The sequence below is a fragment of the Apteryx rowi genome, unplaced genomic scaffold (assembly GCF_003343035.1).
Source record: "Apteryx rowi isolate R43461 unplaced genomic scaffold, aptRow1 scaffold_285, whole genome shotgun sequence".
NCBI classification, from domain to species: domain Eukaryota; kingdom Metazoa; phylum Chordata; class Aves; order Apterygiformes; family Apterygidae; genus Apteryx; species Apteryx rowi.
The window spans coordinates 15,583-159,761 of NW_020449252.1; the positions used below are offsets into that span (position 1 = coordinate 15,583).

The window sequence follows — 144,179 nt, forward strand, 5'->3', positions numbered from 1 at the left end:
TGGTGTGTAGCACATCTTGTAACTCAGTTCATGAGTGAACTTTCATAGAATTCTTTTAAACATACGAATGTTTAGAGGAGTGTTACTTTTTCTGATAATCCCATGTTTAGAAATCACATTTCAAGTCAATAAGCAGAAGGAGCTGGGTGAGGGTTCCCTCCAGGTTCTTTTGTGCATGTGTTTTGTGTGCTGTATTTCTTGTGATTGTGGTGTATGATGTTCTGCAGCAGGTATGTTAAAAGACAACATCTCCCGGCTGGGACCGTAATCAGGGTCCTAGCCCTCCTCTTCAGCCATGGTTGGGCTGAGAAGTGATATTCGAGGGCATATGCGTAGGAGCTGGGGAAACAAGAAGCATGGATGTATCTAGGGTCTTTAACCTTTTAGCTCTAAGGAGCTGGTTGAGTCGTCGTTGTTTGAGCCTGGATTCGACAAGACCCTGCAGTGAAATTACTTTGGCAGAAGTGGAGAGGATAAGCTTTGCAAAGCAAATAGATCAGTGGACAAGTAACAGCTGGAGGGGCAGGCTCACCAAGCCTTAACAACTGAGCAGTAATCTTTGCCCATGACAAAGTGTACAAAATAAATGTTTAACATCACTGGGGAGAAAAGAGAGTTACTATTCAGTACTTGGCAGTTGGTATTTGCCCTCCTGCTACCATTCATTTCCAATATCAGCACGAAATTTTCATGTGCATTTGTGCTTCCCTTCAGCGTTCTGATAAATCTCGCAAAAGCCAATAAAACATGAAAAAGTCACGTTTTTGCTGAAAAGACACTGATCCTTGGCTTAAACAGAAATAATCTCTGGGCATAGATCACTGGCCTCTGGAGTTATAGATGAAAACAGTAGCCCTTTGTAAAGCACAAGGGAGTGCCACCTTTTTGCATCGCTGTCTAATGCTTTCCACAGCAGTAACTTGTTTTGCACAAAGAATTAATGAAACAATGTAAAAAGAAAACTGTTAAGTCTGTCTTGCAATCGCTGTCGTCTATTGCTGAAAACATTTTTATTTTAGATGAGTGGTAGTATCTATTCATAGAAACAATTTAAGTTGCATTTATGTTAGTTTAGCAAAACCCAAACAGCTCTGTCATGTTTATTTTGGCTTTTTGACAACAGTCATCAGGCAGTTGTAATAACTTTTTACTCATCTTAAAGCCAAAAGGTGAGAGGCATTGTAAATTGGTGTTGTTTGAAATTAGATCAGTTCAGTACACTATGAAATTTTTACTTTCAGTTTTTTGATAATAGTATGTAACTATCTATTTGTTGCCATGTGATAGAATTTCTTATTCCATGCACATATATACACGCTCCTCTAGTTCTTGCTGCATTTTCAAATAAACAGTAAGGGGAGAAGTGCAGCAGAATTTGCTCTAATATCACAGATGAAGAGAATGTAATAGTTAGAAGCAGAGTGTGTAGTTGCAGTCTCTAATTGTAGACCCTGAAGCTTAGCAATGAATAAACATGGGATACTGAATCTTAGATACAAAAACTGGGAGCATAAATAAAATCAAGAGCAGTTAAAAAGGTTTGCGAATGTTCCAGTTTGATGTGTGCAGGAACGTTTTAATATCGGGGGTGTGGGGGGGAGGTTATTTTTCTCTACTCCTCCTGCTGCTGATGTTGCTCAAAGGCAATATAAAATGAAGGAAGAGGAAAATAAGTGTATTTTGTCCAAACAGTTCAAGTTATAAGAAGGGAATTGTAATTCAGTTAGTGTGTCACTTAGAATATCATCTCCTGATTTCAGGTTTTCAATCCTGTATGCTATTAGCTCTAACGGCAAGGATGAGAGACAAATCTCTGTGCTTTTGGCAAGAACAGAGGAATTTGCACAGGCATAGTGTAACAGAATTCCCCACATAGAAATTATCCTTGCTAATGTAGTATGATTATCCTTTAATGAGGTGGTCCTGCAGTTCCCAAAGGGTATATTAAGTGAAGACTATGTTTTCATCCCACTGTATTATCAGTGTATTTAGTGTGCCAGTCACACCAACACCTAGGTGTCACCATTATCCATTGCTGCTGTTCTCCTTTTCAGTCCTAGTTTAAATTTCCTTTCCACCTTCACATCTTAATAAGTCAGGTGAGAAAGAGGAAAACAAGCCATGTGAGCACACACATATTTTTTGTTTTGTTGCAAAATCTTCATGATTTAAAAGCTAGTAATTAATTAGTTGACCTAAATGAAGAGACGAATTGAAAAATGTATCCTGTGAGCATGTGCAATATTGCAAAACTATTGGCTGTGCGCATTAATGTCTTCATATGTTGGCAGTTCCTTGGAAAAGCATCTCGAGTACCTTTTTCTSCACATATTCTGACCCTGCTTTAACTGCTGCTAGCCAGGAAGACTTGCAATACACATCTCATGTCTTTCAGACTTGCAAGCTATAACGGGCCTTGTTCACTGGAGTTTGAAACTCTGGCAAACATTTTGCTGCAGATCTATTAAGGATGCTACAGCATTCCCAAGTGTGGCTGAGACTGCCTGGAACTGCTGAGCTGGCATTTCACTTTAGATGGTGTTCACAATAAGGGCATACACACAAATCCTCCCCCACCGGTCCAAACCCGAAGCTCACAATTAAATGGCCTTTGAAAATGGCAAAGAGGCTTATGAAGAATAGTCTCAATGGAATCTAACCTTTTCTTGAGCTACACTTGTGTGCAGAATTGTTGATAACTTTCCGAGCTGAAAACGTTCAGTTAAGAGGCAAACGCTTTTTAGCTGGAGTGAAATAGCTGCAGCCTTCTTGTGTTCTGCATGTAAAGTACCAGCAAAATCTGCCCTTACTCTTCATGGGCACGCAACCTTTACAGAATTCACAGCGACCTAGGTTTTCTTTAAAACACTTACTTACTTTCTTGCAAGCGCTAAGAAATGTACTGATGGCTCTCGAGTCCGTCGTGTCTTTCTCTCTTGCAGGATATGAGGTTCAGTAATCTCTGCTGAATTGCCAAGAATCATAATACAAACCTGGTACAGGGTTTTCTGCCCCATCACCCAGTCATTGCTTAGAAGGTGGCAGAGGCAAGAGTTAGGGTGAATGCTGACTTTACATTTTTAACAAAGGGCTATTTTTAACATAGCCTAAACAGAGATATATTTCCTTTAACTTGGAACTAAGTTTAGAAACAAAGTAGAGGGGGGGGAATAGAAGGGGAAATTTAGCTACCCTGCAAATTCTTTGTGACCTGTAGATGAAGTGAGGAAAGCAGCTCCTAATGAAAGGTACATTTCTGAGGGAATTAGTTTTATATACATCAAAGAAGAGCACACCATCTAGCTGGGGTTATTTACATTAAAAATTTATGAAAACAGTTGAAATCCAGTATTTCTCTGGCAATGGAAATTTTATTTACAAGATCTTAGGAGAATCAATTTATGTATTTTCCAGATGATTAATAAATGCCATAAGCTTAATCCATACACACTGAAATTCACTGATACATGGTTAGGACTTACCATTAAAAAAAAAAAAAAACAAATATGATCACCCATGTAATGTTGAAGAGTGATTAAGCATAACAGTTTTCTACATCTAAAATGGTCCTTTTGTTCTTCTCTTCCATACAGGCATATGATTCCAGAATCCTCTATGAATATTTGCTTACAACCCCTTTACCAGATATCCGATGGCTTTAAAATATTTTAATGAGGAATCAGTGCCTTTGAAAGCTACGAGATTAACAGCTATGGAGTCTATATGTGATATAGTTTAGCCATAGAACAGTCTGAGACTTCCAAACTAATTTCACAGGGAAAATTAAGCAGCATATTTTCAGAGCCTTCCTGTAACTCTGTGCATAAGTTTTTTTTTTTTTCTTCCATTTTTTCTTTAAGATTTAGCATGTGAATCAATGGCACAGTTGCTATTCAAGTATCTGACAAGTACTTCACACATAGCGTTTTAGATAATACAGAGATGCGGAGAAAATGATCAGCAAAATTCTTAAGTTTGTTTCACCTAMTTCAACCTCAGCCTTCAATTTGACAAACCCATTTATTTGCAATTTGGGATTTTTTTCCTGTAATAGGCCAGTTTGGGGGCTACCTGCCCGTAGGGAAGTAAGCCAGGAATGTCAGCCTCATGCTTCATGAGCTATTGATGTGGAACTAACGTTGGGTGCTAACAAACTGCAGTCACTGATTTATGGATTTGAATGTTTATTTGGTTCTGCAATCCATTTACCTAAATCACAGAATCTCTCACTATGGAGTTCTTTTGCAATAAATATACTCTCTTCCTCTTTTCCTTCAGGCTGCTACTATACAAGCAGAGGCTTATGGTAGCCAAATTTTTATGGTGTCAATGTATAATTTGAAACTGCTTCTGTTTTACCTCAAAAATGCACTTTAACTGGATGTGCTAAAAGCTGTAGAACCTCCCCTATATACCAAACATGGTAAGAAATTCAGAAACTCAGATGCAGTTGAGTCAGATAAACAGGTTTTCACTTTAAGCTACCAAGTTTCTGCATTTGAAAAACAGACAATTCTCAGATTACTTAATGTGATTGCAGCCACCTCCCATTGCACTTCTCATTTTTTACCAATGCAAAGAACAAGACTACTTCAGGTGTTCCAATGTCCTTCTCCCTCTTTCACTATCTTTAGCCACCATAATTAGGAAGAGCAGATGCTGAGGTTGATAAGAGTTTTTTTTAAATCTTTTGTCCAGCTAGAGCAACACTGTGCCTGCATTTTTCTTTAAGCTTATTGCCTATGATCCCCTCAATTTCATTCTTTCTGGCAGTTACAGAGCAAAATCTGGAAATCATTATATGCAGTAACCTCCTGAATATATAGATGGGGCAATAAAGTGTTCACTGGGATCAGGTAAATAGCCAGTCTTTTAGAAGAAAATTAAATCATAGTAAGAAACATGTCATGACTTTTCCTTTAGTAGTGGTCATGTTGAAGTGTTTTGTTGAAAACTTTACCCCTTTTTAGCCTAGATTGTACCTGTAAGGGTGTACTTTGGAACATCGCTGCCTCAAGAAGAACTCAAGGACAGTTTATTCTCTACAATAACATCATTGTATTGGTTTTCTACCACACGGTTTGTTATACAAGGACATTCAGTTTGCCCCCTTGGTTGTGAGTTAGTCTCCTGGAGCTACAAGGTGTGTGCTGTAATGACTCTAGACACTGTGGATCAGGTCCTGCTCTGTTTCATATTTTCTTCCAAATGATGTGTGTGTGTTGGAACCAGGAAGTCTGCTTTTTAAGTACAGGGACTGCAAATGGGATCGCTAGCAACCATATACTATGTATGTTTTTCAGATTTTTTTTATGAATTCATATAGTCATCTTTTAATATAGCTGAATACTGTGTGATYGGGACTTTAGTGAATATCGAATAGATAAAGAGAATTTTCTTTTTAAGTTTCCCGTGTTAATGGAAGCAGGATCACATTATGTATATTGTCATTAAAAAAATCATAAAATGTGTAAACTTTGGAGACATGAGTTTTTATTACACTAACACTTTATTTCGTTGACTTTCTCACGCTCCTCATGCCTTTTGGCAACATGTTTTTTTGCAAAACTAAAGACTGCTAGCTTCAATGCAGAGATTGTCCAATTTACATTCTAGTCATACTGCAGAGTTTCCTAACCCCATTTTAGTTTTTTTTCCTGGCTTCCCAACTGCTCAGCCTCCTGAAACTTGTCAGGGACCTCTAGGGCAAGAGAAAGGGCCTGGGAGTCCCAGGAACCAGTAAGAGCAACAAATAGTCTTAAATAAGGAGACCATCAATATGTGGGGTACAACACATTGGCCTGAAAAGCAGTATAAGACCGTGGTGATTCAGTGCACTGTTACGTGAGAATTTAGTACAGATGTTTGGAATGAAAAGAATGATTGCAGTTGTTGCATTTGGTAGCTTTTATGCAACATAYCTAAAAGAGTAGAAAGCATTCAGAGTAAAACAGGTCAAAAATACAATAGATGCCAATATCTGGTCAGAACTTTCATAAACGTTGTTAAGAACAACTAAGAAGTTCTTAAATATTTGTCCTCCAATTTGGGATGATCCGTATGAAACAAAGGCTTTTTAAAAATTGATTGGTGTGATTACAAATTCCTCAAAACATTATGGCATAGCTAAATACTTACAGTATTTTTAATGTTAGCAGTACTTTAATCTTAATTTTGCTTTTGGAACCCATACCTAAAAATAATGGTCCAAAACAACAGCTAGTGTTGAAAGAAGGCATGTCTACCACTGATGAGACTCTCTCCTTCAACAGCTCAGGCTGCTGGTGCTATTCTGGGACAGTATTGTGATATGGACCTTGGACGACTCTTTGTGCAATGGAAAGAGAAAATGCAGCATTTTATTCTACTAACTTTTATATTTTGTATTGTAGCCATGAGACGCAAACCACCTGCTGGGATCATCCCAAAATGACTGAGCTTTACCAGTCTTTAGGTAAGACACATCTCCCTTTTTTTTTTTTTTTTTGGGGGGGGGGGGGGGCAGGGAACTGAATGAATTGTTAAGACAAAGATTTCCAGGAGCAGTAAAATAGAATTAAGTGAGAGGCTGGTGCTTAGGTCAAGGTTAAATTTTCTGTTAGAGAAATATGTAGGCCATAATAACACATTTCAAACACACTGTAGATAAACTGATATTTACATTAGCCTATTTGAAATGTGCACTGGATTTACTAAAGTAATTCAGGTGCATTGCTGCAAATTCTTATGAGAAAGACTGGGACAGAAAAAAAAAAGTAGTAAAATCCTGAATCTTTTCACTCTCTAATCTGTTTTACAAAAGGCAGATGAAAAATCAAACCAAGCTGCTGTTAATGTTTACTTTTGGATAGTAGGAAGTCAATTTAAACAATTTGCCAAACTGTTACTGCTACTTTATTTTTTGAAGCGCTTTCAATACTTGGAGCGCATGGCAGCTGTCATGATGTCATTTTGAATACCCAAATTGCATGCTTTTTATGACTTCAGATGTGCCTCTCTGGTGGAGTTTTTTCAGCAGCTTTTGATTTTATTAACAGAAGGGTGTCTGTAAGATATAACAGGCCAATCCATACTCTACTATAGGCTGCTTTGCAGACCATTTAGTAGCTATTTCCTTTTAATGGTCCTGCTAATAAATAAGAGAGGGTATAATAAAAAATAAGCTATTTCTCTTTAAAAGAAATATCAATGAATATGCTGTGCTCATAAAGGAGGCTACATCTCTACAGCAAAGGGTACACAAACCAACTTTAAACTAGCTAGCTCAAGTACCAGAGCAGTCCAGTCTAGCATTCAGTGCAGGCTTATTTACCTTGGTGAAAAATAGCTTAAATTATCTTCTGCTAAACTCTATGCTGGCATAATTAGACTGTTTGCAAGTAGCTCAACTAATCAGTTTCAAGCTAGCTCAGGTATCTGTACACCGCACTGTGATAAAGACGTACCCAAAATTTTTTAGAAAAACGATATGATAAAATGAAATGAAATAGTGTGAAGTCAGTTTTTGCTTATAATATTAGTAATGTGGCAGCAATTTATGTTTTATAAATAATCCAGAATACTGCTCTATATATCAGCAAGGGACAATAAAGTGTGTAAGGCTAACTGAATGCCAAAGCAGACAAGTGTTGACTTGCCACTTAATTATAATGTATTGCCCTGTTTGTCTCCTTTGTATTTCTTCTCTTAAAGTGAGTGGTTTAGAGGATCAGGACAAATAGTGATTGTGCATGCAGACATTTCTTTAGTACGGTAGATCTTTGAACAATTCCCCGTTAATTGAACTGCAGTCTGACTCTGCAGACTACTTTGAGCTGGAGATTGCATAATATTTCTGACACTGTTGCTGGTCAGACCTAAAGCTCTGTTGAAACTCCTTTTCTTCTGGTATTTCCCTGTTTCAGCTAGATTACTCTTGAAGATCAAGAAGGGAAGAGGTAACTATATATGAGGGAGAAAATGCCCTGATGGGTTCAGGTCAACAGTTCAAAGGATGGTTKAAGTCAGTTCGCATTTAGTTTAACTGAGAATTTTATCACTATGAATATCACCTGGCTGACAAGAGTTTAAGCCATCYTTATATCTTACTGCTTAAAGAAAGAACATGTTTAGGCAGATTTTTTTTTCTTTTTCCTGTAAAATTTTGTTTTCCTGTTCAGGGACATGGAATGTCCAAAAGTGCAGTCCTCTCTCTGGCTAGAGTTTTCTTTTTGGGCTGGGACCAAGTGCTTATTAATATGGAAGCAACTCTGGTTTTAGCAAAGAATGCATGATATGCATTTTTATTAGTAAACTTAGGTGTTCATATACGTGTACAGAACCGATTAGACAAGGTGATTCTTTGTGCATTGCCGCATAGAGTGAAACTTTGATAAAAGAGCTACTAAATAACCCACCAATTTATTTTATTTTTGAATCGGGTATATTCTGCATTGTCTAACTCTCATATAAATTGCATAATACAAGCATAACCCGTTTAGTCTTGAATAGAACCCTTAATGTGTTTTCAGTGCTTTGCTTTGCCTCAGGTCAAAACGGTAATAATGGGATGTTTGAAGTCTTTTCAGACTGTTCGGTAATATTTTATCTGAAAAGATATTATTAAAGTTGATTTTGTGTTGCATACTCATTAGGTCCTATTATTTTTCCCCACATAAGGATCTAAATTTTGCTTCTCATTCATATGAAGAAGCTGGTAAAAAGCTTAGCTGTCTTTTTGCAGTATATGTGCATTCTAAAAATACAGTAGAATACATGAATTTTACARTCCAGGCAAATGCAAAAAAGTGACACCAAGCCCATCAATGCTGTCTAGTTTTCATTTCTGTTTTTCCAACTCCTACACTTAGCCTGTACGGAATAATTCAGCTATGTAATGTAGCGCTCTGTACATCTCTGATACTGACTGATATCTTTCCCTTCTGTAAATATACCACATTTTAATTGATGCTAGTACATCATAATTTGCTAGGGATCCTTATGTCTAGCTTACATTCTTAAAAATTACTGAAAAGTTGATGTTGTTTTCAGTGAATGAGGAAAGTTGCAATCTGGGACAGGGTAACATTCCTCATTGGCCTCTGTCTTTGAGCCACAAAAGGCTTTTCTGTAAAAAGGGGAGCAGTATTGGTTTTACTCTTCATGCATCCAGTTCACACACCTACTAATGACTGCATTATATTTTCCTAAAATGGATGAATTCCAAGTTTTTAATTTATTGTCCTTGACTTTTTTTTCTGGTATGGCCAAAATATTTCCATTTTTATGGGTTCGAAGCTAAATTAACTGGGAGGATTATTTGGTGCTGATAAAAGGACATAGAAACCTGCTACAACTGTTTCTGTAGCTGGTCAGATTGTTGGTCCAAGAAGTCCTGTATCCTGCCTCCAATAGTGACTGCATCAGAGAAAGTAGAAAGAACCCTTAGGAAGAAATTATAAAATAGCCTGCCCATGAAGGAGTGTTTTCAAAGTCTCTTTGAGCTCGTTTGCTGAAACATGGCCATTTATAAAGATAGTAGTAATAACTGTAAAATATTTGATTTGAAATTTAATATGTATATCATAAATTTTTAACTGGTTGATCTTATAAGAGAAGCTTTTGCTTTTAAGCTGTTTAAAGTGCTTGCTCCAGACTGCTCTTTATTATTTGAACAGCATACCAATTTTGTAAATTTTGGTTAACCATTTATTCCTGACCAGGTTGGGCAATTTTTCACTCTTCATTTAGAKTTATCGTTACATAAAGTTACATGAGAAGCTGTCAACATTAAATGACATGATTGTTATTTCATAATCAAATCAGAGTAGCAATAGGTAGTTGGAGTAATGACCCTAGCTACATCATTTAATTTATCTACTAGATGTTGATGCTGATTGACTAATTATGTAAATTAAGAACATAGTAAAAAAGCAAATGCTGAAATGGGAAAGGTAGTAAAAGTCAGTGATGCAGGAATCTGAGATTCAAAGGCTGATTTGGGCAAACATCCCCCGGTTTGTATTTACACCATTATGAACCGCTCCCATTTTCTTCTGACTTCCCTCTGTCTTTAAAGTATGAAGAACTGCTCCAGCTGCTTTTCTTTCCAAAAGCATTCCCTGGCAGCAGATCTGCCTTTTTACTATGTTCCCATTTCTTTAACAGCCCCTTGCAACTTATTTTTTCTCACCTTTCATGATGATTGCAGGGCAACACTGAAATAAAAATTTGTGGTATTTCACTGTGTCCTGGAGAATTCAAGGACCTTTGGGTGAGGGGAGAGACAGGAGGAGCAGAAACCAAATAATTCTGGGATTGCTTAATTTTTTTCAGATTATGTCTCAAGTGTGAACATTTAATTGCAGACAGCTATTCGCAGAATGATAACATTTTGTCTTTAACTGAAAATGAATCTAGCCTTTGTAATGATGGCCCAGCAAAACTTGGTCAGTTGTGTCATAATGTTATGCTGACTGGTGTCTCCCTCCGCCAACCTTCCCATGTAATGACAGTATGTGTTTCCTCAAGATACATTAATGTCACTGTAAACTGTAATTCCAACAGCAGGATGCAGTCAGAAATGTTGACATATGCATCTGTTTCTCTCTCCTAATTCACCAAGGTAAGACAAAAGGATAAAAAAAACACCCACACCCTAGGAGACTGCAGTGTGCTGCAGCTGGTGCAAGTTTTCCATTTAATTGGGGGGGGGGGCAGAGCAGTTTCTCTGCAGAATATATGGAAGAAATGTCTAAATTGCTTAACATAAGATGAGAGAAGGCTGAAAGGTGCTTCTGAGCCTCCACCAGGCTTTTGGTAGCAGCCACCATGTTGATCTTGTGGATTGCTATTCTGTACAGTAATGTGAGGTTTTAACTCTGATTGAATGACCAAGGTAAATAAGCATCATATTTTTTTGGTCTGTGTAGCTGAATTTGTCCTTGTGAAATGCTTCCTGAAGAGGGTGAACTGCCCCTCTCTGCCATAAAAAAAAATATGCATTTTTGTCACAAAACTATTGTACTGTGTATTGTTTTTCTCTGAGATTTTATTCATGTCCAGCTCATTGATTCCCATGTTTGCATTAATAAGACGTGCCTATCACACACATCAAACATCAGATTTCTACTGAAATCCAGTGAGATGGTGCATATGGGCTTTAAAAAAAAATTGTTTATCCTTTGATGTCATTTTCAAGTGAATTATAATCTGGATATCAAATTTTAATTTTCATTCCAGTAAATAGGATTTTTTGGGTTCTAACAACCTTGGATAGTAGTCAGACCTGGAGCATGCTGTCTTTCTACCAGAGCACAATTGCCTCCTGTATAGACATACTCCTAACCATCAATTCAGATAACAATGGCAGAGAAACCTTAATTTTCTGATGGGCTACCAATTAGCAGTATTTAGCCTTGTGTCCCCAGAAATCTATAGCATAGGTATATTAGCAGTRAAAGAGAAAATTACAGAGAGAGCAAAGTAATGTTCTGTTATGGAATACGTAAATGTGTAGGAAGTTTGACTGAGGAGTATTACACTTTTGGTTTGCAAATGGGCACCGTTCATTAATATTTTTGAAGTTGCTTGTTTGCTGTTTGTTTATTTTATAATATTTCATTAAGGCTGCATCTAAACTAGCATACATGGGAGTGCTGGTGAGCTTCTGACTGCAAAACCTAGCCACGTTCCAAACCCAGAATGGGGTAAAACCCAGGTCTGTATCATACTCCCTCTTGCACTTCTGAGCTTGCAGGCTGAAGAAAAGCTCTGATGTGCTGAAACTAAGTTCTCAAAAGCCATGTCAGTTGATCAGATAATCAGGATGTTGGCACATGCTGTGTTGTTCATCCACTTCTTGGTCTAGATGCAATCAGTAGCAGTTTGGTGCCCTGTGTATCTTCCACTTACTAATGAATTTGCAGAGACTATCAGCTGTTTTACTCTGTGGGACAGTTCTAGTACAGCATGCTGGTATCACTTCATTGAGAGTGGCTAAGCTGTGTGTCTGTATGTATAAAAACAATGATGTTTAGCATTATTTATTCTCAAAGCAATGCAGATGATAGCATTAATTATTGTTGTAATAAAAGAGTCAATAACTAAGACTGAACTGATATTAAGCAGTTACTTGATTAATTTCTTTCCTTTGTGCATTGGTCTCATTTGCATTTTTAAATTACAGTTCCTAAAGAGGGAATATATGCCACTGTAGGGCGTCATTAGAAGATTTATGTAAAGGTTTTGTGCAGCAGGAAGAAACTGAGTATTCTCATCAGCTGGTCAGGGAATCTCAGCTACACTGAATCTACGTGAGAAGAGACTACTTGATAAGACGGAGTGCTATAAATGTCTGATGAAACATGAAGACTTAGTGGCTAGTAGTGAAATTATGGTCTATTCAGGATTGTTCAGTAAACAGTTTTTAAACTGCGCTAGATAGGCACTGTCAGAGACAACACTGACATGTTATCCCCAGAATTGTTTATCCACTGCAGGCAATATATTTATGAACAGCTATTTGAGCATGTTGCAACCTACAGTTCAGTAAGACTTTCAGGTTTTGAGGTGTGTCAGTGTAGGTTCATATTTTTTTCCTTGCAAATAAGAGTRAAAAAAACCTCTGGTAATTTTACCAAATGAGGATAAGGATTTGATAAGAGTGACCAAATGAGGATTTGACCTGATGAGATTCAGTTTCTTCTTTGAAAGAAGTAAAGTGTTGTCATATTTTACTCTTGAGATGCAGTTGGTGTCTGAAGGATTTAAACTGCTCTTTTCAGTTTAATAGTTGCTAGGCAGTGAGAAAATTACTGTCCAAAAAATCAGGTAAAATGATAGTGTTTTGTCCTCATTCATTAAAAAATAATTACAATAATATTCACAATAATATAAGCAAGTAGCTCTCTTTAAACTAAAAAACAAAGTGGTTTCCAGGTTAAAAGGATTCTCTGAGATGCCTTCTAATTACATTGCATGAGAGAGACAAATTACTTGAACAACCTTTGGCAGGAGATAGTCTGTCCCATCCCAGATTGTTTAAACACTCAGCCAGATAAATCTGTGTTAGAGGACAGTACATTATCAAATGAAACATCCTAGTCATTCAGCACTCCTAGCAGCTGGAGCAACAGTAGAGTGATTAGTCTTTCCAAGAATGACCATGGACAGCAGTTCAGTGATAACACATTACTCAAAATCTGTTGTCTGGATCATAAATGTGTACTACTTAAGAATAAAAACAAATGTTCCTCCATGCTGGACACTAAATCTGTTTCTGAATATGTTCTTCTTAGAAGCTTCCTGTCCTTCTTTAAAACTTTAATTGCCTTTAATGCTTTAATTGCCTTTTAATTGCTTTTTTGGCGCTTTCCACCTCATTTTGTTCAATAAAGGTACAAGAACTTGAGGATCTGTTTTAAACATTAAAAAAAAGTTCATATCCATATGTAAGATTTGAAAACTGAAATTTAGCTTTTTTTTTTTAAATAATTCCAACATCTTATTTGTTGATGTTGTGTCAGTAGTCAGTGAGACACTCCGGCAGGTCTTTTTGATGTAAGTTGTTGAACGCATTTCAAATAACAGGGATTTTACCTGATTGTTCGCTGTCAGCAGGATCTGCTCTATGCAATTAATGCTATTCCTACAATACCATGGAAATGCAACATTGAAAAGTGCACTGATGATGGTGTCTCAATTCTTTTGAGGAAGAATGTAACCCCTGTGTTCTGGGACTCCTCTCATGCATGCAGAATTGTGCAGAAGAGCTTACGATTTAATTGTCTGATTGTCTTTCAGTAATATTTCTGATTTTAATTCTTACTATTAACAGTGTGGAGTCGTTTTCATTAAAGTCGTATATGTAATAAGGGCACTAGTTCTTGATGAATAGTTTGTAGGTAGCTGATGGACATGGAAGAAATCAGTTTTCTAGTTAACCTTCTCCCTTCTGCCTTAGTTGCCATGAAGCAAATGGAGGTGCTTGTGATGTTTATAACAAAAAGAAGTAGTCAAAAGCACATTCCTTAGTTTTTGGGAGTTGTTTATGCTTTAGCACCTTGAATTCTTTTCATAAAGACACTTGAATGGCTGACGCAAAGGACATACCTGAGGTAGAACCTGCAAAGATCATGGAGAGATCTCACTGCTGTACCCGCTGTGGCRGGAGTTGTTTATTGAATCTGCTGCTACGTAGAGATGAGCGGTAGTCATCTGCCCTGTCGCACGATGCTTTTGTAACGTAATCTTAGAACTTCTTCCTTAGAAGCATTTATACCCCTTTGAACAGAGAGTTCATTCATAGCTGAGTGATTAGAGAGCCATGGTTTCTTTTTACTYCTGCATGTAAATATTAATATCAACAGATATTCCAGTGTGGTCTGTTCCTCTCCAGGGACCAGGTAACCTTTTCTACTGTATGGTTATTGAGAACCTAAGCAGTTTGTGCTCTTAAGCATTTACATTTTTTTGATCTATGTTTGAAAGTTGCTTCTGAGCAATGAGCAATAGGGATAGGGTGGGATATCATTAAAATGATCTGCAGAAGTTTCATACCTCAAGGGCTTCTCAGACTTTTAATCACCTCCTTCAAGTGATGAGACTGTGCATTCCTCTTAGGAGAGGGAGGGAAAGGCTGGAGAAGAGCATGCTTTGTATACATAGTTTTCCTACCTGCTCAGAGATTATAAAAGCTTTGGAGGTAACACTTAGTGGGTCCTGACTGTTTAGTGGGCTGTTTGGGAGTAAAGAAAGCATCAAATTTTTCCCTCAGGACCCAGGAAGGACAAACCACAAGAAAGGAGGAACTACTAGTGTTTTTATAGGCTCTTGAAAGATTGCTGCTGTTTGCACTTTTTCCTCCCTCCTCCACATGTACTCAGCAGTAATGTTTGTCTTCCAGACAAGCAGAGCATTGCCTTACTGTAAATTTCCTCTGCTGTTAGTGGTGATGCTACCACTAATGTTACCAAGCTGAGTTACCCAGTCTGATTCTCTGACAATCTTTTCCCTTATCTGTCTTATGCAGGGTTCATTCAGGGGAAGTCGTAGACCAGCAAGAGAAATATTTTGAGCCCATTTAGAAAAGAGAAGCTTTCCGTTGTTCCTCCACAGAGCAATGCGTTATTTCCAGCAGTAGTTCAGGATGAACAACAACACTAGGAGCTTCATAGGAGTAGGAAAAAAAGCTGAATTATTAAGATTCAGAGAGAGAGAGAGAGACGGGAAAAAAATGTTATTGAAACAAGGGAATTCTAAGCTACATGATTAACTCTGACAGGATAAGGTGGAAATGGAGAGTTAGTTAGGCAAATCCTTAGGTGTTGGTCTCTCCTAACCAATGGTTGTAGCTACCTTTGTTTTGTAGAGATTCACTGTCATGCCCTCTCCAAGGAATAACTTTCTTTTCTTTGCAGTCCAGCTCAGAGTTTGAATTCCTGTCTTCTAGTTATAAAATGCTAACAGTAATCTTTCAAGAGCCATAAAATCTTTTATTAGTTGGAGAGACTTTTGAATTTTAAATAACTAGAATGTGCCATTTTTGTTACACAGGAGAAGTGGAAAAATAGGCAGCGAATAGATGAAAGGGAAAAACACAAACTGGTTGAGAGAGGGGTCAGGAAAAAGGCTTAAAGTAGTCCCAAATACAGAAGAAAAGAATAAAATTAAAAGGTAAAACTGCTGAGTCTAAAATATGACAGAAAGATGTTGCATGGAATGGCAGCAATGTAGTAAATGACTGTCATCACCAGATAAATCTTTCGTTAGGAGCATGAAGGTGATGGTATAACAAACACAGATAGTGAACAGTTGACATCAGGTCAGGAGCTAAGCATGAACTAACATTGATAGTGGGAAAGGAGATGGTGGAGGGTAGGGTCATGCTGTCCCTATATTAGACCTCAGCATTTAGAGCCAAAAGCTAGCATTGCTACTGCTTCCACAAAACCTGAGATGAGGGCTATAAGACTGGCTCTTGACATTGCTGCTGAGAAGTGTCTGCATGATCTTGCTGTAGATGATCAACAAGCAATGTCATTAAGTGTGATAAGAAATTCAGTGTGTATTAAATATATGGTAAAATAAACTGTAGCAATGTCAAGATTAAGTGACTTCATGAATTGTACTTTCTGCCCTGATCAAGGACTGAAATATGTGTATATATTAATGTTTCTTAAAATGTAAATTTTAAGTAGAAAAGCTTTTTCAGAATACTCAGTTGAAATTTAGGGAATGCCTATTCATTTGTATCAAATGCTAGCCATAATCTAGTCTATATTAACCTCCAATGCAGTTAATTTTGCTGAGTCTCACTTTCAGCAAATAAAATTGTTACTTCTGGGGATTTTTTTTTTCTTTTCCAGAATACAAATGCAGAGTTACAACAAGGGTACAAAATGAAAATGAAGTCACAGTGCATTGGCAAGGGACTGCTTTATTAATTTGCCTTCAAGACGGATTAAGTTACTTTATTGAAATTACACAGTTTATTCCATACCCCATTAAGGTTTCTGGACCTGTCAGTGTTATTTTGAGAGAGAGTGCGCTGGCAGGAACAATACACCAGAGAACTGCTTATTAGAAAGGTATATGGGACTGTGCAAAGAAAATGAAATTGTATACAAAGCTGAAAGTTTTCCACTTCTTTTGTAAGACATGATGTTTTAGAGACACTTCTCAGTTTTTATTTAGGTATGCAAGACTATCGAATTATCAAACCTCAAGTTATTCATTCAGAACATCTTAATTAAAATCTGTTTATGTAATTGAACTTATATTCCCTCTGCTACTCAAGCTTGTACAGCATTGTAAATGATGCTAGGATACCCAAGATTCCATTACAAACAGCTTTAAAGAAGCTTAATGCATATATCAGCAAAGAATTGTTCTGTTTGCCTTATTTTTCATAATATTTTCATAATATTCTTTCTCTACTCTTGGAGGCAGCTTATTGGGCTAAACAGACCTCTATTCTGAGCTAGTCTCAGCTTTTTATGTTCTTTCTGTATTTACCTAGTAGTTCACATTTTCAAAGCACTTTCCCATCATTAACTCCTTAGGCTCCACAGTTTTCATCAGTATTAGTAAATTAAATGCATTCACAAATGTTCCTGGGCACTGAAACCAGCTGGCACAGAACAACCTATTTCTGTACTAGTAAACCCTTAAATTACAAGAGGCCGACCTGTCTGTTGGGATGATCTCTAGCATATTCTACTACCCATGAATATCTGTGCCCAGGAATTATTTGGATAGCTGATCAAAGAACGATTGAGGCCAGCAGGCACCTCTGGAGATCATCTGGTCCAAACCCCTGCTCAAACAGGGTCACCTAGAGCAGGTTGCCCAGAACCCTGTCCAGTCAGCTTTTGAACATCTGCAAGGATGGAGACTGCACAAACTCTCTGGGCAACCTGTGCCAGTGCTCAACCACCCTCACAGTAAAAAAGTGTTTACTTGTGTTCAAGTGAAATTTCCTGTGTTTCAGTTTGTTSCYGTTGCCTGTTGTCCTGCCACTGGGCTCTGCAAGAAGAGTCTGACCCCATCCTTTTGACACCCTCCCCTCAGATATTTATACAGATTGATTAGATTCTCCCTGAGCCTTCTCTTCTCCAGGCTGAAGAGTGCCAGCACTCTCAGCTTCTCCTCAGATGGGAGATGCTCTAGTCCCTTCGTTATCTTTGTGGCCAAAAGCATGCCAGGGGGCATTCTGTTTTTTTGAGCAGTATGGATGGGGCTTGCTGTAGCACACAGGAGTGCCCCCAGGCACTGCTCAAATTCCCGGTGCAGGTGCCCTGTAATGTCTCTGCATGGAACTGGCAATTTCATTTGGGAACAGCACCACTTCATTTACTTGATCTCAAAACAGTAATACTGATAGTTTGTTTGTGTTCTCTTCAGTGAAGTTGAAGCACTGCAGCTATGTGTGGTTAGTTTAGGTAGTTACTGATCTGCTCACACATACACAAGCCCTTTGCCAAAATTATGCACTCACTTTTGCTTCCTGAGTTCAACTCTGGACAATGCAAGTGGTGGTATATCTGAATTGTAGTGTAGAGAGGCTGAGCCTAGCTGGAAACAAGTTAGCTGAGGTACTGGCAGGAATTTAGCCATAGTAGCTTTGACCTCACTTTCAGTAAATTTATCTTCATTCTTGGTGTAAATGGGTTTGTCCAAGTCTGCTCTCAGCACAGCTAGAGCCAGTATTAGAACAAACATGTCTTCTTCAGTCTTTCACAGAGGCATATGGAACAGAAAGATATAAATAGTTTCCTGGACATATTTGGTCCAAAACACATTTTGACCAAAATCTCATCTTTCTTTTCRGTTTTGTCTAGTGTTTGCTTCTTGGACTATTGAACAGTTGCTATGCCTTGCTCTGGAGATAACCATAATTCAGTGTTGAATAATGTTTACATAGCTCTTACTTAGCCTCACAAATGTAGAGATGTTTCTGTTCAGTGTGCAACTGGTCTAATTTGACTGGTTTGATCTGTGGTCTGCCTTTTTTTCTATAAGGTTCTGATTTTCAAAACAGTGGTTAAACTTTTTTCTGTTTAGTTGGGAGTTTTGCAGACGTTTGATAGCCACATGAGAACGTTATAATAAAAATCTCATTATATCATTTATTTCAAGTCAGTTCTAGCTCCCCTAGCTTATCAGCTCTATGCAATTTCAAAGGTGCGCCTGAAAACTTACCTAGCAGAGTAAACTGACTTTTTGCCAGGAATATTTTGGATCTCAGAGCATGGCGTGTATCGATCTAAGTAAAAAGTACAACAGTTTCATTGTTTTTTAGATTTTTACTAGTGGCTTATAGTTACCTACTGTTTTTTCCCCTGTGTAGAGCTCTTTTCTTGGCTGCCTAGCAAGCAACCTGACTTAATACATCAGACAAAAAGGGAGGAGTTTCAGATTCTTACCTCTCTTAAAGTGGCTACAGTGTGAAAGGTTATGGTATTTTCAGACAACACCATTTTAGTCACTGCTGATATCATTTCAAGTACTCTTTAAGCTCAGTGCCTTTGACAGGGAAGTAACACTTTAAGACTTATACAGTTTTTCCTCTGAATGCTTGTCAAAGTTTGAGTGCTGAAATATAGTTTCTAACATCATTTTTTTCCTCTGTTTTTGAACTAATGATTATAATGTTATAGTTCAGCTTAGTAGCCTGTTCTTGAGTCTGGTTATTTTTAAGATGTAAAGCTAACTTAAATTTGAATATTTTTGCCTTTTAGCTGACCTGAACAATGTCAGATTTTCGGCTTATAGAACTGCCATGAAACTGCGAAGGCTGCAGAAAGCCCTTTGCTGTAAGTATGTGCCTGTGTATGTAATGAATACTGTCCAAGAAAAATACTCCCAGAATGTTTACCTAGTGTATGAAACCTTTCACCTGCTCCCATCATTTTGCACATTCCTTACAAAATAAAGGCATTAGGCAATCCCAGATCTCTCAGATATAAGATGGAGCCAACAGATCAGAAACAAAGTTAACATTCCCTACATATTTCCTATCTTTACACTCTTTAGCCAGATATTTTCATTATGCTCATTACTAAAGCTATGTCCTGTGTCAGCCACAGCTTTACAGCTCAGCAACAAACAGGATTGTACTCTGTTAAGATCAGTGAGAGTTCTGATTAAATAAGAGTTTCAGATCTTAAATAGTTAATAGTTGGTCAAGTTGAATCTTGAACCCTAAGGGGTTGTTGCCTTTAAATGAGATCATTAGAAAAAAACATTTACCTTCATTTTTCCACAGTTAAAATATTATGTTCAAAAATTCTCTTGTCAGCCATACATTAGTGATGTATATGTTCTAACATTTTAATTCTCTCAACTGTGTTATGATATTCTACCTGTCACTTTAGTTACCTTTGCTCTTTAGCTTATTGAAACTTGGTAGCTAAATAATTTGCTCATAGTTTCTTGGTGGGCCAGTTAGTTACGAAAGCAAGCAGTTCATTAAGTGGTACCATTTGGAGGGTAATTAAAATATTGTAACATTCACTATTGTAACATTCACTATTTGGAGTTTAATTGCAGGGTTAAGATTCTGAGACAGTTGCAAATGCCTAAACTGCTGTTTTATTTCAAGTTGAGATTTGTGCTCACATGCTTTCTGGAACTGTGTCAAACCTCAGTATTTTAAGCATGTTTGCTCGTGGGCTTATAAGGATGGGTGAATTCCACTAATGAACAGACTTAATCTCTGGCAGTCCCACATTTATAAAAAAATGTAAACAATAACTGACAATTCTTGTAACATAATGAAAGATTTCAGTAAGAATTGGAAATTCCTGCACACAGTGTTTTCAAACTTGTATAATTTTGTCTATTTTTCAACATTAATGCAATGATAAAGAATGAATTTTCATAGCTGATGATCAGAAATAAACATCTTTTCATGATACAGCACTCCCTCCACAATCATTATGGGAAGGGAGAGAAGAGAAATTGGAGTGGTATGCAGCGTACAAGTTTTCATAATCAGTGCAGCACAGAAGTAATGAACTAAAATTTTTAAATGACAGGTTTCTCTAGCTGACGGTGCACAAGTGTAACTGATAGGCTTTTATGACTAAAGGTGCAGACCCTAAATACTTTGCACSCTGTTTTATCCCGGATTGTACTGCTGCATAATTCTGGACTATACATAATTGAACTATACAATGTAGAATTGGTAATTATCCACTGAAATCTATTGTCTTTTCACTGACTTTCAAGATTACACTTAGGCGGATTTTCTGAGAACGAATGTTTTCAGAAACATGCAGTGGCGCTTACAGTGAATACTTTAGCACATTCTTCATACTTGTATCTAAGGCAGAGTATTTAAGGAGTTTGGTTAACAGTCTGCTCTTACAAAGATTTTCACTTGGAGACACCATCATTATATTTGTGTATTCTGTGATTTCAGTGTCATTTGTGAACTCAGATAATTAGGTTAAAAAAAGTCATTACTGAATTCTTTTTATTCAGTTTGGCACTAAGAGAAATAGAGCACAGTGTTGGGTCTCAAGGCTCCTACATTATAACCAAAAAGACCCTGAATTCAAGCTGAAATAGTTGCTGCTATCAGCTCTTAGGTTTTATTTCATCTTTAAAATTGCAGAAGTAAAAAAAAAAATATATATATATATTCTTCTCTGCAAACTTTATGAAAAGCAGAATAATATTGTCTTCTGAGGAGTTTTTTCAAACTCTAAAGGTATCTACACAATAGAAGGCCTTTACTTCAACTGTAGTACAAGAATAAATATTTTAAGTTCATAAATCAACCTGATGAACATTAAGACATTAGGACATTAAACATAATGAAAAATACAGAAAATGGTAATCCTTAAGAAATAAGCGATTGTGTATATTGTGTTACCTTAGGAAAATCTAGTGTGTTGCCSTATCATCCCAGCCTTCCAGCTTATTATGGGCCTGTCATGTGTAACTATTGCACCATTTGTTTAAAAGTATGGTTTGCTTTGATAATCACATCAAAGCATGTTGACTTTCTTGTTTTGCTGACTTTAAAAGATCTGATCTCTAAGTGCAAACCACATCTGAACATTGTGATATCAGTAGAATGTGATGTATTCACAAACTTTTACTGGAGACGCAGTAAAAAAAAATATTCAACAATTTCTCTATTAAGTTTTTTGTTATTTTATACAGACTACATTAAATAGTTTTTAATGTATCGGCCAACAGCATCAAGTTACGGAAGAGATGAGCTTACATTCTGGGAGCATCATTAACATTTTTTATCACCAGCTGTATGTTCAGTTTTGCCTAAGTTCAGTATATGACCTCCRTAGCATATTTTCTCTTGGCTGATAATTGTCACTTTTGTCCTTCAATTGGATAGTGATTCAGGGTCATCTTTTATCATTTTTCTGTATTCTAGACACAGGTTGGCCTAGAAACAGACATTCTAACATTTTTTCTCTTCCCTTAGAGGCCAAAGAAATATTTACATAAATGACTTGCATTTCAAAATAGCATAGAAGTTTCTGCTTACACTAATTTTGAAGTTAGTTTCAGAATTTTAAATACAAAAAGAACACAAGTGTGACAAAGAACCTGCAGAAAGTGCAGAGTGTAAAATGGTATGGTTTATTTTAATTGAAGCTTTCCAAATCACTAGGTGACTATGAATTTACAGTTCTTTAATATATATCTGACTGATTGGGTTTCTCTTTCAAAAGGCTGTCATTCATGGGACCTCCATATGTGCTTCCAGGAAATAAATATACTGTTCCTGGTTCTGGCAGAGGCCCCCAATACATTCCTTTTAACTTTATGGGGAAGATCCAGGAGGAACTTAAGTTGGCGAAGGTCAAAGCCACTCTCCTTCCCATAAAAAGAAGTGCCCTAAAACAGAACTTGGTGCCAAACACCTTGTGCTTGTTGTTCGGTGAACATGTATCAGTAATTTCAAGATAGGACAGCAGGTTGKTTAAGAGCAAGGTTAAAGGCTTTTCAGAAGATGCTGCTTATTTGTGTGAAAAGCTTTCACAAAATGGAATGACCCATGTTTAGCTGTAGTTGCATGTATAATTAAGCTGCCATCCAGATGCCTGAGGGGTTCATTTAATTACCATTGATTCATTGTCTCAAAGGAACTGAGAGTTCAGCTTAAAGCTCCAAGTTAAAGGTGTTGTGAAGGTGGTGCTGTATTTCAAATTTGGCTGATAAATTGTTATTAGAAGAACAACATTGTTCTATGACGCTTTGGAATGAGGCTGATAAATATGCTCTTGTTGGATGTAACTAGTAAATTAAACATAATATTCAAAAAGAAGCTTTTAAAATAAATACCTATATGCTGATGTGGAAAAATAGAATTCTAATAAGACCCTCCACTAAACAATACATACTAAGTTAAATCTCTTGGTATAATAATAGGGATAGCATTCCAAGCTTTCCTTATTTGCTCTAGCAGTGGGTTTTCTGGGGACACAGGATGAGATTTTTCAGAAGTGCTTAAGGGATTTATTGGCAGAAGTCCCTACTGATTTTCAATGAAATTTGTATTCCTGAAGTTCTTTTGGAATGTGTGAAATCCCAGCATAGTGTTATGCAGTATTATCCAGCAGCTAAGTATGCAGCTGAAGTATTTCTCCTCTCTATTAGGACGCAAAAGGGGCAATTTAATTCTTGGTAATGTTCTAGGGTACTCAAGTGTGGATTTGGCAAACGTGTCCTTTAGCTGGTCATAGCTCTGAAAACTTCCTCTTTGGGATCTGCATTTAGCCTTTGCAAATTTTGGTGACACTACCAAGAGATGTTGCTTACCAGGGCTCAATAAAACGCATTTTTATTGCAGTGTTATTCCAACAGCATCTGGACTTTAATCTCCCCATTGCTCACCTCCTGGAAATTCCATGGAGCAAACTGTGAAGGGTTTACATATGGCAGCAGGAAGATCTGCATAGATAGTCTTATTTTTCTGTTTTCTTTTGTTTTGATTCCAGTTTTACTTTATAAACCAACATGTCATAACTCTCTGATTTGGTCTCTTCTAAAGTGTGGTACTGCTGTGAGGTATATCATAGGAAAGTTCTGTGATGGTAGTAGGATTTGTACGCGCAGATTAAGAATAATTATAGAGTTGATAAAGGGAAGTTCTGTTTTGCCATGGACATCCAGGTTTCAAAATATGTCTGACTTGAATTAGAATGAAAATCAACATTTTAAATATCCATGACAGAAAACTCTRTTGTATGTTGACTGAAAAGTTTTAAATTTGTCTTACTCCATAACGCCACAGAGATATTCCTAAGTGTAAATGCTCTCTGAAATTAGAAATAGATYGCAGGTCATTTAACATTTCTGGAATCCTCTTTTTGCTGTTCTCACCAGAATGAAAGTAACAGAGAGGTTAATCCCAGTTCAGTTGTGATTTGTTTGCATATTCCTTGTGGAATTTGGTTCAGTTAAGATTGCTTGACTTCTGTTAGAAATGAATGGCACTTCTCATAAAGAGTTGATGGCATGTACTATGCTTAGGGCACATTCAGTGAATGCAGTAGTTAAATATTAGCCTCTCTGTAGGCATATACAACATGAAATATTTAATTTTTACTTATGTAGTAATTTAAGTGATATTTCCATAGAACCCAATGGGTACTTTACAGCTAAAAACAAAACAATTCTCTGATTTATAAACATTGCCGTCTGAGACCACAGCTGAATAAACAGTGCACCCATAGGAGTCTTGAAGCCACTCTTGCGAATGACTTTCAGAGGGCATATAATGGTGTTGGCCAGGTRTGCAAGCCAAGCAAATTGCTACAACTATATTTACTTTTTAGGTACAGGTAATATAACTACTGTTGCTCTGTAACGTTTATTGTGTGTTTTTTTTTATTTTTACAGTGGATCTCCTGAGTCTGTCTGCTGCATGTGATGCCTTGGACCAGCACAACCTCAAACAAAATGACCAGCCGATGGATATTCTACAGATCATTAACTGCTTGACCACTATTTATGATAGACTAGAGCAAGAGCACAATAACCTGGTCAATGTTCCCCTCTGTGTGGACATGTGCCTCAACTGGCTGCTGAATGTCTATGACACGTATGTATGGGTACTCTAAACATACTGCTGAAAAACTTTCCCAACAATACAAGGGGAAGGGGTAAAAGGTAATGAGCTGTCTTTTCTTATTACAGCATGAATGGCTTGGAGCTGAAAAGCCAGTAGTTGAAGTGAAAAGTTGATAAAACTAACGGCTTAATGATTGCATTTAGCTGAATCAGTACAGCCCTTGGTTAGGCTTACAATCCCAGATTTATTACACTAAGTAAGGAGAGAGCTGGAAAACAGAAGTTTTTAAATAGAGTTTTTTATTCAGAGCAATTCCAGGGCTGCATCTCGTCATTACATCAGCTCTTTTGAATTTATGTGCTAGTATACCTTCATCTGAAGAAAATAAGAGAATTATCAAGAAGCAGCAATATAAACAGACTCTCCGTGTGTCTGTACTTCTGGTTGTTAAACCTGTTCAGAACTATCCATTTTCTATAGCTTTCAATCTAGAAACCTTGTTCAGGGTTGAAAGAGGCTCATCTGTAATGTGTTTACAAGCATTAGCAGTCAGTAGATCTGAGAAATTTTTCTTCTAAAATTTAATTTTAAAAAGGTTACCTGTAGGTACGAAAACAATGGAGTAAACTTACTTTAAGAAAATTTATGGACTCTCCTACTTAGTGGGTTGATGATGTTGCTATATGCAACAGACATATATATGCACAACATATGCACAGACAACTTCTAGCATATACCTTATAAGCTAATTTTGGAATGAGCTATTTTTTTATTTGGTGAGTTTAGTGGGAAAAAAAAAGTTGTCAGTGGAAGTCTTTATTCGGTTGCTTAAGGTTCTTACAAGCTACCTTCAACCAGACATGCTCATTACCATGGCAGAATAATCATTAACATACAGAAATGGAAGGGCATGAGGCAATTACTGTATTTGCACTGACATTTTGAACTGCATTGAAGTAAAGTTCTGTAACATGGTTTTTTCATCCGCCATTTATCACAGTACTGAAGTTTGCATGATTACCTGCAGAAAACCTGCAGATTTTTACACAATCTCTTCCTGCAGGATCACCCTCTGATAAGACAGTTGCTTCTAACATCATTTGCAGCAGCTATAGAATCCTGCAAAGCAGATTGCCCAGATCACACTACATTTTTATGTAGTGTACTGGTAGTAGGGAATGGAGCTATATTTATTTAACAGCCTGGTTATACTTCATTAATTTGCTTTGGCTTTCATAGAGCTCAGATCCAGTTTTAATTTATTGTCAAACATAAATAAGATATAAATGAGGATATCCACTTAGTGGAAAAACAACAACAACAACAAAAGCATGCTAGGATATTATTCCAGATCAGTCACATCAGTGGCAGAGAAGGAAATAAAAATCATTCCACAGGCTGCTCCTAAGCTGGGCCATCCAGCTCAGATTTTGTGTGTCCAGTCTAGCTTTCTTTATGTTGCTCTGTGCTGAAGAGTACATTATTAGAAATTATAATTGGCTGCCTCCAGGCAATTCCCTGGGTGTGTTAGGGAACTGTATATTGCAGGACTTGGTGAAGCACGGTGTTTTATGTGTGAGGTAAGCTCGTAGCTATTTTTCTGAAATTCAAGTTTGAATTCTGCTGGTAAGAGAGAAGACCTTACATTGACATGTGTTTAGTTTTTGTCGAAAACTTAATAGGCAAAGATCAACCTAAGTGCATAGTAGTATTGGAGACATTTAATTAAAAGTACTGAATTTTTCTTTTTCTTATAATTGAAAACTGTCATTTGTTAAGATATTAATCAAATTCACAGTCAGTGGCTGATCTAATTATGGGCACAGCCATGCAAATCCAGCACGTTTCAGAGTTGTTTTAATTGATCAGTCACTCATGCTCATTTGCAGTAGCATGCTCAATTATTGGTTTGACTTGGGAGGAGAGTATAGTGAACTGAACAACTCATGATTTGTGCAGGTTCCAATTAAATATGCTTTACAGGGAAATAATCATTCTACATTCATCTCCTGTATAATTTGCATGAGCCTAGTATTCATCAGCAGGAGTTTCTCAGGGCACAGATGATAATTAATTTGGAAAAGGTTTGAGGGAGAGGAGTAAGGATAAAAGAATAAGGAGCAGAGGGTGGAAAGCATAGGTAAGCAACAAACGCTTATTCATGATTAAAAACACAAGATTCTTTAATAAAAGGATGCAAATTCTAAATTCTGCTTTGTCCACCAGTTTCCATCTGTACCAGGGTTCGTAAGGGTTGCAGAGGATATGTATGAGCAAATGAACACAGCTGACTTTCGTAGACGCTTTCATAGGACAATGCTTTCACAGGATTAAAAAGAAAACCTACATCTTGACTTAATAATGCAGTGTAATGCACAAATGTGACATGCCTATACATGATTTATCTTATTTCCTATGGAGTTCTTATTGGTCACACTACAAAATAGTTGATAAGGCTCTGTTTTAAAAAGGCATTTGTTAGACATTAGCTTCCTATGCTGTATACAACTCATTTGCAGTAGACATCATACGTTTGGAGTGCTATCAGAAATAAAAGTGTTGGGGGAAGTCAGCAATGAAAGTAAATTGAACCAAACCTGAGTGCTGAGAGAAGATCTGAAGGTTTGTCATTGCATTGCCTACAGTGTCCAGGATGATATTCTTATCACAGTCACATTACAAATCAATGGTAATATCACAGTCACGTTACAAAGCAATAGTAATTTTGAAAGGAAGACTAACTAGAGACAGTATGTGAACAGATATGGAGTTACCTACCAGGCCCTTAACTACTTTGAAAGAGTTTTGACTGTTATGAGGAGGAGATCAGAAACCACAGCGTGCTATTAATGACATAATAAATTCTACAGTCTGCCTCCATTCTTGTTTTTTGTCAAGCTTAATCATTCACCTTGCACATCTGCTTGCACAGGCCACTGTTTTGTGCCTAGCTCCGTACTGCCATCTCAGAAGAGTCAGGGTAAGTTTGACAGACAGTAAGCAAAGAATTTCTAAAAAGGACCACCACATCTCATTTCTAATTGAAGTGAAGTTAAATTGTCTTTGGCAAAAGAAATGATTTCCTGTCTTATCAGAGCGCTCATCTTCTCTGTGAATAGCTCAGTAACAATTAAGAGAGTAGACATTTTCAGGTAAGTATAAGGCAAAGACTCTTTACCCTCACTTTTGTCAGAAGAAAGGACAGGAGTAATTATTTCTGAATGAGACCATTTCTTGTTGAATTGATACAACTGCACAATTCAATTCAACTATGCCTGTGGAAACACAACCATGTTTTATATTTGGTTTCTAACTTACATAATAACAGGCCAATATGTGCTATGCAAAATGATTTTTAGTGAGCGTTTATTTAATAAGGCTATAGTACTATGTTAAACTTCATTATAGTAAGCAAATTATGACATACAAGTTTTATATTATTAGCCAATGTTTTGGTTTTTTTTTTCATTAGAGGCCGAACAGGAAGGATCCGTGTCTTATCTTTCAAAACTGGTGTTGTATCTCTGTGTAAAGCACATCTGGAAGATAAGTACAGATGTAAGTAGTGTCATTTTTTGATTTTTTATTTTAATTTATGTTTATTTTCTCTTTTCATTTCTCCTATTCACTACATAAACATTTAAATAGCATACAGAGATATTCTCTTGGATAGTCTAGATTCACAGCGTGTTAACTTGTTTCACGTTGTATTTTTAAACTGCTGTAGTTTTAGGCAGTTTAGCACATCTACATGGACAAAAATGCATGCCCACGTACTTGGTTGTCAATCAGAAAACAATGTTGATCTACAGGACATCTTGCATTACACCATTTTAAAATACATTATCTTTTTAAAATGATTTCTACAATGGGGTTAGAGTCTTACTATGTATCTTATGTTTAAATGGAGTTCCTATCTTTAAATAAATATTAAAAGCATGCAGCACACTGGGTTTTTGTTTTGCTTTTTTTTTAATCCCATAACTTCAGCTTCATATATTTGTGTGTGTGCATATATCAATATAATATTCTGCATATTTTAATGGACCGAATCCTGAAATATTTGAAAAGATTCCACTTGAACTTAGTATATGTTTCAGTTGACTAATGAATGAATGAGTTCAAAGTGAGGCTGGAATCTGGAGAAGATCTGCAGATAAGAGTAATTTCCAAGAGTAACTTTGTGGTTAAATTAAATGGTATCACTCATGTATGTGTTTAACAACAACAAAAAAACCTTCAGGATTTGACCCAATATCATTTTTTCATCAGTTGTTATTATTTTGTTGTTTTAGTACTAAAAGTCGAAGAAAGCTAAAGAAGAAAACAAACAGTTCCAATAACAGAGTCTGTGCATAAGAATGTAAAATTGGATCAGATTTTAGAAATCAGTATGAATGGCACAGTTTAGGTCTTTTGATGTTTCTTGTGTTTTTTGTGGAAAAAGTATTTTGGAAAATTTTTAAATCTTATAAAAAGTTATCCAGTACAACTATATAGATATTCTTAAAGTAATTCATAAAAATGATACTTCCCTGAGGATTATAAAAGTTATCATGAAAAACATTTGTTCATGTTATAGTCTCCTGTAGTGCATATGCGTCGGAGTGTATAATCCCCTTTTAACATTGTAGAACATTCTTAATGGCTTAATGATGGGTAAATTAAAAGCTGAATAGTTTGTGGTAGAGGAAGGAATTGTCTCTGCCACACTGTGGTCTGGCTCCACCATCCATGCCAAAGTGCTACAGCTCTTGCAGTGGTACTATTGCTGCATGTATCTGATGCAATCCCACCCCTTAAATTCTCTCCCCTCTCATCTGTCCAGCAGAGCAGAGTTGGTTCTGATACAGCAAAATTCTTCAGGATTGCAGAGGCAATGGAAGGATTTTTCCCCAAGTTATGTATTATAAGCATAGACTTGGCAAGAGTGAAACTCCTGTAATTTAAAAGTAGTCCTTTCTTTATCCATTCCTCTGTTCCTTCCACAGACACACAGAAAATAGATGTCAAACTACGCTAGGAAAGTTATCGCAAACAGTGCTGGAGCAACTATATAACTGTATCCCGGGTATAGGGTGAAATATTAAGAAGACTCCAAAAAAAGCATATTATTTTTATGCTAGCAATCTCCTCCTCTTTTCTCTCTTTCTCTCTCTCTCTCTCTCACTTTTTTCTTTTTTTAACTCTTTGAAAAGCAAGCAAAATTTATTCAGGTCATGTATTGTCAATGGGGATATTACCAAATAAATATACATTGAGTAGGTTTTAGAGTTTGTAATAATAAGAAAAATTAGGTTAGCATTAACTGAATTATGTAGTATAACTAATTCCCACCAAATTAAACTGAGCTTATGGAAGGATGATGATTCAGTCCTGTAAGGTTTCTTTTCTAAAATGCTGTAATAATAGAACATGATTTAAAATGACGTTTCATTTCAAAATGAAAACTTAATATGATATTAGCATTCCCAATGGCTGGCAGGTTCTGTAATATTGTAATGTTTTTCTTTCATTTTAGAAATATTCTTGGATTAAAAGATTTTGTTATATCAAAGTTAGGGAACTCTTGTTTTTCAGATCAACTCATCATCTGAAAGAGAATTGGTTCTCTGAGTTGTATGTTTATAGTGAAGAACTGAAAAAGTAGTGTATGTTGTATGAGATGATTTTACTGTTAAGCAATGTTTTTAAAACATTTATTTTGCTGTGGATCAAAGATCCTGCTGTTTAGGTAATCATATTACAGAATCATAGCTGTTATCATCAGTAATGCCAAAGGCGTTATATTAGAACAGTCTTTATTCACGGATACWAGCCCATAATGTAATTAAAATTAACAGTAGACTGCTTCTGTGTTTGCAGAAAGAGAGGCAGCCAAACTGAGGAGGCATTTATGTTCTTGTCCGTCAAGGCTGTTTACTGCACTTGCAAGCCTTTGAAATGAAGTGAATCTGCAGTGTTTGCTATATCCCACTTGTCATGCTTTAGCACCGGTGTCCTTTCTGTTTCCCCAGACCTGTTCAAGCAAGTGGCAAGCTCCACGGGCTTCTGTGACCAGCGCCGGCTGGGGCTCCTCCTGCACGACTCCATTCAGATCCCCCGGCAGCTGGGAGAAGTGGCCTCCTTTGGCGGCAGTAATATTGAGCCAAGTGTCCGAAGCTGCTTCCAGTTTGTAAGTTTGTGATGTTCACTTTCTGCTTTGTATTTTCTTTTAGTCCAGCCTTTCCATTTCTAAGAGGATTGAAAATATGGAAGAAAGATTGGGGTTCTGAGGGTCGCTTAGTGGATTTTTTCTGTTTTCTTCGCAAGATGTATTTGAATTTGTCTGTTTGTTTGTAGGCCCCATCTTCACTAGAATTGTGGCAGTGATGGAAATAATTGCCAGGAAGGCCTATATTGTAACTGAACCCTGCAAGCAGGTTAAGTCTTCTGTTATGGCAATTTCAGCTTTTATACTTTTCTATTGCCAGCAGCAGATCACTGTTTATTTGCTACCATGTAGCTGAACAGGAGTAGTTAATCTAAATATTATGCATGTACATACCAATGAAAGCCAGGTGCCCAACAGAGTGATAGGACTGACGGACTAAACTGAAGTGTCAGCATTAGTATTGCTTTCAAGGGGTGACAGCACCCAATGAGTTTCATTGTTTGAACGGATAAGGCCATTTTTCTTTAAACAGCACTAAAAGAATTTCTGTCCTGTCTGTTGAGGAATATGCAGTGAAGTCTCTTTTTCAAATTTGTAAATTATTTAATTTGGGGAGGAAGAGAGTTAAGGGAATTATTCATCTTTCCCCTAACGAACAGCAAAATGCAAAAGATAACTGCATAATGAAGAGGTAGTCAGCTGCTCATTGTGTGACTAGAGGGGGGAGCTAATGTATTATTTGTGATAACTCTCAGCGCATCTTCTGCATTACAATAGAAGAGTGGGTGGTCTTAACTACCCCCATTTCTCAGTCTCCTAACTGTTCCCCCCCCACCCCTTTTTTTTTTGCCTCCTGCTCAAGTTGCATTATGTAGCAGTTTTGGTTCTGTAATAAGCAAAACATAGCAAGTGTTTTCAATGAATATTAATGTTTGGAAGTAATCTTCAATGATAGTGTATAAAGAGAATCTAATTCTAAAATGACTACAAACGTTGAGTTGTGATTAGGCATTTCTCTGGTTCTTTTCTGTATTTTTTTAACTCCTTTTGTCAGATTAATTGTACAAGATTTATATTTCCCCACTTCCTTCATTCTTGTCTCGACCTTTCATAATTCTGGTCTGCCTTCGATGCCATTTCCAAATTAACGCTTTATAGGGCCATATATCCAATGGGTATGATGCTGATAAACCGCATAGTAGCTTTGATAGCTAGGCTAGACCCTGCTGTGGTTTTCAGAGACTTGTAAAGGATTCCATGTTGAACTTTCAAGTGAGACCAACACAGAACAATGCCACAGCAACTCCACAATCTGAGTTTATATGTCAAAAGGTTGTTTGTGCAAATGATCTTCTTATGAATTAAGGAATCTCTGGGTCCCATAATTTCCCTTTTCCCAAGTGAACAGCAACAGCACTTACAAAACTGTATTGAAAAATGATGATGAAAATGACTTTGGAATCTTAAAAAAAATGTTTTTGAAAAAATGACGGGCATTCTGTGTGTTTACATTAGAAAAAAAACAAAATTCACAGAGGTGAAGCACAAAAACAGTTTTTATAAAATAGAAGACTTGGAATAAATGGTTATTTGAATTCAGTGAGTTAGCAAAATTGTCTTGTTACAGATAAAGAAATACCAACAAGCTGAATGCTATACTGCATCCAATTACCAACGTTTCTGGATTCAGCCTAAGCAAAACTAGGCACAACCTTTAACATGTACATAAATCAGAACACTGCAAAACTTGGGGTTTTCTTCTCTTCCCTGCAGTAAAAAATAGGTAGTGTTCTCTTACCTGCCACATGAGGAATTTTATCCTCTATTTTTCCTCCAGGTGAAGCCGCAGTTTTAACTTGTGGAGTGGGAGGATTGTTTCTGACCTAGGCCCCAATGGAAAAGAAAATCCCTTCAGAAGGCTAGAACAGGGAAGGGAGGCTCAGGTCAGGAGGGAAAATATGTGGGAGTGAGGGAACGTAGCAGTGACGGGTGGAGTTCTAGGCTGAGGAGCAGAAATCCCCACTTAGGACAGACCTGTTGGAGGAGGGAAGAAGGAACGAAGAAGTGGAAAAGTAAGGGCCTGCGTGGAAAGGCTGCCATAAGGGAATGAGAACAACAGTAAGAATAATTGCAGAAATAATAGTGATGAAGGAAACAAAAAGGTGGGTGCGAGCAGATAGGAAGGAAAGAAGCAGCTGAAGTTGGAGACAGGTGGAGAAATAAGGTATTTCCAGGAGGAAGGGAGAGGCAGAGCACAAAGATCCTTTCAGTGTGAGAGGCACTGCACAAGACCCTGGTGTATGGGGGACACCAAGAGGCCTCAGAGACTGCTAGAGAAATGGCAGAGGTGGCCTGGCAGGGAGGCATGGAGAAGAGCAGGTGAAGCAGAGGAGCATGAGGAGCAGCACTCGGGAGTCGCGTGGGCTCCCCCCGGGGTGCCCTGAGCTTGACCCGCAGAGGTGCAGGGTGCCACCTCATTTGTTTTTTTTCTCATTTCCTCTTTTGCTGAGATATGCTTCACTGTCGGCACTGTAAAGGGAGAAACAACACAGTGAAGAAATAGGCAGCACTTTCTTGCTTGTCCATAGCTTTTCATACCTTCCTCCTTTTTTATTTCTAACCTGATTGTAGGCCTGTTACAACTGTAGAAGTTCTCTGAGGTGCTTTTGGTTTTTAACTGCATGTCTGCAGTACCTGTCTCCATAGTGCTTTCTCATACTCTTAGCTACCATCTTTTCTTTTTACTGAAGTGAAATAATTTAATTTTAAAAATAGTGGGGGAATTTACAGCTTATATTATTATGTCCAAACTAAGTTAAGTCTTTCTTTGTGCACCCACAGCGAGGACTGTTTTTTTTCAGATTTCTTTTTTCTTCTGGTAAGCTAGTAATAACTTGCAGTCATGTCAGAGTCTGCAACAAATGTGTGCTTCAGAAATCACTCTCCCAGCCCCCTTAGGTTAGGTGCCCTGGCAACAGCCTTGTCTGTCATGCACAGCAGCACAAAAAAGGGATGTTTACTGTTCTAGGAGATAACAGGGGAAATCTCTCCTGCTTTTTGTTTGAAGTACAAGTCCTTGGGAATGGTGGGGGAGGGCAGGCTTGGTCTGTCAATATGCATGTGTTCTCGGCGCTGTTCTCTGTAACAGCCTGGGCAGACGGCAGTAAAATACTTGCTGCTCCTACAAGTGCATTCTTTGCCCTGAGAAATGAGTCCTTTTACTTCAGGCCGCTGCTTTCCTTTAACTATTCTTCCCACTAGCATGACGCTTGTTTTTCACGGGTTTCTTTGTGCAACGAAAAGCACTAATATTAACTGTGGAGAGAAAAGGGGATTACAGAGCACATAGTATCTTTCCCACATGGGGGAAAATGTAATTTATGTTTTGAGATTTTAAAGAAAAAATATCTCATGCGAGAGCAAAGAGTTTGATCTAATGACCATTTGCAGAATGTATTAGCCTGGGCTCAGACTGCATTATTTTCACATGCAATCTATATAGCTGTGAAAAATTGAGTGAATTCAGTACAGTATTGTTGTGGTGTGCAAGAGATCCCTGTTTGATATGTAATGGATACATTTTTTATTTAAGTAAACAGGATAGCAAAATGTTATGAATGAAGGTACCTGTATTTAATCACAAATTGTTAACATGCTTTCCTTGCATAATATAGACAGGACATAAGTACACTGTTTACATCACTGTCTTTTGTGATTTTCTATGACATTGGAACTTTAAGAAGTGAGAGCAAAACCAGAGACAGTTCAGCTCAGATGAAAACATTTGTTGCTATTTCCTAATAAAATTTTGGATATTTGGTTCTTTGTTATAAACTGTTTTAAGTATGTTTTTTTCTGAAACTGTACCTGAGGTAGGGTACTTTATATGAAAAATAGCACAGATGAAACCAAGGATGAGTAAAATATGTAGTTATTTCATATCAACATTTAAGACCTTGTTTCATTTCATTTTCACAGAGGAAAGTATTTTAATTTTGTGTTGTACAGTCTTCATTTTTAGGTTTGTACTGATCAGTGAACAAGAAAGATCAGCAATAGAGAGCATTGCTTTTACCAACCACTTAAATGTGTGTCCAAATCCAATGTATTTACTCAGGCAAACAAATCCAAAATAGGGGTCTGTAAGTTTTTTTTTAGGTGGAGTTTGGTAATTGCAAATCCTGGRCTAGGACCTGATACTAACTTTGGCCATTAATGCAGTATTTTTATTTAACTGGGCAGTTGTTTTGTGGGAGAGGGTTGGGGGGTTTTGTTGGTTGTTTTTTAAACAGGTAGGGAATATTAATGCTTTATATAATAGCTATACTTATTGACAGCTCTAGCTCTATATCCCTATGAAAATAATGTGCAAATACAGTGTTGCTGTTGAGACACTCGGTCTCTTTGTGCTTTTGAGAGATCCAGACAGCCCTTGTATCTAGTCAGAGGATATTTCTTCTGCTCCTGGCTCTGACACAGGAGAACTGGCCAAAGGGGAACTAGCAAATCCTTCCTCAAGCTGCTCTGCTGTAAATGTCATAAAACARCACTTGTCTGGTTTTACTTCAGTAGGATTTTGTGAACCTGTACCTGATTTTGGGAGACACTCTTGAAGAGTTCTGCAAGTGAACTGGTTTAAAGAGCTACTTTGAAATGATTCGGGGTATGGTGGTGGGGGCGGGAAGATTATGTTTTTCAAGTGGCAACAATATGGTACAGTGCAATAAATCAGTCCTGAGTTCACTTTTTTTATTTTATTAGTCATTGCCAGAACACTAAAACCTTTGACTGGAACAGTGCAAGTGTAATGCAAGGAATCAAAGTAATGATCTTAAGTATTTCCTCCAAGAGTCTATCACCCAAAGTTACCTTTATAGTAATGATTTCTTTGTGGACCATGAAGCAGCACTTGCCTTGGAAACTGTAAATTACTGACTGTTGTCTTCTTACCAGCTAGCAGTGGGGAGAACATAGATGTATTAGGGAAACCATTCAAGAATGGAAGACAAGGTACAACAGGGTTTGGCCTAACTGTGGGGAGGCAGGGCTTCTACTCATGGCATGCTTTGTACTCTTAAAGTTTAGCAAGTCACAAGCATTCGTTTCCTCAGTTTGTTTGTCCAAAATAGTATTTACTTAGACTAACACGAAGCTTTCCAACCTGCATGGAAAAGACYRTTAAATTAATAATGTTAGTTTATTTACAATTTATTTCTTACAGTGCAGCTCTACAGAACATAACTCATCAAAATTTTTACCAGAAGTTTGTGTTGTATTGCCTGACTTTGTACAAAAACATATGACATTGTTCATATAACATCAAGACTGTATTTTGCAGCATATTTCATGTTCTGGGTAGATAAAGTTGATACAGCACAGAGTATTTTAAAAAATACTAGCTGGAAGAAAAAAAAATAAACAGAAAAATTAAACTCCTGAGTATTGCATAAAGATGCAAGCAGCACCCAACTTCACCATTTCCCCATTGTTTCTAGAAAATAAATACTGAAAAACAGATGTGTGGCATATAATTAATTCAAATATTCCCCCCTTTCACCAATAACATTGTTATTTGTTAGCTGGAAGGGGCTTTATGAATTTTACTTTCTGATTCAACTCTGTTATTACCATAAAAACTGGGAGTTCCACAGAAATGTGTTCAAGAAAAGAACCATTAATATTCTTTACAGCTTGCTCTTGCTGCTTCAGATATATTCCGTATGAATTCAGATTTCTTTCCTTATGTAAAATCTTTAGCTGCTGCCTTTACTGGATTTAGAGATTATTAAAAAAATTGTAAGAGCAACACAGGGAAGAGTTGAGAACTGTCTGTCCTATACTGTCTGACCCTGACCAGCATTTTTCCACATGGCTTTAAATCTTCATGTAATATAATTTGGAACCAGTTTTGATACATTTTAATGCACCTAATCTCCCTGAGCACACGTTTTGTACAGCCAGGATGCAGAACCCTGGATAGGCAACTATGGGGACTGCAATCAACAGTGACTGCAAAATTAAAATAGATCTTTGAATGTTACAGAAAATCTTTCGTCACGGCAAAAATTTCCCTGCAAATTTAAAGCAACTACAGACGTACAGAGTAGTGCTTTGAGTGGCTCGTTTTTATTCTGTCTACAGCTTTCACTGCAGCATTTCAATACATTTCATGTTGTCTTATTATCAATAGCATATTTAAGGGATACTCTAAATATATTGGAAGTTTAGAGGACCTTTGTGTAGTCTACTAGTTAGAGTAATGCTTTGCCATTTTAGTTCCTGGCTGATGCTGGCTCACTGAGTGGTTCAGGGAAAGTCACCTCTCCCCCCTCCCCCCCATTTTACTGCTGTAGTTGCTCACTGAAAAATAGACATAGAAATGATCACATTTTATAAATACRTCTTCCTCTTAAGAGAGTTCTAGAATTAATTTAATTTTATTGAATTCATTGATGTCCTTCGGTGGAAGGCAGTATCCATTTTTCTGTTGCCGGTGCTGGAGTTTTGTGCTTTTGGTTTTTGCTCTGTTTTTTTGCTGGGGGGGGAGAGGGCGGGACGTGTGCTACCCTAAATACTATAGCTAATTGAAAGGCCAGAGGAGTAGGATTTGATGCAGAAGCTTTCAGACATATTTCAGTGTATTAAAAAAGATTATTTTCACTTTGTACAAGACATGTAGTGAATATTAAATTGTGAGAGATTTTGTCTCAATGTGTGGTTTGATGGTTTTACCCCAAACATCCAAAAAGGATGTGTATGACAGTACCAGAAATCCATTTACATTGATCGTAAATATAGTCATGGGAGTCTTTAGATGGTTTCCCAAATTAGCATAAACATTCCAAGAAGAAGACCTTGACCAAAAAGAACTTAYTTCTATTCAGTCAAAGTATTGCAGCAGCATTTTAAGTCAATTTTAGTGCAATGCATTATTCAGAAGATATTCTGTGTTTTTTTCATTTCTATGGGCAGGGTTTCTGTCTCTAAGAAACTTTGTTTTATTTGGTCTGCAGTTATTGATCCAGTTAATTGGTTTGTTGAAGTTTATAAACAGTGCCTGTTTTTTTTTTTTTTTTTTAAAAAAAACCTAACTGTTTTTCCATATAGCTCTTTCCTTTAGTTCAGTTGTGAAAATTTTTCTCAAAATTGGTTGCTAACGTTCTGCCAATATGGTATGACCAGTACACCATTGATCACTGTCTCCTATTGCTATGTGTTTCTTGTCTGCTTACTGTTTCTTGTTTTGTATTTTAAGTTCTGTGAGGTAGAAACTATATTTTGTTTTTGATGTTTGAACAGTGCCTGATGCAATAATACTGTTCTATGACTAAGATTCCTGGAAGTTACTGTAGAACAGATGTATAAACTAATTACAGTGTATAGATATGATGGGAAGAAAGCAGAGAAAGAGTCCTGCCAGCAAGTTTTCATAGGCTCTTCTGCTATCGGCAGAGGGGCGAAAGTGGGAGGTCATGGAATACGAGACTAAATGTTTCGCATTCTGTGGGACAGAACTGTATTGTGTTTTCAGGCAATGACAATAAATTTAAACATGAGTGAAAAGAAGGATTTTGAGGCACTTGAGAAGGCAGAGAGTTCAACAACAGGCTTGAAAAGCGATTTTAATGGTTTCCTTAGATGCATTTTGAAGAAAGGTCAGTGTGATGATGAAGGATGTTAAAGCAATTTTGATCGAAAGACATTGAACTTTAGGGGTTGCAGGACACAGATGGTCTTTTTAATATGAGAAGTGAGAAACAATGCTATGCAAGTACAGATAAGAGAGAGGAAAAACTAGAGGATTAAGCATCAGAGATGATCCTGTAAGTGAATGATTCTCTCTGTKACAGTGTACGTGGTAGTGCTGTCTATTGTAATAGAAAATAAGAGAAACAGATTTGAAATGTTAATAATAGTGTTCAGTTCCTGTTTTAAAGGCAGGATCCTGGAAGATTTTTTTTTAATTTTATTTATTTATTTTTAAGGATGGGTGTACTAGGGGAAAAGCTCGAGGAGATTCAGGGAAAAGGTGTGCAGTAGGTAGGAAACTAATGGCTTGAACTGATAATTAGCTGGTAATATGTAGATGAATTGTGCTCAGCCTTTGAGATGAATTGTGCTCAGCCCTTGTCTTTCTTCCCCCTCTGTTACAGGCCAATAATAAGCCTGAGATTGAAGCAGCCCTGTTCCTGGACTGGATGAGGCTGGAACCACAGTCCATGGTGTGGCTGCCAGTGTTGCACAGAGTGGCTGCTGCTGAAACTGCCAAACACCAAGCTAAATGCAACATCTGTAAGGAGTGTCCAATTATTGGATTCAGGTACAAACAAATTCCCCTTCTACTGTCTGTACTACTGTTCAGTAGATTGAGAGCTATGTTTGTTTCCAGGCAAATCATGTTCTTGATTTTATAGATGTTGTTCAGGAAAAAATAATTGTGACAAGGCAAGAGGAAGAGAGTGACACTTAGATTGGATAAAGTGGTACAAGAGTTGAAGATCTGATAATAAAATCCATTTATCAGTTAAGATATCTGTTCCTCTCAGTCCTGCTCTTGCTTTCATTCCTTCTGTGCTTCGATCGAAGTATTGGTAGATGGCACAATTAATACGATTTGCCTTATATTCCATCTGTCCTGTAAATGCAATTGTATTTTCTCGATTGGATCCTAATGAATTTCTTTCTATCATGGTATAAAGCAAGAAAATTATTTGAAAATTTGTGGACATGTAAAGATATTGTGCTTTTTTCAGAGAGAGGGAATTAAGTTGGTGGAATATTGACCTGATAAGCTAGAAATACCATTACATTAAAATCATTTCTTTGTTCTGATTCTATTCAATCTATCTTCCGTAAACACCATTTACTTAGCAATAATATGAAATCCTTGATTTTGAAATGTTGCTGATGTATTTAAATATCTCAGTCAAAACCATGGTTACTTACAGCAATGAATAAGCCAGTGTGTTGTAAAATGGCTGTGTGTCGGTATGCTTGTTGAGAATCCACTTAACAGCTAAGTAAATGCTCACTTTCAATTATGCTTAGGCTTATTTTATCGCTTTGTTTCCGAATAGCTGCTTTGTATGGTTTGTGTCCTTTTTATTCATGGTCTTCTTTTACTACTGGCTTTTATCCTTCTGTGGTATCATGTTGTTTTCAAAGAGCTTTTTGTAATTTTGTTTCTAAAAGCCAGAGAGACAACAGCAGCAGGCAGTATCACATAGAAAAGCCATCATTTTGCTCTACATGGGAGAGTATGAATGTTGCTTTTATGTGTACGTATAGTGGGAGAGTGCTTTTCATGTCTAGGTTTCTCCTCTCTAACTCCACAGGTAGTGAGAAACATGGGAAGTAACATGAAGAAACATGTTGTTTTGTTTTGAATCTGAGTTTTAATTCTGCAGGGCTGTTCCTCTGATCATCTAAACTCATCTCCTGCTTTTATTCCCCTTGAATATCTCAGCGAGGAAATGATAAATATTACTGAAGAGCTAAGGCTGGGATGTAACTAGTTTAACACATCCACAAAGTCTAACTTCCCTGCTCTCAGCTACAGTTTATGAAACTACTGAATTACTTATAAGATTTCCATAAACAGACAAAGACAAGTAGATAGAATTGAAAAAGGCAGCACTTGTAAAATCAAAGGATGGCAAGTGAATGGATAGTCTCATAGTAAACACCAAGAACTGGGAAAGCGGACACTAGAGCTGTGTGCTTGCATCTGATTTTACTTGTCTGATCTCATCTGTATCTTAAATTTAGATAACAAATCTGTTATCATGATAGTTGAATCTGTCTGTCACAGATTTTTTTTCTGACTTTGCAAGTCATTGAGCCTCTTTTACATACTTGACAAAAAGATACTGTATTGGAAGGCTTTTAGAAAGTTAATACTGTAAGCCTCAGTACATGTGAAACAATGCTCTTTTGAGGTTATTGTGACTGAACCGCTAAGCGTATTTGGAACAAGACACCTCTTATGCCTCTGGCTCTTTCAAGCACTTCAGTGTAGCAGATACAACAGTTAGCTGTCTCATAGAACTGATGAGACTAAATAACGGCCTGAAAGTGCACTGAGATTTTTTCATGGATGAAATTCTGTACATGCAAATTATTTTGATAGAGATGCTAGCAACTACACAAACAAATTCTTAGCTTGCATGCAGAACATAAGAATTTGCTGGAGTTACTTGTTGAGAAGGGTATAACTGACTTGAATTTTATTTGCTCAAGATTTTGTGTGTCAGGAATCATGATGGAGATGAAAAGAAGTGAAGTTAGGATCATAGAAACAAAAAACCCAGTGGTGTCTTTTGTGTGAGAGAGACTGATTCTGTAGAATTCCTTACTGTTGCCCATTGTTAGAAATTTTGTAGTATTTATTATTTGTTTTTCTAAGATGCAATTCTTTGATAAATATCTGTGCTTCATTGCTCTCTGATGGCAGCAATACCTGACACTCAGTGGCTAATGAACACTGTACTGTATTGTGCATTGTGTGACATCTCAGGGAAAAGAACTTATTAACGCACAAAACTCCTTTACAAGTTGACATGAAGCATTCACATGCAAAGCCCTGAAGACATATCTTTTTTTTTTTTTCTTCCTATCTTAGGTACAGAAGCTTAAAGCACTTTAACTATGACATCTGCCAAAGTTGCTTCTTCTCTGGTCGTGTTGCAAAAGGTCATAAAATGCACTATCCAATGGTGGAATATTGCACACCAGTAAGTAGCTGTTTTACTGACCCTTACTGCCCATTATTACGTAGAAAGAAAAAACTTCATTTGCTGTGAGCAAGCTAATGGAGCATTTGGGTAGGCTTTTTTCCCCCCGTAATTAAATCACCTTTTGTATATTATACTCTCCAGCATTTTGTAATGCATAGTAGAAATTTACTCCAATAGTTTGAAGTAAATAGAAGTTAAGCTTCATTTTTTGTACAATGCTGTATCAAAGTACTTTATTGTGTGCTAATGATTTGTTCCATGTTCAGTTTTATACAGTTCATTTTATGTTTTCTGCAATGAGCCTATGATTTGTGCAAATATGTATATTTGCAACTTAGGTCACAGTGTTTTCTCTGTATCAGTGTGAGGTTTTTCTTCCTTTCCCCAGCAAGTTGCCTCTTCACTTTTTTTTTTCCCTGGTACACTTTGGTTGCATTTTAAATGTTTTAATATTTAATAGTACCTTTTCCTTGTATGATGACTTAATGATAGAAAAAAATCAGGGAAGTGGTCAAAAGTAGCAAGTTAGATTTCATCTCTGAAGACTGGAAGCCAGACTGTTTAATGCAGCCCATTTGTACTGTGCTGCATTGGTCAGGGTCCTCACCCTTATTTCACAGCTCTCAAGAGGATCACTTGTGCATAGATATTTCTTTTATATCAGACAGCTGACAAAGAAAATTCCATATTACTCTCTTGGTGTGTTCCTTTCTCTTTTTGATTTCTTATGACCATGGCAGAGATGGTCAGACCATGGCAGAAATTAGAGAAGCTCTCAAGTTGTCCTTCCACAATGCAGAATGACTGAGCTTTCAGCCGTCTTTGCTATTGTTTGTGATGCTACTGAAGCATTGCACTCTCGGGCTATCGTTTCCTCATGTGATAGGATGGTCACTAGTCTTATACTTTTGTCTGCTAGTCAAATATAAATGTTAAAAATAAAGCATCAAAATTATACATGGGCTAGCCTAATAAAAATATGAGAATGATTTCTAGATCTTCATCCAAACCTAAAAGGCATGGCATGAATGAAGCTGACTATCAGCTTTTCTTAGAAACTTCAGGAAACAGAGAAAAATTTACTCCCTTAAAATGTAATACAGCAAAAACATTATTTTTATCAGTTTTATTTCATTCATATTTTTTATATTACCTATCAACTTTTACTGTAGCATTTATATGGCACTATTTAATCAGAACCTCTGCAAGAGCAACTAGTTTGTTTTTGCTAGCTTTTTGTCATTATTCATTGGCTTCTTCTTTTTAGCATCTTTCCGTACTGGTTAAGGTTACTGGAAAAGGGGGATTTAAACTAAACTAAACTAAAAAGAAAAGTTTCTAAACTTCTGCACAAATCAGAAGGAAATTCTATAACTATCTAGACAAGTCCAAACAGACTTTTCTATCGTAGGCATTCCTAGAGCAAACTGTAGTGAGCTGAGTGAGTCACAGACCACATTAGAGCATTCCTTTCAACTGTAGCTGAGAAAATTTGTGCTGAATTGGCTACTGTTTTGTTTCCTTGTTTGCTTCTTTTCTTCTGCTAATAAGTGATGTGAGGAATTTGTGAATGATGCACAGAGTGCACAAAACAACATATTGCTACCRTTTTCTTACCTGTATATTAAGATGTGTATTGAGGAAAATGTGAAAAGAGAGAAATGAAGCAAGACTGAGACACTCCCATACCCTGAAGCAACTCATTGCAATACATGTCCAACAGATTTCTGTTCTTCCCAAGAATACAGATTACTAATGGGTGAATATAGTGAGAAACAGAAAACTTGTGATTGCATTCAGATTGCTGAAATCAGAGTAAAGAACCATTTACAGACAGTAGATTTTTTTGTGAATTCTGAACTCCAGCAATCCATGCTAATATGCCGTGCCTTGCTGTACCAGCATTAAGCTGAATTAGAGAAGGATTAACTGAAAAAAAGTGAATGTGGTACACAGCAAGCTCTGACCTTCTTTGTTGCTGCTATTGAAAAAGTAAACCTAAGTACTGTGTGACTGAACAAGACATCCACTGAAGCTATCATATCTAGTATGTGATTTTTTTCTAAATGAATGAAGAGAGTTTTGCAGGTGGTGAAGCATTTTTCCTCTTAGTCTAGGCAAAGCTCTCACGTTAGAATTCATTGTAACATACAGAAGCACATGATGCTGCCTTTGATGTATTTTTGAAATAGCTAGATGTGTACAATTAACAATGAAGTGTTGGATATTATTTCTCCTCCCCCTTGCTTCCAGGAAACTGTAGTCTTTAGTTCTGCTGAAAGGGAATTTGAGAACTCATGCTACATGTCCAAGGAATGTGATAACTTTCTTTTCTTGCGAGAGGTTGAGAGAGACAGAATAAGGGCAAGGCAGTTTCCTAATTTTTATTTAGACAAAAAGCTATGTTTATTCCTGCAAGCAACACAGCTCAATTTATTGTTCAAAGAGAGGTAACTTTTAAAGAGGTTTCAAACAAAGCATAGAAGTGACTGACTTCTGGACTGGGATTTAAAAGTAGGATCATTTTTGTGTTTGGGGTTAACAGTGGCACACTGGCATGAAAAAAATATCTTGATTGGGGAAAGCATGTCAATTGAGATTTCTTTATAYAGCAAGTGTGTACAATTGGAGCTGAGATCTGGGGTGCTGGGCTGGCAATGTGCTTATCTAAACCAAACTGCAGAAAGTCAGTCGTAAAGCTCACCTTATGTCAAGAAGTAGCTTTGGTAGGGGCCCAGCTGCCTATGTATTGCTTTGATTTAAGAGAGCTGGGTTGCTAAAGGTGAGGGGCTTTAATGCCACTGTTTCTTCCTCACAAACCAGTTCTGATGAGAGTTTTGTTGTGGATGATTTTGCTCTGAAATGGAAAATGTTACATCTGTGGAATAAAGTAGAAAATTTAGTTGAAAATAGCCTTAATCTACCAGCTTGTCCACATAATAATCACATTTGATTTGCCTTTATTGAGCTCCTTGAACATTTTTGAAACTGAAATTGGAGTGTTTGAGAAGTGCGTGGTGCTCCTAGTTGTCCTTGGAAGACATACCTTCTTCTTGGGACTCTTGTGATACGAGCTTTCAAACTAGATTGTGATGTTTCTGTGGGAACACACAATTTTACCATTAAGATTCCATGTAGATAGTTCTGGGGAGCAAGCAACATCTCTAGTTTATAAGATGGAAGGGGAAGAATTTTTCACAGTTAATCATGCTTGAAAATGCTTAGTCCAAGTTACAATAAAATGCAATTAAAAGGGTTTACAAGAAAATAGTAATAAATGTTCATAAATGACACAGGTGAACAAAAACAAACAGAAAAATATGCTTATTCTATTTATACTGAGATTAAATATTAAAAGTCTTTCTCCATTCCCAGCTGACTTGCTATATTTGCTTTCCTGACACTGACCTTGTTAGGAATTCTTTTAACAGACACTGCAGATTGCATTCATTGCAGAGAATTCCCTCCTGGTGGAAAATGCTAGGTCTTATCAGTGCATCCCTTTGCATCTGGAGTCTTCTCGGTGATCTGGTTTTATTTAATCTCTCCCTTCCCCAAGATGTCTTTACTTGTAAGGTTTTGAGGAAGTAATGATTAATATTGCTGAGCATTATCTCAGTTTCTTGAAAATACAAATGTTGCTGTGTTAAGACCACGTGTCATCTTCATCTCCTTTATGTGACTGAAAAATCAAAATGTCAGATGTGAAACTCCTGTTACCCTCCTGTTTGGACCTATGTACCCTTTTGGTCTGAAATGTCTCTATCAACTGAACTGATTTTACATCAGTCTATACATTGAAAAACATACAGCGTATAAAAGACATAAGTACATATTATTCATTGTTGGCTTTTGATGAAACCGAATGTGAGAATAATGAATCGTTTGAGACAACAGCAAATTTGGGGTGTTTGACCCCAAATATTTTCTTTTTCTGTAACAAAGAAAAATGGTATAATTTTGAGAGAAAAAAATTGGTGCCTGGACCATCAGAATCTTTAACTGCGAAAGCTGGACTTGGAGCTGTCTTTGGAAAATTGGCTGGTGATCATCAACAAAAATAGTTCAGCTGCAAAAATTTGTCGGTTCTGATATCTTACTTCTCTGCTAATCATGGAGCACACTGAATTTTCACACAAGATAGGCTGACCTGAGAGGCAAATTCCTTTCTGCTTTATGCAGAAGATGGTAGGTATCCTCAGTAGAGGCATAACATCTGTCCTTTTTCTTAAAGAAGTTCAGTCTTTTTGCCTATTACTTTTCAGGGCATCCTAAATTTTTCTATCTGAGCAATCATTAAATATATACCTATAAATATGAATATATATATATATGTATGTATGTATCAGCAGCTCTGGGGAAGTTGACTTGATGGATAGATCCCAGCAGCTCCTTCCTCTGTAAACAGAAGCCATAGAACTCATTAAAAATTGTCAGATAGATTGACTTTTCCTCATTTCTTTCCTTCAAATTAGATACACTAGAGAAGTGATATCCGTATGTGGGTCAGGAAAAACTTAACTTCCTGTAGAATAGCAGTATTTCAGGGTCGAGCTTCTCTGTGAGGTGTAAAGGACTGGATATAAACTGAATAAAGTAACTGAAGTCTTCCATTAAAATTCTTCAGAAAAGGATCGTCTGATTCTTAATCATACTCACAAGAAGTCTTACATCTTCCCAGCAGAGATACTTTGAACCCTTTCTGGCTCATTCTAGTATTTAGGAGATGAATTCTACTTTTTGCTCCTGTACTGGTCTCTATAGGAGAAAGGGAGCTGAGTGCAGATAGCAAGGTAGAAAGTTTTGTGCAAATAGCACTCTTTTCAGATTATTGATCTAAATGCCTGCTAGCTTCATATTGAACAGACACAGGAAGAAACAACTGATCTAAGAAGTTTCAGCAGCTCTTACCAGTTTTCTGTTCTTCTTTGATCAAAATGTTAAAGGCTGAGAAGAGAAACTTAAAAGAAAATTTACCAGAAGTATTAGGCTGACTTTCATGGACTGACAAATCTATACACTGTAAACAAAGAATGTGTAGCAAGACGGGAGTCAGTCAGAAAAGCAGTCTGCTGGTCACGCAGACAGACTTCTTTTACAGCCATTTTAGTGCTGTAGAAAGAGCAGGCAAAGAATCCCAAGCCAAATCAGAAATGACAGATTCTTACCTAATTATTGTTTGCAATCTTCAGATCACCTGAGAAGAGACATGAGCCTGTTACTACAGGTTTTGGAGCTTCCCATTTTTCCTTTTCCCACCCTACTAGCTGCGTCATTTTGAAATACATTTTAGGACTACAATGATAAATGCATAAAATTTGAGGTTCCAAAGGTCAAGTCATTGGCAGCTCTGCTCGGTGAGGCCACAGCTCTTTCAAACGGTCCAGCAAAGGGGCGACTGAAGACAATAACAACCTCATGAAAGGTGATTTCATTGTGATTTGTGGCTTTCAGACAACTTCAGGAGAAGATGTCCGTGACTTTGCCAAGGTACTAAAAAACAAATTTCGAACAAAAAGATATTTTGCAAAGCACCCACGAATGGGCTACCTGCCTGTGCAAACTGTCTTGGAGGGAGACAACATGGAAACGTGAGTAGCTCTAAAGTGTATAAGTAGTAATTCATTTGGTATGCTCTTTGAGCTCCCCAGCTGGTGCCAACTCCCGTCACTTCCTAAATGCATAAAGCCTCCTTATTTCTTTCATTTTTGTTAACTTTGGCTGACAGGAAAACACAAGCTGGGATTCCAATTGCCATTCCCTTTATTTTCATCTATCCTTAGAGGAACTTAAACTTCAGTTAGTCAAAGAAAAATATTATTTTACTGACAGCCTTATAAGCTTTTAAATTTGATACAGCAATTTGGAAACTAATGATCTCTTYGTTAAATTTTTATTTTCTTCCAAGTGGATATCTTTCTGTGTTTGTATTTTTTTTTAATTAGATTATTATGTTTGCAAGCTTCCCAGCTGATTTCTTCTTTTCTCACCCTATAAATTCAGTCTTATTAAATGGCTTTGAAGTATTTATGGGGAAAAAAAAAGGAATAATGATACACATGGAGAAATCAATGAGTAACCCAGTTCCCTTTGGTTTTCTTACAAGTCCAATCAGTTGTTTAATGGCAATTGCACACAGCTTGTTCTCTCTCTCTCCCTCTCTCTCTCTTTCTCTCTGTTTTTTTATTTTAAATTTTAATTTTTTTTCACTTTTTGGTTGGTTGCTCTTCATGGCCATTCATGTTGGTCTGTTGGATTTTCTGTTTTCAGTTGTTGTGATTTTTTTTTAAATCTTTCTGTAATTATTTTGCTGCTGAGTTTCTTCTGCCTCTCTCTTCACCTCCTCATTTTTTGTCTTGCAGTCCTGTTACTCTGATCAACTTCTGGCCAGTAGATTCTGCGTGAGTACTTTTGCTGAAGTGTGCTGCTGCTGCTGCTACTGCTGCTGCATTCCCTCACTTTTTTTTTGTTTCCTTGTTTAGTTTTACATATGCTCATTTCCTTCTTTCTTCATGATTATTTTCTCTGGTAGACTTTCTCATAGAATGGGATAAATCCAGGAATTCCCAGCAATCATGAAATGTGTACTGTGTACTCTCCCTGGAGTATATATTTTCACTGAATTAAGTGGGATTTTGGTGCAGTGTCCTACTAATGCTTATGAGAACTTGTCATTTAAAAATCTGTGTTTCTGGATAAATATGGATCCCTTTGAATGTAAACTAAATGCTTTTTGAAGGATATAAATTGAACTTGATGGATTTAATTCACTTTCAGAAATGACATTGTTTTGTACATAAGGCCGTTGTTTAGGTTTTATGCACATCCGTGCACACCAACACACTCACGTGTCCTGATAATCCAAACCTCACTGGATATTTTATTACAGTTTTTTAGCTACAGTAGGATTTGTGAAGGCAGATCAAAATGGGGAAATACATTTTCTGTATTTTTTCAGAAGTTAAAAAAGCAGGATTTTTCAACGATGAACTGGATTTTCATTCTTGCACCATTCCTGCACGTGCGTTGTCTTACTGTTGTAGTAATACCCTTACYATAAACTAAAGATATATACTTAGCATTGTGGCATTTGCTGCTACTTGTGTTATATGGATAATTTTAAAATAATGTTAAATAAAGATTATTTTTAATTCACATATTGATAAATATTGAGATACTAATAAATATAATTTTATATATTTCTAGTAACATGGTTAAATGTATATGGCTTGCACCTTCATTGAATAAACAGTAGTGAAATGTATACATTGGAATATTGATTTATAATTTTAATTTGGAGCACAAGCCATTGCGAAGGCAGTTGAAGTGCTCTTCCTCTGGGAAGCTGACCTAAAGCAACCAAGAAATCCACATGCTACTGCAAACCACATGTGGTTGAGAATCCACCCACAGAAAATGCCAAAGGCTAGAGTCAGACTGAAATAGAGGGGCTTTGAACTTTAGGATGCATTTGTGTTTGTAAATGCATCTGGGAGTAATTGCAGCGTACCATGTACAAAATTGTGGATCTATATTTCTTATCTTTAAAACAAACTGAAAAGTTAAAAGTAACCTTTTAAATAAAGCTTGGATGATATGGAATGTCACTACTGTTTCTGGCATAACATGAAATTAAGCTGCTATAGCATACTTAACCATAAGGCGCAGTGCCCCTACTTCACTTACAGAAATAACTTCGTGGCATGCCTAAGATAATAGCTTCACACCAAAGGTTAAGGGTTAAACTCCCTGTAGTATATAACTTGCATGTAGTACTTGAGATGGCTTGAGAAATACTGAGAAGCAGGATTTGTAGGGAAAGGTAACAACTCTTAGTTGACCAATTCAGATATCTTCATGAACGCAGTCCTTTCATCTGGTCTGACAAGAAAACAGAAAATTAAAAAGTGGAAATAATTTTTCTCTGTTCTACTAGCTTCATTCCTTCCCTTAGTGCTAGACCACCAGGCTTACAATACAAGTTACTGAGCAAGCCAGGTTTAAAGCTATTTCTCAGTTACAAGGCTAATTCCAGCTTTGGCAGTCAAACCTCTTATTCTGATTATCAGAAAACTTTCCTGTGTCTTCTGAGACCGCGTTTTATTCTGGTGCTTTTTTTCTGATAATCTCCAAAGTCCTCCAGAAGAACATAACCTGGCAGCATTCAGCAGTGCTAGCACTATCCTGGCATCAACAACATGTTATAATGTCTGGGGTTGTTTATAAATATCTACGTATATATTTTTTGTTAGAAGTTAGTGATTCTGACTGCTTGTTTGCTGATCTTTTACATATATTCTGGTTGCCATGCATTAAAGGGGCAACTCATGCATTTTGCAAGAGAATTTATTTCTTTTTACTTGGACTGGGGGCCGTCACTGGGACAAATACAGTTACATGATTCCACACTGTCTAGAAGCATCAACTGAAATGCTGAATAGCAAGAAAAGTGTCTTCATCTTTTCACCCAAGTTTCCATGAGCATAGAGAATTGCAGTATATGGTATTTGCCACTCAAGCGCCACTTGACTTTAATGGAATTCTTAAGGCTATTACTGCAGACACCATCTTGAAAAATGTAACTATGGTGTCTTAGTAAAAGGAATTTATATCTTGGTTAAATATTGGCTATGTTTCTAAGCCTCCCTGCTGACTACTCAAAATGATTATGTGAGCTGGTTACATGTCCTTAGAAAGTAAGGGTAGTAAGCTCTTTTTCTGATGCTCATCTAAGAATGTGTCTACACCACAGACTGCAGTGCAGCACAGTCATTCTCARGCTAGTTCAGACACCAGCAGAGGTCTGCCTTTAAACAACTGAATTCAACACTAAAACTTTACAGTGCTCTTCAACATGTTTGCTTTTATAAGCACATTTTTAAAAAACTCAGTGAGGTAGGTCGCTACTGCAGTATATTCTGAAGTGTAGACAAACTGGAAAACGTAGCCTCATCACATGCCTGTAGTTGGCAGAGAGGCACAATCAATTTGAACAAGTTACACACACTGTGCTGTCTTTAAAAAGAAAAAAAGTTACAATTTACTCTTTGGTTATAGGAGGAAAAAAACATCAAGATAAAGCTGAGGGTGTTTTGGCATTCTTACAAAATAAAACCCTTAACCTTCCTACTTTCTTTTCTACCTCAGGAATCATATCTCATTTTCAGAAGTATGTGGAAGGAAAAAGCTATTGCCAGTTTCCTGTGTAAAGTATTTGGGTTATATACATGTCTCTACAGAAGTCCTTGAAATATTTTAAATACAGGGGTAGGAGGAACACCCCAGTGGAGTGTACTGGGTCAAATATAGGGTGCACCAAACCTTGTATCCTGTGTCTGATTCTAAGCAGTCAGGTACTCCTAAAAGCATAGGAGGACATGACAAGGATATATGAAGAATTAGCTCAAGAAGGAAGTCTATAAATAGTATTATTGTAACCCACTGAATTATTTTACATTTGAATTGTGCACGTGCCTAAAATGAGAGAATAGAATTTGGGATTAAATCAGGGGTTTTTTTCAGKTTTTTTTTGGCTTTGAATCAGTTTTTTACAAAACTGTCTTAATATTTTATTTTTCAATAATAAGATATATATGCTAGATTCATGTTCATATTTTTTATGTCCGTTTCTTAATTTATGTTACTTTAACTTCCTTTGGTGCACTGGAATCATATCTTGTTCACTTCTGATGATAAAGCTTAGTTTTAAGGCAGCAGGTGTGCAATCATGTAGACAGGCTGTAGTTTGAATCTTTTACCTTGCACTACTGCCAAAGGGAGCATCACTTCTCTTCCTCCTTTGGCCAGTTAGTCCCAACCAAGCGTTATCCTTTCCTTATACTGGTAGAAACACATGTGCAGTCCCAGCATTAAAATAGATTAGGAGAACGATCCCTTTCAAAACTAAAGCTACTTTTAATGCAAATTTCCTAATCTGGAGACAGTAGTAGGAGCAGAAGTACAGTGTGTGCGTTGAGAACAAGATCTCTTCTTTCACTGATAACCCATTAGACCAGCTTAACGCATCCTGTATGCCAAACAAATAAATTAATGCTACCCACATTTTTTTAATCAGAAAAGTGTTACTATCTTGCTCCATAATCCACTGCTCTGGATAAATTGCACTGTTTTCCCACTCTTTTCCCTTCAATATTGATGTTCTTACGCAAAATAGGATATCAGGTTACAGAGAATCAATTGCCCATCTTCAGGCATCTCTGTTGTACTGAGGAAGTCTGTGAGCTGAGTATTTATCTACTGGTTTGCTCTGGTAATGTCTGAATATATGATGGGTAAATTTAGAGATGGAGGCCAAAGCTCACTTCAGACAAAATGAGATTCATGATACTTGATCTATAATGTCTTACAGAAAAAAGCTTTCTCATTCCCTGAGAAGAAGTATTGATGATAATGACTTTTGTATTTACAGCATATCGTTCTATGAATTCTGAAAGATCCTAATTTTCTAAAGCACTTTGCAGGCTGATATGAAAACTGGAAGATGACCAGTAATGTATAATGATCCGTTAGTAGATTACTACAGGATTATCAAACTCCTAACAAACAGCAGCATTATACACCACAAGACTGTTACAGTTTTGAGTTATAACCAGTAAATGCAGAAGTTATTTTATCCACTCTTGAAATGTAATGCATTCCCCATTGGACAGAACTAGCTTGACCACAGTATATAACAATTTAAAATGAGTGGAAAATACTTGATCCATCAGGAGTTCTAAAAAGGAGTCCTAATAATAAAGAGACAGAAGGTAAAATTTAGCTAAAATTTGAAGTTGTTGAACAATCTGGAAAGCTGCATCATTTTTTATTTTTCTAGCACATCCTAATAGACTGGCAAAATTCCACATCACATTACAGTACTTTCTACCAGTACTGCCGTCTCTGAACTGCATATTTAGCTAAAATAATTGCATCAATGCGGTTTTCAAGATTGAAGCCAGAACAACTTTCTAATTCTTGTGAAAAGTTCCATTAATTTTTTTGATTGACAGAAAAAAGTGAAGAGGATCTCATACCATCTCATTTGTCAGGCAGGAAATCCAAAATAGAACAGGTAACAGTATAACACGCTGATTTATTGGTTCAAATTGCAACATTGGAAAGAAGCCAGCCCAAATCATCAGTTTCTGTGATGTGTTATTAAAGGCTCATTTCAGACATTTTATCTTTTGTGTATTTATTCCTAATAATTGATCATGGAGTAAGTACTGAAAGGCACATTTAAATGGAATGTGCTTCTGCAGGAATAGAAACATATGTTGGAACAGGGAAGGAGATAGAGGAAAGGTTTTCAATGACACATGAGAGCAAGGCTTTCAGAGCACACACACAATTGTGAATAAAACAGAATTATGAATGAAGCAGGCAGGTGTGAGGGAGAATCGGGGAGAAAGCTCATCTGTAAATGCTTTGGGAAAAGGTTCTTCAGGTATTTATATAGAGAAAAGTCATCACCACAGACAAATTGCAAAACTGTCACAATCCTGTCTTGTATCACAAAACTGTGACTTGAGGAAGCACACACATCACAAGGGATCAGAAGTATAACTTGCTGTTTATCAAACATAATATAAGCATAAGGCATAGAAATGCGAGGGCATAGACATACCTAAGTGTCTTTTTTACTTTTAAAGGGGTATTGTTTGTGATTAATCAGTGTTTTCTGCCTTATAGGCCTGCCTCGTCCCCTCAGCTTTCACATGATGATACTCATTCACGCATTGAACATTATGCTAGCAGGTATGAGACCAGCTGGACATTAGGCAAATCTTTCTTTAAACAGTCCTTTAAAAAATCCCAAAAGCTAGCTGCTACCTGAATGGTTCTTAAAGAAAAATAGGGTTTGGGGTTTTGTTTTCCCAGATCTGGGATGCAGAGTATAACCCGTAACTACTACTAATCATTCCATCAACTAACTTGCCTGCCAGAGCATGTACTTGATTAAAAATGGCCTTTAGTTTCTGTGGGGGTCTTTGTTAAGGCATGCATTCAGTTTAAACAGTGTTTTATTTTTAATATGGACCTTGATGTAATTATGTAAGTCAGAAGAGCTGAAACTGCCAAACTGTACATGAATCTCAAATACCCTRATTAATTCACATTTCAATGTTAAGTAATTCACCATAAGAAATACTGCCGACAGGACTTGGTTTGGAGGATAAAAATAGTAGTATATCACTGCTTTAGTTCACTTGTCCACTTTCATACTGTTCTTAACAGTCAAAAAGTGGGTTAATTGCACAAATACAAAAAATAAAATGTTTTTCTACCAAGCAGGTTAATTTGCAAGGGCTGAGATAGAGAAAAATAGTTATTCCAACTTCCTCTTTCCCTCCCAAAAAACCCGTGTTCAACAGAGGTATTTTCTAAATTATACAGTACCTGTAGGAGAGACTAAATGTTGAAAAACAATGAGAAATGACTGATCATTTCAGTTCTGTGATGGCATTGACAGATACAGAACAATTTGTGGAATCCCCTGGCATCTCAAGGCCTGTCTTTGATTGTGAAATTAATTAATCAAGAGGAGTTGAACGTAACCTCAGAGGAAGAGTTGAAAACTTAGAAGTGAGTTAAAACAGGTCATTGTAATATATAAACAATTACTTGTGATAGCTTATTGCAAAACCTTTGGTAACCAACAGTGAATATAAAGTCATCTGTGTTTCAAATACTCTAAGTAATCAAAAACATGGCATTCTTTAATTCTTTCAGGAATGTTAGAGCAAGCAAAATTTCTGAAAAACACTATGAATTTAATGAGTTTGTTTATTTTTCCATAGGCTAGCAGAAATGGAGAACAGCAATGGTTCTTATCTAAATGACAGTATTTCACCTAATGAAAGCATGTAAGTAGACTGTTCTAATATTTTTGATATGTGTTTTCTTGTGCAGGTCTACAACTTGTAATAAAATTCCATAAAACAGAATTTACATGGCCATGTCCCACACATGGTTCAATTTCATGATGAACTTCTCATGTTCTTTCAGTTTATATAGTGGTGTCTGAATTTATGGTTTATAGCTTAATTACCTAATTTATATAACAGATGGTTAATACTTTCAAAATTAAAATTATTAATTTCTCAATAAAAATTACTCATTTATTTAGCAAACACTTCCCATATTACTTGGAAAAAATGCTCATCATCTGATGTGTTTCAAGGACAAAGAAAAGGCATCCCCTCTATCTGAACTGCAAGCTTTAACATGTTGAAATTACTGTAAGCTAGAAAATGTTGTTGTGGGGAAAATGTCACTCAAAAAGCTAGTGAGACTATACAGAAATCTTTCATCTACAAATAACTGAAATACATTGCCAGTAAAACCTAGGAGTGACTCAACCTCACCATGAAATATCAAAAGTAGTAAACCTTATGCTGGACAGATCACTGACAAGCGTTCATTTTACTACTTTATATTTAAAATCATATATAAAAGTTAAAGTCAATTTGAAATGTTTTCAAAAAATTAGTGCAATTTAATATCACATTGAGACTTTTTTGTGGTTTTCTGACATGATCGTATATTTCTCCTTTTCCGTGGCTTGYTTTATCTTGTTTATCTCCGAGTGCACAGAACCAGAAAACTAACTATGGGTGATGCTTTCAAAAACAGCATATAAGCACATAAATCTCTGGAGTGCTTGGAGATTTGCTCTTAGTTAACTAACGGTGTAGAAGAAGCCATAACATAGATTCTAAATGAATCAAATATGAAAAAAATAACGCCCAGCATTCTTAAGTGTTTTCTTTATTGTACGTAGTGTGATCCTTACCACAGTGTAACTTTTTTTTAATTCAGACAGTATCTTCTTTCTACTAAATTTATGGTGTTCCTTTAGAGCACAGAACTCCAGTACTTGATTCAGTTCAAATTCCAAGGCATCAGTATTTTATAAGGATGTTTGTGAGCCTGTGGTATGTTCTTGGATAGTAATAAAGCAGTTTGTTTCATTGTTTTGAAATAGTTTCTCTTTTGACTTGGTAGGATTGTTACCTACCAATTTTGAAAGAAAGTTATGTGTATAACCAAGTACTTTACCATTGTTTTAATCTATTGGTTCAAAAAGGAGAAAATGAAAATGTCATATCAAAACTAATACATACATAATGTCAGCATAGTTTCAGATAGTTAATGAAACCCTGTTTCCAAATTTTATGTTAATCTTGGATTGTTGTGGTTAGTAGTAGTTTTATTATATATGAATTTTCCTGTTGTCTTCAGTGAAATATCTGAGTGCCCTTATGCATAAAATTGTACATAAGCTGTATTTTTCATATTGCACTTTGGTCTTATTGTTCAACTCATTCTTTGGTTAATTAAAAATTGTATTCATATGCTTAAGTTAATAAGCTAACCACTGACTTTCCAGTATGTCATGCAGTTTTCACTATTAAAATTAGAATATAGCTATATCATCTTCTGAGTTTTGGAAGAACTGAGTTCCAGATACAAATTGCAGTAAAATCAAACCTCCAAGTACTCTTCATGCTTTAAGTGAGTTTGGAGCTGTAACTTCGAGTTTTGTATGTCAAGTGTTCTTCAGGTATTATTTATTGACATTTTCATGGGCTTTGGATTGCCTGGTTTATAATTGCAATTAGAATGATAGATAGATTGATGCATGGAGAGAAGGAGGAAATCTGTGTATATACAGACACAAAACATTTGGATCTGTAGCGTCATTGTAATTATATCTACAAGTATGTGCAGGCTGAAAATGACACGAGGAGTATGTCTTGGAAAATGACAATTTAGTTAGTACTGCAGCAATTATGTCAATTTTTCCCCATTAATTCACCTAAGATGTATAAGGATATGTATATATGCAAACCAGTTGTTTGAATGAATTCAAAGCTGAGGTGTTTCATGAAAAGTATAAATTTAGGAACTAGTGAGCCTTCAAAAAAATTTTTTTTTAAAGTAAAGGATGTCTCTTGTGAAAAATTAATAGTTCTCTTTTATGAACTAATGTTAATGTGCTGTAAATTGCTTTAGCACTCCTGCAGTCTATAAAATGGCATAATTAACATTTTCAGGAACAAAATGGAAACAGGAAATATTTTAATTTTTGAATAATAACAACAATTCAAAATGCCATTTAAATTCTGGATTACAAAAGTAACAGAAAAAAACTGCTAAATGATTTTGTGTTATAAGTCAGTGTTACCAGAAGAACAAGATTCCCAACAGCAGTGTTGTTTCCTTCCTATCATTGACTTGTGCTGATGCCATCTTTCATGGTTTCTCATAATTGTTGGTGTTAATTGCCTAGCTTAGGGCCAGAATGTATTTCCTTAGCACCCAAAACTTTCATTTCATTCTGTGAGGTGGGCAAGGTCTTCAGAATTGGATTTGCTTGTTTCTTCCAGACATGCTTTTGTTTCAAATGCCTGACAGTTTCAGGGGCAATAGAAATTCAGAAATGGATCATATGTATTAAATAGAATATATTTATATTCTGACAGTGTACATCATCTGTACTTTCAAAATAAATCTGTAGTCAAAAATAGCCCAATTTCATTAAATTATGATTAACTCAAGATTTCTTTCATTTCACAAAATTTACAATTTTAAGGAATAAAATAGATAAATACAGGATGCCTTTACTAAGTGAGGAGAGTTTGTAGTGTAAAAATAAATACTTCACCTTTGCTTGAATAAACCTTGCTCAGCACAGATCAGGTAGCACATAAGATGGATTTTTCTCTCAAGCAAATTTCTAATTTAAGTTGGGTGAAAAAGGAAAACTGAGATTTCAGCTGTGGCAAAACTGAGCTTTAAATATCTGAGAAGCAGAGGGGAAGAGAGATGGACTCTGTGGAGGAGGCAAATTACCACAGACGAAGTGAAACAATTCAGCAGATTTCTTTTCAGATACACTGCTCTGCTGTTCATTGCAGTGAGTTCAGTGAATTTCTTTATAAGAAATGAGAGACTTACAATGAATCCTTTCCTCATATTCATTGCAAAGTTAAAAATGAGAAAGGTAACAGCTTGTTTTATCCTCCTCTGTTTTCCAGTGATGATGAACACTTGCTAATCCAGCACTACTGCCAAAGTCTGAACCAGGAATCCCCCCTGAGCCAGCCCCRAAGCCCTGCCCAGATCTTGATTTCTCTGGAGAGTGAAGAAAGAGGTGAACTGGAGAGGATTCTTGCAGATCTGGAGGAGGAAAACAGGTGAGTTACATTCTCAGCTGCAGCAGTGATCAAGTATGCACCAAAGGTACAAATAAAAGTGAAGAAGAGAAGCTAATAAAGCCTTGCAGTTAGGCTGTCTTTTTAAATAAGTTGATTCTGTTAAACCTCCCTAATCCATTCAGTTTCCTCTCAATAAGAGAGAGATGATGAGGCTGAATTTGTATAGTTATTAACTCATTCCCACTTTCAGTGCAATGAAGAGGCAGCACTGTTGCCATTAGTTTGTTCCATAGAACCCTCAAAATGATAAACCTCAAAGAGCGTTATTCCAGTGTTACCTTATTTTGCCATTCATGAGGAAAGTGTGCAGATTTTCTACAACCCTATCAAGAAAAGATAGGGCCTTCTTTTTTTCTTCTAGGAAATAACCACTGGAAGACATACTTTCCTCTGAAAGGTGGGTTACTGGGATATGTGAAGTTTTTAAATAACCTTCATACGGCATTAATTCTAAATAAAGAATCTGTGAAATAAGTGTGCTGAACTGGATAGAATTCCCCCTGGTGGCATTTTTAGAAGTAAAATGAGTTCTAAACTTGAATTTTCCTCCGACAGATGAGTACTTACTTTCATGTTAGTTAAAACTTGGATCCTCTTTTATTTCTTTTTATTTCTTTGGTATTAACTTATTTATTGCCATTTCTTTAACCCTTCAGTATCAAATATCATTTATCACTTCTTTTAATTTCAAGTTTAATTTCAAAGTGTCTTCATTAATCACAAAAAAACCCAGACTGCATTCTTGCAACATCATACCTCTGTAGTCCTGTTTCTACGGTACTGTGGACTCTCATGCCGTCAGCATAAAAGCTGGTAGATCTTGGCACTGGCAGATTCACAATCACAGCCATCAACTATCAAAGTAAGAATGTAAACTTAAAAATCATTAGATCTACAAAAACACATTTTTATTTGCCTTCTGCTCTCTTTAGCCTTTACAGTACAGTCTCTTAGCATTTTCTTTCTCTTTTTTCTTGCTGCTGTAAGAGCTAGATACTTTCTCTTGTTTGCAATTAAAGTGTAATGCAGTAATCATTTGCCTTAGGAACATCAAGGAAATATTTGCCAGAGTTGGCAGTGCCATAGGTTTTCTCTCTGTGTAGAAGTCTTTTTTGGCTGGTGCTAATCAACTATAGTGGCTCTTGCACCCCATCATCTCCATGAGATTATTATTGGGACTTTTTTTACAAACAGCTAATCCTGGACTTGCAGAACAGTTTGAGTTGGTTTTGGCATAGAGAAGCCTGAAGTAAGTTATTCTGTCACCTGGAATAGGAGAAAGATGTAAATCTGCCTTGTACTTCTTTTGGACTTGTATCAGCTGCTCCTCTCTATACTTCAACCAAGCCTCAGGGAAGAGCCTGTTCTCCATAAAGATCAGTTTTTATTTTTCTGTAGACCTATCTTTAGAACTCTCTAGGGGCTGGGGTAATTAATTTCACCAATAGTTTGCTTCATACATGCTTTTTTCATTAAAGATGTAATTTGCTATAATAGTTACTTTTTTAATATACCATTTCTTTCTCATGCCCTCATGCTTACAGTTGCATTGCACCCTCTCTGAAGGCCAGGTTAAACTGAAGATCTAACTCCTAAAATATAACTGTTTCCTATGGGGAATTAGTTACGGGTAGAATACATGGAGATTACATTTAAACCTACCTGAAAAACACTGGCATAATGCGTAACAGATCCCTATGTATCCCTCCTCCGATCTCTTCATGAAAATACTGACTGACCCTTTCCTTACTCCAAGAACAGTAAATTAGCATCTGCAAAGTAACAAAACTCCATATGTTCACATGTAGTTAAAATCAAGGACAACATTATTTCTCAGAGCTTCCACATATCATTTAAATGCTCCTCAAAGTTAAATAATAAACAGGAGAGTGAGAAATAAAGAGGAATGGTCAAGATTATGTTTTCTTCAGTGGTGTTTCAGATAATACAGAAAATTAATGAGGCATAAAGGATGAGGAATGTGTTTCAGACAGAAAGCTGTGGGAAAAAAAACTCTTGCTCACCAAAAAACAGTGAGATCTTGCTTGAAATAAGTCCTGAACTTTTAATACATAATACATAAAGCCAAAATGCTTTCCAAAGTGGAGGAAAATCAGTATTTTAAAATAAGCTATCATACTTTGCATTTTTAGTATTTCTGTGGTTAAGAAATATTGTGTAACTAGTACTAGTTATTAATACTAGTAACTACAGGTTTGGAGGAGGTTATTTTTTAAACAGCACTAGGTATTGAATCATGGAGAAAAACTGGAATGTTTTCTGTCTGTACACAAAATAAACTGCCACCAAAAAGGAATACACCTTTTAAAGTGGCCTACTACAGATGAGAAAAATGATAAATGAACAGCAGCATAACCTTGAGTTTAGATAGCTAAATATGCTGAAAAAATCCTTTTCAAGATTTATGCCTTAAATATCAGTATGAGCTTTATTTAGTATAATAACTGCTAATCAGGAATAACAGGTTGAAAAAATCTCTGACAAGAATTATACCTTAAAAATACCTGTTTTAAAGTTTGCCAGTCCTAGATTAAATGAGCTATAGGCTTGGTTATAGCCTATGTTGTTTTCTCATTTCTGCTATTATAGCTACTATTAGAGCTTTTAGAGAGGGTTTGTTTTTTTACCAAACTCCTCCTGTTAGCTTAAGAAATAGATTATCTGAAAGGAGACTCCATTACTAGATGCCACCCACAAGCAACCTGTCCTTTTATGGCTGAATCAGGTCTTAATGCAGCAGGGACTGATAGGTCTATTTCTGTACGACAGTGTGGAGGTCACACTGCTGTGATTTTCATTGATTATGACAAAATCATGACTTTTGTCTCTCTGCATTTGTCTCTGCAAGCTTCTACAAATAACTTGTACTTAAAATGTAAGGCAGAAGCCCTAAAGAGAGCAAGTTCTTGCTTATTGTCCTGATAGATTGTCACAGCCAGAAAACTATGCTTTTATGGAAGAATCAATGATTCTTGTCACAAAAATAAGCCATCCAGACAGGATTAATCAGGAGACACACATACACTTTTCTGCCTTAAAAAAAGCGGTATTGTCCCTTTAGATCTCTCTATATTTTCGAGTCTTTCTCTTGCCTTGAGTTTGTTCAAAACTTTTTTGATCGATATCAAAGATAATCAACAAACCGTGCTCTAATTCCTTGTGCGATCCTGGTCCAGTGGGTTAATGCATATTCCTTCACATCTTATTGCAAAAGTACTCTCTGAGTAAACATTGTTTATTGTTGCAGCACTTGAATGTGATGAATCTGTAGTTTGGAAATAGGATGAATATGATGTAAATCATATTGTGGTCTCCTTTATCTCAGCACAGGCTTAAAGCACCTGGATTGTTTCATTCCATCATAAATATCGCTAGTCTTGAGAGCCACATGCACACGTTTTCTGGAGTGCATGTCCTTTCTGGTGCTGTGCTGGATGTGATGTTTATTCTTGGAAAGGCGAGCAGCTAGAAGGCTAGCTATGTTAGATAAATACTGTCATCCTTTCATGGCTATATTGACAAAACTTTTGTTGCATACACGTCGTTGATTTTTGACAATGAAGATTTAGTGCTCTCTGCTTATCTTTTGTTATTTCACAATTTTATTCAGCACATCCACTCCTCAGTTACTGGAAAAGTTGCATTAAGTACCAGCAAGCAGTAATACTGAGATATTCAAAACACTCTATTGTCATTTCCCAATCTTCCTCTTTTGCCCAGTTTCCTACTTTTAAAATAGCCTTTCTCTTTTTTACCTTTTGTTTTTACTTTTCCTCATCTCTTTTTAGCTGTTTATAACATTCTGACCTCCATTTTGTTTTCAGCTGCAATTTCTGGTCTCCAAATATCTCAGTCTTGACTTGTTGAGATGAAAGAGACTCTTTGAAATTGAAATTTTGAGTTTTTGCTTTTGGACAGTTTAAAAAGATCTGTTGCCAATTTAGGATTCTTGTGAAACGTATAATCCAAATTATAAACTGACCTAGCTGTGACACAGTTCTGGCTGTTTCTTTTCGATTCCAAAGACCTCTTGTGAGATATTAATTATTTATCTRCTAGAGTTTTCAGACCTTGGTGCTTTTGTAGCTAGCAAACATGACTTCCTTAAATAATTTATGCCTAAAATTTCTCTGTTAAATAATTTATATTTGCTAAAATCTAACATTTTAGAGAGTATTTTCAATTGATAAAACTGTTTCATTTGAGTATTAGGCCTTCAGATTCATGCTCAGTTTTAAATTGCATGAATCTTATGAGAAGACCATTTCTTGGTATACTCAATAGGCATTAGAATGTTTTAGAAGGCATTATCATTTTCTTGAGAGTGAATATATTTCAGAAACAGGTGAGATAGATTTTTAGTGTCTGTCTAAAACAGCATATTACATAGGTTATAGATTAGTATGTACCATACTAGCATTAAAAAAGAAAACATTGCTTTTGTGGTGAGACAGYCTCAGAACTTTTTGCAAAGATTTAAAAAAAACTTTTCCTTTATTTTAATGAAGAAAAATTTGAAGGTTTCCCAGTATTATAGTTGACTCAATTTTATTAACATACTTCTGTAAAAGGAGACTTCTCTCTCATTCCATTTTTCTCCCAGCTTCCAGCTGTACTATAACAAGAACTTGATAAAATGACTTCTCGAATCTGAGCTTTTTGGCTTTCTTTTGCTTTACTGAATTGCACTGGGAGCAAAATGGACTGTGTGCTCCTGGAGAAGCACTAACATCCCAAATCTCAAAGCTGCCCTGTTTTCATCTGGCTGCAGTGTTCCTTCAAATGTGAAGACTGGTGAAAAGCCTCCTCAAATAAGTTCCTTCTATATAGTTGCCAAAAGCTGGAAAGTGATGCATTGCTAAATGTGCTGTGGCTCCTTTTGATATTTATTTTGGAATTGAAGAGGTGGAACTAAATCTTCTGAGTGTGAAGCATCAGAAGTAAACAGTGGCACTCTAATGAAGGACAGGGGTAGGTGGTTCAGTTACCAGCTTTGTCCATTTCTTCAAACCACTGATATTTTCTAGGGAGATGTGAAGTAACRCAAATTCACAAATTCTCTATTGCCTCTGAGGGGAATTCTTAGCGAATGGGGTCCACTAGGATTTTCCTCACCAGGCAATTAATCCTGCAAGTGATGGATGTTATTAATAACTCATGAGCTCTTTACTACCCATCTCTTTATGGTTGCATAAATCAAGATTACATTGCATGCTTCCTATGTTATTTTTCTTCATGAATGTTTAAAAGAGGTGCAAGCATAGTTAATTTTTCTTTGAATATTTCTCTTATGGAAATAGAATGCATTTTCCCAGTGGTGAGAAGATGTGTCAGTTTTGTTTGTGACATGCAGTGTAAAGTCACCCAACCTGAACTGTGGTGGAGTGAGGCTGGATTTCTGAACATTGCCAGTACTTGCTCAGTCACATTCATTTTGAGAGGATTATGCTTTTATCTCCCCTTTCTCTTACTTCCCATTTTATGCAGAAAATGTAAGAAATACTCTTTCTTCAGAATGTGAATGCTCCATTCTGAGGGCTGTGGACAGTTCCTTGGACGCCTGGCTTGCAACAACATTCCTTTTTCACCACATAGCTTAAAACTGTTTCAGAGCTAGGAAAAAGAGCAGATTGTTTTCTCTTCTAGGAGATTCTTACAGCAGTTTTGAAATGATTTCTTTCTGAATTTCAACTTTTTTCTCTTATGTAAATACAAATCTTTATTCCTATATATTARGTTCCACTTATTGTTGATATTATTGATCATCTGCACTCTGCACCACACTCACAGCTGTGAAGTCAATTGATATGATGAGTCTCTTAATTCTCTGGACTAAGGACTCTGTAACTGGGGTGAGAAGGTGCAGCTACAAAAATCGCTGACATAGATGCTCAGGAATAACTTGTGTTTCCTTTACAGTGACATGTAAACATTCCTTTCTTCTAACAGTATTACTGTATTTAACTATAGAACTCATAAATTCAGCCATACCTCTGTGTGGATAATATCCAGTATCCTTGACAACATTCTTTTTCTTTAATCTTTAAGAGAGAATTTTTAACATTTATCATTACAGGTATTTTACTTAAAAGAAATATAACCGGAAGCAGCAGGAGGATGGCTCACAAACCCTGACTGATGGGGGAGTTGGTTGGTTTTAGTTGGCTGAGTCCATAAATGGACAAGCTACAGCCTTGAGTATGATTACATACCTACACAAGGTACTTTGTGATCTGTTTATGCCTGTTTCATATAGCTGATCTTACGAAGCTAATAACACCTACAACATTCTACAGTGTTACGGTCCACACACAAGCTAGACACCCCCCATCCCAGTGTCCTTTTATAGTTAACAGAGAGAACTAAGAACTTTTAAAAAGTGAATCATATAACAGTTTTTAGATATCTGCTGTAGAATAAAAGTAGCTCACTCTCTAGACCTCATTGACTAGATCTTTGTCAAGCATAGAGGGACCTTAAAATAACCATCTGAGATGTTGGCACCTACATTGTAGACATCTACATTTAAATAAGTGTCAACTTCTGTGCCTGATGCCGTCATTTCAGCACCATGCCTGATATGCCACCTACCTGTTCAGTACTGGTTTAAGTAGTTACAAGACTTTCCATACAAGTTGACAGAATTTCATGTTAAAGACTGGATGCGGTTGGGTGCCAAAAGATTTGCTCAAGCTGCGTTGATGTACAATGCATGTGGTACTAAGGTCATCCACAGCTGAAGATGTCTTATAACTCAGTCAAGAACCACCAGGTTGATGTTAGTTCATCATAACTCATCATAGTTCAGAGCCCAAGATCCATTATTATTAACACAGATAAATAAACTGTTAAAGTTGTTTAGTATCAAATATTGGCAATACCCCATCTTCTGATTTCCCTGGGTGAGTTCAGTGTCAAATTTCTGAAGTGTTTAACAGAAAGATACTCTGAGCAGTGTCTCCATCTAAAAAATCTTTGATTTGTCATAGTTGGTAGGTGGGGACAATGTTCCTGGTGACACTGTCTACTATAATTGGAGAAAGCAGAGACACTTTTGCATATGCAAGTCTTTCTGCAGATCCAAAATAAAAATGGAAAATTTTAATGCTAAGTACCAGTTGAGAACGGTTGTCCAGAACTTGACTAAATATGCATCAGTTATACCATCAAAGAGAAATAGATAATCGATATCTGTGAARTAAAGGACATGTTAGTGGTGGGGAGAGGTGATGGGACAGTTATCCAACAGGGAAAAGTGAGGGCAGGTAATTCCTCCTTGCTGAAGACCCAGTATTCTTGATCTCAAGTGAAACACCTGTGTGCCCATACAGCATTCTGTGTCTCCAGTAGAACGGCTCCCCCAGGTTACATGGCCCAAGTTACTAGAGTCTGGTGATGCAGAAATGACATTGCTGACTGCTTTTATAATCAGCATACAGAGGCTTCTGATTTTTTGGCGTCTGTAGTCATTACCCCTAAGTCTTGGTCTCTTGTACTGATGCTGAAAATGTTAAACGGATAGACAGACTCATGTTCAGACGTCATAGACTTTGTGTGTTTTTAAGTTGTTTTGGCAGACACTAAGCCCTTGGAAGCACTCAGTCAATGGGAGACTCTGAGCTCAAGAACTTATGTGGAATTTAGGCTGTCTGAACATGGTTCTTCGTCTCATGTAAACATTACTCAGGGATGATGTGTGTCATTAGCATATTCCCRAGGAGCACCACCTAAGACAGTCATTTATGGCCTCCTCCAAGTAAAATCAACAGTTACAAACGTTTCCAAACCAAGGTTCTAAATATTACCCGAAGTGGCCCTTGTTGGTTCCAGCACCCTTGAGCTATGATTACAGACACAGTGTCCTTCAATCCTGAGAATAGCTTTAGTGCTGAAACCTTGGAAAATACATCTGGGTCCAAATTAAAACAACTTCAGTGCATGTTAGAACATTTGCTGGTTCTAAAATTGTTTAAGACTTGTAATCCAAAGGTGATGCCCTTTCTTCAGAATCATGCAAGACAGCTCCTATCCAATGCTAGTATCAGCATTTTATTAATGGAGATAGGTCATAAAGTTCCAGGCGATTCTCTTGTCATCTGCTACTGGTTAATCATCGAATCTGTAGGTTTGCCCTATTTTATGCAATCCCCTGCAGTTTGAAATYCTCTGAATTTCCAGAGAATGACAATTAATTTTAAATTAGAATTAAACACAAGAGAAAGAGAGAAAAAAACTAGTAGCCACTCTTCCAACTTTGCTGCCTTTTTTTCTTAGGGATCTCTTTGCGCCCACTAGAGCTAACATCTCTTTTGGTTTAATCCATAAGTCTGTTCCCCTGCAGTGCCAGGCAGATGGCAGACAGAATGACAGAATATAAGCATCGAGATGGTAAAGACAGGGTTCTCAGCTGAGATCAGAAATAATACTTGGAAACTACTACTTAAAAGATGGGACTAGATTAACATTTTGATTTGCAGGCAAACTAGCAAAAAATGCCTGTTCTCACAACCTCTAATAAGAAAAAGTTGAAAAAAATAAATCTGGGTCACTGCTTGAGTAAGCAGTTTCAGGTTGTAGTCTGTGGAACAAGTTTTCCCCTCTGGAAAGCAGTAACAAAATCCCAGTGCAGTTTATTTTGCCTCCCTTGTGTACAATATTTCTGCTGCAAGATTCTATTTTTGCATTATCATACTGCTATCCCTAATAGGGTTTCAGTTTCTTACCTTCTGTGTTCTTATTGCTTGGTAGATTTTTTTTTTCATGTGGTCCTTATAGGTCATATTAATCATATAGATTGTTCTACTGGAGAAACAGAATAAAAGAACAAGTTTTAAAAAGTTATAAAGTTACAGTAGACGAGCACTATAGATGGTGCTGTCCAAATGAAGGTGGAAGTTATAGCCCAAAAGATAGTTAGCCCAAAAGTTACAAGTGCAGTTTAACCTATTGGCTCATTGATTGTCTTTTCCTCATCTTAGGCTGGTAATTTTAGAGCTAGATTGGAAATATAATTGCAAATATAAAGGAAGCAGAATGATGTGACCTGAGTAATGACAGCAGAGTTGCAAATGAACTCTTGAATTCTGTGTTTTGTTCTGAATTTTTATGTGGCCATCTCTGTGTCTTAGTTTTCCCATCTGTAAAACAGATAGGCAGGCCAGGTGGTATAAGCTTTAATTAATGTTTGTAAAGTGCTTTGATCATACAAAGTACTCTGTTAGCACTAATTATTACTAGGGTGTATTCATGGCAGACAGTCTGACTTCTGCTAATAATGACAAAATGCAGGAAGCTGAGAACTGAACCCAGGACTTACACTTTGGGATGGTGTCTGAAAGCATTCCATTCTTCTCCTGTTTTATATGCTCTGGAAAGGGAATTGTGAACTCATGTGACTCTGAGAGCTTTTAGATATTAGTTGTGTCACAGTTGCATATAATATCAGCTCTGTGCAAATCTGTGAGGTGTAATCCTACATGGGTTTAGCTTCATCAGAATCAGAGACAGCTGATGTAAATAAGCCTCTACCTCCCTGATAGTTGTATGTGTTATATCACATGCAAGAAAGTGCATTCTGAGTACCCTTGGCAAAGGATACTATATATGATGCTATTCAGCTTTTACCTTCTTGTTACTATTCAACAGAAACTTGCAAGCAGAATATGACCGACTGAAGCAACAGCATGATCACAAAGGTTTGTCTCCACTGCCATCCCCACCTGAGATGATGCCAGTCTCTCCGCAAAGTCCCCGGGATGCTGAACTCATTGCAGAAGCCAAACTGCTTCGCCAGCACAAGGGCCGCCTGGAGGCCAGGATGCAGATTCTGGAGGATCACAACAAACAGCTGGAGTCACAGCTGCATAGACTGAGGCAGCTGCTGGAACAGGTGAGTCCTCAGACCTTTCTTTTAAATCTCTGTAGAGCCAAATATAGAGCTATATTCCAAACAAGGTATGAAGTGTATACACACTATGACAAATATAACATACCAGGAGATCATATCCGTAAAGACTGGTCAGAGAGAGATATTAGATTGTTCTGCAGACTGAAAGTGCTAAGGTTAAATCACATTTCAATATGGTTATTTAGTCTTCTTCCTTTTTTTATATTGAGAAGTTGGATTCATTGTTTGCATGGATATATTTACTCTAAAATAAACAGAAAATTGTGTATTCATGGGATAAATGCAAAATTCAGAGATACAAAGATTTGTGCAACTGTACTGAACTGTTTTTAATAATCGCTTCTTTTTCTCTTCAATTTTTAGCCACAGGCTGATGCCAAGGTGAATGGTACAACGCTGTCCTCTCCTTCTACCTCTTTGCAGAGGTCAGATAGCAGTCAGCCAATGCTTCTTCGTGTAGTTGGCAGCCAGACTTCGGAAACCATGGGTAAGACAAYAAAGTTCAGACTTTCACCAAAAATACTTACCTTCCCATTTCTCAACAAAAATTCCTTTAAAGACAGAAAATATACTATTCTCTTCTTTAATTCAAATGAGAATGAAGTAGGCACTTGCAATGGTCTTTGATATCATCTGGCTGTTTACACTTTGCATCTTCATTATTGTGCAGGCTTTTGTGTTTCATCATGTAGCCTGGATATTTTGACAATAAATGCAAAGCTGAGCCAGGGCTTGAATTCTGAAAACAGCACAAAAAAGCTAACTATTTCATTCAGATTGACTTACAGCTAATAAACATGACATGACTGATTTAAATGTACAGAGTATTAATTATGGCTAAGAGTTTAAATGTGTGATTAATCATTYCCATGTTAACTGATGTGATCTTATTTTTAATCTGTCATTGCTCAAGTAAATAGGATTGAGCTGTCACTCACCAACAATGCTCCTCTGGTTGCTCTTCTAAATATCACATCAGATGTGATAATAGCCATCATAAGAGTTGTAGAGTAAGGTTAAGTAATAATATTCTGTAGATAGAGGTTGGAATTGATATTTTGGTGCTTTTAGTAACTGTTCTGTAGCAGTTTCCTAACTTCCTATCTGTTACATAATTAATAAGTATTTAGTACTAAGTAGTAAAGATTTACTATTAATAAAAAAGCAATCATCCATTGCTGCATCTTTAAGCTAATATAATTAAATTACTTCAATAAGATAACATTTGACATCTGATGATAATATTCAGCTTCTCACACAAAAATTTGTTTAGTCTATATTAGAGATTTTTGAGAAAGAAGGATGCTTAATTGGGAGCTTTTCATTATATTTGGTGAAATAGTCTATCACAGTGAGAAATGGAATGGGAAGGGATATTCTTGTCAGTCTGAAGTGCCATGGTTGTGGGAAAAGCAACTTATTCAGGGCCACTTTCGTCCATCCTGGGTGTGCACAGAGTAATGTCAATCTGTGCTGGTACAGAACAAGATGGATTCTGTAGGCCCTACTAGAGAAAAGTGTGAAACTAATGCTTAAGTTAAATATTTGCAGTGAGATGGAGCATACAATCACAGGTAACAGCAACTTCATTTGGATCTTTCCGTAATCATATTACTAGTAAGTAAATACATTGTTATGTATAGCATATACAAACTAGACAATATGCATGAGTGGAATAATTTGTATCAGCTCTCTGCAGAAATGCCATGAATTTCTTCATACATATTCATATACTACTTAAAAATATGCAAGAAAGATAGGAAGACAATGGTTCCCAACCATCTTATTAAAAGATGTGTGGTTTCATATTTTGTCCTTTGGGAGGCCAGAAATCCTATCATGTACTTCTTTTCATTTGTCCTGATAAACAAATACTCCCATTTCATTTATGAGACTGGAATTAACTAATTAACACACACATAATTATATAGGCTGCTAAAACGTTCATATTTAAAATAAAGTTTAAACATGATTTTTTTTTCCTGTGTGATTTTCTGAGACAATATTTGGAAGGATGGTGGGATGTTTCATTGTTATCAATATGATCATGTTAAGATTCAGCAACGCTGAGTGTTGGCAGTATGGAACAGAATTTATAAAATGAATTACTAACTGCGCTAAGAAACCACAACTAATATGGTTTGTTAAGTCTCCTCTCACACCAGAGGATATTTGTTTGCTAATCTGAGAGTTTTTTGAAGTGCAACTAAAAATATTCTAGAATTGTGAATATATCACTAACCAGAACAGCGTCATAAATAATGCTTTCATACAAAAAGCATACTTCCAGTAATAAGGGAATAATAATTTTTCAGGAAAATACCAAGGTTCTGTAGATGCTTATAGGCAATGAGATAATGTAGTGGTAGCTTTTAAWTATTCTGCCTTTTGAAAGGATACCTTCTTTTTTTTTATTTTTCTGTAGACCCACTACACTTCTCTGTCTCCCTGCTGTTTCAAGGACAGATTACTGTAATATGCTTTCCACCAGTGGTGGCGTTAAACCTTTGGTAAAAGTAGCGACCCACTCAGAGTGTAGTCTGCAGGCAGAGCTTATGCCTTGATAACCAGAGACACATAGGCAAGTTGAAAGCTCTTTTTCCCTGTCCCTGTCCTGTCCTACGCAAAGGCTGAATCTTTGACCTTTCTCCTGCAGTAGGTTCTCTGAGTCAGGTGAGCCAAGAGGTTGTTGCTAGTCTTAAATTCATTCAGGTACCCCCAAAACATTTGAGATCCACCTGGTCCTCCAAGCCTTTTTTAGAAACACGAATGGGGAAGACTGGCTTGGGTTAAGACCGGTAATTGAGGTCTAAAGGAGTCTTTTCTTTTGTTGGATTGCTTGTCTTACGTCTCCTTTTATTATGTTATTTACAAGAATGTGCTCAGAAAAATCCTCAAAGGAGAAAGAATAAAAATAACATTTTAAATAAAGGTACGGCGGTCTTCAGGTTCTACACAGTTCAATTTGTATCTGTGCTTATGGGACATTTGGAAATCAATCCCATCTTCGGTTTGCCTGAGGGAGTTCTTGCTGGCCAGGCCAGGAGAACCATTGACCTGTTCCTTTGATCTATGGGGGCATGTCCTGTTTTCTGCAGGCATGCTGATTTCGTCTGCAACCAGGGTAGAAGCAGCGAGGTCTTGCTCTGAGTTTTTACTTTGACATCCATCAGAGTCTGGAAGAAGGACATTTGTTTTGTTAAGGCACCTCTGTTGGTGCCACACTTGATGTGAATATAGCTCGTGGTGGGAACTGATTTGTTGTAGTTTGTGAACCCAGCACCATTAGAAAGCTGATCAGTAGCACTCACAACAACTCTTTCTTATACCATTAATAGAATAAAGAAAGCTGATACAAGGACCATCGCTTATATGAATTAAGTGCTCCTTGCAGACATTTTACCCCACTTCTCTTACTGCAGTATGTAAAATAACTCTTGGACAGTAAGTCTTGTGATATTCCTGCCCTTAAGGTGAGGCAGATGCTAAACTGGATAATAGGGAATAAACACAGTCCTGAAGTGTTCCTTTAGCATCTCTTTTAGTAGAGATCCCACTAGCATGGAGCACCAGAAATGTTTAAAGAATGTTAATGCCAACAGAAAATTAGGTAATTTATTACTCAAGTTGAGTATAGGGTCATTAGTCATTTTCAGAATAATGATGTATTTCTCTGTGGTCATTATAGCAGGCAAAACTGTTTTAGTGTTTGAATAGGGATAAAAGAAATCTAGTAAAAAAGAAGAATCTCACTCAATGTAATCTTTAGATATATTCTCTTTTCAGATGCTTTATTGCTATTAGAGACTAGCGTCTGCAGTAAAATCAGCAGATGGATTTTGRTTATCTGAAATCATGCCAAAAAAAAGTAAAAATAAAATATATTGAATTTCCCATTAAGTTACTGCCCTATAATCAGGTTATAGAAATTATTCAGTGGGAGAAATGTATTTTGCTTTATTAAACTGCTGCTAAACCCTTTTACAGTACAATTGAATGTTCATGGAGCACCAATCTGATGCAATTAAACTGTCAGAAATATTAATACTGATGCAGATGAGAATCTTGGTTTCTACTGAATTACCCAGCTAGGCTAAGCAGTGCTAACATGAATCCAGCACTATTAGAAAGCTGCTCAGTAGCAGCACTCACAACAGCAATTTCTTGTACCATTAATGGAAGAGAAGCTGAAACAAGACCGTCATTTATATGAACTAAGTGCTCCTAAGCAGACATTTTACCCCACTTCTTTTACTAGAATAGGTTATTTCTTAAATACTTAATGAATTACAATCAGCTTTAATTGTTTAAAATTCATTGCTTAATTTTACTCAGCTTCTTAAAGAAAAAAAAAGAGAGAGAAACATTATAGACACCAAAATTCACCTTCACAATTTTGGTTGTATATTAATCAGAAAATGTATTTTAAGTGAACAACCTTAGCTTCATGAAGGACACGTGCAAGAGTAAGATGTAAACAAATRGTTTTATAGTGGCCTAAATGCAGTGTTTGGGGTTTGCTTTCCAGGTGAGGATGACCTGCTCAGCCCTCCCCAGGACACAAGCACAGGTTTGGAGGAAGTGATGGAGCAGCTTAACAACTCCTTCCCAAGTACCAGAGGTAAGTATTGGTGCCCAGGAGCGCCTGCCAGCAGTTGAGAGGGACACTTTTTTGGACACATAAATAGGTCATGGATGTTTTGGGGAGAGCAGAAGAAAAAAATGCTTTTTGTTCCTTCATGTTTTCAGGGGGTTGGTTTTTGGTTTTGTTTTATTGTTGCTCTTTGTTTTCGTTTTAACAGTAGCCATAGAAAAACCTGTCTTATTTAGAGTGGGGAAGTAACCTACACCTCTTTTACCTTAAGCTACCTCCACAGGTAGAGGTTGCCAGATATATGGATGAAACAGTGTCCTCTCTGAGACTTTTTTTTCTTTGCTTTTTCTTTTCTTCCCTTTCTCCGTGTTCCTTTTCTCACAGCCACTCTCCTTTTCAGTCTATCTACTTGCTGATTTAGTTTTAATATATGTCCCAGTACATTTTTCTTWTTTCCTCGCCTTTCTCCAAGTAGAATGCCATTCTGAATAATACTGAAGTTCTGAGTGAAAACTCTCAAACTTTTAGCATTTAGTTCCAGAGTGATCAAGGGAAAACAAGTGGGCTGTGTGTTTGTGCAGTGCAGACATGCACTTGGGTGTACAGCCACAAAATTTCTTTGTGTTTCGGTTTTGTTAAAGTTCACTCCTGTTGTTTGCTAAAGATAAGCATTTGTACTATTGGAATTTGTCTTTTTCAGCCTTTTTTTATCATTTAAGGTAGGTATTTTCTGAGCCCAGAGAAAATACTCTGCTACCAAGAAAAACTACTTGGATTCCTAACAGGAGATGTTTGGGATGCTACCTGCAGTGGTGAAAGAAGGCTCAGACATAAACCTCTCTGCAGAAGAAAGTCCCGGTGTCTGCTGACACCCTGCTAAGTGGGTGTCAGTAGGTGCATAGACTTCTGCAGGCCTTCTTCAGGTGGCACATGTCACCCAAAGGATCTTCTTTACTAGAGAAGTGTCTTAACCATCATGCTGGACTTTCAGTGGCATGAAGTTGTTTTCCATCCTTTGACCTGCAGGCAAGTTCAGGTATCACCAAGCATCATAAGTGAACAGTGGAGAAGGCAGCAGTGGAGAAGTGATAGGAAAGTTGTATAACTGCTATAGATCAAAAGATAAAACAGTACAGAAAAATATTATTTAAAAAAATCTAATATGATATACTGTTCTTCTCAACATTATATGAGAAAACGTCATGAATCCAGGCCTCATTTTACCTAGAAATTATTCATTCAAGACAACCAAGAAAATTAACTAGTATTTGCATTCTAGTGGTGCGAAATAATCTACATATGTAGAATGAATATATTCCTTTATTTTGTTCCTCTATTCAGTACCTGTGTTAGAAGTGTATTATGTGATCACAAACATCACTAAAAAAGATTGCAAGAAATATATTCTGCATGAAGAGATAATGAAAGTGGAAAAGTATTGGCTGAGACAATCTCCTGCTGAGACAAATGAAAACAACTTAGAATTAGTATGTTCAGCTAACAATTTATTGCCACAGATAGACTGATGCAGAGAACCCCAATTTCCCACTGCTTAAAATACAATACCTTTGTTTTTCTGTCATTGGTCTGTACAGCAGAGAGACTTCTCTGCAATTCTCAGCCTCTGTGGACTCTGTAACCTTCTCTGTCCATGAAATTACACGTCACTGATTTCAAGTTTTCTGAAACACAGCCACTGTTTGTTCCTATGTTCCTGCCTGACTAGCAGCCATACAGGACAAAAATATTCTTTAGCTGCATGTGGAGCTGCAAGCAAAGAGGAGGCACTATCTTATTGGACATCATCTGTCATCTCCAGCAAAGCAGGCTATAATTAGAAGGGCTTCTGATGCAACAGTCAGGAGTAGGTATATGTGGTCAGACAGAATCAGGCTTCATACAGAACTTTTCGGCCTAGTTAAATCACTGTTGGACTGGACCAAAATCTCTCCCTTCCCTTCTCTTTGGCTACGCAATATAAGATTAGTCCATCTCAGAGAAAGTCATTCACTCTTTTGTTAAGTTTATCTTATCTTTTTAGTTAAAGAGATTAGAGTCTCATTTCATTAGGTTTCTCTGTTCTTTGTGATACAGTCTTATGCATTTGCATKCATGCTAGGTTTGTCTAATTGCTTTTGACTGAAGAATGGGAAGGGTCAGACCTTCTCTGGAAAAAACTAATTTGTCATACAGTCAATTCAAACGGCTTTCCAGTCACTGGATGATACAGAAGRCTCCTGATGTTGTCAATTTTACTGAGATTTTATGCAAATTTCAATTACTGGAGTTTTCTTCTGCTCCCATTTTAATGATTAACCGATATTCAACTGGTATTGCATAAACAAAGCTTACATCCACAGATAATTTGCCACAGCATCATTTAGACCTTTCATTGCTCCCTTCAGTCAGATTCCATATGCATCACAGTTTCTGCTTATGGTTTATAAAACTGCAAAAAGGATAAGAGAAAGCAAGGTTGACTGGTTGCAACAAAACACTGAATCAGGAGCTGTTTTGCTTTTAAGATGTGCAAATCTCTATCTCAAGTTTCCAATCTGTAAGAAAAGATCAAAGTGTAATTGCAGAAGAGTTAAAGCAGTCTGGCAAAGCAGCCTGAAAAGAGAGCTGCTTCAGGAGGATTCAGGAGTGGTGGAAGTAATATTTTATTTCTTTCCATTACAGGTTGCATCAAATCTCAAGCCATTAGTACATATTGAGGAAACAGAACAATGAGCCCAAAAAACCAATGAGCACAGATCTGTAAAGAATAGATTTTCCTGTATTAATTCTTACTAAGTAAAATTACAAAACTGTCAGAGGCAAGAAACACAATCATCCCAGTCTGGCATTCAGAAGCGTACTTTGATACAGGAGCTTATGAAATATTATTTGAAGGATGAATTAAACTACTTGTGCTAGATGCTACCACATGTAATGCATACTATCTTTGAGAATTAAAACTGAAAGAAGATAGATTAAATGCTCAGAATTGACTAGTATTAGAAATAGCTTTATTTACTTCTATACTAATGCTGTAGAAGGAGAAGTCTGCTCTCTGATATTCATGGACCATGCAATTTGGGAGAAGCTGCAAAGCACATAGGGTTCATAGAAGCTGACCTAGACTGAAAATCAGAAGAGAGTAATAAAATGAAATTCAAGTACAGGAAAACATCCATACAGATAACCTGAAATGTACACATGGCATCAATGGAAGAAATCTGGGAATGTATTAAAAGGCCTGGGAAGTTACTGGCCATACATTAAATATGGTTCTGCCTTTTGACCTGTAAACAAGCAGGTTAAATTTTAAGCTAAATGTCCAACCGTAGCTTATCACAGAGTAGGGAGTGATGTCCCTTCTGAATCAGGAATATAATTCTGGTATCTCATTACCATTAAGGTAACAACAAATTGGAGGATTTCAGAATAATATGACAAGAGCAAACTGGACTCTGGAGGCTTTGATTTATGAGAAAAGTTCAAAGAACTGAATAAGTAGTGAATAGAGAAAAGGAGTGAATTTCTATGCCTGGGTACACAGAGGTATAACTAAGCATCACCGGATTACAAATTAAAAATGAAATATTTAGTCTAAATATCATCAAAAACATGTGGACAGTAAGATTTTATAAGGTTGTGAAATAGTTTCCTAAGGCAGATAAAAGCTCTTGTTTTGGACTTCTGAAAAAACACAATAAAATATAGTAGTAATTAATCTTCACTCACCTGGAGATAGATTCATTTCAATTATGATTTTTTCTAAGCTTTTGCTACATATAGTTGTGTTAAAAAGGGCATCAGGTGTTGACAGCATTTATTTTGAATTGATTTTAGAGAAACTTGTATTAAACTAATCATGTCATAGGCCTCTGTAATCTCAGATGAAATAACCTGTGTTCCTGTATAACTTTCACAGCTTTGTTTTTTCTTCAATTCAACCTTTCAGCAGTTCTTAGCATTTCCTAGGTAGCATGGGACCTCCATGCTCCTTGCACAGCTGACTGTTGGTGCTAAAAGCTGTTTAATTTCTGTAGAGATAAATTCTGCTGAATACCTGATGATTGCTGTGCTTAAGGATTTTTTTTCTTTCCTTTAAATCTACAAAGTTTCCCATCCATTCCCCCTTTACTTTGCTGCTCCCAGCAAATTCACAACTGCTGCAGCTGCTAGAAGCAGCTGCTGTGCTAACTCAAAACAGATGTCAAAGCCAGAGGTCTGACATTTAGTGGAAATCTACTATTAAGTAGCACCTCAGTGGTTTATTTAACCCTGCTAGATAATGGGCTACAGAGGAAAATATTTTCACACTTTACTTGTGTCCAAACTATTAAGTCTTCAGGGAGTTAGTTCACAAAAAGTGAGATTGGCTTTGCAAAGGAGCAGCAGGACAGCATTCTTAAAGCTAAATCCAGCTCTGTTGGAGCACCAGTGGCAAACCAAGTTGCACCCACTTCAGGTGGATCTCATGGTGGATCAGACTGTATTTTGTGGCTATGGTTTTGTGACAAATGCTTTTTATGAATGAAGCTCAAAGGAGAATTGAGGGAACAGAAGACCTTGAGCTAACTGAACTGAACTCCGTGAACTTCCCATGATTTCGATGCAAAGACATTGCTCGAACATAGTGAGGAAGGGGAAGCAATGAAGCGGTCATTGGCTTAAAAGAGCTAAGAGGCCATGACAGCATGTGGAAAATTTGGGGGAGGGTCAGTGCTCACAATTAACATTTAACATGGTACTGTTTAATACAGATGTTGCATTAAGCAGTTAAATTACAAGATCCCACAACAATAAATAAACGTGCTAAGAACACATAAAAACATATCACACACATTCTCCCCTCTCACCCCTGCATCAGCCAGGTGCTGCCATGAATATTCACAAGTTGGACTAGTAACTTTCATCACTGAAAATACTGCAATTTCTTTTATTCTGCTAGCAAAACAACTTACTGTTCAACCTTTTCTTTCCACAATTTATTGAATCAGTGAAAGAATACTCTTAAATTACTGTACTGTAGGGAATGCTTGAAATCCTCCTCCAACTGAGCTAGCCTGGCCACTTCTGGAGTGTATCCCTCTCCCTGTGCTATGGTACTGCATACCAYATCAATCAGCCTGAATGACCAAGATTCCTTACGACCCTCCTTTGGCACAACAGTACTGTAGCAGCTGAGCTTCTCTGCACATACTTCTTCCGGGATAATGATGGGGAGGACTAGATCTTCTCCAGCTGATAATGCTCAGTCCTGATGTAATTTGAGAACACATCGATGAATTTTACAAAACTTCAAACACCTTTTTTTTTTTTTTTTAAGAAAACAGTACTGTTTGTTGATCTCTCCCCCCCCTGCTGTCCCCTCTCTCACAACAGAGTTGTGTATGATGGGAGCGGTGCAGTAGATACTGTATACTTTGTACTCTGTGCTTTGACCTGAAACTGCATAGATGCGTAAAGTTGTCATTGGTACCTGTGCTTTCAGGATTGATTAGGACTCCCTACCTTTGCTGTGTTATAATATAACAGATTTCAAAAAAAAAGAAAAGAAAACATCCTCTGTGAAGAGGAAACTTGATTTGAGCAGGAATAATACATTAATACATATTTAGGCATCCATGAGTTGTGCATCAGTATTTTGTGTCTTATAAAATACAAAGTTTATGAACTGCTGTGATACAGACAATCCCCTTCCTCTGCAGTTTGTGCCAAACCATACTCCTTGCCTTAAAACTTAGAGACATGCATTCATTCATACTCAAGGAGGAAAATAAAGTAAAATCCACTAAACCCTTTTTAATCTTCTTCCAAAGGAAATTAGCTATTACTATAGTAGTGCTACTCTTTGTTGCTTGTAACAAAGTCTAGGGCTGGTTATTCACCACAGACTTTATTCCACAGCTGTTTTGTGCAGAGTAGTGCTATCCCAGCTAGCTTTGAATACGTTCATTTGAAGTGGAATTCAGTCTGTTGCATGTAGATATTTAAATTAGGCACTGCCTAGCTGAAACATTAGATGCCTCTGCAGACAGATAGGCGCCTCTGAAGACCTGCAGAAGGATCTGGTATTTTGAATGTAGGTAATTCCTTCTGTCCTCTAGACTCAAGCTCGGCTGTATTTTGCCAGATTTCCTTCCTGCCCCAGGACTCATACACACCCAACTGCACCAGGCTGCAGTTTCTGGAGGTCTTAGGTAGACTCTGCCTATTAATCGAAACCCTCGAGCTCTTCCTCAGAAGGCCAAAGAGTGCAATGGATTTTACTTTTCTTGGATTTTTTAATCAATGAGAAGCTCTCATCTTCCCTGAGAGGCATTTTTTGAGCATGCATAGCTCCTGAGATAAGCACCAAAGAAAGTTGCAGGCTGTGTAGGGAGTCTTTAAGTCTTAGAGAGATAGGCAGGCCTGCAGGGCAGACAGAATGGACTATGCCTGGGTCTTTGGTAGGTTTTAGCAACCTTAGTCCCAAAGAAGTCCGGCCCTGGAGGGCATAGGAACAGACCTTTAATTAATACAAGCAGTCTAGCCAGAACAGCCCGAAGCTGCATGGAGACAATGTAGTCTGTCAAGAAACAGGCCAAACAAGACTATGGTAAAGTCCTTACAATGAAGCTACTTAGTGAAGCTAGTAGTCAAGCTCGCACTAATACCTCTGCACCACCATCATGTGCAGTATAAACATAGTCAAAGCTTCTCCTAGAATCAGAATAAAAACCCACATACAGAACAGGATTTAGAACCCACTATTATTATTATTATTATTATTATTATTATCATCATCATTTCTAGTAGTAAATAAGCTATTAGGAGGAGGGACAGTGGAAGGAAGCGAATAAAATTTTCTGTGTTTGATAAATCATAACCTTCACAGCCAAAGCCCTTCACAGGTTACCCTGTCTTTCCTATTACCTTTATTTTGTACTTGAACAGTGGCTCTAACTTATGATCGATCAGTGATGCCATTCACTTCCTCTGTCTTCCTCTCCTTTCCATTACCTGATTTGCTATGTTTTCAGTCCAGTACCTCAGCTGYCTCTGTTGCTGACCCTCGTTTTACTCCCTGTAAAAAATCTGCAAAGTTATTTATGGTCTTTCTTCTTTGCCTTCTACAGCAGGCCATGATGCCTACAAACATCCGTGACAGCAATTAAGTTGCTGTTATGCTGACCTGTGCATATTGTTTCACTTATATTTCTCTCTCCATCGTCTTATACATTGTTTACAGTTACTGTRTTTACAACAACTCTGGGGCAAAAGTCATCCTCTTTCATGAACAGCATCTATCTCAGTGCCCTTCTTGATTAGGACTAGATGTCTGATAGTACTAGTGTTAATGTATCAGTGACAGAGTAGAATGCTTCTTCTGAAGACAACAACAGACATTTTATTGACATTGGTTGTGTGATGGGAAAGAGAGGGTTGTTTCCGCTGTTGATTGACAGCTGACTTTCTTTTTTTAAAACAAATAGACTACAATACATAGTACAATAAGTAAACCTATCTAATCAAAGTATGACTTCTGTGAAGGCTTGTAAGGAACATCATTTCAGCTTAAAGCCATTACTAACTTCTCAGTTTTGTCAGTAGATCTTAAAAGTGATGAGAAACTTGCCTTTTTTTCCCCTTTACTTGATTTTCTTCCCCTCTTCGTCCATCCTGCCCAAGCTTTACAATGCTTGCAGATCAACTTCTTGGGATCTTCAGTGGTTTATTTATCTTGAATATGAGAACAAGATTTCATTGTGTTAATATTCCAGTTTAATAGCTTTAGTGTAAAATGTGCATGTGTGTATATATATGTATATATACATACATGTATATATTAGTATATAAATGTATATATGCATGTAGGCCATAATAAACTGTAAAGTGCTCAGATGAATTAATTTTGAAGTCAGAGAAACATGATTTTACCAGTAATGTCGATTAGTGGAAGTACTTAAATTGACAAAATCTGCATGCTCAGAAAATGAATTCAGGTTTTAGTTTGCCACCCTYATCCTCAACTGAAAGGGTTATAAGTTGGTTTTAGTAGTTTTGTTAAATGTATTTGTTAGGCTAAAACCAAGCAGCAGTTTACAGAACTGTTCTTCAATAAATCAGATCAGAGTCATCAGAGGATTTCAGTGCACTTTCAATCTTTATTTAAAGCAGAAATATGTTTATTTTATATTAAATTCCTAAATGGAAATTCATGTGTCTCTTACAGTATAAAATATATATTCATGTGTGGTGTTTTTGTTTCTTTTCTGATATTTTTACCACTTCCTCTCKCTGTTCCTAAAGGAAGAAATGCCCCTGGAAAGCCAGTAAGAGAGGTTAGTGAGATGCAGGCTCACTGCCATGGCTTCTGTTTGTCACATCTTGCTTTCTGTGCCCAGCATGCGTGTGACGGCAACATGGGTTTGCTTGGTTTTGTTGAAGGGTGGGGGTTGTTTTATTTTGCTTTTAGTTTTGTTTGGTTTTGCTGAGTGCATTTCACATGTGTGCTCTAACAATACTGTACCTCTCAACTTTCAATGGAGACAATGGTAGCTCAGGGATGTGCCTTTTCTTGTATCCTCCCACAGATGGAAACTCAGGAATGGGGAGGATAAAATAATAGATTGAAACTAAGCCTTTGTATGTCATATGTGGTCAGCAAAGGTATTGCTGTCACTGACTTCTGTTATGTTATTCTCATGTTGTTGTATGTAAACAAAACAGAAGGCCATGGCCCTCACTGTTCTGCTTATATACATGCAATTTTTTTAATGTATATTTACCAGTGTACCAACCATGATCTCCAGTAACTAAAGTCAATATTTTTTCTTTTGCTTTAGAACAGCGAGAGTTGAGAGGTATAAGAGATTCAGGTGTTTTAATTTACTGATATCCTATTGCACAATGAAGAATACTACTAACGTTCACCAACTCCGCAGTATTGTATTTAGCAATGTAAATGGCTATGGTATTCACTGTGTGCTTTAGACATGATCAGTTTGATGCTAAAAGAGATTCTAGAGTGTTTACTTTGCTGCTTATTAATGGAGGAAAATGTTTTGTGCAGTGTTGTCGTAGCACCTTTTAAAGTATTTCCAGAGACTCTTTATTTTTCGTCTCTCCAACCCAATATAATGTTTGAAAGATGATTTGCTAGAGAAAATTATTATTAAAGATAAAATATGCAGAGACTGCCTGAGTGCAATTGCAGGTAGCTGTGAAATGACCTTTCCCACACAGATGATGTTTAGGGTGGATGAGGCAGGAATTGAAGGGTAGCCCAGCTCGCAAATGTACGTCTGGTTAGAGCGGAGAGAGGGGCTCATGAAAACACATGACAATGGGGTTTTCAGCTGCACTTCTGTGAACCTCCAATCACTGATATGCTATACTGTATAAGCTAGGATTTCTTCTAGTATGGTGCCCTGAAATGCAATGGTTCTCTCCAGCTATTTTRAGGAATAAGATCTTCAGGGCAGATAAATCTGTACTCAAGTGTCAGGTCCTTTCATACCAATCAAAAAGCGTGCTTGACGTGTCATCAAACAGATTACACCAGTTCAGAAATTCTGTGAAATTGTTTTCATATTCAGTCCATCATATTATTGGCCCAAAAGGTCTGAGAATTGCTCTCCAATTCAACAGAGCAGGTTGGTGTTTTCCATGATCCTCGTTCATATTTATATATGTTGTGAAGAAAAAGGTTTTACTGTGTAGGGTGCATTTGACACAATTAAAAAAATAAAAAATAAAAGGTTAAAAAGTGTGCAATTTCTTAATCAGATTCCAGCAGCTTAACCCTAAAAATGTTGATTTCTTCAGTGAATTGCCTAGTGCTCTCCAATTCTATTTGTGCTCACTGACAGTTCCAGAGGGTGCTTAGTAACTTGCAGAGCTCGATATAAAACACAATTCTCTGCATGGTTATGAAGTATATGAGCTAATTTATAGAATAGCTTTTGCTTTATATGTGAATCCATTTGTGCAAAGTCAGATCACGTAGTTTTAAACCCACCAGACCAGGTTTTGATCCCATTACTCACATTAGGTATTGTCTTCATGAGTAACCCCATGGATTTCATGGCATTACTCAATATGAATAAGGTTATCAAAATCTGAGCCACCAACAGGAAGGATTTTTTTGTGGGGGAGGGTTAGAAATTTTTGCTGCTGAAATAGAGACTGCATTGTGTTGGGGTTTCTTAATTTACTTTCTATCCACTCTTTAGAGTTCAAAGACTCCATGTTTATTTCTGTGACAAGTTGTAGTGTGAGATTGATATTCAATTACTGTGTCCTCACGCAAGGGCCTTAATTCCAGTATAGTTTCTAAAGCAAATTCAGCAGATATGAAACACATCCTTCTTTATGTGACCAGAGATGATGTAGTTAGTGTATGCAGAAATAGATATCCCCTGCTTTCAAAGCAAACACACCTGTATTAATATTTCTTCAGTTTTACAAGACTAAGTTAAAACTGCCTATGTCCATTTTGAGCTTTATTGCTGCATTGCAAAGTGTGCTAGTTTTTTTCTTAAACAGTATCAGCTCTCAACCTTTCAACGCCTCAAGCATGGAGAAAACTTCTTCAGCTTTTATGTTTAAAAAAAATGAATGAATGATTTCTTTGGCTGAGTTATATTAAAAATATTAATAATAATGAGTGGAAAGCTATGGTCTGTATTTTATAAGTGCTTTTGGGCAAGTATTTTTCTCATTTGCTATTTAATTAAAAAATATCAGTACCTTATATTTGAGTCTCACAGAGGCCAAATAAGCAAGTATTCAACAGAAGAAGCACAGCTATGTAGAAACAGGCAGTGTATTAGAGCTCTTACTTAGGTATAATTTAGGTAAAGAAAAGGATGTATTCATTACACAGTGTCAGGAAATTCCTGTATATTTTGTTCCCAAACATTTACAGTCTTGATTGTCCTAGTTGTTACTCCTATGTGCGAGAGAGGCAAAATCCTGACCCCAGTCACTCAACCGCTGGTATTTTTCTCCCACTTCGTTAAAAAGGAGTGTTCAGGTCATGACTGCCATTGAAAAGGAGCTCRGAAACTAAGAAAGGCACAGTGCGGGGGAAGCCAGCTCCCCAGCACCTGGACAGATGTCAGAAAAGGGTTCACAGAAAATCCATGAAATACCTTACTCTTCTGTAWAGATCAGCTGGGAGCACATGAAGTACTGTATTATGAATCTCAGTCAGACTCCTTTTCTAATCTGCTTCTGGTGTGGTTAAAAGGAAGCCCAGGTGAAAGGACTTCTGTCTTTGTGTGTTACAAGACTCCACCCAAGGTGGYGACCTCAGTAATGCTAATGTCCTTCCAGCGCTAAACACCTTTCCTCTGAAAGTGTGAGGGATGATAGTGCGAGGTGGTAATAAGAACAAACCTGAAGCTTGGTAGATGTCATTAGATAAATACAGAAACACTCAAAGATAGTGTGTAATGGAAGGCTTGATTTTGGCTGCTGCAGAAAAATCAGTGTAACATCRTGGCCCGGTGAGTTCTGAACCAATATGGGAGTTTGCTGGGCCCAGCGATGAACCCTGTTCCTCTACTGGAGGGACAGCCATGGGTACAGAGCTGGTGGAGACAAATGTTGGACCAGCTCCGGAGGCACCACTGTTCAGAGCTCTGCTGCTTAACTTAAACCAAAACTGCTGGTGGTGCAATGACACCCAGCATATTCACCAGCTGAATGGCTGAAGCACAGTTACGTTACCCACTGTCCTGGCCCTTCCACCCATCTCATGACTGTCTTGGAGGCTGCAGTCCCCAAGCTGTTGCAGTTTACAATCCAGCTATGAACATAAGCTCAAATCAGCAGTGGTTTATGATTGTGCCCTGAGTTGTAAACTCAGATGGCTCAGGGACAAGCATGTGATTGTTCAGCTTTTCTGCAGAGGAGATTATAACCTATTCTGGGGAGGTAGCGTGGGAGGGGTGTGGAGGTGGGGGGGTCATCTCCTTAATCACCACAGCATTGCTCTCTGCAGCTTTTCTGGAGGCAGATCAGATTTGAGGCATGGTTATTTCAAAACACAGCAGCAATTTTTTAAAAAAAGGAAAAAGCTCTAGCACATATTTCTGTGTGATAGAATTTTTATGCATGAAGAGTATGCCTAGGARTTTCTGGCTTCATAACGTTTTCTTGGCCCATGCTTTAGTTACCTGCACAATTTAATAGTTCTGAAAGACTTTTTTTTAATATAATTTTATGTTTTTGGCTTGCAGCTATTCTTTCTAGACAAAGATTCTTTTGTAAAATCAGCTTGCCTTTGTTACCTTTACAGCTCTGTGACTGATAGAAAAAAATGGTATTAACAAGTACTAAATCTTTCTGAAGATGGGGTTTTGTGGTTTAGGTTAGTATAAATCTATGGAATGGTGATCAGTCTTCCTGAGCTGGAAATGAATAGTGTTGGAGTCCCTGAAAAGTCTGGGGATCCCATCATTGTTTCTAGATATAGCAGATCACAAGGTAGCTGAATGAGAGATTGTTATCCCACTCACTGTATTGCCTCTCACTGTTGTTTACCCAGCATCTTGGCAGCTTCCTGTCTCATATCTGTAAATTGCTGCAGGTGAGGAAGAAGAAGCAGCACTTTTAAAGCCTAGAGACTGCTTGAAAGTAGCTTGCAGGGTCAGAATATTTATGAGGATGCTGTAGATTATGCAGGTTATACCAAGGTTATTCCAATAAAGCCTTGATACCACAGGCTGCAAATATACCTAAGCATGTCAGAATTTCAGATAAGTAGACCAAACCAGTGGCAGTTATGTTTCTGTTTACATAAGCATCTCCCATCTAAAATATGTTGCTGTTTTCCTATTACTTTGTCAAATTTTGCTTTTCATGGTGCAATTTGCTGGACTGATCTCAGCCAGAGGGACTGCACTATAATAGAGTTGGATTAAGATTAAGGAGTGTTACTAGAGTTGCATGTGAAAGATTATACTAGCATTTAATTACAGTCTGCATGGTGCAAGCAAGAGGCATTATTCCTTACATCTAAAATAAATGTGGTAGCATACACTTATTTAAAGTAAGCTATATTTTGACCAAAACTTGGCAGGAATTTTTCATATACAGCTACTATACATGGTGATGAACCAATTACAAATTTTTTTTAGGATGAGTAGGATGGCTACTATATTAGAACCAAATATTTCTTTGTATTGATATGTGGCAAACTGTGCCATGTACAGCACAGTGCACCAGAAAATGGGCAGATTGCCAAGTAGTCAATATTTAGATATGTAACATTTTTGAAGATGTTATGAATACTATACTCAAAAAAGTCCCTCCAGAAATTAGGATTTGATTGTAAAAAGTGGTAATAGTTCTCCTGCAATAATTGGCTCTGATTATTTTCTTAGGTCATTTTTTTCTATTCCATAAATGGTGGTGAATATTAACTAACATCACTCCCAGCTTCTTGGTACTGTAGAAATGTCAACAACGCATGATTACCATAATATCTGAATATTTGGAAGAGTATGGTCTTTTCTTTCACCTTGTTTTTAGGAGTTTGATTTACCTCACAGGAAAAGTTTATTCCTGTTGTTAGAAAAACAGTTGTGTCAGGAGGAAGAATGACCCTGTAGACAGGGCAATGTTAACAATCAGGCTCATGCACTTCACAGGTAGGGACTGCATGAAATCTGTATCCTGGACACCCTGGTCATATCCTGTCTTCATTTGGGTACTCCTTCCTCATGGACCATGGCAAGGACTCAGGATCCAGACTACTGCAAAGTGTCCCTGTGAAGCACTGTTGTGGGCAGACAGTGTTGCACCTTCAATACTTCTCCAAACAAATACTCTATCACAAGTACTCCCATAGAGTAAATCAGCCGCCTCAGGCCATAGCAGCTTAGAGTTTTACTGAGTAATACTTCCCTTGTTGCATGCTTCCACATTCTGGCACCTGGCAGCTTGAGGACTTCTTGAATTGGAGGTCACATGCACTTCTTTCATTTAAAATAACTCTTGTGAGATGTTTCTTCTGTGATTGTTTTCTAACTCCTTTTTTTTAACTCATTTATATGTTTGGCTTCAACATCAGCCTGTGGCGATGAGTACTGTAATGTAATTATGCGCTGTGTGGAATATAATTTCCTTCTGCTTGTTTTAAAACCTTCTGTCTGATCCTTCCTCCTTGTCCTTGAAAGAAATCTTGAATGCTCAGTCCTTGGTCTGGATGTACATATTTTATGGTTTTCTAGATCATATTCTAGTTCACATTCCCTCTTCAGTTATATTTTTACAGGGGGTTGAATCCAGTTGGGATTCTGTTGTTTAAACCATGGTGCCTCTGTCATTTGAGATGCCAGAGGGTATTTGAGACAGTCATACAGGGCTGCAGATCTGATACAGGACTTGCAAGAGACCCACGCTCTTCTGAACAGCCAGGCAGGGAATGCCAAGTGGCTAGAATGGCACTCAGAGCCTACCTTTAGGCAGCATGCCCTCCCTGCTCCCAAGTCTGTTTAGTCTCTAACTGTGTTGAAGCCAGTCCATACCACTGATAGCATTGCTACTGGTCACTTTCCGGCTGTGCTAACATCAGGGTGAGAAGAACGTACTGATTTTGTTTCCAGAATTCTAGTCTGCATTTATTTAACGCTTTTGTGTAGGAGGTTTACGTGTTATGGTTATATTGTCTCAGGACTTCACAGTGGTTATTGGTGAGTAGAAATGCACAAATAAACCACTGGATGGTAGTTACTTGATAATTGTGGGATCTTTGTTTTTGCTAAACTGCTGTCTGAAAGGCAATGGATTTTATTAAAAAGACAGAATGAACTGAATTATGCAACCATTATTCTGGTCACCATTTTAGATACCCATGCAGGTATCTGTTGGGAGCTCTTCACTTTTTAATGATTTAGTTGATTACTGATGATCTGTTTGTTTCTATTTTTTTTTCCTTGATAGAATATTGAATGGTCAAACATTTGTAGCAGCAGTTGGAAACCTTTCTGTGATGTCAGTGGATTTAAGAATTGCTTTTGGTGAACATTCCTAATAATACAGCTTGATCACCATTGGGTTTTTGAAGATTTCAGTAGTTTCCTGTCTGTTACTGTTTTGTTAACAATGGCAGTTTTTACATGTCTATGCGAATGTACAACAATTGTAAGAAAGCTACATTTCCTGATCTTGATGGCTAAATAATTTGCCATTTCTTTATATGGAATGTATTTTGGGTTCTTTAAAAAATTTATAACAGTTATAAAGAAAGACTGTAAACTAAAGTCTGCTTTATAAAAATAATTGCTTATAGTCATGACTATTTGTCAATATAGTTTGCATTAACCATTCAAGCTGGTATTGCAGTTAGTTTTCTCCAAAATTGACAACTTTTGCCAATGATGATATATTATACTCATCAGGAGACCTTTGGAAACAGTACTCTGTAGTATACTCAGCTAGGAATATGTGGAGGGCTGAACATGAAAAGCTATGTATATGTACTTAGCCTTTTCTGTAAAATGTTCCTAATAACCTGCTGCCTTGTCTTTTTCATTTCATGTCCTCTTCTTTGACTTYGTTTTTCAGGCAACAATGTAGGGAGCCTTTTCCACATGGCAGATGACTTGGGAAGAGCAATGGAAACCTTAGTTACAGTGATGACTGACGACAAGGTGTTAGAATAGCAAGATGTGTTTTACAACTTCAGGCGTCCCGCATGGTTTTTATAATATTCATACTACAAAGAGGATTAGACTGTAAGAGTTTACAAGAAAACAAATCTATATTTTTGTGAAGGGTAGTGGTATTATACTGTAGATTTCAGTAGTTTCCTAAGTCTGTTACTGTTTTGTTAACAATGGCAGGTTTTACACGTCTATGCAATTGTACAAAAATTATAAGAAAGCTACATGTAAAATCTTGATAGCTAAATAACTTGCCATTTCTTTATATGGAACGCATTTCGGGTTGTTTAAAAAAATTTATAACAGTTATAAAGAAAGATTGTAAACTAAAGTGTGCTTTATAAAAATAATTGTTTATAGAAACCCCCTTAAAAAACACAAAAAAAATACTGAGGCAGTGCATTTGTTTAGCATCATTTCAGCTCTGGAACTGCATCAGAGATTCATGTTCTGTGTTCTTTTCCTTGCCGATCAAAAAGAAAAAAAAAGTATTTCCTGCAGCAACACCAAAATGGCTGACTTGCATCATTTCTCATTGTTTTTGTCTGACTAGGGCTGGCTTAAAAAAATTCTCTTGGACTTCCAATGAAGGCAGTTATTTCACCTCTTTCCAATAAAATTGAGAATTACATCAATCATAGAGCTAGTTTGCAATAATTAAGTGAAAGAGCACATTACATGACAGCCTGCAAAAAAAACTAATTTAAAAAAAAAAGGAAGGGAAGGGAAAGGGGAGAATTTAGTGACTATCCTATGCGCCAGCCAACTAAGTTCCTGAATGTTATTAGTAAAGAAATGTAGAAATTGCCTTACCGGATTAAACCTTTGGACTTTACTGTCCGGTCCCTTGCCTCCGGCAGTGGCCAGCACCCAGTGCTTCAGCAGAAGTTCGCCCCAGCTCTCCCCACCCACTGCCACCCTCAGCAAAACTTTTGCTGTACCTGAGAGAAGAAAGGGAGCGGTTCCTTCCTGACTCCCTGCACGGGATCAACTTCTGATGTGAAGCACAAGGAGATTACTCACAGAGCATCTTAGCTTGTGTAGCTACCTATGTTGTTCATGAACATAAAGCTACTTGATTCTCTGGATAATACAAACAGATTTCCCCACTTGCTGTCTCAGCCTGCTATAGCAGCTGGTCCCAAGGAGCTGTAACACGGCAAGCGACCTTCGGGAAAGGCTGTGGAAGAATTACTGCTGTTCTTATACGTGTATGGTGATCAGGTGAAGGTAGCCACACTGCTCCATAAGATATTTATCATCAAAACAAGGGCCCTGATACTTTGTCCCTCCCCATTTCTCTCTACAAGTAATACCGCACAATTAACAGTAAAGTGAGAAAGAGAGAAACTGATAGAAAAACAAATTAGCCAGTTTAACTGCAGCTCATCAGAGGTAGGCTTAGGTATGAGGTGCTGTCAGCAAAAGCTTTACCACTTCATTTTCTTTACCAGCTTTTAATTTTATCTTAGAATACATAGAAACACACCATCTGACTTTATATTGCAAGAGTAAAAATCTGTTACCTCTTCTTGTATGAAGTGTAATTAAACTTGGGAAAGATTTTATTTGAGTGCTAGTTAACATTGAACATGGCTAGTCATGCTATTTCTACCTCACTTTGGTTTTGTGGTGTTCCTGACAATTACATACAGATAATGTAACATCATCACCACTTGTCCATTGTGTGAACAGGTCTCATCATTTTAATAATAATAATGATAATGATAATGATAATTTACAGAAAGTAAGTACAATCCCCCCAAACATCTGCTTTCACAATAAAGAGCTTTTCTAACACTTTATTACAGTAGGAACCCTGTGCATTTCTCATGGTCTTTTTTTTATCAGAAGGTTTAAATTGAGATCTGAGAAAGGGATGGGTTTCTTCTTTTTTTCCTTATCTGTTAAACTTTCTCTTCAGAAAATTGGAGAAAAATGGATTGCACGGTTGTTTTCATCAGGGTTTTGTTTGTTTGTTTTACTTTCTAGATCTTAGTTTTGGAGTGAGTCTGTCAAAAATATTTAAAAAGTTGAAAGCTTTATCGCTGCTTTTTTAAGCATAATTTGGGAATTATTTCATATTCCTTATAACAACAAAGTATTAAACTGTAAAACATAATCAGTGTAACTGAATACATAAATACCATATGGCATGTTATTTCATTGTTAGTACTGGTTTATTACTTGGATATCATAATATATTGTGTTTTAACACCAACACTGTAACATTTACTAATTATTTTTATAAACTTCTGTTTTACTGCATTTTTCACAACATATCAAATTTCACCAAATATATGCCTTACTATTGTATTATATACTGCTTTACTGTGTATATCAATAAAGCACGCAATTATGTTATAAAAGGTGTAGTATTTTTACTGAGGTTCAGCATTCATCTAGTGCATCTCTTTTCCAGTACAGATAGTGTTAGGTATTGATGGTATGCGCAGCACATCATACTGCCAATTTGTGACGAACGCTCCATTCCTCAGATACATACACAGCGGACTGAGTGCCAGCAGCAGCACTTAATATTTGCCTGGAGGATAAAAGAGCCTCTTCCTCTTTTTGTTTTTTCTCCCATTAACACTTAGGGCAAAGCAGAAGCGACTTCAAGCAAAAWGGCTGTTTTATGGAAACAGTGTGTTCTGCTTCAACAGCGGGCAAAATTCAGTTCCATCCATGACTAGTTTTGTTCTGTGAAGCAGCTATAGCTTTTGCATTGCTAGAGATTGCAAGATTATGCTTGTCCCCACCCTCACTGCCTCACTCTCAAAATCTTTCTGTGCACCTCAGTTTTTATCTACAGACATCACCATCCTGAATACTGATAGCAACATTAAACTGTGATGTTGGGCTGCTGCTGTTTGTTCTGTCTTGATAATGTACAGTGCCAGGGCACCCTGTGCTTTTCAGAGATTGTCAGTCCCATGCTTTCTGCTTCATTTCAGAAGCAAGCCTCCGGTCATTCACTGATCCATCTAACACTTGGCTGCCTCACTGCCACCAAGCATAATACTAACAAACCCCTCTTTTGGGGGCTTTGGGGAAGTGTGTTCCCATCAAAGAGAGGTTGATCATAAACTTACCATTTCATATCTAAGCATACAGAAACATGCATAGGTTTTAATCACCAAACTCCACTCAGTTGTATCATGATTCTGTCTTTGGGTTATCTTTCATAGAATCACAGAATGGTTGAGGTTGGAAGAGACCTGTGGAGATTATCTAGTCCAACCCCCCTGCTCAAGCAGGTCACCTAGAGCAGGTTGCTCAGGACCCTGTCCAGGCGTGTTTTTAATATCTCCAAGGACAGACACTCCAGAACTTCTCTGGGCAACCTGTTCCAGTGCTCTGTCACCCTCACAGTAAAGAAGTTTTTCCTCATGTTCAGACAGAACTTCCTTTGTTTCAGTTTGTGCCCATTGCCTCTTGTCCTGTTGCTGGGCACCACTGAGAAGAGTCTGGCCCTGTCCTCTTTACACCCTCCCTTTAGGTATTTATAAACATTGATAAGATCCYCCCTCAGTCTTTTCTCCTCCAGGCTGAAGAGTCCCAGCTCTCTCAGCCTTTCCTCATAAGAGAGGAATTTCTCCTCTCTTTCCCATAACTTCATGAGGTTCTTCTCTGCCCAACTCTCCAGCCTGTCAAGGTTCCTCTGAACAGCAGCACAGCCCTCTGGGGTATCAGCCACTCCTCCCAGTTTTGTATCGTCAGCAGACTTGCTGAGGGTGCACTCTGTCCCTTCATCCAGGTCACTGATGAAGAAGGTGAACAAGACTGGACCCAGTACTGACCCCTGGGGGACACCGCTAGCTGCAGGCCTCCAACTAGACTCTGCGCCGCTGATCACAACCCTCTGAGCTCTGCCATTCAGCCAGTTCTCAATCCACCTCACTGTCCACTCATCCAAATCCACCTCACTGTCCACTCATCCAGCCCACACTTCCTGAGCTTGCCAGTGAGGATGTTATGGGAGACAGTGTCAAAAGCCTTGCTGAAGTCAAGGTAGACAACACCCACTGCTCTCCCCTCATCTACCCAGGCAGTCATTCCATCAGAGAAGGCTACCAGATTGGTTAAGCATGATTTCCCCTTGGTGAAGCCATGCTGACTACTACTGATCACCTTCTTGTCCTCCACATGCTTGGAGATGGCCTCCAGGATGAGCTGCTCCATCACCTTTCCAGGGATGGAGGTGAGGCTGACTGGCCTGTAGTTCCCTGGGTCCTCCTTCCTGCCCTTTTTGAAGTCTGGGGTGACATTGGCTTTCTTCCAGTCTTCAGGCACCTCTCCTGTTCTCCATGACCTTTCAAAGATGGTGGAGAGTGGCCTAGCAATAACATCCGCCAGCTCCCTCAGCACTCGTGGGTGCATCCCATCAGGGCCCATGGATTTGTGGATGTCAGGTTTGCCTAGATGATCTCTAACCCAATCCTCCTTGACCAAGGGAAAGCCTTCCTTTCTCCAGACTTTTCTCCTTGGTCTCCAGGGTCTGAGATTCCTGAGGGCTGGTCTTAGCAGTAAAGACCAAAGCAAAGAAGGCATTCAGTATGTCTGCCTTCGGTGGTAAAAACAAAATGTAAAGGCAAAAATAACTATATCTTTGTATGTGATTTCGATGATATAGTGAGGAGGTGGGAATCTCCCTGTTTCATTCATTTGAGAAAGTAAATATGCATTCCATCCCCTCCTCTTACAGACTTGAGTACTCAGGATTCACTCCTACATACATGAATCACTGTGTGCTTTGCTGTGTTGAAGTCTCATCTGAACATTACAATTCACAAAGCACAGCAGCCCTCAGGGACAAAAAGTCACCTATTTAATTTAATTAAGTTAAGAGGGAGGACAGTGTTCTCCCTATTACTAGTGCTGAAGTTGGCTGCGCATGAGGAGATGCTGTTGTTTTTTAAGCCTGGCCCTGTGCCACAAGGGTGAGTTTTATGGATGCTCTTATTAAATACCTAAATGAATTGGAACCTTAAAGGGCACATGAGCAGGGAAGACGAGAAAATGAATGCTGCCTTATCCCTTTACTGCACTCAAAGGAGCAGGGAAGGCAAAACCACATATACATGTTGTGACTTTCCTTTACCAGGCTAGGGCTGTTGCAGGCAACTTCCAGCCCTGGTCCTAAAGATGCCACGTTATGTGCTGGCAGTCAGGTCATGCAAAGTCCGTACCAATTGGTGCTAATGTGGTTGGCATAACATAGGTGAACTGATGCTACAGTAGGTATTGCAGCTCTTGAAGGAAATGTGTAATGACTACCAGTCATCTTCATTGATTTCCCCACTCCTGCAACCCAGTTATTTACAAGCCCTTGCATCTCAGTAATAAAAATAAGTACTTCCCAATGGCTCTTACGAACCTTTTTCTTAGGTGTTTTAGGCTAGATGAACTCCTTATTTTAAGAACAAGACTCTCAACCATTCAATGTGTTTCCTTTGTTCTCCGGGGAGAGAAGATTGTATTTCTCTAAATTTGGCTACGATGGTTAATGTGCTGCAGTTTACAGATAAACTTCTGCCTGTATGGTGCCCACTGAGGCCATGCACCTGCCTCGCACACTTCTCACTGTGTGTCGAGGTGGGCAGATGTTCAAGGCTGGGGGCACTGTTTGCTGGTAATCTCCTGCTAACCTACCTAAGTGCATGTTGCCTGTGCCCACAGCCTAGTTTAGCTGGACACCCTTACACAGAACAAGCTCTACAGAGGGCCCTATTAAATACACTCATTTTTAGTCTACTGACACTCAACCAAGAGTAGTTGCTTGTAATTCTTTCTCAGTAACAGCTTTTAAGCTGGCTCTGGAGTTACATCCCCTGTTACTTTTACATCGGGGTACCCTACAACTACAAGTGAATTTACCAGCTTTGCGAGAGCGGGGAATGCAGCATTAACACCACCACGAGGGCATTACTTACCCGTCATCGCAAAGGCGGCAGCAGCCCAGCCCCTGGTCCCGCGCCGGGGACAAAACAGCGCAGGACCAGCCCCTGGCCCTTTTCACCGATCCTGGGCCCCTGCAGGCCCTCTGCTTTGGYACTCTGACACCGAGCACCTCCTCCCCTTTGTGCCTCCGGCTCCACTCCAAGATTGTGCTGGCAATTTGTTACCCCTCCCTTCTGTTCATTAGAAGATGCCGTTTCTCTGTGCAAGAAAAATGGGGCTGCTTACACCAGCTGAGACATACTACTACTATACAGGATTCCTTTTAAGCTGATAATACTGCTTATCAGCTAAGGAAAATGATTACAGCAAATATTTAGTAGTTTACAGTTCCAAAAACTTGGTTAAAAGCAATTGCGGTTAAGAGAGGAATGAAATTTAAGGAAATCTTGTAGCTATAGAAGTAAACTGGTGGGATTTACAACTATACCAAGTTGCTGTTTCAGCCTATTGCTTAAACCCTTACTACTTAGAAACCCGAGCCTCATATTTCTCAGATAACTTGGTAATTGTTTGTCAGGTGTAAGGACTTTCCATATTTTTTTGTAATCTGAGCCTTACAATAGATATATCATTTATTTAATAGTGGCATAGTGGCACATGCTTTTTGCTAGCTATGTCCAAACAAGTTCTCCCCAGATGCTGACATAAGCAATCCACTACTTGTAAGATTCGTACACACACACACACACACACACACACACGTACAGGAAAAACAAATCTTTTCTTTCTCGCTGAATGGAAGAGGTTTGCTTTTCTCTACGTGAGCAATACTCCTATCAGTATGTCCAAAATTGTAACAGGTCTAAAAAAATTACATTCACATGCTTCTGCATGCAATTCTATGCATGCAATTTTGTGGGCATAATATCTTACAAGGTATTAATGTCTATATCAAATAAGATGAGGGGCTTTGAGAACACGTTGTTATAAAGGCAAACACAAGAATAACTAATCAAATCAATCAATCAGACCTCTGTAAAGCTGTAGAAAGATGGTTTGGCCCTGACAGCCACAAACTTCAGTCTTGGCGTGCCTCCCTACCATGAAGCTACCGTCAACACCTCTGCTTTCTCTGGCCACTGTTGCTCCATTCTTACCACCAGGTCACAGACCTGTCGCAGCGGCCACCCGAGGGAGGACTGAGATGCTCGCTCATCTCCAGATTGGTGCTCTTATCTCAGCAGGATGGAAGCTCTTTTTTCTTCAGATTCGGAAGCAGACACGACACACTGATGAATAGGTGAGCTCTCAAACAGTGCGATTCAGCCGGTGGGCTCTACAGGAGCAAAGGCCTCACCTCAAGTTAGGGACCGCACCAGGTCAGCCCCTGGGGGACCATTCAGGAGACACCAGCTGATCATTGAAACCCCAAAGTGTTTTGTGGGACCACAAGGCACAGCAGATTAATGGCAACTGCCAATATAATTCCCCACTGCATCCAGCAGTGACTGTTTAGACAAAGACTGCAACCAGCTGCAGGTGATAAGACATGAAACTACTTTTCTTCCCTCCAACAACAAATACGAGCTTAGAAATTCATGGCCCTGGGAAAAACGATGCATGTTAGAATAGATGCTAAATACATGCATATACACAAATCCACACACAGATGTCAGACACACTGTTCCTCTTCTGTGTGTGTGCGTGCGTGCGTGTGTGTGTGTGTGTGTGTCTACAGTCATGTCTGCACATGCACACACGTGCGCACACACAGGTCCTGCGGCCTGCTGAGCCTATTAGCTGCTCAGCAAAGAAAGAACTCAAACATTCATGGCTAAGCAGGTAAAGCCTGCCAATGTGTGTGAATTCAGCTTTAGTGTAAATTATAACAGCCCACATCTTTTACAGCCACTGGAACAATATTTTATTCAGCAGTTGTTGAAGTTCCTTTGAGAATTTTGATTCCTAAGGAAAAGTGGCCGTAAGCATTTTGGCTCAGGTGTAATGTCTGCTTTTGTTGCTCTTCTGAAAAGCTTGGCAGTGCTGGCATGGCCTTGCAGTGTTGTCAGAAGGTAATAAAGATATGAATCCTATAACTTATCTTCTTTCATCTCTTTTTTTTTAATCCCACTGGCAAGATCTTGCAGGAAGACAAATRCTACTAAACCTTTCAATGACTTACTGTGCATATATTTTATGCTACTTGTTTTTCCCTGGCTTCCCCTTCCCCATTAAGCAAGTGTAGAAGAGAAAACAGTATAAAAAAATGGGAAAGGACCACTTGCATTTTTAATTCCAGTCCCCTCAAATTGCAGGTACCCATAGCAAGCATAAGAGTTCTCTATTTTCGTACTGCAAAGACTCAGTATTGTTAATGTCTGTATGCTTTTATCAGACACTGTGTACATAGGGGTTGATCCCACAGACCCAACCCTCCCCCTTTTTCCAGCTATAAGGATTCTTTTATTGTTACCTGATACTTAGCAACTTTTCATTTCTAGACAAAAATATTTTAATTTCTACATTATAGTCACCTGTTTTTGCTCCTTATGTTCTCTTTCGTCCCTAGCAGCTACTCGCCAGTGTATGAACAGCATGCAATCATTTCTGGGCCAACCTCTGCTTTATCAGCTTCTCCTTCACATGAGTCCCTCTTCCAAACAGCCCAGCAGCCCTTCTTCACAATCACTTTCAGTTCATTTTTCTGAAACACAAACGACCAGAATTAAACCCAGCAACCAGGCCTGAGGGCTCCCCCAGACTGCGGACGTGTCCCTCGGCTGCAGTACTGCCACTCGCTGTGGCTAAGWCGCTCCGGCTGCTCAGGTATCCGTGACCAGCTCCTCCTCAGCTGCTTTCCCCCGATGAGCTGCTCACAGGCGGGGGAGGTTTCTGCTATTTGGCCCCAAGGGTATGAACTTGTGCCCATGTATCCCCGAGTTTCGTGCTGCTGCAGTAACCCCCCCCCCCCAGCCCATAACGCCACGTCCCCACTAGATCTTGCTCCGTGGTTGCAACCACAGCTGGTTTCTGCCCTGCTCCCACTTAGGCAGCTGCCRAAACTGCCTCCGCCTAAACCCAGCCCGAGCTCCCCCACGAGGTGACCGACACAGTGGGAGCCTGTGCACGCTGCAGCTTCATCACCCTCTTCCCCTCCAGTGCACTTTCCCACATCTTTAGTGAAAAGTATGAACCGTAAGGGGGTCCAGGACTGGTCCGTGCAGCACTGACTTGCAGCACAACGTATTTGCTTAGCCCTGTGTGTTGTCTTTTCTTCAGTGTGTTTTTTTCCCCCTCTACTAATTTCCCTGCTGAGTCTCATCTTTTCGTGCTTCATTAGTGTTTTCCCATGTGCCACCTTTAATATATAGCTTTACTTAAAAAGCAGGCTCTCCTTGCCACTCCTTTTTCATTCCCTCTAGGCTCTTCGCTGTTCTTAATAAACTGACGAACATGGCCATTTAGGCACTGTTTATATTTAGAATCTCATATATTTTCCTCTTTATTCCTTAGCATCCTGGACTGAGCCTCTGACCTTTTTTTTAGTTTGCTTGATGTCTCTAACCCYGAATTAATCAAAGTTTTTTCCCTTTTGTGAAAGAGACCTTGAGTGAGAGACCCACTTTTTTTCTTTTAATCCACTGATGCAGACGATGATTAAAATCCTTGCAGGAAAGTATGCTAGTTATTCTTTGCCTTTTTTTCTTTTTTTTTTGGAAGAACAGGGGTTGCCAGCCTACCTGTGGCTGGAATTTGTGTCGAGGGCTGAGGTCGGCCCATTTGACTCCCGCGGCCGCATACTCCCCACCAGCCTTGAACGTCAAAGGCAGCCCAATGGACACAGCTTTCAAAGCGGGCTGCAAGCTGTGCTGTGCAGCTCGTGTCCTGTAAAGGCAATTCAGTAAAATGTACCCTCTTTTTTTTTTTGGAAGAGATAAATACGCTAAGTTCATATCTAGTGTGCATTTGGATATTCGTACTTCACAAAATCAGGCCATCGATGTTTAAATGACCTACTGGGGATATAGCGACCAAACTTCAAGTACATTACTTAGGAAATTAGGCAAAAAATACATCTCGTTTTGCTTCCCACTTATGCCCACCCCTCGGCATTGAGCAAGTTCGAAATCTTGTGATCTTTGGCCAGATGAGCCCCATCGTGAGGAGCACAGCTGGCTAAATGTCAGGCATTAGCAGCACTCGCTTGTGCTGCGAAAGCGGCTAACGCCATGGCTGTTGCTATGGGTACCGGAGCAGCAGATGATAATAATATCAAGCTAGACTAAGGGGAAAAGGGTGAAGTAGGATATCTCCATTTCAGTTCCAGTATGGCTTCAAATTAACTGTGCTGAGTAATTACCTGTGAAAAAAGTAACATTGATGATTCTGCAATTTAGAAGAAAAACCTTTTAACAGGAGGCTGCAAGAGACACTTTGTATTTTGTCTGCAGTAAAACGGTAAGGTGTTTTTTTCTTTTGTACAAGAAAAGAAATCATGTCCACAAGGTAACTCACATTAGTTAGTCCTAAGGCAGCCTGTTTCGTTATAACATGCACTACTTTGTGTTATTTTTTCCAGACAGTTAGCTTTTGTCCTTTGTAGGCCTTCCTAGTCATTCCCCCAACCCGAACAGAAATTTTTAATTTCCATGGATAAAGGGACGTTTACTCAGCTCTAATGCACAGATGCACTCTGTGAATGGCCCTAATGCTTTGTTCCCTGCCTAGCATATGCAGGATAGCTTTCCTGACCTGATTCAGCCACCTGATTTATACAAGGTATTTGACCTTTTCCTTCTTTCTCTTTCTCTTTTTCTTTTTCTTTTTCTTTTTCTTTCTCTTTCTTTCTCTTTCTTTCTCTTTCTCTTTCTCTTTTTCTTTCTCTTTTTCTTTTTCTTTTTCTTTTTCTTTTTCTTTTTCTTTTTCTTCCTACAGAACCCCAAAGCAAAAAACTGTTACAAAGAACTGGCTGAGTGTCACACAGCCTACTGACATCCTATGGAAGAAAAAGAGCATTAAGCTGCTTGTTCAATCAGTGTTTAGATTAACAAAGATACCCATTGCCCTATTGCTGCCCCGTGTGAAAATGCGTTATGACAGTGGTGTTAGTGGTGATCTTACCTTAATTCACTTTCCCTCAGCTTCTGCTCTGCAAGTGAGTTATAGCTGTGCAGGAGACCTTACTGCAGAAGCCATTCACAAGAGGGGACTGTGCAAGTAGTTTACCTCTTAGGAGCCTGCTCGCCAGAATAGCCTCCCTTTCTGTCAGCTTAGTGCTCTTCAGGAGCCACCTTCTTCTTCCTCACCCATTTTTTACTCCTTTGAGTTGTGTCATTTAGAAAAGGGAGTAGCGCAGAAGTGAGCTGTTGCAAGAGGCAGTGTGAATGAGGCAAGGATCAGTGACACCCCCGGCACCCCTCCGTACACCCCGCGCAGGATCCCAGAAGGGTGGCTCTGCRCCTGCCACGTCCCTTCTGCCCTGCTTGGTGGTGCTGGACAGCACAGTCCCTGCACAACTGTGCAGGGGACACCGGTGGCACCGATAGCGTCTGTTGCTTAGTATGAGATATGGGGTTTCTGGCATTAAGAAAGTTTGGCCCTTCTTTTCTGGGAATGAATTTTAAGTTAAGCTAATGATGCTACCTAAATTTGGCACTTTCTAAGTCTGAGTATCTAACAGTAACACTTACCAAAGAAAGGCTACTGGAATACAAGAGAGACACGGAGATACTGGAGCAAGTCCAGTGAAGGGCCACAAAGATGATTAAGGGACTGGAACATCTCTCATATGAGGAAAGGCTGAGAGAGCTGGGACTGTTGAGCCTGGAGAAGAGAAGGCTCAGAAGGATATTACTGATGTTTACAAATATCTGAGGGGAGGGTGTCAAAAGGATGGTGTCAAACTCTTCYAGCAGAGCCCAGTGGCAGGACAACAAGCAATGGGCACAAACCGAAACACAGGAAATACCACTCACACACAAGAAAACACTTTACTATGAGGGTGACAGAGCACTGGAATAGGCTGCCCGGAGAGTTTGTGTGGTCTCCATCCTTGGAGATGTTCAGAAGCCAACTGGACACAGCCCTGAGCAACCTGCTCTAGGTGACCCTGCTCTGAGCAGGGGTGTTGGACCAGATGATCTCCAGAGGTGCCTTCCAACCCCAACCATTTCTGTGATTCTGTGAAACAAGGTCTCCAATTTTACTTCATTTTGCCTTCTGCTCTGCTCTGCTTTGCTCTCCTCTCCTGTCCTCTCTCCTCTCTTCTCATGTTTCCCTCAGGGACAGACGGGCATCTGTCACTTGCCTGCCATGATATTTGTGCTTCAAACCTGTGGCCAGAAAGCCACATGCTTCACACCACAAGCAGTAACACTGTGCTTCCTGGCAAGCCCAAGTCTTTACAATGTGCACCTATCAGCAGCGAATACTTTATACCATTTTCATCTATGCAGGCCATTGCAACCTGAAGAAATAGCACACAGCATTGGAAAAAACAACACTCACAGAGCAGACCTGCATCATTCAGCATGTCCTTGGTGGCTCTCACCCATTGTCCCTTTTGCTTCAGTTTGGCATCAGTGGAAAAGGTGAGTCTTAGAAGCTGCATTGCACATGCCCCTGCCCAGGACACTGGGCTTTCTTGCTCTTGCCAGAACAGCTGTGTGATATTGAATTGGCTCAGCTTCATACAATTTGTTTTGTGTGCACAGACACGTTAAATATTTTGTGCCTCAGCCAGATCACAAACTGGTGGCACCAGCATACACAGGGAACCACAGTGTGAAATACAGCGCAGAGGAGCTGGGTCTGTGCATGTGCCCTGATTTTCTACAGATCCAAATCATGATTGAACATGGCTCTGCTGTACACTATAAAGGACTATCTGGGTATAGTAAATATTTAGGAATGTATTGGATGCCATGAACTAGATGGGCATGTAAAAAAATCCTGAAGTCCTGAGAGACAGTGTGGTGTATATGCTTTGTGCGTAAGAAACTTCTACTGAAGAAGAAACTAAGAAATCCTAGCAGTGGGATTCATTATCTCCAGTACATTATCCTGTGACATGGAGAAGAGACATGGGATCATTCCCAAAATATCCTTCCCCACTGATAAATTGCAGTGTGCAGGTTTGAAGCGGCACAGCATGAAGGATAACCTACTTGGAGTGAGCACGTGAGTGATACTATCAGCAATATTGATGCAGTTACCAGACCTCAGGAGGGKGTCATGAAAAGAGCTGTACCAAATCAGAATTTACAGGTTGGTAGCATCAGACAAAACCTTCTCACATGTTCCCCAAGTTGGGCTTTTCCCTCACTCCCAGGATATTTGCTCTTTGTAGCCTTCCTCCTCTGATGCAGTGTTAATGAAAGTGTAGGAAACAGTCTTACTTTTGGGAGCGAGGGCTGCAAGCGTGGGGACCAGTGTGGCGAGGAGACAGCTCGGCAGGTTGGGTACGAGGGGGCGATAGAGGAGACTGCGCTTACACATGAGTCCAGGCATTTTAGGATAAATTCAAGGTCACACAGGCAGTGGAGTACTTTGTTTGGCAGCCTGCTTTTCAGCAAAGGCTTCTTTAAGGCAGAAAGGGTTTAATTTGTGAAAGGCTCGCATGGGGTTTTCCTGGCTGAGGTGGGAACGCAAACTGGCAGATTTCCAAGGCAGTCATCCATTTTGGGGTGATTTCGTGATCCTTCTCAAAACTCTGTAGCCCCCTGCTAAGCCCCAATGCACATCGTTTCCGTAAGCACAAACCGGCATTTTAGTTTTAATCATTTGGCTGCATCACGGTTTTCCCTTCAGTTACTCTTGCAGGACGCAAGACTCCATGTCATGTGCTGCACTCCAAGAAAGGCAAGAAACAGCAGCACAAGAGGCAAACTAGCTGGCACTTAAAATTCCTGTGCAATCTAAAAGAAAGAAAAAAAGCCTATAAAACTGTAGGGACTAACAAAATAGCCCTAAAACAARTATCGACTCCCCCACGCAGGTAATATTGAATGTGATGTATAGGTATGATGCCATGCTGGCCCAGCATGCAAATCCACAACTGAGCACACTAAATGGAGCCTTACACGAAAAGCAGGCAGTCACCCCCGCACACAGGGAATGGTCTCTTCAGTCACAGCTACGCAAGGAACAAATATTTCCCTCTGTTACAGTGCAAAGTTTCTGAGGCCGGCAGACAACGTAATTTCTTCACTACCCTTGGGTGATTATGCTGCAGCCTGTGAAAGCAGTTGGGTGTGTATATATGCATGTGGAAGCAGCGGGGGTTATATAGAAATATCTATATCTAATCAAAGTTGTATTAACCTGCGACCTTCCAGCTCAAAAGGACATGGCCAGACGAGTGATGATTTGCAATGACTAGAGCCTCCTGACTGAGCAGCAAATCATTTGCTAACTCTTTCAGATTTTCGGCCAGCGTTTCTGTGGTCTGTGAGCGCCGGGCAGCTTTGCAACGCGTGCTGAGCGAGTGTCAGCTTGTCGCATGCGGCCCCCAGAGCTGCCCACTGCCTCCTTTCTCCGAGGGGGGAATAACCCAAGCCGGGTGCACRGTGCTGCGGGAGCCTCTCAGCCGGGGAGGAGGGGAGCCTGCGACAGCAGTGGAGACTGCACCTTGCAAGCAGCACCTTGTGGGGCACCGGCACTTGGACCCCAAATGCACCTTGCAAAGCCACCCCCCTCCTTTGACTCACAAACCTATTTGCAGATTTTTTGATTTTATCCTGCCTGCTTTGTCAGGAAACCGTAGTCTTTCCTCGAAGGTTCGGAACAGCCCAGTGCTGGCACACGCACCCAGTTTAGGTAAACCCATGCTGGTTCATAGTTAGGTCATGCTGGTACTGGCTGTAACCTTGTGCTGTGACTCCCACGGGAGCCACATGAGGCTCACTGTGCAGGGTCATTCCTTTGGGAATATTGCATATTCCTGTGAAAAAGGAGAATGAGGGGGCGTGCAGGCAGCAGGCACGTGTTTGCTTTGCCCTGGCTGCACAGCCCAAGGTCAAGCTGGGGAGAGCAGCTATCCCTCCCCGGGGGCAGCAGCTCGTCCCACGCTTTGCCAAAGTCAAGCCTCAAAAGCAAGGAGCAGAGGAGACTTTGCAAAGTCCCAGGAGGACTGCATGACCATTTCTTCCAATAAAACACTGAAAGTTGCTTGACGGAGAAGCAGGAGCAGAGGAAAAGACCTGTCATGTGCAGACACAGCAGGACTTCCCCCCCCCTCAATTTCCAGTCCCCCCCAGCAAATCCAAGCACTCCCAATGTAGAGTTATGCTTTCCCATGCATTCTCCTCTTCTGCAGCAACCTTTGCTCAAGGCTGGCAGCCACGGGTGCCCCAGCATCCTCTCGCCACRCTGATGCTGGGGCGGTAGCAGAAGTTCCGTGCTGCCCAGCGCGGGCGGCCAGYGTGCAGAGGGAGCTGTGAGCGGGGACGCTGCCAAAAATCACATCAAGCAGCAGCCTCGCCTCCAAGTGGTGACATGAGTAGTAAGTAAGCCCAGACTTTCAAGTAGATAAAACTGCCAGGGCACAGAGAGAGCCAAGGAGACTTTCCCAGCCATCCCACTCTTAACAGAAATAAGCATGCTATCTGTGAGAGAGAGAGAAAAAAAAAACAAACAAACACAAAAACCCCCACCAGGCTCATGGGAGAGAAAACTAAAGCTTTAGCCTCGTTTTAGCCTCATGGAGAAGTAAGTATCTGGCAAAGAGCACCCTATGCTCTCTCACACCTTTGCCTCAGAAGTTCTGGCTTTCTGCTGCAAACCTGGTTTTGGCTACAGCTCTGGGCTTCCACTCACCGTTGTTTGATGCTGTTTATCCTGTTCTCCTTCTGGCAACTTGTCTTTCTCACAAAGCTTTTACTACTCTCTCCCTCTGGTTGTCCTGCTTTCCCCTTCACCTGTTCATCCGCAACTCTTCTGTTTTCTTCTTCAACCCTGGTGCATATGGCCCCGGCAGCTCTGCCTCTCCCCGCTTCCCACTAATTTCTTCACCATCTTCTCCTACGCTATCCTGCATGCAAACACCTTTCACTGGCAAGGTCTGTATCTGGAAGCAGGATTTCACCTGTTGAGTCCCACCAGATCTCAGACCCTTTCTCCCCAACACAAACCATTGTCAACTTGATGACAAAATAATTCCTGTCTTGCTTCATATCCCATAAAGCCAACCTTGACTGAGATCTGCTGACAGGGAGCATGCTCCACTGAGCAGTGATGAAACACAGTTGACATAGCTGCAGCACATGGTGCAAAATGGGACCTTCTCAGCCAGCCAGGATCTGTCCTGAGCCTTTTAGCTCTGTGCAAGGGCCCATTCGCTCACAGGCTCTCATGTGGTTGCATTGCCCAACTTTCACAACTGACACACGTAGGGTTGGATGAACTAATTACAATATCTGCAGTTAAAAAAAAGGAGATTTTGCTAGCAACAAACTGGCAGAAACATCAGCCCCATTTTGCCTTCTCTGGGAACACAGAGCAAAGGTTGTTGGTGCACATCAGATGGAGGTACCGAACATGAATGGCTTTCTATTACTGCTGGATGAAGGTAAGTGCAAACAATCAAATATCCTTTCCTATTTTCTGTGTCTCCCTCTGTGATGCTGATAGAGGAAATCCAAATGTTTCCAAGCAGGCAGTGCCTATCTGCAGCAGGCAGACAATTTCCAAATGTATTAGCAGCACCGAGTCAATAGAGAAATAACAGCCCAGCATATCATCCAATTTTCAAATGTAAATAACTAGACCGCTTTTAATTCGAAGGACTACAGCAGGGAATAAAATGAACTCTGGAAAATACACATGGCAGTGACCGCTGGTCACAACACATTACATTCAGGTGTGCCTGTTATTTTCTCCCCCCACTAGCTGGCTGTGCCACAACATGGAGTTAAAACGATAGTCTCAGGCATGAAATTGGGGTGAGCCCACGAATAGCCCCCCGGGCTCYCTCACTGGGGGCCCCTTTTGGTTCCCCACCTCGCGAGCACCAGCACCTGGGTATCGAGGCCTGTTGCCAACAGATGCACTTTGATAAGGCGGTCACAAGCAGAGCAAAAAAACACAGAGGGGGAAGCGCCTGCCCACCTCGGTGGAGGAGGGAAATAGCCAGGCACCCCGGAGTGGGGGGTTTGCAAAGGGAAAGCGAGGGAGGGAGAGAAACGGTGCTTTTAGGACGAACCCTCTCAGGTTTCAGTGATGTAACTAAAAGCAAAACTGTCTCCCCCTCTGCGGGGCTGCTTGTGCGAGTAGCAGCTCCYGAGCGGATGCTGGGGGGGGCTCTGCGACAGCGGTGCTGGGAAAGTGGATGTGACACCAAGCAAATCAGTGACAAAATCAGTCTGTCCAAAGGAGGAGACRGACCAGCCAGATTACTTCCAGTGTAAATCTGCCAGTCTCCATTGAACTCAGCGGGGACAGGCAGGTTTAGCGCAGCCGAGGAAGTTCAAACCAGGGCTCCTCGTCCTACTTTGCACTTTCCCCGCTYGCTTGCTAAGCCGGCGAGTGTTTGCACAGCACATTCAAGGGGGGAAACGCACTGGAAGTGCGAAGCATTATTGTGCCTCGGGAAGAGGTTTTAAAGGTCACTTTTTAAACACTCACTGACCTATTAAAAAAAAAAAGAAAAAACAGTAGTTCATTCTTAAAAAGAAAGATGAACATTTACTTTAAAGCACTCAGCTTTCTGGAGGTGGATCTGGTTGGGTGATGGAGGTGGCGTATTGCTGGTGAGGAGATTTGCCTTTGGGAAAACACTAGCGTGGCTGATTGATAGCTGCTCAGGCTAGCTGAGACCCTCAACACAAGGAAAATCTACTACTGTTCTGTGGAAAAAAAATGCTGGCTTGCATTTCCCCAAAGGCTGTGTCACAGCAAGTTATCCAGATTTTCAGTTCTACTGATTTTAGCAAGAAAGGGTGCAGAGTGCACAGGGAGCCATGAGACCCAGGACCAACAATAGCAATTGCAGTGCCGTGATAACGGTGCGGTAGCCGTGATGAACCAGGCATGTGAACAAGGCAAGTTTTCCGATATCTTTTATTAGACCAGCTGATCTAGTTGGAAAAAAAACAGACAAGGTTTCAGGCACAGGAGACTAAAGATGGACTTGTGTGCCTAAAAGCTTGCCTGTTTTTTTCCAGGCTCATGAAAAATACACTGGGGAGAAAAAGTGAAACCTCTGACAGGAATGATGGATAGCCTAAGATTTCTCATACCACCAGCGTCCATGTGAAAGGGAGGGCCCCTTTGCTTATCCAGGAGCTGATGCTGAGCCCTCGGACACCACATCAGATGTGACAGAGCTCCTCTGCAGCCAGAGCAGCCAGAGTGGTGCAAACCCTGCGCGAGGCGGGGGTCAGCGCAGCCACATCCTGGACCCCGTGAAACGCAGGAAAGCCTGGTGTCTGATGCCGAGGCTTGGACTCACTTTTGGAACGGACTTTTCTTAGGAGGAAAAAAAAAAAAAAGAACAGTGCACAGAATTGGAAACTGTCTTTTTCAGGTTTCCTCTCTCATCTAGATCAGCTGGTGTTTGGCCCTGCATGGCTCATGTGAGTCATGATGCTATATGCTGAGGTCCAGCCAGGATTAGCTGTTTTGTACTGTGTTACACTACCTTGCAACTACTGATTCACTGCAGTGGAAATGATAAATTGTTTTACAGGAGGAAGAGAAGGGGAATAAAACACAAAGCCCAACAGTATTTAAAACAGTAAATGCACTCCACCTACTGGCTGGTAACAACAAAGTGAGCCGTTACAGAAAAGAGTATCTTTGCAGAGATCCACACCAGTGCTTGGCATTGCCATCTTCTTGGCTTCTTCACATGCAGAAGTGATCCAGGGACAAGAAGAAAGGAGGAAAGGATGTGAAGAAGAAGGGAGAGAGAAGGTGAGGGCTGCATGGAAGGAGAAAAAAAAAGGAAGGCACAGCTGCTTTGATTTTAAAAAGAGACACTTCAAGCACATGTAAGCCTGCAGCCAGCTTGGCAACGTTGTGTGATTCTGATTTATTTTAAAATCCCCAAAGGACAGTGCTATGTCCCACTTTTGATTGATGTCAATAGGATTTATATCCGAGAGAGCTGACGACACATCCTGGCCTGCCTCCTGCTTCATCTGGCTCTCGCAGCCTTCCTCACTGGGGCTTGGGGTCGGCAGGGCAGAGGGACAGGTCTCCCAGGGCTGGTGCCTCAGCGCTTCCCTGCTCTGCGCCTTGTCTTCTGGTGATCTTAGCTGCTCTTACTGCCATAAAAACGTGGAGTAGTCACACCTTTGTATACCTCTCCTGGTCCTTGATCCACCGTACGCTGCAGCAAACAYGACTGTCACTGGGTTCCCCATCTTCTCTCTGAAGCACCCTCTTTTCTGTCACTGCAAACAACAAAACAAACCTCACTTTTATTTGCCTCCTTCCCTGGTCCAGGACTCTTTTTCTGTTTAGGTCGATGGAGCTTGCAAGCAGCCCCTACCTATATAGGATTTATCTAATCTCATTTGATCCTTAGCCCTCACAACACCTCCTGTGAAAAACAGAAATACTTTTTCCCATTTTCCAGATGGGAGGCAGAGACAAAGCAAATTGAAGGTAATATTTTCAAAAGAACATAGTATCTTAAGCACTTTTGTGCTGGCTGAAAAATATATGTGATTTAGGCATTTAAGGTCTGTTAGGGTGATTGAAATTCAAGTTCTCAGTAAGATCACCTGGGAATTTCTTGGATTAATCCATGAGAGGAACAGGTCTGATGGTTCATCAAGCCTGCAGTGGAACTGCTGCTCAGACCTGGAGATGAAGGTGAGTCTTCACTTGTCCCTCCATCAGCCAGAAGGCTTGTGCACAGGACACAATCTTTGGGGTAGGAAAGGTGGGCTGCAGTCTTTGCTCCAAATCCGAAAGAAAAGAAAACATCTGCAAAATAGCACCTCTGCAGTGCTCTGTGTGTGAAAGGGGTATCTATCTCACTCACTGTCAGGTTTTTCTTAAAAAAAATAAAAAAAATCCTTGAAAGGTCTGTCCTGGTGCAGAACATTTATATAAACATATATATATATATATGCATACACTCATATACACACATATACATATACACCCATATATATTCACACAGAGGCCAGGGAGCTCATTTCTGCCAAGGGTTACTTTTAAATGTTTGAGTGAAGGTTTTCCTGCATTTGCTCTGTCCAGTTGCACATTCCCTCTCCTATGGTGTCATGCTAATGAAGACATATTGCCCTGGGCTTGTTATTGCTCTACACAATCAACTTTGAGCATGGCCAGAGTGAGCACAGGTCCACCTGTACCCAACCATGTAGACTTGTCTGATCCAGATTCAGATTCCTACCACCCTTGAAAGCCTTGTGCGAAGCAATTGCCCAAGATGGCACAGCAGGTTTTTGACAGAACAGTAACTAACCAGGGGATAATGCAATAACAGTATCATTTAATATCTCATGGGGCAGTCAGCACTTCCAGGACCAAGTGCATCTAAACACGTCAGAGCTGTCCTGAATATAGATATTTACCAGTAGGTTGTAATATGTTTATTATGCCTTTGCTTGCAGCTGCTCCTTTCTATTATTCTAGCAAACATTGTAGAAATGCATAAAAGCTACAGAAGAGCTGTAGGCATAAGAAGTGCATTTCTACCACAATTTCCTTGTTCTTGTTATTACTCTAGTTTACTTTTTTATCCTTCTGTATCAAGTCTGTGTTCTACCCCCAAAAAGTCTTCTTTTTTCACTTCATGAAAAACTGTGAGGCATTGATATGAGCCTTTAACTCAGCCTTGTCTGCTGGCTTTGATTAGACCCACACTAATTTGTAATCAGATGAAGATCTGGCTATGACACTGTTCAAGTATATGCAAAATATGAAGGTTATGGGGGAAAGAGGGAGGAGAGGAGGGAGAGAAAGAGGGAAAGGAAATATGGTGTTGCATTCACCTTCATGCACTGATGCATGAAGAGACGCAAAGGGGTGCAGGGAGAGACACTGCTTCCAGTCAAAAAAACCTTCTCTGCTATATGTCAGCGTATTACCACAACAGAATAGGTAGGGAGGAGAAAGGGATGACAAAGAAAGGAGAGCTGGGACCAAGGGTACTGCTGTGAGCAGAGGGACAATGGAGATGCAGAAGTAAAAGACAATGAAGCAAGGAAAGGAAGTAAAAGAAAAAACAGGGAAAAAGAACAAAACCATGAAGAGGTAGAACAAATAAGTGAAGAAAAGAGGAGAAAGAGCACAAAGAGAGGAAAAAAAGAAAAGGTGTCCTGACACTATGCAGTACACCTTCAACCAGTGCTAGAGCAGCTGCCATTGGGGTAGCCAGGAGCAGAGATGCCAGGGAGGTCCAGCATCCCCAACCAAGCATCTGTGGGGCAGGAGCCTGTATGATCCCTCTGGTTAGGAAACCTTATAGGTGTCCAAGACAACTCTTTCCAACATGCCCTTTACTACAGAGGAATTATTCTGAGTGTATTTATTTTTATAATCTCCTCACTTTAACAAAAGTGCAAACTCCAGTTGCCTTTTTGCATGACAAATTCCAAGGCAAGGTCTATTTTCTCTGAACTCCCTTGAGGGGAAATACCTCTCTGTTCCACTGTGTATGTGAAACGGCTGATTACACTTAAGTTAGTACACCGAACACCAAGGAATATTGTATTAAACTTGTAATCCAGGGGCACAGCAATTGAGTATTACAAATTAATAATGATTTTTTCTCTTGGTCTTGGTCCAAAAATGCATTCATTTGTCATTTAAAGGGACCATAGGACTTAGACCAAAAAAAAGTACAAAGCTATTAACTACAAAAATTTTCTTTCTACAAAGAAAGCAATATGCAACATTGAGCAATATCAGGCCTAGTTCAATTACTTCTTTTTCTTTTGTTTATTCCTTGTGGAGAGGTTTCAAGAGGGATTGCATCTTCCCTGTAAGGCACTGTGTTCTCCAGGTGAGTTGAAGCAGGATTTATTTGAAGTTTGACAGTCTAAATCAAAGTCTTCTTCCATTTTAGATAGATTGTGTGGAGCTTTCAAAGCTCTCAGCATCAGCCCAACTCTGCTCTCATTAGACCAATGGACATTTAAAGGGAAGAAAGTCATGAGTGTTCAACACCTTTACAGCCGGTGAGGGGATGCTGAATCCAGGAGTCCAACAGAGGCCAGGCTGCAGCAGCCCCATGCCCCCAGGTCCTGGCCGTTGTGAGGCTGAGCATGTATTCCCAACAGGCATGCAAACAGGTGTACAACACATACATATGTATGCATCCGACCGGCCACACGGATCAGCACAGAAACACTCACACAGACACAAACAGCACCAATGGCATCATCCTGGTCCCCTCTCTAGCTGATCAGGCTGAAGGTCCATTAATGGGAAATATATACATTTATATATGTTATGGGTCCCTCCAGGAGGTGGCCTTAAACACCCCATCCATCCCATAGCTGGCCTAGGATCCTCACTCTCCCCAGCTGCTGGCACCTGTGTGTGCGAGCCCCCATGGCCCCCAGCCCCATTCTGGCTGCTGGCACAGACCCCCTTGCACATCCACACCCCCACCCACACTATGGGTCCTCCAGTAACTGGCCTGAGACACCCAGTCTACCTGGTAGTTGGCCCTTGGGTCCTCTCATCTCCGGTTGCCTCCTGCACAGACACACGCACATGCACACACACTCTCAGACAACCCCCAGACCCTGCAGGCTCTCCTGTACCTGGCTTGGACTCCTTTTTCCCTCTGTTTTCCCACACTTTTTCCTCCCCAAACCACCCTTATCCCTCCCTTTCCCTACCTGTGGTTTCTCCCCTAAACAGCCCTTAATAAGTCTTGTACAGTCCCAAATTGCTCCTCCTTGAGCCCCCAAATGTACCCCATCTCCAGTGCTCTGTGAGGTGCCCCAGGAGCCTTTCTGGGGACCCCTGGTGATGGGTGTACCCCTGGCCCAGGGGATGGTTGCCCTCCTGGGACAGACCGGGCAGGGGCCATGGTAGGGGCCAGGTCTGACCAGGAGATCAGGGTTCCCCTGCCTGCCCATGCGCCTTGGTGCTCCTTTGTGGGTGTGGAGACAAGCCTTGTATCACATAACCTGACACCACCCAATTGCTGTAAAGTTCATGAGAAATTTTGGGAATGTTGTAAACAGCAAATAAAACAGTCCTCTAACAAAAGCTGTTGTAATATGCTAAGATGAGGTGCCATCACCTTCACCAGTTGCCACCACCTGCCCTCAGTTGGCAGACATACATCTCAGAAGAGGGAAAGTAAAGATTTATAAAGTCAAAGAGGAAGGATGAAAGAGGTGTGGGAAAAGAGACTATAAGGAGAAGGCAGAGACAAGCGGAGAGAGAATTGCCTGGGAAATAGGCTGGCCTCTATGCAGTCCTCCGAGAAAGGAGGGAGCGAATCAAGAAAGGACAGGGAAAGCACAGCAAGAACAAGATAAATCTTCTGATGGGGAGAATGACATAGTCTATAGGGCTAATTTTTCATGTGCAAATACATGAAAATGGAACCACAGAGTGAAGGAGAATGTGGAAAATAAATAGAAACCAGAGGAAAAAAGCAGATCAAATGAAGAAGTGCATGCAAATGTGAAAATACAACAGAGTAGAACTGAGACCAGTGTTAAGCAACTTGCATACACTGAAGTAAATTTTCCAAGAATTAAGACACAAATATAATAGTAATTTTGAAAAGGTGGAATTTGTGGAAAACTAGGTATTACTACTGATTGTGAAGTGAAAAGTAACCTTTTTAGGTAAGCTGTGGGGCTAAAAGAAAATCCGGAATCACTTATTTGGAAGATTTTTCTGAAACAAGTATCATATGCTCGCCCTGCAGATTTTGGTGTTCTGTGGAAGTTCTGTAGAAATCAGTAGTGTAGATATGAGCATTATCACCGGAAAACAGGGCAAATTAGCTCCCTCCCAGCCCCATTTCTCAGGTACAGAGCTGGTACGGAGCAGGGAGGACCAGGAGGGAAAGTGTGTGCTCTTCCTGCTGACTCCATCACCATTTGATGGGTTTCCTTCTCCACAGCACAATGAGCTGCCTTCAGCTCTCATTAAGGTCATGTTAAATATTAGAATGAAAAAAATTCATGAGACTCCTATAATTATTCAGACATTCTTTCTGGAACTTCATTTCATTATCCACTTTAATCTTTGGCAGCTATTAAAATGAAAAGCTGGTAAATAACCATTCGCTTCAGTTCTTAGCCTGGATTCCAGTATTTAAAATTTTTAATAAATAATGTGAATTCTTTTAGCTCTTAGCTTTTATTTTCATTCTTCCAGCTTCACTCTTGAAAATAATTCTCTTTAATCTTCTCCTTCACATGTCACTAGAAAAAGGAGAGAGTCTCAACTTATGACTGAATAATTTTCACAACAAACAGATTTTGAGAGGGAAAATGAAAAGCGTAATAGACTAGAAAATGATATTCCTATTGTGAGCAAATCTAGAAACCTATAGTAGAAATATTTAAAGTCAGGTTACAAGAATACTAAATTTTTAGTTTAGACATTTAGAAGAGAACTAGATGCAGAAAGATCAGTACGAGAAATTTAGAAGAATAACTGCAAAACAGTTTAAAATCTGGAAGTTATGCTATTAATTATGAGAATGATTTGTAGCTACCCTGTAGCTACAGAAAAGTACAGGAAATTAAAAACTGGGGCTTACAGTCTACCCACTTTTTTAATGTGAAAAGTCCTTATGGCTAAGCAAAATGGTCTGAAACCACCAAGATTATACTGAAGGCTAAGGGAATAAAAAAAGAAGTAAGAAAAAGGATTGTATTGTAATTTATCCTCTAAAGTCATTTTAGGAAATGCTATCTCAATGGTTTTAATTCCCACACCATCTTTTCTGACTAGCTACTTGGGTCCACGATCATTCTTAGTATGACTTAAAGTCTCTCATTTTACCAGATGTACAATCAATTACATACAATTCCTTCTATATCCGGATCTTCACATCATGATTTCATGATGTCTGTCCCCTTTTTGAAATAGAACTTGTTGTTTCTGTAGGTAATGCATTTGGATGCTTTCTCTGAAGTCTTTGAAAATTTTCTCGTGGTTGTGGTTCTTTTTCTTTTGCTGGCTTTGTCATAAAAACTGTTTGTAGTATCTGCACTGGTATTAGGCCGCCAGTTTATCTGCAACAAAATTGTCTGAAAGAAGCATTGTCTTTTCGTCTTTTGTAAGTGCCACTCTGATGACCTTGTGCGGCTGACTTCGAGTGTTTCCAATACGCTTTTAAAATCACCTTCTTATTTTGTGTCAGTAATATTCCTAAAGTGAGTCCAGAGCATCTAAAAATTAATGAAAAATTTAGAGAAGGATCATAGTAAATATATATATATATACATACAAACACACGTTTATGTATATACACACACATGTGGAGAAATGCCCCTGAAAATAGAGCAAAAAGAGTCTGGAAAGACATTAGGAGGTCAGGAGGGATAAAGCAGCTTAGGGAAGGAGTGGGGTTTGGAATTAAATTGAAGAGGCATTTGAAAAGAAAATTATACTTGAGGACAAGTTAGGGCTTATTGGAGAAGGTGTCTGAGGTGGGAATATAATAGAATAATTAGGATCAAGTGAAGGGAAACATAATGAGATTGGATGGTGAGAAATGCCATTTCATTGCTGTGATTGAAGGAGTTATAGGAGTTTTCTTGGTACAGACAAGTCAGCCGGAGAGATAAAGTAACTTCCCCCCCCCCCACAGACACACAGCATGCAGATTCTCTAACATGATTTTGCAGTTCTCCAGCAGTTTCAGATGGGCTCTGAAGCAATCTGTTACTTAAACCAGCTCATAAATTAAGGAAAAGCAATTCACAAACACCTCTCAGCATCCTCTGAAGACAGGAGTAACAACTGGTTTGAAACACAGAGGTCTCAATTGTGCTGTCTGTGTTATTTTGGACTGGATGTCCAGGAGCAGCTCCAGCAGCCATCATCTGGACTCCTCAAAACTGGTCAGTCCTGCAGCTGCTGGAGGGCTTTTCTACATCTGTTTCCCCAACACAGCTTCTTTTTCTAGCTGGAATTTTTATCCCAGTTGAAAAAAGGAGGCTTGGGCAATTTTCCAGGGTTTCAGGACATCTGAGAGCTCACTTGGAGCAGTAGGTCTGATCTGAGGTCTGACACATCTGGCCAGAGTACGTGTGCTGGTGCAGTGAAAGTGCACTGATTCCTGCATGTCTAGGGTCAGATGTGCTGAGCAGCACATCTAGATAAGCTCAGTAGAGCCCTGTGTATCTAAAACCCACTGCATTTACAGTGTATGCACTGCATAAGAATGCACACATAACTCCTCCAGGATTTCCTAGTGGAAAATGTGGAAATCCTCCTACAGAAAGTCATTTTTCTAGTACAAACTGTCATGGTCTGCTTTTCTGCATGATAACTACTTTTTAAGCATGTCTGCTGAAGCCTAGTTTGGCTGGGCTTACTGAGTTATTGCCAAGGAGAAGCTCTTTACAGACAATGGAAAGTGAAAGGTATTGGAATCCAGAATATGGTTTTGTTCATTAGTTGCGTTTGCATTGACTAGATACTATAAAACTTCAGGATTTAAGCAATTGCAGAGCTAATGCTTGAGAGGAACACCACAATCTCCTTGTCGAACTACTGCTGATATAGGACAGTGCCTTTTGTCTTTATTCCTTATTCACTGCCTTGAAAATGCATTTTCTGGTTGCCCTGTGTGCTTATGCGATCCTCTGTTGGGATCTCTCTCCCCTGTCACCTGGGAGCAGCTCATCTGCCACTGCTGTTGTCGCCAGAGCGGCAGTGACGTGAACGCGGTGGCCCAAAATGCACAGCGCTGATTAATGCACAGCTGCAAGAAAGAGACACCACTGAAAAAGGACAGAACTGAAGAAAGGCTGATGGTATGGGAGCTCCTTCTGAGAGGAAGCACGCCAGCTTAAGAAACATGTACAGAAAAAAGAAGACTTACTGGGACATGTCGAGGTAAAGACTAATAGTGGATGACTGTGTTTTCTAGCGCTTTCCTGACACACGACTCTTGCCTTCATCACATGGAGAGATAGAGACTGCTATCATGCATCTGCTTGGAGAAAAATGTGACATGTTGCTAAGCCAAAGTGAGAATCCTTGCTGTAATGTACATTATTTTTTGCATGCCTTTCCAGCTCACTATGTTTTTCTCTCCCATCAGACCATAAGAGACACGTGCTGTCTGCAGCACTGATTCTCTACGCACCCCTTTTAGAGGGCACAGGACACAGCAGGTATTTCCATATTCCTCAGCGTGCCGGTCTGAGAAGCAATAAGCTTCTGCTAATAGTATCTGAACCCAGAAAGGAAAAATATTGTTCACTCTGCCACACAATTTTACATGTAATTTTATCATGTTACCCATCCATATATAGATTTTGGTGACGTTTTGTAGAGTCCGGTGTTTCCCAAGCAAGACCAGGCAAAGCCATTTTACTACATTGGGGGCAGGGCTTCACTGTAGACTGCTCAGTCAAAGCTTTTGCTTGAGTGAGGAATTAAATAATGCAGGTTCAAATGCACAAGAGGTAGAAAAGCTGGAATTGAGAAAAATCTATCCCCGAATGGCACTTGTTTTTCTCTTGTATCTATCTCCTTTAGCCTTTGCTTTCTGCTGGCATCTCAGATTGGGGCCAAATGCAACTTATCCAGACTGGCAGTATTTGACTCTGCTGACCTGTTATATACATCGCAATGTCACAACTCATCAGTTTGCATTGCCCTTGTTAGACTTCTAAAATGGTAATTTAATAAAGGAAGGTGATATGAATCATCAAGGAACCATTTGAATTATAATCTGTAGGTAATTCATTATGCACACATTTCTTGTGAGATCCTTAAATCAGCAGGGCTTCTTAATCAGAGACTTAAAAATTTTGTCTGTAATAACAAGAGACTTGACCCACAAATCAGCAGATAGGCCAGCAGGTCCAATTCATGCTTCATATTTTTCCTTGTGAGAATGAGACATTTAATTAGCACTAAGGTCACAAAAAAGGGGGAAAACCCTGTAACACAAAGCTATTTTTGACAGTATCAATTCTGTCAGCACTTTCTTAAAGCAGAGAAACACACAAGCAGAGACAAAACCCCAGACGGTAGGGGTATCACCTTCCTAGTAAGATGATCTAAATGAGTGTTAGTGCAATAGAACAATGTTTCTATCTATCTATCTCTGTCAATGGTAGATAATATCTGTCCAAGAGAAAAAGTCATACTCTTTGTCACATTTTATTAATAAAAATGATTAATTATTCTGATGTAGCATTCTTCTTCTATTCTTCTGAGAAGAAAATAAATTTGGTTGTTTTCCTTCTGGGGGGCAGCAGATGTATTTCTTGCAATTTTTACAAGAAATTGAGTGATAGCTTTACCAAAGAAGTGATGGCTTTATATCTCATTTCTGACCTAATTCTGTTGGTTGTCTCCCATCTGCAGCTCCCAGCTGCACCTATATTGAGGCTCAGAGGGTGAGTTTGAGGCAAAAAGACAGTCTTTGACATTAAAAGGTGAGTACCAGGTCTGGTACCGTAGCACCTGTTGATGTGCAGAAGGGCGAAGCTCGCCTGCACCCAAGACCATTCCCGAAAATGCATTTATGTGCTATGAGGCTGGGCTGTAACACTTTATGCAGTTTCAAGTATGTTGTCTGCCCTTGTGGTGATAATATAAAGCTGGCAAAACAAGGTCGTTTGTCTCCTTTAATGTTACCCCAGCTCTCAGGATCAGGCAGGTGTAACTGGGCTTTTCCAAGGAGAGTCGGCACAGCCCCCCAGGGTCATGCAACGCAGGGCGCTCTGGGACCTTCCCTCCTGCCTACACGACAGACAACAGCTGTTGGGTCTCGCTAGCCTCCACCTTCATCAGCATAGATTTCTGTCTTTTTTTAATTTTTTGGTGATATTTTGACAGATTGGCCTTGTAAAGGGGACCACAGGGGAACTGGGATTAGAGTAGCAACAGGAAAAATGTGTTGAGTGCAACTCTAAAGTGCATTAGCCTACTTTACGATTTCAATCTCTTATTTTCATGAAATGTCATGGGTTTAGGTAGTATATAAAACACTGCCATTTTAAAAGAAAGTATAGACTTATAAATCTACACTTAACCAGCTGAGGAAATGGCCTCAATTTCAGAAGTGCTAAGCAACTACCAGATTGCCCTGAGGCTAATAATGCTGAATATTTGGTTCTTCTGAATGCCAGGTGACGAGTTTTAGAGTTTTGTAAACTCTGGGCCTGAGTTTTGCTAATCAATAGGAGTAATTTAGATATAATGAGCTTACTAATAGCACCTTGTTTTGAAGATGGATCCTCATCCAATCTTGGAGCAAATGTACTAACCAATTTGCGAAATTTATTGGATTAAAGTCAGCAAATCAGAAATAACTAATCAATACTCATTTGAAATACAGTTAGTTTTGGGGTAGGATTGTTTTTATGTTGTTTTTCTTTTTTGGGGGGCTTTCTAGCAGTGCAGACAATATTGATCACTAGGTTCAAGGAGTCCTTGAATTCTGGTCTAGCTTTAGTAACATATGGCTGAGCAAAGCAGACCCCCAAAAAGAGAAGGTGGAATTAGTTCTCCACTCTAGAAAAAAGAGATTTCTGTAAAAACTGACCCCACTGAAACACGTGAGAGAATGCTGCATGCATCTCCTCCTCCAAAATTTTTAAAGGTTTAACAGTTTTGGGTCCTCCTGAACTTAGCAGTGGAGGAGACAGTGTCTCCTTTTATGTTTACAGCAAATAACATACCTCTGTTTCTCCACAAGTAATCATAATTTTTATTTATATTAATACGAATCATAAACTAAACTCGTCATGAAAACATGTCTGGCTTTCAAGCATGATTAGCTAAATATATTTGGGTGTATTTGGGGTTGGCAAAACCATCCCCCAAAACATTAGAGGTGTAATGTAGATAAGCCTGATCTTCCACATAACTAACTCCAGTCATAACTACAGTTTGGGAAGCTGTTGCAGGTAATTTCTAAGGAACTCTTGGATGCTAGAATTTTGTATACAGTAAGGGCGTGTTGGAGAAAAGGAGACTGTAAACTGGTGGTGCTCCAACTCAACAAGTGAGATGAGACCTTGTTGCTATTTTGTTTTTTTCCTGGTTGCTGTATGGTAATTTGATTGTGTTATTTTAGTTTAATATGTAATTCTGCCCAACTCTAACACAGAAGATCTAAAAAGGTGAGAGATTTATTTTGGGGCTCAGTGGGAAGAATGAAGGACCATGTCCTTTCCCACAGCACTGAACAAGATGTACTCATTAAATGAGTGTATTCTTGATCAGAATGTCACAAACATTTTCACAGATAAAATTAGTTTCAAGCTGTTAGATTCTGTGGTAAAGGTTTTTTATGTTTTGTGAGACATGGGCAGGGGACTCCAGAATTTGGAGAGCAGTTGAGGAAAGCATAAAGTTGTGAAGCGTCTTCCTTTTCTCTATAGCTGCAGTCAGCTAATAGGTGTCTGTCCAGAAGTGAGGACCTGAAAGTTCATGTGTGACACTATAAACTGGTGGTGCCTAAATCTGAGTTGTTCCAGCTTAAGTAGCTACTCTTTATTAGTGAAGATGCATTTCTTAAAAAGACAGCGTAGTGTTTACTTTTATTAACTGTTGGGAAACCAAGTCAAATGAGCTATGAAGTGACTTGCATTTTTCTTCCTCAGAAAAGCATTTTCTTCCTCAAATATTAAGCTGATTAATGCAATTATTCTTAGATGTATTTGAATGGTAAAAATAGATTGGTGTTGCTTGTTTTATTACTACCAATACCTTTTTCTCTTCATGCAAGATGCTGGCAAGAATGAATGCAGCACTGCATTATCTGGAAGTCTGCAGTACGAAAAATAAGCAGTTAAACAGCACAAAGCCTGAATGTGAGGCCCAGGGTTTGCCTGAAGCAATGAAGCGTCTCTCACTAGTTGTCCTTCTGGAGGAAAGGGATGCTTTCTGGATGCTAGTCTTTGTCTGCTGACTCTTTGCAGCAGGTCTGGAAATTTTCTGGTCCTGGACTCTCCAAACAGTTCCCTAAACCTTTCAGGGGCATCCGCATGCAGTAGATACCTGGACACAAAGTACGACTTGGGCTTGCTGCCTCTGGAGAGACAAAGCATACTGGGTTTGCTAATTTAACCTGATTCACGTTGTCTTCAATTCCAGAGAGGCTCAGTGGTAAAACAAAGCAGAATGTAAAGTCAGGTTTTTAAATACAGGTTTGGAAACATATGTTTGAAGAAAAAGCAATGCAAAATGCAATGCTGAGTGTTGCAAACAGATACTTTTCTGATTGCTTAACTTATCTGAGCAAAAAGCCTGTGAAATCTTAGCCTCAGGCTGATCTGACCTAGAGGGCTACAGAGCTGGCCTGTGGCTGCGAGACTAATTCCAGGACAGAGGAATTCCCTCTTCCACTACTGCCTTTTGTAAGCCTCTGAAATTACTCCTCTTTCTCTCCAAAACCTGTCTTTCTGGGATAACGGTATTTGTCATTATCAGGAGGGTGTGCTGACACTCCTTTTTCTTATGGTTGGCATCACTCATACGTATGTGGTGGGACTATCAGACCAAGCAGGTGGGCTAGCTGACAGAAGTAGTATCACCATATTTGACTCGATAACATTTTTCTTATCATTAAATAAGTAAGTCACCCTAAAAAATCCTGCTTCAGCCACCAGTGAAATACCTTACCTCCTAACTATCGACACCACATTACTTCTGCGCAACATTCAGAAATCATAAGTTGGGCCTTAGTATTCATTAAATTGTCTTAAAAATCACTATGGGCATATTATCCTACCCACACGCACATATGCATATTGTTTGTTCTCTACCTGAGGGACACGCAAGTCCCCTGTCTCTGCAATCACACATGCTAGCAGCATCTTTGATTTTAATGAACTCAAGATTTTCTGTAACTACTTGTACCCAGGGCATTGAGAAAACAAATGCTCGGGAATGAGGCTCATTTGACTCTGTTGTTGCAGTCTGTATTGGCTATTGCAATCTCGTTTCTACAATATGCACTTAATAGCATTGGAGAGCCCCGCTGTTATGTCACGCATAGAACAAATGAGGTTCAAAAGCCTTCTACAAATTTTAAGGTCCCGTCCTGCCGGTAATAACACCAGTGATGAAATTACAGTTGCATTTGATGGAAACCACAGCGGGCGCCTTGGGTGTCATCCTGAGAAGTGCTGAGCTGCAGCAGCTCTCTGTGATTTCAAGGAGAGTCGTTCAGCACCGCTCAAGAGTACGTCCTTATTTATCAATGATAGATTTACCACGTAGTCCAATTAAACTTGACAGTCTGTTTACAGAGGCTTTCTGCCAGTAGCAGCTATTCAGGTACCAGCCAACAAACTGTAACGCAGCAGCAAACTGAGCTGGGGCATAAGATGCTGGTGCTGGGCTCTTCATCGCCTGAGCTGTACATCATTCACAAATGCTGATATGAGTTCAATAAAGGTCATATTGCATTTATATCTAGCTTTAGATAAAAGAATGTCAAGCCTATTTATGCTGATGATGCTTTACCAAGATTATTGTGACCTTCAACAATGCGAAAATATTCTGCACCATCATCATCTCAGGGTCAGTATGCACTCAATATTCATTAAAAAAAAGAAAATGCAGGGGTAACAGAAATCTCATATTATAGATTAGCTGCTGTGATTCCTGAATTCCCAGATCATCTGACATGGAAGCAGCTGTGGGAGAGAAAAGGAGGGGAGCAGAGACTTTCAGCAATTATCTTGTCTGAGTTAGTTATGCCTCCAGTTATAGTATACATGTTACCACAGGTACATCAATACCTGCTAGCTCTCATTTTATCTATTACCTTCTCCCCAGTGCAAGGTCTTTTTGAACACGACCAGACCAGACAAGCTTCCGGCTTCAAGAGCATTATGCCTCTTAAACTTGACTAGTGTGATCTTTTTGGTATCTGATAGCCTTCACAGGGCTTGACCTTGGGAGGTGCTGAGCAACTTCTGCAAGGTCCTGAGGATTCCCCATGTGGGAGCTGCACCCCACCAGTCAGGATGGGACTGGAAGTGCCTTCATTTCAAATTTCATTCCTTTCTAATCCTTATTATCCATGTACAGTACTCGCTGTGGTTTTCATTATTTTCCTTCCTGTCATTTCTCCATTTTATTTTATGCCTAGATATTTGATTTTTAAGTTCAATAGCTCACCAATTACTGTGTCTGCTTGGTATGATTTAGATCTTATTTACTTAATTATTTTTCCAAAGTTGGGACTCCTGTCAATAAGTGTTAATTATATCAAAGGTAGTTGGTCATATTAATGTAAAATGATCTTAGTTGTTTGACTGGGAGGGGAGGTGGTTCGTACTGTAGAGTTAGAAATTATGTTTACTCTAAATCTATTTAAATCAAGGAAATCCTGACGTGAGACAAACCTAGATGTTCCTGGGCATAGCCAGAATAAAACAATCAGGCCTCCTGCTGTTTCTGGAATGGCACAAAATCAAATCCGGATTTGCCAGAGTGCCCGCGCTGGGCCTGGGTCCCTGGACTACCAGCAGGGACAGTATTGCTAATGCGATGTTAGTACTGATTAAGGACACGGGTCACCACCGAGAGAGGCAGGCCCTGGGAGAAGCGGCCGAGATGACCTGCCTTTGGTAAGACTGCTTTTGATTTACTTGGAAGTGCAGCTCAAGCAGACTTAGGCCAATGATACATGCTTTTGCCAAAGGTGTCTTTGAAGCTGTATGCATTCAAAACAAAAAGCAAAGCAGTAGATGAACATTGTGGACTGGGCTTTGACTTTATCCACAGTATTTTCTAACCCGACATATTTCCAACTAATAATACATTGAGGATGTTTAGCATTACGTTCATCATAGCGTCTTTGGTTGGAATTTTTCTCTTGGGTGTGAAGAGATAATTCACATGAAAATGTGATTTTTTTTCCCATTATGGGCCACATTATTAAGCCCATTATTGTATTTTAATTGGTGTTATTATAGCACACTGAGTACTTTGGTACGGGTTAGAGATAGTTTGTTAATAACACTATTACTAAAATGCTAAAAGCTGCATTTCTATTCTGGTTGATTTTGAAGCTTTTAAAATTGTTCTCATTCTGTCACATAGCTGGGGATCACAAATCTGGCATTATCCTACTGGCTTTTATAGTGCTTCTAACTTCTCTAATAATCTGCTGTTTCAACAATGACCCTATATATCACTGAACTGGAGGTGACAGAACAATAGATCATGTCTGGTTACAGCCATTTGTGTCAAACAAAATTTTATCCTACCCCAAAAGTTTGAATGAGTGCAACTTGGCTATTTAAACGAATATTGGCAGAAGAACTCTCAAGATATTTATAAAATTTACTCTTGGCAAACTATGAGGCTTATTTACAGTCTGTTGTCATTTTTTTTAGTATTTGTTTCAGATGCTTTTGTGGCTCCTACATCCTCAGCAGAACTGTTAAATCCAGTATCATGGCCAAATCCTTTCCTGTGATATCCTGCATGAGTTAACAGATTGCATTTGTCAGCCACTGTATTTCTATTTCAGTTCATCGTTCACAAATTAACAGGTTTTCACCGTGTGTCATGTTCCAGGCTGAACTAAAGAACGGCAAATGGCAAAGGCACCTTTTTTACTTTCAAACTAAGCAAACCTGTTTACACTGAAACACGGTAAATGTGGGCTGAGATTTCTTTCAAGATAGGACCTCCCTTTAAAAAGGCTAAGGTGAAGCATCTAGTAAGAACTTGCATCAGTATAAAGTTGAAAAGTTAATCAGTTAGGCCTGTGTTCAGTGTTTAAGCTCGGGTCCACTTTTAAGCACATAGTGGTCATATCTATACTATTTAATGCCATAAGGCATTCCCGGGCATCGCAACTTGACAGGTCAGGGACCACCCCACAGCTCAGTCCATGTGTGACTACCCTGCTCGGGAGGCTCAGGGAGACCAACAGTGCGAAGGCAGGCTGCGCTGCCTTAACTGGCTTCATTGACAGAGAAAGGTCCTGGGCACACTTAGTTTACCAACAGAGATGTAGGCAGCTAGTCTGGTTGAAATGGTGGCCACTTGCATAGGTCACTTGTACATGTTGTTCTTTTGTTTCCCTCAGAAGCCCAAGTCCCAGAAATCACGGCAACAGCCTATTTTCCAGCCAGAATATGGAAAGATCATTCCTGCAAGCTTCAGTGAGAGATGAATGAGAAAGCTCCAGAAACATAAAACACTAAGAAAAAACACTCTTTTTTTGTGAGACTGCCAGTCAAAGCACGTTTTTTTATGAAGCTAAAATGGCTCTCACAAATTTCTGGAAGTTTGCGGGGGAGTGATCTGAATTGAACTGTTTGACACACACACCACTCACCCAAAATATCACAAACTGTACTGGCGTAACCCATTCATCGCTCCTGAGTTATGGCCCTTTCAAGTGCAGCTCCTATCCAGGGGCTATGTTTTGTGACCAGCAGTGAGGCAGTGTTGACACCAGGATCTCTCGTGCCGTGGGAGAAAGCAAGCCTGTGGCTGATATTCCTATCACCGGGTTTTTCCAGGATCCATCCAAAAGCTCAGCCCTTCCTCAGCTGCGGTGAGCGTCTAACTTGCATGGGAGTTTTCCTTCTCTCGCTTCTCCAAGGCACATGGTGTACTTTTATAGCTCTCTGCTTTCTGGAAATTTCGATATGCAATGTGTCAGATACTGCCTGGACTCAGTCATTAGCTGGTGTAAACAGCATAACTGTGCCAAAAATCTACTGTATCCCGCAATGTTTGTGCATATTATCCTTAAAGAGGTGATACATAAAATTGGATAGACAACTCTAAACACACTCCTTGTCTTTAGTTTCCATCTTCTTATTCTACTTCATAAGGTCCTCACAAAAAGTACAATAACCTTTATATTTCCTGTTGGCGAAGGAAGTTAAGACTAGAGTTTACTTGTTCATCACAATTAAATGAGGTTCAAGGGCCATTGCTTAGAGAGGCTTTCTTACAGATTTCTATCAAACTGAATACAATGAGTATAACCTGTGCCATCAGCACAGTCTTGCACTGACTGTAAGTCTTTCTTCTTTCAAGGGCACAAGTGCTACTCTACTACCTATTCCCATCTAACACCTCTAGAAGTTCAGGCACGGGACTGGGTATAAATTGCTGTTTGTCCTAGAATCTATATATATAGATTGCAATGTATGTTAGCCCTTTACTATGTGGATTAAATGAATTAAACTTGATGTTTACAGATAAAGCAAGTAAACAGCTACCTGGTTGCACATTTTTATGGACTCTCTGTCACATATTTTCTTGGCATAGGTATTTCATCTTGCTCCCTGAGGTAAGTCTTACTCTCTCAGGCTTTTATTTTTTCAGACAGTTGAGTGTTTCTCCTGTTCTCCCAGATGATAAATTTTACTCTTTCTCAGATACTTTACTTCTAAGGAAGAAAAACTGAAGGGTTTCAGGGTGGCTGTCCCTGCACCTGGTGATAGCAGCAGTGGAGGAATGCCATTGTCTATGAACTCCCAGAAGAATTATCATATTCTCTGGGCTTCTGCCTGTTGCTTTATTTCTCTGTGTTTGTTTTTGACACAAAGCTGATGAAAGCAGCTCTCAGCTTTTTCAGCAATATGACGTATGGTAGGTCACAGACTGCAGCTTCATTAGGGACACGTATAGGCATTTATGGACAGCAAGAAGGAGCCTTTTTTCCTTTATCCAGGTTTTATATATACTGTTGGTGCTGCAGGACAACTCATTTTGACTTCTGGATAAACTCAGTATTGAGAATGAGGACATTTCTTTAATTCAGTTACTTTCACTTCCCTGCAGAGAAAGATTTTTTGGATCATCCTGATGACCTTTTGATAACCTACAGAGCTTGTTTTCATATTGTAGCATTGTAATCCAATAACTTCTCAGTTTTAATCCTTACTCTGCTATAGGGGACTCTCATTACTATTGGGAGATCAATTAATACTCTGGTGCTCAGTTTCCCCACAAACATCAAGGGATATTGTTGTAATAATTGCAAGTTTTTGACAGAGCTCTCATTAGTAGCAGCTTCATTGAAATTTTATCAATAAAAAAAAGGACTTTCCATTTGATATTAGCAAAGAGTTTTTTATGCAGAGGAGACAACAGTTCTGAGAGAGAGGAAAAAAAAATCCAGACGCCTTCAGCGCAGCTTCTCCTCTCTGTTAGACATAAAAGGCTCCTCTCTGTGCTGCAGTGTTGTGCTGGCTTCCAAGGCCCCTTTGACATGACCTGAGGATGCAGGTGCGAGCTTGGTGCAACRAAGGCATTGCATCCGGGGCTTTTGTTCTGATCCCCAGGTCATCAGGATATGATATATCTCCCTTCTCCCCCCTCCCTTTATCCGTACAGAATGAGAAATTATTACATTCCCCCCGGCCCCTATGTGATGCCACTGGGAACCGCCTGGGTGAAACACAAGTTCTCGGCAGAGCCGAGCCTGCCAAGCACCCCAGGGATCAAGCCTGGGGTGCAGGAGACCTTGAGGGGCAGCTCACTCAGACGCGGTCCCATGGGTCGCATAGTGGCTGTTAACCAAATAACCTGATTCTAAAAGGCTGCCAGGAAGGAATTCAAATCAGGGGAATTGTGTTCTTTCCAATCTTTTCTATCTACCTTAACAGTGTTTGTAGCAATGGTACATAGGAAGTCCCTGGGCAGAAATTAAATAGGCTGAAGTAGTCCCTGTAATGTCTATGAAGTTCTTTAATATATGTATTGTAGCAGTTAAGAAGAATACCTTGTTAGGCAGATACTTAAAAGCTGTCCTTCCTCAAACAGGCATCTTACCTTCTATATATACTATGTTCCTGCTAATGGATTTTGGCAAATGGGTATTTATTCGGGCCCCAAAAGGGCACTTTCATGGTCCTTCTAAAGACCTTGAAACTCAGTGCTGTTTGTATGTTAACTTGCATTCAGCATGATTTTGAGGCTGGCGTCCTCAGATACGTAATGTGAAAAATGAACGGCTTAAAGGCAGATGGGCCAAAGACTGTGTTATAACTGTTGGTTGTTTTCTTTGAATTTGTGTTTTTCCTGAGGGTCATGGATATTATTTTTTTAATTTGTTAATTCCCTCACTGACTGTGTTACTCTGGCTCATTTCTATAGAGAATCTTCTTCTCCGAAAATTGGGACCTTGGGGGTTTCCTTGCCTTCAGTGTACCTGGAACTACTATGCTTCACGATCCTCTCTCTTTAACTGTCTAAGTACTGTAATATTGTTTTATGTTCTGATTCGCTTCAGGTTCATGAACCCCTTGCTAAAAGCCAAGGGTGATTTTAGTGCAAAGCAAACACTGTAAGAAGAATAATGGAAACAAGACGGCCACCATGGGGAGCAGCTTAATGGCTGGGGCCGACTTCATCCTGCAAAGTACGTCAGCTCTGTGATAATGACTTTAAAAAGATGAGTGGGACCTGTCTCTGACCCTTCTCTATAATGCACGGTCTGTTAGTTTACTGCCGAGTACTCTGGGAGTTATAGCACAAAGGCTTTTTCTTTGTGCCTTGAAACGGGGCTCTGTGTTCGCCGCTCTCGCTGGATGTCCCCATTGTCAGTGCTGTCACAGCTGAGATGTTGATTTCCAGCCGCGCGGCAGAGGTGGGCCATCCACAACAATGTCAAGACCGCTGGGAGCCTATTTTTTTGCGGGTTGTAAAAGGGCTATAAATTTACCAGATTTTGAAAAACAATTCCCGGTGCAACAAGAAGGCTTTTCTCTTTCCTCTCCCCCCCCACCTCTTTTATTTTCTTCATGGAGAAGTGAGTGAGACAACCCTAACAAACCAAGGCAAGCTGCTCTGGAGAGGATTATTGAATTGGGAAGGAACAACGAGCAACAGTTACATCCAAAACAGTCACCTCAGCTGCCAGCAGCAGCTTTTTCATGCTCTCAGTAGGCTGCTGTTTTAGCTGAAAAAGGAGGCCTTAATGGGCCCAAGGAACCACTTAGAGCCTGTATTTAAAAGGCACTGAGCCCCGGTTCAAGCGTAATGTTTATTTTCTCATTCCCTGGGTTTGTTTGAGGCAGCTCTGTGCATCTCAGGGGTTGCTTGGATTTTACAGGATCCGACTTTCAGGTATCGTGCCATGACTGAAGTGTGCCAGCCAAGCACAAAGAGGCCTCAAATAATACTGTTATGTTTTGCAATCAGCTACTGAATTTTGTTTCTGACAGTCAGCAGGGATCTTGTTATGAGTGTTTTAAAGTGTTACTCACACCCATTGCTGAACAGCATGCTCTTGTTCAACGCTGCACACACGTTTTGGCATCTACAAAGAAAATCTGTGATTTTTTTGTATGGCAGGAGAATATTTTGGAGTGATGGGCAGTAGAATCAGATGCAAGTAAAATGAGGAAAGTGCCTTAAAGTATTATACTTTAATGAGTTTAAAAATATTGTTAATCTGAGGACACCCACTGTCCACAGAAGAGGCAGGAGAGGAACTTAAATATTTCTGATTTCAGTGCTGGCCAGTTTTGATATGCAGCAACAGATAAGCTTCCCTGGCATTTGATGAGGATGGCTGTTTATTCCCCCTGGTTTTTCTAAAGAAATGATGCCTCCTTTCTCCTCTTCCTCCTTCCCCCGCTCTCTCCCCAAGTGAAGGTTCATTCAGAAGGCAAGATGACCAGAATGCCCTCTCACTGTCACTGTATATGGCCTTCTTTCAAAACTCCCTTTGTAGCTCATGGTTAATTATATTTTCCTCTAATTCTGTGGAACCAATCTCATGATTTCTGAGGTCGTGTTGCCCCCACTTGTTGGCAGGTATTTAGCTGTGCTGTGTACACCCAGCTGAAGAGAGGACAAAGTAAATTCTAGTTTGTCAGAGGCACCTGTAACAAGTCTCTCTGAAGGGAGAAAAAAATTGTTGTACAATATGTATGCCATTCTAGGTTATTGCTATGTCCAAATACTTAATGACAGTTGAGAAATATACTCTGTGGCTACAGCTTCTGAGGAACATTGCAGTAAATCACGGTTAGCTGTATTGTTGCTGTTTTCTGCAGCTTTTCTGTTGCTTTTCTGTAGTGAGGAAGTAATCGTTCCTAAAAGGAGTATTTCATAATTCATAATCAAAGGAAAAATGAGGTATTATTCTACAGTTATGCCATGTTTGTGGTTTTACTCAGTCAGTCCTGGCCTGATCCAGATTTTGGAGGCATCTGTGCTATAAACTATCCATGGGGGATATTCAGCATTGCTGGGTCTGTCCAGATGAGACACAACGTTGTGTGCCAGACTCTCCTCGCTGCTGCAGCATCGCCTCCCCTATACTCTTCATGTGCTCTGATCTGGGTGCCTCATAAGCCTGCTGGCAAGGCCTTGCAAGGCTTCCTGCAAAAGCTGGACTTGTAGAGCATACATCACATACATCGCTCTGTGCGGAGCTTGCATTTGTCAGCCTCCATCATGGCTCTGCTACGCCTCGCTGACATCGAGGGGTGAGAAACATCGGTAAGGATTTTATTCAGTATCCTATCACATGCATTGCTTTAACACAGTGCTGAAACACAGAAACTCTGATCAGCTGGATAGCTATGTCTAGACAGCCTTCTGAGGGACGCCAGAGGCCGTGTGATCAGATTTACTATCTGCACTTTGGCTCTGGAAGCGCAACGTGGCTGAGGGTCATCCCGTAGAACAGTCGGGGCTCTCTGTGTGTGGCATTCGGCAGCCGCCCACACGCTATCAGGCAGCTAAGCCCGCCGCCATGCACAGCCAGGCAGGCTGCCTGCATGGCCTCCTTGAGCCGCGAGGCAGAGAGGTTTGGGAGCCTGCTGTTCCTGTGACTGCCCTTCAAGAATAGGCAGAGACACAGGCACAAAGTCGAACACGGAAACAGATGCATGTCCTTCAAAACCTGCATGTTTGGCTTTCAGGCTTTGGTGTTTCATTAAAAATATCCACTAAAGTAGGGACTACGTGTTGTCAGAAGAAGCTGAACCATGTGGATATGTTTTGACAATAATACAGACTCCGAAGACCTTGCTTTAGGACATCAACATGAATGAATCTGGAAGTAAGCAGGGAATTACACCAAAATGTTTAGGACTAGGACCTTCTTTTTCTAGAGATCTGTAGCCACCTGCATGACTGAGTAATCACTTCTCAAAATCAACTTGTAATAGCAATTATTACAGTTTGCTTTTGTTTTATTTGAACCTTGTTCTAGAAAACAAGGATGGGATTTGGATAAAAAGCCTAAAACCAATTAATCCCTTGGGTTTTTGTGTTTACTTTACTTGATTTTATTTTTTACTGTATTTTAAATGTAAAATTATATTTTCTAGGGAATATTATTTGACATTATTTTTCTATCCTAGTTGCGTTTGAAAGGATGAGGTAGTCCATGGATCTTTGATGTCATTCAGTGATCTTGCTTATATGATGTTCACCCTGAAGCAGAAGTTGTTGAAGACATTTTACTTCTTCAAGCTATTACATTCGTTATTTCCCCAGCTATTAATGATATGGGCACGGTCCAGAAAACAGAGATAGTTTTCAGCCTAGAAAACAGCTATATAATTATTCTCTCTATTCTGCCTGTTTGCTGAATGGGCTCTTTACTTACGTACCTAACAGAATGGCCAGAGGTTGGAATCAATAACTCATTATTCACCGTTGTTTGGATATGGGTATAATAAATGCTGAAGTGAAGAAACTCACAGGTAAGGAATTCACTCTTTCTTAAACACTTGGATACAAAAAGGCATCAATACTTTTACAAAACATAGAAACAAACCAGCCCAGATATGACATGAAGGAGCAAAACTACGGCACAGTAATTATATAGTAACAACAAATAGGGTCTGTCAACACGGCCATTCAATTGTGCTCCCAGACCTGTGCTCAGGGCTGGTGTGCCAATTAACATGCTGTTGTTTCACCTGCGGTACTTTCATTAACATATGCACATTCACACATCTCGTAAATTTTTAGCACATTTAGTAAAATTGCCCTTCTGTTCTCTTTTACCCTTCCGTGACTAGATGCATTTCCACAGAGCAGAACTAGACGTCGAGCAACGAGAGGTGGTTTAAAAGGCTGCGCCTTGCCGTCTCTTAACTGGTAGCAGCTGCCTCCCAGGCAAGACAAGGTGACTGCTGGAGCACTTTGTGCATTTTCGTACAAAGCCAAACAAGCCAGGATAAACCACCTTTGGAGGAAGGCTAGAAAAATCATACAATCCTTACTGAAAGGAATAAAAATCAGTACATGTTCCATCAAATTTACTAGGAGGAAGCAACCCTTTGTTTTCAAATTCCCGTTCTAGCGACTCTCGGCATACACAGTATCACCTGCTCCCTTTTACTCCCCTCTGCCCCTGCTGCTGTTTGAAGTCATGCAGTCCTTCAGGTGCTCAGCAGCAGCTTGCACGTCTTGATTATCAGCAGCTCTCTCCTTAGAGGGCCTGTCGTCAGCTCACCCAGCCCCTGAATACCAAAAACTCATCGTCCAAGACTTCATTTTATTTTAGTTTCTCCTCTCCTGTGATTCTTGGTTTAAAAGATTGCCTTTCTGCTTCCTGAGATGGTGAATACTTTCAAAACTATTACTTACAAAAAAAAGAAAAGTGATTTTGAAATGGTTTTGTTGTATTTTTTGAAAATAATGGAGAAATGTTTTAATCCTGCTCAACTGGACTGTCAGGCTTGCTATCATCTGCTACAAAGACAGTTCTGCAGATGTTACCTAGCTGCGCATACATATGATAGACGACAGCCCTGCCACAGGATATATCTGCAATCAGCTAATACTGTTGTTATTAAGAAGTTAAAAAAGTTGCAGTTGCTTCCCTCTGCATCAAAGGGAACTTGAAAGAACCAAAGCTAAGCAGTAAATCTCAAAAAAGGGCTTTGTCTAAAATATCACAGTAACTCCAACCCCCACCCCCCCACCCCAGTGCTAACAGTGAATAGATAATGGAGATCCTTAATTCACAGATAAAGCCAGATCAATAAGCCCAGGATGAAGCTCATGAGTGTTGACAACGAGGCATCCTTCATCTAGTGGCRGTGGCATGGCCAGGAACAGGAGAGATCAGGACTGTCCGGGACTGGATTGAGAAACTCTTCATAACTGTGCTCTTTACTGATGTCTCCCACTCCAGCAGCGACACTCGTAACACTAACCAGCTAAAATAGAAAGCACAGAGGAAAACACAACGCTTCTCAAAGCAGTGCGTTTACAGCCCTTTTCCCTACCACACATGGGGAGAAAACAGAGTGTCCATAAAGCCCAACTTGCTGATGATAAATTCCAGGCTCAGACACTGTTATGATGGCATTTAGTATAAAACCCTGACTGACAGACAGCGGACTGAGGAATGAAAAGCTATTTTTTAAGAAACCAATCACCTCCTCCTCAGGATAGAGCTGCCTAGAATGAGGACCTTTAAATTAAAGAGGCAAGGGAGTTGCCCTAGGAGATAACAGATGTCTCTTAGACACCTGTCCTACAAGCCAGCAAGAGGAAGAGAAGATCCCTCTTTGAAAGGAATAAGGCTGGGGAGACAGAGGTCATGTGCAGAAACCCCCTGTCTTTCAGCCAAGGTGCACAGAGGAGGATAAAATAAAGCAAGCTGTGACTGTGGAGGTTGTGGGACAGTGTCAATTTTTCAGATATAGCACACTTTCCTTAACTACAGACAAAAAGTCATTATAGAGTCCACCCTACAGAGCCAGCATTGAAACAATGTATGCAATACTCAGTTTTCCACAAAACTGCCATTGATTTCTGCAGCTTTAATTCAACAAAATGCTTATGCTGGCTCTTAAATCCATCCTATTTTGTACCTCGATAAAACAAATGGATACTTCATTTTGGGAAATATTTATGTTCCACCAAAGGCAAACATTTCCTTACTGTTGCAGCAGAGACCAGCCCCAGTCTTGTTCTGCAAAAGTTTGTGGAGAGTTTGATTACGCAGAGTTTGAACGTGGAGGAAGTCCAGAGCCCTCAGAGCTGAAAGAGCAAACTGCAGCAAATAACTGAGCAATGTGGGGGCAGATGGTGGAGTGCTGAAAAATGTATGCCAAAGGAAAAGGAATGCAAGTACAATATTAGATGCTCAGCATTTATTAAATGAAAAATATCTTTTAAAACCTCAGACAAAGAATTTGGAAAAGATTTAGAGAAAAAAGGAGTTCACAGGTTTGTCCGCCTCCCTAGCAACATTTCTCAAGACTATTTATAATGACGTTTAGGACTAAAAATACTTGACATTACTTCAAAGAAGTATGTAGGCTAGTCAGACAACAGAAGCTATAGCAGCAGTGTGGTAGGAAAAAATAATCATTATAGGTGTTTGTACGAACACAGTCTGGTTATACTAACTTAATAGAGGGAGAAAATCTTTATCTGGAAAGAAATCATTTTAACCTGAAAGGCAATCATGTGTCAAATATGTCCTACTTGCAAATGACTATAAGTGCTGTTCTGTGCAGAATTTATCATTTTCAAAGGTTTTAGTACCATTTGATTTGTTCTGCATCAAATCAAGCCTTCCCCTTCCTGAGAGGGCACTAGTAGAAATCACCCAAAGAGCTTGTTTCTTGAGAATGACAGCAGTTTTGACAACATTCAGTACAATTTCACTTGACACTAGTTTTCTGATAGGGGTTCTGCATGTGACCACCGTGAACAGAAGAACTAGTGACTTGGTATTAGGCAATTAAATGTTGCCATCTAGCTAAAGTTCATACATATCAATCTGAATAGTACTGTGCTGATTCCTTTTTTACATGTATGTGATGAAATGCTAATGAGGGGAGATATTACATAAAAATATGTGAATGGCATATCAAATCTTAATGTTTAAAGCACCTAAATAATGGCTTATTTTTCAAGTATAGACACTGAAGACATATATCACTGAACAGCTGCAGTATTAAAGGAGGAAAGTGTAGCAGAGTCATTCACCTTTTTCCACATGGCAACTCTGCACTTTCTCTACTCAGAGCACCAGTGTTTTGAGATTAACAAAGAATTTGAGGAAGGACCACTGAAGAGGGACTACAGTTACTTAGATTTCATCAGAAACATTTTGTTAGTATGCAGCAGTAGAATACCAAGGCAAAATATTTTGCTTTATTTTTTTTCCATAGTCCAGGAAAGATGCCTCAGTTACCCATTCATCTCCTGCCAGTCCCTTCACTATGAGGTAAGAAGTTGACTTGACTTTTCATTGTGAATCAAAATACTAAAGCTTCTCTGTCTGTGTACGTACACACGTCATCCATCTCAAAACTGGATATTATCTGAAGAATCCTGTTACAATGTGTCAACCTTTGATTTAGAAAGCACTGCAGGAATGACACTACTTTTCTCATAAAGACAAGGAGATACAGCATTGAACTCGCAGCTGCCTCAGTCGTGACTGGCATTGCTTTCAAAGCAACTTTAGAATAAAACTACTTTGCAATTACGAATTTTTCAGATTTAGGCCCTGTTTATAGGACTTGTCATTGGTTGCTGTGACCAGTCAAATCTGAACCAAGTTTCAGATCAAAAAACCTGCCAAATGCTGTCATTTTTGTCATTTAATATATTGTGACTCTACAGTATTGAAAAATCCCTGAGGCAGATGTTGTGCCAGTTAGTTTGCTTTCGATAGCTGAATACATCTGAATAATAAACTCAGTTACAGCCTCTGTGTATGTTACAGAAGTGGGATGACATAAGACCATGGTGATATTTATTTAGCTATCTGAGGACAATACACAAGAACAACTTTTAGGAAAGATTACATTTTTCGTTGCTGAAATAAGAGTAAAGCTAAGTACTGCCTTTAACCCGTCTGACTATGCTGGTGGTGGAAGTCAATGAGGCCGGTTAGAAGGTTCCCATGAGTTTCAGTGGATAATGGTTCAGGTCCTTGGCCTACACCCAGGTAATTATAACGCCCTTATGAGCGCAGAGGAAATATGGCCAACAAGGCAGTTTTTGTCAGTCAACAGAATATATACCCCAAAAGACCAATCTGATGGCTGATTCAAGAGAGAGGAAGAAAGCAGCAGTCTCTAAACCTTCCTTTTACATTATCTCAAAGGTTTCACACCAAGAGCTTCCCTCTGTGAGGCCAAGTAATACCCACTTCTTGCACAGGCCTGCAAGAAGTGCTAGGGTCTTAAAGAGCTCAGTCAGTGACAAAACCTTGTTCAAAACTTTGAGGTAGAAAAAAAATCAGATATGCATTGTGAATTATTTACAGGGGTAAATTTAGTGGAAATCAGCATACCACACACTTCATACAGACAACACACACTTCAGTGCTCGTGAAAGTCCCCAGAATACCATGTGATCCTGGAGACATAGTTGCCAACAAAACTTAGCAACAGCAATGTGCAGTTAATCATCACCTCTGCATTTATGCATGCTGCAAAACATCTCAAAACCATGGTCTTTAGGAGATTAAACTTTGTGCTTTCCTAGAATTTCCATTACATACCCTGTCTTTAAACATTTTTACCAATTCCTCAGGTACAGTGTAGCATAAAAATCCTCAAAGCTTTTAAAATGTGCTTAAAAACCCATAAAAAATCTCGGTCCAAGATGCATGTTATCTCTTTAATTTGACTTAACCTATATTCCCAAATTTTTGGGGAGTTTTCTGCTTTTCTCATTTTAACAGAAAAGCAAAGGGAAAATCAGAGTACTAGTCTTAAATAAAACCTATGATAAAGTCTTTGCCATTTATATGACATAAGCATGTTTTTTCATGTTTTTTTGAAATCTCTTTCTCTGAAAATAAATGCATAGGACAACTGTATTCTCAGCTCAGGAGAGAACAAAAAATTGATTTCACATTTATACACTGTGAAGACATGAAAATATGCCTATCTATTTGCACCAATATTTGAATATTCTGAGATCATGAAAATATGAGTTTCAGTTTTAGCTTTGAGGACTGAATAAACTGAGGCATAAGAAAAATCTTGGATCTCTTACAATTTTTGTTATAATCATTCCTAACTGACTTGATCACTCTTTAACATGACTTTGTATTTAACTATGAACTGAATAATCATTTTGCACTACAAATAGCATAAACTTATGACAATCAGTTTAGGTCACTAGAAGCAATTCCTATCGAATCACTGTTTATCAAAGTTACCRTAATAAAAAAGGAAGACAATTTAAAATACTGACTGAAATTAAGCCCCAAGGCAATAAAAGAGTGTTGAATTTAAAACGTTTAGAACGCTGTTGAAGCAATGTCGCTTTTTAGTTGTACTTGCAGCCCTGCTGTTTTATACAAGCTCTGAGGTGTCCCCTGGTGGTTATAAAATAAAGGACCAGCCACTAATTTTGACCAGAGTTTTCCTGAAGTTTTAAATGCACCAAAACATAGATAATGTATCATTTTAGGTGTAGGTAAAATAGAAGAGGCTTTTTATATCACAAATTTTTTGAAAAAGCTTTCATGTTACAAGGATTTTTTTGTCTTTCCTTGTAGCATAGGGAGTAGTCTGCTTCCTTGGGTTTCCAGTTTCATCTAACTAATCTCTTGCTATGGCAGGGACCTGGTCTGATATCCTATCCTCTTTCTGAGACGCATTATATCTGCTCTGCTTATATTTTTGTTCTAACTCTACTTGAAGTGCTGGCCAATATTTTGTGTCCTGCAATGCTAGGTGTTTGCAGCACACTGCAAAAGTCTATTCACATTGTTCAATTAGCGGTCTGTTGAACAGTTTTCAGGGGCGATGGTGATTCCTTCCACATCCGTATTCCCAGAAGTATTTCATAAGGAAAGCTAAACTGCATGATCTTGCCTTTTGACTCATCCTGTGCAAAGCTATGATTATTCAAACATATGCTTTTTTGTTGCATTATTGTTGCTCAAAGCAATAAAAACAAACTCAACATAATTTGCTGCGCAGTGGAGGAATTGCAGGTCAGRCTTGTGAAGCCCACACTCTCACTCATGCTTTATTACAGAGAAAATCTCTGGGATAAACATTGTTTAGGCTAAAAGCAGAGAGGGAATATGGGCAGAAGTAGAGAATAAATCGGCACCTTAGAAATAATATGAAAACCACAGGAAAGGGGAAGAGGACATAAGACATCTCTTACCAACGTGACCCTTGCTCCTTTTCTACTATTGATATTTATTTCCTCAACTTTAATTGAAAATATGTATCCAGTGCTTGAGGAGATGGTAGGGTATAAAGATTTTATTGGAGCTCACATGAGTATGGCACACCAAGAGAAATACAGCATGCAGGTCATCTGAAATTAGTGCCAATAAAACATTTATATACTTTCTCCAAGTATTTATATGATGCACTCATCTCAGTGCTAGCTAAGCACCACATAGCATCAAAGTGCCTTGCCCCCATCACACTGCCATGATTCTCTATCTGTTTCAGATATTTTCGATATGGTTTCAATGTGGAAACCACAAAAAGGATGTAGCAAATCCAAATGCATTGAGCTAGGAATTTTTTAAAACATTTTTTTTCTCTCTCTGTCTAGAGACCAAATTATTTTACTCATCCTGGGCCATGCTGTCCCCTTCTCTGGGAAATCCCAAAGGAGGGTCTCCAACAGAAGAAATCTCAGTGAGGGAATGCAAAAGTGTTAACTGATGCTTTCTTGTACTTTTGTAAGTAGCACTGGGCCAGACTGATGAGGAGGGGCAATCTTACCTGAGCCTACCTGCAAAGCCAAGGTGCCAGCTCTGCCTTGCTGTTAACAGATCCCTGACCAGCAGCAAGGACTGTGTGAGGGAGGGGAAGCAAGTGTGCGGAGGCAGCAGGGTCCCCGTGGCACTGTACACTTGGGGCATAATCCTAACCATCCTTTACTTTCTAAATCCAGCCTGAAGGGGCTACTGGGAACTAAAAGGGAACAGAAACAGCTTTTTTGTGCAGGAGGCTGCGCTGACTGTAAGACCAATGCTGACATTTTTAGAGCTAGAAATAAATGCTATGTACTATGGGAAGAAACTGAGACTATCCCTGTTTTGAGGGCATTGAGTTATATTTCAAACTCTATGCATTGCAAAGCATTGAACTTGAAACATATGAATAGTGACAAACTGAATATTGCCTTTTCTAAATGTGTGGAGAGAGGTTGGTATGCAGGAGTTGATATAAGAGAATAACAAAAAAAATGGAAAAAATAGTAACAAAGAGAGACTGTTTTAATGTGCTGAGGTCCTTGGAAATAAGAGTTCTAGAGAAAAGGACTAACAGATAAAGGGCAGGTGCATAAATCATTAGTGTATTAATTTATGCATAAATTCATATTTATTCTAGCTGCCTGAGGAAGCTTAATTTTTTCCCCTTGTGCCCAGATGATAACAATGGTTTTGGCCAGAGATCTTTCAAACCAGTTATCCACATCTGGTTTAATTTTCATGTCCAGGAAAATATTCCCTGATAGAAAATGGCCAACCCCACTTCTCACCCATTTTTAATGTATTTTTCAAAGAAAATTCCTCTCTGTGAAAAGATTGCTCACTGAGGATCCAAAAACAGAAATAGTACTTGGCTATGGGGTTTAATATCCTTCTTTGGACCTGCCCATTTCATTCTGTTTTCTGAAGTGTTGTAATGAATAGGCCAGTTGATTTCTTTGTTTTTAATAAAAGGGCATTTGTATTTCCATTTTTTAATATGAACTTGACACTGAAATCCAATGTCATAGTTGTGTCTGCTAGTCCCTCCTGCAGCTGATGTTGCCGGACTCTTAAATGTCTTGCTTTTTGGATATTTATAATTTAGTAAACTAATTTCTGCACCAAAACTTTCCAAGCTGGAGGCTTGCTTTGAGTTGTCTCATGTTTTTGATTTTAAGCTTAAGCCACTGTGATCTAGCTGTTTCAGGGAATTAAGGGAAAGTGTTTGTAGTGAAGAAATGAAGTATGACAGAGATGGTCACTCTGGTGTCAGCAATGTGTCTTGATCACTGCCAGGAGAATCTGCTCAAGTGTAAGGGACGAGCACCAAAAAGTTGAGTTTTTTTATAGATAGTAAAGACTTATTAGGGATTAACAGGGAATTTTTCAAGCATTATAAATGAACTGCACCACCTCACAGCTCTCCTGTTTACATATTCCCCATTGTCAGAGTGTAACTGAACAGCTTTGCCACAAACCCGGATGGACTAAGCAGGTCTTACTGTTCAGTTGCGTCTTTTGGCTACTGGAGGTCAGAAAGGCACAAGAAATGCTCCAATGCTCTTTCTCCATCCAGTAGCCCAGTGGTGCCACTGGTAACACTCCAAAGGTGCCTCTGTTGCAACTGGGGGACTAAGGAGAAAGCGAGCATCACTCATCTGAAATACAAGCAATGAGGACCCACACCTACAGCTGATCAGGCAAAAGACAGGAACAAGGAGCCTATAGAGAATGGGCAGCTGAAAGAAGGGTATTTGAAACTGTTGAGCAATTTTGCTTATTGCCATCACTATCACCTCTACCTCTGACATCTTACTGAACTCTGCCAATAGGATGTTTGTGCCAGTGTAGGCAAGCTGCCCTATTGAGTCAGTTCTGGATGAGCAATTCCTTTTAAAATTAGACTTTCTGGCAAATGTGGCAACCTGGATTCTCAGCAAAAAAAGTGTGAGTTGAAGACTGTTAAGTACATTTTTGAGGTTGGTATTCTGAAAGCATTTCTGGGGGAAACTGGAAACTGACTTCATGACTCCAGTTCAGGCTGAACAGACAGGCACCAGGAGATTAAGTATTAGCCTTTGGCAGAGGTGCCACTGTTATTCTGATAGGGTGATTATCACAGAGAAATGTTTAAGGATTTTCATTTTTCCTTATATTTGAGCAAGATTCCTATGCTAGTAAAGAGTGAGGTTTGCTTATGCAGAATTAAGTATTTGTATATCTGAAGCAAAAACCTGCCTCAGCAGAATCCATAATCTGCCTCATAACTAACTATGATCTCCAAAGAGCCTGGATTTACGTTGCCAGCTGCAAACTAGGGCACAATGAGGCTTAAGAGCTTGGTATGTCAAGGTAAAATGCTTTCTTGCTTAAATTAATAACGTCTCATTCTTTTATAGCATTTAACTTTGTTAGATCACATCACTTTATAACTAAGGTCAGTATCATTATCCCTGTTTCCACAAAAGGAGAAACGGCAGCACAGGGAGACGAAGTAGCTTGTCCGAGATCATCCAGCAGGTCAAATGGCACTGTCAGAACTGAGCACTCCTGAGCCTCCATCAGGTGCTGTGACCACCAGATTTTTTTTACTGGAGACAACTACTTGTCATATAGAGTCAGAAACAGCATTTAAATCTGACAGGAAAATTGAAAACAGAAAAGAAACTGGGGCACAAACAGAATGTATAAAGGCTGAAGAATGCATGAAATACTTCTGGATGTGAAATGACTACTCAGTAAGCTTCAAGACACAAGTTGCAGACTGACATGGAGGTCAAGTACCAGGAGATGGAGAGAAAGAGGCAGTGAAGTGGCAGCCCATGACTTTGGTAACTCTTTATTGTCACTGCTTTGGCTTAGATGTCTTCCTTACTGTTAAGTAGTAGGTAGGGTTTACCACGGAGATTTTATTCATATTCTGGGAGCAGGAGAATTGATTCAAGGCAGTTAGGATGATCACAAGAATATTATTTTTCTTAGCTTGTGAGATAGCTGTAAGCCACTAGTCAAGGTCTGTTATAAGGAGCAGCTATAGYCTCTGATGTTAATTCTTTAGGCTAAGCTGAACCACTTTACAGTTTTACCTCTGGATATCTCCATACAAGTTGCTGGGGTCTGAGCTGAGATGGTGGCTATCAAACAAACATATGTTCTGTTGCCTCTTTCTCTCCTTAAATATAACTGAGATTGTAAATTCTCCTGGGAAGAGTCATGATGCTAGTGAAATCTTTGTAAAAACAGTCCCTTTCCAATATGTTTGAAAATACAAAGTCTGCCACACTCCTGTTCATTCCCATGTTTTCAAAATGTCTCAGTTACATGCCACTGAACTGAARGAGATGAACATCATTATTTCAATTAACAAGTTATGCAAAAAAACAGTAACTGAAATCTGCAGCGTGCTCTGCCCCTCATGAAATCAGCAAGCTGAGAAAGCTTGTTCCACTCCTGTGAATCTTAGCATTTGGTGAATTTAAATGGAAATGAATATGAAACTCCTTGTCTTGCCCACTTTTCCCAGCAGCATTTCTCCTACTTCAGTGTCAAAGCCCCTCTTCTAAACACTGGGGCACACTGAGAAAGGGAACCTCAAATTGTTCCTCAGGTCTAGATAGGACTCATGAGGCTTTCCAATAGGAGTGCTATGATGGAGCAGGGTCCAACCCGTTGCAGCAGCACTTCAGTTAGTAATATCATGTTAGGTAAAAATTGGTAGCATTTGCATGCCTTGTATCTCAGCCCCATAACCTCATATTCTCATAGGAGCATGTCATGTCTTGGCCTCCAGCACTGCAGTGGCGCCTTCTAGGACCTGGAAGGAGTGACCCAGGCAGATTCTCCCATTAGCATTGTGCAAGGAGCAGATAAGGGACCAKGAGGGAAGACAAGACCCAGCTACACAGTCAGCGTCCAGAAAGCCTGAGGGCCTGCTCGTGCTGTGGTCACTCGGGGATAACTTGCCATTTGCTTTGCCAGTTCTGTCTGTCTCTGGAAAGTAACAACTGTTTTATAGTACCTGCCTTATAATACCAACACGGTACATTATGTGGATTTTGCACAAGGTATTCACAAATATTGTATAAATATTTTATATGCCATTCAGCCTGTGATGTGGTCTGGAAAGAAAGGAAAGCATTTGTTAGGGTTGAGTGTTAGTACCACAAATGCTGTAGATAAGTGCAGAAGGAGATCCATATTTTTAATTGTCATAAAACATCTTGTCTTCAAAAGCTTGTTCCTGGAGTTTCCATAAATTTTTATATAAATAATTGGGCAGAAATCATAATTGCATTACAGGAAGCACTGTATTTTTGTAACAGCTGTCTCACTCCTAACTGTAGAGGTTCAAAACAGAGGCAAAGAAAGCAACCCTTGAAAGCTCAGGTGGTTTCTTCTAAGTGGCATGCCAAAAATTTTGGGTATTTTCTGAAAGTTACTACAATTGCTGGATTCTCCAGAGGGACGTACAATTGAGATACAAAGCAAGTACTGCCTATTCTTGTGACTCCATCAAAAATCTTTTGGTACTTGATGTTGTCCTTAAAGCTTTGGATTTCAGATTCTTATGACTATATGAAAATCTTAGACCATGCTGCTTTTCTATATAGTTTAGCAGCTATAATTTTGGTATAAGATAATGAAGTAAAAGCGATAGTAGAAATGCCTCTTTTCTTTTGGTTTTTTTCCTTTTTTCTAAATCTCATCAGTTTTAAGCCCATTTCATGATTTTGGCAGGTCTGTTGGGTGACTCTTGAACATTTGTGGACAATAGTCCTGGAAACTTTGTGAATATAAGGCTACTTGTGCCCCCTGATTTGAGGGTGAATGTTGCCTGGGTGGTTCCATTCTGTCATCTACCCAGTCTCCCGCTGTTGTGTTTTATACATCAATAGACTTTGTATTAGGAAATGCAGAGTCGTCTTCACAGGAAAATCCTCTCTCTGTGCTCAGTTCACCTACACAGATAGATGTAGAGTGACTACATAGCCATGGAGAGGTCATTTCACTCAATTTATATATTGTCAAAGGGGTTAGAGTACCAGGGCAAGGCGAATGTCACACTCACAGATTGTTTGGCTTGAAAAATGCTTCAGACAAACCTTCTGGGGCACCACAGAGAAAGAAGTATGAGTAGATGACGAGTTCCTGTATGCAGCATGGGGTGTCTCTGCCAGTGTCCCCCTCCTCCTTCCCAGCAGGCAGTGGTACCAAAATCAGCCTCTGGAAGGAAAAGCAGGTATAGGCTCCTCCTGTGAGAAAAGCCTTCTTTGTATTGTATCAGTGTTTTATATCCCCTCTTWATMAGATGAAGTGTGACCAGGGATGCATGAAAGTGCAAAATAATTGRGGAAAATTATTGCCTTTATCAGCCTCAGAGGCTGAAATTACCATGAAGTCTGGTTTCATGGAAGTTCAAATGGATTCATCAGAACTGTTTCACTCACCCACATCAGAGCTGTTGCATACCTGCAATAGGATATGGCTGCACGCAGGCAGATCAGCTAGCCACAGGTTGCTTCAGCATCAGGTCTCTCTCTCTMTATATATATTTTGACAGTAAAAAAAAGCATATCCTCTGTATTGTGTGCTGTAAATTGCAAGAGAAAAAGTACATTGCTGCCTTATGACATTGTATGGTTTAAATTACAACTTTTCATCCCAAATTTGAGGATTAGATTTTATCCCTGCCTACACAGTCTCAGAAATTAGGCCAGATTAGGAAAAATACATTTTTCTTGATTGTTTGCATTTATAGTAAGTGTTGCTGGCACCTAGCTGTTATTCAGGGAAATGAGAGAAAAGTTCAGGCATGTTTCTTCTGAAATCTCTGTCACAGCTAACTACTGCAGGTATCTGTACTAAAAGAGGAGCTCTAGCTGCTAATAAAAATTCAGAAATCAATGACCTTCAGGAAATGAAATTATCACTTAATTGAATGCTGAACAGGTACTCCAGGATCGTGATGTTTTGTATTTTCATGCAACCACGGCTGCAAACCTAAACAAGAGAAAAGTATCTTCATTCCCTTTTTTCTTTTCTTTTACAGATGCTTAAAAATACCCACTTCTGGAACAGATTTCTGCTAGACAGCCAGAAAACACATTTCTTAATTATCTAAATATTCTGTTCTTTAATGCATTGGTTATTTTTAATAGGCTTTTCCTTTCCTGAATTAGCAGTTTCATTTTAAAAGSCTTTTTCAGGTTCTGGTTTAATGGAYTGTAAAAGTAATCTTAGCATAYAGACTTTGTTTATTCTATATTCCTTCAAACTAGTGCYGGGGGAGGCTTAAGRGGAGAAGACTAMTGTGTGTTTGAACTTTGAGGGTTTTGTGTGCTTGTATGTGTACACTTGTATGTGTGAATRAAAAATTTTATGTGCGTGCAGTCCTCTGTTACAGGATCTGGGAATGATAATAAGAATGAGTTTTTGACTACAATCATCACTGCCRAGTGTATGCTAGAYATAATCTTATTTGACAGATTTTCAACTRCAATWWTAGCAGASTGAYGGTTGACAAATATCAAAAYGTGGGTCAAACTAGAGCCCTAGAAAGTTRGATAGTTATCTGAGCCATCCAAATATCTAAAAATAAAAAACAATCCTATCTAATTTATTTAGAAAAACTTGGTGTTGGRYTCAATAAGAAATTACCCAGAGGAAGGTGAATAAGGTCAGCAACTCTCTCKTGGGGATGATACAATATGAAATGTTTCTCATGTAATCTCAGCACTTCCCTTTCCAGTTTCAGCCATGCCAAAGAAGCACAAAAGTACAYGAAAATGTAAGTAGGAGCCCCAATCCTGGCTCCTGAGCTCTTGTATCTCACCWCTTTATATGCCCAAAGTGACAGTGAACTTGAAGGCACTGTGCAGGAATTCATCTGTTCCCATGTAATTTCCATCTCAGCTTTTGGTGATGCTGGAAGGAGAGATTATATTTTCCCCAAAGATCCCTASCACCTGTCCAAGCTGCTATGGCCCACACTAGCAATCGAGTCTCTGGCACTGGTTTTGCTTATCCACCATCTCCACTCTCCACAGCTCACTTGCTGATAGACAACAGAGAATGTGAGAGCGAGGCATCAACGGCAGATAATTTTTCAAACTTATTTTGTACTGTGTCTTTGGAGGGGATGACATACACCACAGAGTTGACTCTATCTATCCTTTATCATAAAGCCTGGACAGRTACATCAATTAGAGCCCTAATTCTTAGACAAAGAATGCTGATAAGGTAACTCCTGTCCTCAGACAGACCAGAAGGCACCTCCGTAACAGGGAAAACACATTCCACTGTGTAATATCCTATGTTTTTTTCAAAAGAAGGCATTCTCAACCTGAAAAATAAGAATAAAAAAAAAATTACAGGACAGTTGTGAAAAGGTTTTTCAGGCCCGTGCTGGTAGGAAGACCCCCCATTGTGGGCGAGACCAGAAAGTCCCCTCAGCACAGTGCTCTTGGCACCAGACCTGTTCCTTTGGGAGCTCCACTCCACACCCAGGCAAACAGGCCCTCAAAGACTATTCTGTCCTTTCGAGCTTAACCCTAAGCTAAAAAATATTTTCAGGCCACTCCTGGCAGAGTCAGAATATTCCCAGATAGGCAAGAAATGGGGATCTTAGTAAAAGCAAAGGCATGAAAACATTATTAGCGTTAGGGTTCGGGTGAGGAAAAGAGAAAG

At 39.1% G+C, this 144,179-nt stretch overlaps 1 protein-coding gene across 1 annotated transcript; it reads left to right on the forward strand.

The window, feature by feature from the left end:
* Window positions 1–6,392: 6,392 nt before the first annotated feature.
* Window positions 6,393–88,186, forward strand: DMD (dystrophin; the record flags this gene model as incomplete). The annotated part of the gene is made up of 17 exons (XM_026069055.1): window positions 6,393–6,454; window positions 19,221–19,295; window positions 24,361–24,562; window positions 28,005–28,090; window positions 30,550–30,707; window positions 38,840–39,006; window positions 41,308–41,419; window positions 46,877–47,013; window positions 47,785–47,823; window positions 53,117–53,182; window positions 54,226–54,291; window positions 57,469–57,627; window positions 67,315–67,558; window positions 67,940–68,063; window positions 72,105–72,197; window positions 80,457–80,488; window positions 87,726–88,186. Coding segments are annotated over 17 exons (1,834 nt in total), but the record flags the coding sequence as incomplete, so codon positions are not given.
* Window positions 88,187–144,179: the final 55,993 nt, after the last annotated feature.